The sequence below is a fragment of the Colius striatus genome, chromosome 10, assembly GCF_028858725.1.
Source record: "Colius striatus isolate bColStr4 chromosome 10, bColStr4.1.hap1, whole genome shotgun sequence".
Classification (NCBI taxonomy): Eukaryota; Metazoa; Chordata; class Aves; order Coliiformes; family Coliidae; genus Colius; species Colius striatus.
Window position 1 is genome coordinate 6,695,481 of NC_084768.1, and position 121,896 is coordinate 6,817,376.

The window sequence follows — 121,896 nt, forward strand, 5'->3', positions numbered from 1 at the left end:
CAAGAACATCCCTGAAATATCTTAGTCCCGGACAGTGAATCACAGAGTATGTTGAAAAACAGGCTTCCTTAAATTTGATGATGGGTAAAAGAACTACTCTAACTTCTTAAAAAAACATTTGATCATGGTGCAACAGATTCATGTATCTGTATTTACAGAACTGGACAATAATTTTTTTCCACAAACTTCAAATCTCTCCCAAAGACTTCAACATACCCAACATACTTGTCCAAGAGCGGTGTGGGATTTTACTATTTTGGTTGCTGTTCCAAGCCTTTTGTTGAGCCCTGAATGCAAGTTGCAGTCTTTATGTTGCTTGGAGAATGTTTTCTGACAATTTAATACCGCAGAGCTCAAATGCCACATATTACTTCTTTGTCTCCAGTAAGGTCACTTACAAACTCACTTCCAGAAGACAAAGGCAAAAGTGTCCAGCTAGGTGGGCTTGCTTTGTCCAAAAAGCCTGCTCAGAAGTATGAATGGACAGCACTCATTGCAGGAATGGCAATGAGCTCAAGGGAAAAAGAGAAACCCTCCTGAAAACTTGGATTAATAAACCAGTTTTTAAGTGGGCTTTATCACATGCAGTATTAACTAGCCCAGTCCCAGCCAGGATGGACACACTTTAAAGTAGTTGCCAGTTAAAACCATCTGGAAACAGGCAAAATGAAAAGGGTTTAAAATGGGTGGGATAGCTACAACTGACTCATACATGACTAATGCTAGCATTTTCTTTGGAAGTCTAAGTAAGTGTTGCTTAGAAGAGACATGAGAGCAGCAATAGTGCATTGACAGCTGTCACCCTTGCCAGGAGTGAGCCTTGGCTTCACAGCTTCAGAAGTGACAGTACCTAGGAAACACAGTCCAGTGCTCTGCATATTGGCATCATTTCTCTCCATTTACAAGAGTGACATGACCCTGGAAAGACAAGGTATCAAATATGTCATGGTGTACTTATCTGGGCAAGCCCACAACCACCTGTCAGTGAAGAGATCTCAAGTGTCATCCTCTGTGTGCTGTGATCAGGTACAGAACAAGCCACCAATGACCTTGCAGTGTCAGATATAGCCTGTGGGCTTTGCTATATAGTATCTCTGCGACTGACTAACATGTTGCTCCTATGTTTGCATGTGTGTTACCCAGTATACTTGCTTCAACTTTCCTTGGGAGTTTATGTAGTAAAACCTACACATTGAAGCCAGAATAGCTCTAGTGCATTGCTGCCTTGCATACCCTGCTTTGAACACATATACTTTTTAAAAATGACTATGGCATTTTTCACTGGCTGATCTGAAATGTGAGCCTTTTGGACTTCAATGCAAATAGAAGGATCAGCACCTCAACTGTCAGAACTTCATCTGGAAACAAGAGCTTTTAATGCTGATTAGAGTTGAGGGAAAAGGCTTTACAGCTGTGGAGCAGAATTCAGATGTTTGGAGAAAGTGGGCACCATGTTGAACTGAAGTTACAAGACCTGAGAGAGACTAGGGAATAGGTCCTGTTTTCAATAAAAGTTTAAAGAAGGAGGGAAGAGTTGAGGCTCAAGGAGTCATCTTTGGATCTGAAGTACATTTGGCAACTGTTCAAACTGGCTCCTTGACAGATTATATGTCCGTTATTCAGTGCTAGCGAACAGTTTATACACTTGAGAGATGCTCTGCTAGTGTAAACAGACAAGATTTGACTGAAATCAAAGGAGCAGATTTATACCAGCTGAGAATCTGCCCCTTAGTTTTCTGTAAAAATGAAATGTGGACTCAGGATAACAATAAACTTTTTTCTTTAAATGTGTCACTAAGCCTAAATGCTGGCAAGTGCCTTCAGTTTTAGACACATTGGTTTCATTCAGTGCTGTGAAAAAATCTTAGCTTGTAAGCAGGAAGCAACACTAGAGTTATCCCATCTAGAGACAGAAGCTGCATACGTGCATGGCAGTGACCCTAATCTTCTCTAGCCTCCGTCCATGTAACTGTTACCTTCATTGACTGTGTCAAAATAAACTTACATCATCATTTTTCTACACTGGCACCACTGGCACACCTGAGCTCTGAGATTTATGAGTTCATTCCCATTCAACTACACAATTTTTGTAAGAACTGCTCTCCAGGCTGAGCAACACCATGCAGAGAAGATGGACATCCAAATTCATCCTGGCCAACTGCAGGTGCTCAGTTATGAAAGGAATTGCTCTAGGACCTCCCCAGTGCCCATACAGGAGAAAGGCAAGGTGTGCTGAGTTAGGCTCAGGGACTGCCTGCCTCCAGTGACCACATAGGAAGCACAGGCTGATGGCTCCCCTAAGTAAGCAAAAGAGAATCCAGACCTGTAAGATTTTGAAAGAGCACAATTGAGTCATATGTTCCAGATGTAACACGCTTGTTCGCAGGAGCACGGGCTTGCATACTCTAGATGCTTTCTGAACTATTCATGTCCACGTGCACTTGTTCTCTAACATACACATTGGCACTTTCCCTTCTACCAGATGGAATTGATATGTGTTTGTATATACATGTACATATATATTTAAAAACATAAATGCATGAATACCTAGCTTTTTGGTATCAGAGTTTTGGTTTTGGTCCATAAAGCACAGGAAAACCATGAAAATGTAGCTGGGGTCCTTGCAACCACACTATTTGTCATTATTTAGATAAACAAGTAATTAGGATTTCTTGCAGCTTCTAAAAGACAGAATAGCAAATTTGATACACAGTTTTGTAACCAGGTATTGACCAAGAAGTACGTAGTTTAGAAGTATAAGGCCTGAATTTTTTGAATTCTTAGGCTATGATACACATTTTTATTTAAGCTTTTCCCTTTTTACCTTTGAATGAAAGAGCAGTGCCATAAATGAAAGTTTACAAAAGCAAGCAATGGAGAATCTTCTGAAACATAATCCTACTTCTGCACTTGAACCAGAAAACAAATTTAACTCTACACAATGCCTTGCCAGGAACAGATTTCTGAACTTTCCCAGGGCCTCCTTGGTGGGTTATCCCACGATGCAGGTGGCAGGTGCAACCTGAGCAGGAGAAATGACTCCTTGTCCGCAGAGCAAATCATCTTGTGCATTCCATGTCACACAGGGACATGACAAGGGCCAAGCATCCAGCCCAGCAAAAATCTCACGGCTCATGACAGACCCTTGTTTAACATCTAGCAAAATATGACTCACTTCAGGGACATACATTTGAGGGAAGTCACAGAAAAACTAACTAAGCTCTGCCCATAAAAACATGGGTGTACTTTGGCTTTGTAATGGTACAAAGTGTGTCAGCGGGGTACACTCTTTCCAGGGTAATCATCCCTCAACCCTCCCCAGACAAAACCAGCACACTCTGCTTCTCTTGCAAAAATACTTGTAATCACAGTGTTGGTCCAATTTTCTGTGTCATATAACAATAACCTCATTGTGGATTGCTTTCTTTTTCCATCCTTGATTACCAACATAGTCTCCCCATATCATCAGACTGCGGGCATCACAAATTTAGACTACATAAAATAAAAATACAGCCTCATCTTCTTCTGTAGCTGTTTGTCAACCTGTATGTGCTCCTGCCTCTCTCTACCAACCATCTTTCACATCTTCAGCACTCTTCATCACAGTGCATTTGCAGTAATCTGCTTTTCCTGTGCTGCCTTGTGCACCGGAGCTGCCCGATGAGCAAGTGTTGGGGCTCTAAGAGAAGGTTTAAAATATTTTGTCAGAGGATTGGAATCCAAACCCCACCTTTGAGACCCTTTCCACTTAAAGTGTGAGGGCAGGTCTGTTTTGTGACCAGACCTTGAGACCGTGCAGGTGCCACCCAAGCACAGCAACGCTGTACAGAGCTGTCTGCTGTCCCCCCGGGCGCAGGGGCCCTCATCGCTCCCCACATAACTGTTCAGTTAGATGGCAATTTAATCACGGGGCTAAGAATATGAGCTACTCTCCCTCCCCATCAAAACCCATGTGCGTCTTTCAACAACAACAGTATTTCATTTCATCCAAGAAGGTCCATGACAGCTCCGCTTTCACCTCCCATGCTCTCACTAGATACACAGACTCTCCCGGCACTGTCATGGCGGCCCTTTTTCAAATCTATGCGTACCTGAACACATGCTCTGTCAGAGGAGCCACTGCCAAATGCTGCTGTGCACCCCTCAGGTGTACCCAGGCTGCTGGCAGCCACCTCCCCTCTCACTCTGTCTTGAGATCCACTGCAAAAACCTCTTGGGACAGTGTGGAGCACCAGGCTGTCATTTTGGGCCTGCCTGAGGAGACACAGGTCTCACCTGATCGATGGTGGGGCTGACCTTCTGCCCACTTGCCTCTGGCTCCTGCCCAAGCTGGACAGGCAAAAGCAGAAGCTTGCTCTCTTTCACAACAGAGATTTTTAATTTGAGCTCTTGAGCACAGTTGTTAGCAGCAGCAATCTCCAGAAGGCAGGGCTAGTGCTTTACCTCTTCTCTTCCTTGCCGTCTGATCATCTCAAGCGTCAGCACTGTGGTTCATCCTGAAGTTTAACTGACTCTGAATCAGAGCCTTTTGTATTTCACAGCCCTTCTTCCTGAAGCAAAAGCCAGAGAGCTACTTAGATCACATAAAAGCCTTATTTGTCTGGAAAAAGTCTGTTAGAAAAGGGCATATCACAAGGACAGACGTACCCTAAAGTCAGTATCACAAACCTTGTTCATAATAATCCTAATAGTCATCAGCTCAGGTTGCTGGTGCTTAACACTTTGTAAGGTTGAGTTCCTGGTGATGTTCCTGTCCCAGCCCCTGCCCTCAGCACGCTGGGAGCAGGTCACTGCACCTTGTGCGTTGCAGCCCTGGAACCCTGCCAGCTCCAGGTCCTTCAGGCTGAAGCGTTGCATGAGTCTTCAGCTTCCCATTTCCAGACACTTTCTAACTACTTCCTTCGTGTTATTTTATAGTTTCCTTCCAGTGATTTAAATTTTCTATTACGTGTTTTGGCACTCAAAATTTTTGTGAAAACCTAAATACTCCTGCTGCAAATACCCCACATGTATGATACTCTTAAATTTTCCTGTTTATTGTTTTTTCCATTCTTAACAGCTAATGTTACTAATCACTTTTAAGATCATAGACTAATCAAAATATTGCATGGAGCAAAGACTTTCTCTACATCTCAACCTCTTACAACCCCACATGGGATAAGAGCAGACTAGGAACTTTTTGATCCTTTCACCATATTTACAAAGCAAATCTGGACTTTCTATGCTTAGAGAACTGAGAACACTGCAGCCACTTGCAGGGACTGCACTTTTATTTTGGTAAGAATACCATAAAAACTTGTCTGACAAAACAGAGCGAGTTTGTTGAACCACTTAAAGTATCTTTAAATACCATCAGTTTTGTCTGTTTAACACTCTATGTTCCGATTTTTTAAAATACTGATTCAATTTTTTGTCAGTACAGTATGTTCTTTACTAGAGCTGGCAGTTGACAAGCAGCAGTAAATAACAGCACAGCGAAAACGAGACTCCACCCAAGTATCTTTTAAATAGTTCTTTGGATATATGTGCCAAAATAATTGGATGGGAAAAAAAATGTCACTGCAAAAAAGTGTAAGAGTAACAAATTTGTGCTGCTTTTCATTCTCAACCACCTGTAAACTAACTCCTCTTTACACTTTTCCTAAATACAGTAAAACTGCAGCATAGCACAGAGCTCACTGCCAGGCATGCAAGCCTGACTGCACAGCAGGCCTGGAGCCACCTTGGTGCACATCATCTTCTGGACAACATTGCTGTGAGTCCCTGAAGGCTTCTAGCAAATAAGAGACTGTAAAAATGTAATTTAAGCTGTAACCTTCTTTGGGTAGGTGAAGTGATGTAATTTGATCCTTCTTACTCAACGAATTCAGTGTAAACGCACTTAGGTTTGCAAGGCCAAGTCTAGGGCCAGAGATTTGGGAATACAGTACAAAAGCCAAGCTGCAAAGAGCCTTCCAGCCTCATAAATATCTGCTTTACAATTACAAAGCGACAGTTGTGAAAATTTATGAAAATGTTTGCTCCTTTTTCTTTTATATTGTCTTGGAAGGAATGCTGTGATAAATTTAATTCTGTTTGAATTAGAAGAGCTCTGGACTGTGTTTTTCCTGAAACTGGCACTTGTTATTTTTTTGACTCTGCAAAATATTTGCTTCACTCATAAATGCTTGACCAATTTGAGGCCAATAGTTGCATGTTAAAATGAATTCCTCAAATCAAACACAGATCCAGGTGTTTCACTTCAGGTTTGTCAAAATACAAATCACAAAAGTGAAGGTGATGCACAGCTCCAGTATCTTTACACCGTGAGCCAACTCTGCAGAGCTCAATTCCAAAGGAAAAAAAAATGTCTTAATGCAGAAACTGAAATCTGGTTGTAATAAAGCAACAAATCTACTGCACCTCTGTGAGCTTTAAGTCACAGGCAACATAGAAGCTTACAACTGCTTCTAATTAATAGCCTGTTCTGTACTGAAGGGATGCTGATATTTAAAAACAAATACTAAACATTTCAGATCCTTCTTAGGGAACTCTCTTTGAATAACTACAACCCTTGACTAACCCAGGAAAATACTGCTGAGGCTGGCTTATCCAGAACCCTCATAAAGAATATTTTGCACATGAAGTATAGGAAACAAAGTAATAAACAGGACAGTAAACACCCAAATCCTTGCCCTGCTGATATATGGCCAAGCTATCTGTTTTAGCATAGGAAGACCCTTCAGTAATGAAAACGCATTCGTCCTGCTCACAGGACTCCACTGTACCTGCAATCAAGGGTACAAAAACCCACAGGAGCTCCGCTGCTTCAGGCAGGGGACTGACAGTAGACCCTTAGGCTTGACTGCACTCAGACAGGCTTTGTGCAGGATGGGACTGTGGCTGTCTCTTGACATGTAAACAACTAAACACCTGCAGGATCGCAGCATTGGACTTCAAATTAGAGTGAACAGCAGCAGCACTTAGATACATAGGTCTACTAGTTTTTGCAAGAAACTATACTGAGAAGCCAACCAAAGCCAACGGAAAAAGCAAGACAGAAAGGAGAAAATGGAGGTGGCCATACAAAATCAAATCCTGCCTTAACACACACAGTTCCCACTGAAGTGTAGGGGACATGAGAACATGGCAGCGAGAGAACTCTATCTACTGCTGTTGGCTCTGTACAATTGAAATAAATGAACCATGGCATGGATATTAATAAATTGATATATACTTTATTATGCACAAGAGACTAAGATGACATGACACTGTGGTTATCAAAACTGTACAACTATGCATTTCCACAAGTCTCTGAAATACTGAACATAATATGAAATACAAATGGGGTGTTCAGACTGGCCACAGGTACTAGCAAGTAAATTTCTCCCACTCTTTGATTTCAGAAACACATCTGGCATTTGGATCTTGAAGAAATACACTTGTTTATTCAAATGTGAGAACATTGTTTTTAGAACTGGTAGGAACATGGCAGAGAAGATCTGATAATGCTACGAACATCCCCATGAACGACAAACAACAACAGGGCAGAACAGTCACCTCACATGAAGGACCGTCAGCACAACCAACAGTACAGTCTTCTTGTGAAGCATGAGGTAGATATACATAACAGAAATAACATCAAATACACGAGAAAAATGGTTAGAAAGGGGCGGGGGAAGGTTACAATCATCAGCATCTACAGACATTTTGCAAAATTCATTTCTATGTGGAAAATGCTACAAATATAGCCTAACACAGAAAGATCTGACTTCTTGAAACATGAATATGGTAATGTCCAAAACCAAACACTGTAAAAGGTTAGAGTTAGTGATTAGACAACACATGACGCAGCGAGCAGTCTACTTTGTAGTTTAAGTACGTTATTAATAGGTTTTACAGACAGAAGGCATCCCTTCTAAGCCCAATCCTCCAATTCTTACACAAGAAGTTCCTTTGCAGTTGATCCCACCACACTGAAACTTCCCACCGCAATGCGTCCCTGTGAAGCTCTGCTTTGAAACTCGCTGCCGGGTAGGAGCGTCTCGGTGGCCTTCCACACCCTGTGGACATCTGCCATGAGAAATCCAGCATGGCGAGATCAGGTTTGGCAGAGGTGGGAACCAGTGGCTTTGCGGTTATGCAAAGGAACTTACACCACCACACACAGAAACTCGCAGGAAAGACAAATGGCGACTATAAAAGTAGAGTTTGTAGATGTATCAGTACTCTCTGAACTGGAGACAGCTTAACAGCTGCTGGAAAGCACTATACTTTTTTGTAATAAAGCTATTAACTGGGAATGCCTGGGTTTGGTTCTCCAAGTAATTACATGTAGTTTTGGTAACCTCCAATAGACTATTCATTCAGATTGATTAAAATTTCTGAATTAAATAACTAAGTACGTCAAGTTTAGTTAATTGAAACTGCATTTCAAACACAAGTCGACAACTCAAATCTTTGAACTTTATGTATTTTTGGTTTATCCAATGGTAAATATAAATCTGTAAGTTATTCAAAAACTAGAGTAAATTTTTGATAAAACACTTTGCCAATGTAGCATGTTTCTCTCAAAAATATACAATTCTCTATTTTACATAAAAGTTTTCCTGTCCATCTCAACAACCAAATCTAATACTTCCTATGAGAAAGTACTTAATAAAGTATCTGAGGAAGGAAAGCGTTAAAATAGAGAAAAGAATTTACAAAATATGTAAATTTCACAGTAACTGAAATTAAACATTTCATATAGAGTAACTTACATTTATCTAAAACATTTAAATATATCTTTATACAGAAATTTAATGTAGTAAAATATAGCTATGATTGAACTTAAAGACTCTAGTCTTCTTTGAAGACATCTTTATAAAGACTTTACACATAGAATATGCTTATACAATACATTCTGCTGAAGGTTAGGCAAAGCGCTTTCTTTTCAACCACACAGGTAGCACATTCATCCTCTCGACACCTCGTAACTGAGCCAATCCTGCATACCCTTACACATGGGGATAACTACACTTCCATGACAGTCCTGTCGATGTTAGCAGCACTACTCATTAGCCTGGTAACACAAACCACGTTTTTCACATCTGTAACTCTATACACTGACCATCTGCATGGACTCTGAGAATAGCTGTAACGTGTAGAGCTGAGCACGTGCTTGTACTACCAAGGACAAAGCGTGTAGTTACTCACATGCATAAATGTTTGCAGGATTAGTAACAGATTTGATTTAAAGTGAGTAATATTCCACCTGATCCTGGGAACTTAAATCTATTGCATATCTTGCACTTTGACCATCCTGGCATCAGCAAGGCACAAGTGTAGAATCAGCAAAAGATATCTACAGCTCAGATTTCAGAGCAGACTATCACTCTAGTGTAATGAACTCCCTTGTCTTTTTGCAGAACACGGGTAACCTTCACTAAAATTTGTGAAAGTCACTCATCTCTTTTTAAAGGACAACAATGCTCATTTTTCCTCAAAGGAGAAGGATCAGTAGAACACATTACAATTAGAAAGTGGCAACATAACAGTCAAACAATTACACATTAAAAGTGTCTTTTTTCCTTTTCATTTGGCATCAATGTGAAGGTCCGAGATATGGCAATGACACTAAGAAAATACTGTGACAATTAGTACCTTTCTGCCATTTCCATATTCCGACACTACTTTGAGACTATCCAACTGCAATGTTTGTACAATGGTTTGACACAAACAATGGCACAACTATCTTCAGAGAATAACTTCCTTTTGATAGGCAGCATTCTGCACAAACAGCAGGCTCTACTGTACGTTCTTTGTGCCCTCAAAACCATCTCTTATTTCAAAAGGAATTAGTATCAAACCCCCCTTTTTCTTCCTCCTCTACCTATCTATTATAACCTGAAGAGGCAGTTGGTTTTAATATTTTTATATTTCTATATATTCATGATATACTTTATGTATGGAAGAAACACTGAGCTAATTTCCCAACTGTTAAAGTGGTAAGTTAGGCTCTTTAAACTTAGGTCTACATCTATTTGCATAAACATATTGCCATTAAAGGTACACACACATCTATGTTAGTGCACAAGACCATTATTTGTCTCTAAGTTTGTGTGTGCCTGTATTTGGTATAGTAGATTAAAAAACATCTCTTATTAAAGAGCTTTGGCCCAGACAACAAGAAACGGAATGTTAGAGCGTACACCTCTCCAATTAGCAAATCAATGCATATTAAAACAAAAATACCTGGAACAAACCTGAAGCTGCAAACAGGAAAGCAAATGAGATGCTGTAGCTGTAAGCATAACAAAACAAAAGTTACTCAAAAGTGGCTAAACATAGCTGAAGTAATAAAATGTTATTAACCAAAGAGATCTGACCTTGAGGCTTTCTTGCTTAGGTAAACAGAAATCCTTTGACCTATGATCATCTTTGTTCTGTTGAATAGCTTGTTGAATTCCCTTAATGAATACCTTGTGTCAATGAGAAGGTTTAGGGAAGGAAAAGGTCATAGAGACAAAGCAGCATTTTTCCAAACTGGCATAGATTTCACATTGAGGGCCCATGGACCCCTAGAACAGGTTGCAGTACTGTAAAATTAGTAGCTTTGTCACATGTAGCATAACATGCTATAGAAGATCCAACAGGCTGTGTTTACCCTAGTGTTGTGTGCACATAAACACACACACACAGTGGCTTCCCCAAAAGAAAATCAGTCATCTTTTTTTTTGTTTTTCCTGTAGAAAAATCCCTCATTTTTTCCAACAGCAACCAAAACAATCCTTTTAACTTTAAAAAGCTGATGTCCACACAGAGTCCTTGGAACCTCTGCACTCCTCTGTTGCTCCTCCTCAGCTGTGGTGTCCTGCAGTTAGGCGGCAGTGCTGCTAGAACAGGGGGTGCTTTGTGTGCTGCCAATGCTGGGTGCCGCACTGCTGCTCTCGGAGGCTGGTGGGGATGTAGGTACCTGCTGTCTTCCTCCTGCATCCCCTGAGGGAAAGGGGAGAGAAAAAGTGGGGTCAGGAGAAGGGAAATTGAAAAATGGTAGCTGTCATAGAAAATAATAATCCATTCCTTCCTCATCTTCTTCTTCTGGTGGTTTGTATTTCCAGGCAATGAATACCTTGCGTGACAGATCTCAAACAGAGTACTGTCAAAAATGTTATTAAACTGTCACCTTAGCGCTGCTATGCACATGGGGAAAATGATATTGTTGTTTTCACAAGCATTTTAAAAGCAGCTGAGGGAAATCGCAAGATAGACACAGTCCATTTCTGTTGCCAGCTGCCACTCAAATAGGTCCCACTATGTGACTCAGATCACTTCGTAGCTTTGCTGTTCCATTGGAAAAAGGCCAACGAAAGACAGGCTTTAATTTTAATGCCAGTTTACAGAGCAGTATATTTACTAAAAGTAGAGCTGAAGACAATGTTGTTCAAGCAGCTGGATACCGCATATCCTGAGACGTGTTCAGTTTTGTTTGTGTAGAAAAACAACAGGTTGCCCTGCAAGCTTGACGTGATTTACTCTGACTGTAACATGGAGGAAGCTCCCCTACAGCTACCACAGTATAGGTACAGTATAGTGTAGCACTCATAACCTATATCAAGAACAACTCTCACCATTTTTTGTTAATTGTTTACAGATGATAAGTTAAAAGCCTTCTGTTATTTGGACTGCCAAACTCAAAAGCACTAGGAGTTAAATTCAGATTTATGGCTCCTGATAAAAGCCCGGATTTTTGTCTGCTCTCCTCATAAACCTTCCACACCTGTGCCTGGGATTCTATGGAAAAAAAAAAAAACCTGCTTTCAACTAACATGGAAGTAAAAATTATGCCATTATGTGAATGTCTAAAAGACCATGATGAGGCCTTGTCAGAAGCAATAACTGTGGTATTTTTGAAGTTAACAGTGCTCATATCTGCAACCTTAGCAATATTACAAAACATTCTCTTTAAAAGAGATAGCAAGACTAATTTTATATAACATAAACTGCAACTGCCTCCTCTCTTGAGCTCATTTTTCAGGATGTGAACCTGTGATCTCAGCACAATAACACAGACTGACTGCTGCTGCTTGAGCTGCAGACCAACCATGACAGCCAGCACTAGCACGGCTGCTTTCCCAGCAAAGGAGCAAGACAGAAATGTTTTGCTGGATCATGGGCAGGAACGACTGGGGAAAATCAAAAGCTGGTACATCTCCTGCCTCGTGAGTTTACAATGATGTAGATTTCCTGTTTCATGTTGCCCTAGGTTATCCGAAACCTAATGCCACGGGGGCCAGGTCTACAAAGTTCAACTTTTCTTCCCTGCTGAGGATTTGGTAGAGCTCCCATTCCTCAGTGATTGATTCAGTGACAGCTTGAAGGCTGGAGGCACAGCCTACATCCAGTGGGTTACTGAGCAGGGAGATGAGCCAGCTTCCTCCGGCAGGAGTGGCTCTGGCACATGCCCATGCCCTGTGTGTTGCTGCCCAGCTGCCAGAGCCCTGAGCTCCTCTGGAACGCGATGCACAGGAAATGTGCCTTTAACACTTTGTGTCATGGCCCAGAAAACGTCCTTCTGCAGGCTGCTCAGTGTTTAGAGGTCTGCTACAGACAAGGGAGGCCTGAGGATTTATCACAGCAGAGATTTCAAGTGTTCCTTGTAAGGGAAACCAACAGGTTTGCTGCTAGCTCAACTCCACAGCCACAGCTGCTAAGTGCATGTAAGGCCCCACAATGCACAGCTCTTGTCTTATGCTCCACTGGTTTACGAACAGGCAGGAAAGAACGGATGGGAGAGGGCAGAAAAACAACTAACTAAACCACTAAACCACAATGCCCAAGCGGCCAATGAAATGTTTAAAAAGAGGGTGAGGATCTTGCTCTTGAATTCAGCACTCAGTCCAGCATTTATTCTTGTGAGCAGATTTTGATTCTGTTTTTCCCAGTCTAAGAAATAACTTTGTACCTCTTCCACAAGCAGCAGATTTCTGCTCATATGCAGCAGGCCACAATCTGCCCTCAGTCATTTGCAAGTAAACCGATTTTCAGCTCTAATTTGAATTGGAAATGACTTTGCAACCCATCAGAATAAAGTATATCAAATCAATGTCTCTGCTATCATACTGTTAAGAGCTTTCATAAACCTTGTTTGGATGTCCTCCCATCCTGACTTGCTCTCTCTTTCTCCAGTTGTTTGTGTACTAGTCTTCCTTCCTTTCGTGCTACAGGATACATTTATAAAGGCAGTGATAAGCAAACTCCCTTTCATTAAAACAAAACAAGGAACACAAACATCAGAAACCAGCAAAAGGTCGAAGCCCTACCCCCAGCAGCAGGAGAAGCTGCCACGGCCACGCTCCCCCAGCCGGGCCTCAGGCCCTGGCGGCTCCCGCCCGCTCCTCTCGCAGCTCTGCTGTCACCCATTTTACAAACCGCACGATTGCACACAGCTTTGTGTCAGCCTCGGCACGCCAGTACAATCCCCATGCATTTAACCATAAATTCATTTGTAAGCTAAACACATCTTGTTTTATTTTATGGCAAAGTGACAAGCACAGTGCTGGAGTCCCTGTATGGACCCAACAGCTCGTCATACTCCTCCCAGCTCCTATGAAAAGCATTTCAGGAGGCACTTTCCTTTCGGTTTGGGATGAAAATTCCCTTCCCTCCACTCTAACTCAACTGCCTCGGCAGCACCTCATTTCCAGAGCACAACCAGCAACTCGGATACACCACAATCATTTGCTGAACAGTAACAAACTCCCCATATCCTCAGGAAAAAAAGTCCAAATCACGGTGACATTGTAAACACAGTCTAGCAACTACATCTGGACTGGTTGATTTTTCCTGCATTTTATATCCTCAACACCAAGCTAATCTGTAGCAAAGCTGCTTTTTTAAAAGAATTTTCATGAAAAAAAAAGTAAGGAAATGTAAACTATCACCGAAAAAACATTCCCCATTAGTCTTTTTGTGAAAATAGCTTCATGTATCTCATGTTACTGAACTAGAACTGCTCAAAATGGACATGTCTCATCTATTGACAGTAAACAAGCTTTTACTCATCTGAATGCGACAACATGCACTTTATTATTCACACTTAGGAAAGCTGCCAGTTGTACTCCCTGTCCAGGAAGTCTGAATGTTTGCTTTTCTATCTCTATTTGCCAAATATAATTGGTTGCTATGTCAGTTTATTTTAAATCAGATCCCATAAAAAAGGGAGAAGTGGGGGAGTAGAGATGCTTTTAACTTCTCAGATTTTGGGACATTTTATCCTCTTAATGCTGCCTGGAGAAGGAAAGTACACTTTCTAAGAGAATGAAGGTACTGATGTTCTCTGTAACACAGTTACTTGGCTTAGCAGTCCCATTAACTAATCAGACTTGTGCGTGACCCTCCCTCCCTAGTCAATTATCCCTATTAAGACAGATTATGTTGATAAATACTTATATAGTTAAAATTTGAAGGGTTTCTGCATTGAGGCACACTGCAAACACTTCTTCTTCCTAAGACATCCAGGTAAATTGGGTTAACTGTGGCACATCTCTGCTACTTTCTCTTTGTTCTCCAGTCCTCTTGGGGCAGAATCAACACCACTGGAGAAAGCTTTCAGTCACTTTTCATGTCCTTTAACTGACTGGAGAAAAGGATCAGAAACATGGACTCCTTTTGTAGAAAAGTCAGCTAAAATTCCTCCTCTGTTGCTATAATCCTAGCTTCCCCTCTTTCTTCCCTACTACCTGTGTCTCTTAGAATGGCAGTACTCCACATTAAATTGTTTCAGAGAATCTAGAGTATTCTAAAACACAATTTTGAAGCTTTGGCAGAAATTTTTCACGACTGAAATCAGCAAAAGCATTGTTCACCAGCAGTAGCTTTTGTCCGTGCTTTGAGTATTGCCAAAACACAGTTTTAGAATGAACTCATATTTTCCAACCTTTGTCCTAAATCATGTGTTAGAAACCCAGTGTCACTTGCAACAAAAGATGAGATTTCAGAACACAATTCAGCAATGTATGAATTCTCTAATGGCAAGAGACAGCCACTCTGTAGATGAAATTTAGATTATCTTTCTTTTTCCCCTCCTCCTTACTTTAATAAAACACTGCAGTCAGCTCTACATTTTTTCCACTGCAGCTAGATTATCTTGTCTGTCACAGCAGTTGTCCTCTAAGAGGCTATTGCTGCCAAAGCCTTGACCAAACTCTGCTGTAAGTTGTGCTTTGTAGATAGAAAACAGCATGCATACAAAAAAGTTATAAAATGCACTGGAACATAGGTTCACTTTCACAGTCCTTTGAAAATCTGAACCAGGTAACTCCCTAGACAGCTTTTATAATTTCCGTGATTCTCTGATTTGATGAATTACAACAGCCCCTTCCTTTCTTTTCTTCTCATTTATTACTTTTTGTCTGGCATTTTTTCTCCAGTTATTTTCACCTTGCAAACACAAAGCCAGAGCAGTTGCCCTCTCAGTGACTTGTACATCGTCACTATGACTGCTGTACTTTGTTTCTGTAATTCTTTTAATGGGATTGATCCAAGTCCTATTGCTGATGAAGGATTTCATCCTGTTGTCTTCCGAGTGCTCCTTGACTACTGACACACAACATGTGTCTGCACATGGTTCTGCATATGAACAGAGATTGAACTTGCACAAATGCAGGACCAACAGTATTAATTTATCAATTGTGGGGGGGTTTTTTGTGAATAAAAGACATTTATTTGGAAATTACCTTCTTGACTTACACATTTACGCACTGAAATTTCATTTACTTTTCTTCCACAATGTTTCAGTGGTATATGAGGCAGAATTATACTACTGAAACATATTATCACAGCCTTCAAATTTTCAACATTTGCCTCAATTCCAAAAAAGCTTCATACACAGCTGATGCATTGAGAAGTATTAAACTGCTTATACAAAGTTATTGTACTGCCAACTGGAAAAAAAACACCACAGGTTTGGGTTTATTTTTCCCAAATTAACATAAACTCCTGGGTCACAATATTTACAGAAGCTCTGACCTGACAGGGCTGGATTCTTACTCCTAAATAGCTTCCATGAGGTTTTAGATGCAGGAAGAACTTGTGGTGGGCTACAAGTGAATTCCAGTGCTCCAGAGCTGCACAGGTTTGGAGTAATTGACTTAGTCTCCCCATCTCCCAGAGATCTTGGTAGAGACTTGCAAAGACAAAAGTGAAAGTAATTGGGAGTCCAGTACACTGGATTGTGAGTGTAGCATATTGTAATTAGTAATTGGGAGTCTAGCACACCATAGGGAGATACCCCTTAATCTGAGACACCCTCATAATCCATTCTGAGATACCCTGTAGTCCACAAGCACACAAGATTAGATGCTACCAATCAAGGCCCCATCTGTGGCCAGTCTTTTTCTGTAGCATTTACAGATTACATGCAACAGAAAGCTCCCCAAACTCTCTCTTCTTCCAGTAAAAGTATTTCTGCTAACTTAGTTCAGTATGGAAAAAAAATCTGAGGAGATACTAGGAAAAATTCTATGCATAAAGCCTGCACCAATTCAGGCACATGTCTGGTTATTTGGTTGGACACAATTAAGAAAGACTACACACAACTTCTATCAATTTAATGTAACAGTTGAAGAATGGAGGAATAATTAGGGAAAAAATTCTATGTAATCAAGGCCCAAGAAACATTTTCAAGTCTAGTTATGTTCAGAATATATCTATATAAATAAAGCACTCCCATAGTGTTTTGGCCCACTCCCTGTACTGATCACACCACATTCTCAGTCACATCAGACTAATTTAAACTGTAACTATTAAGAAAAAAAAAGGAGTACAAGAACCAAACCAAATCCATTAACTGCAATGTTAACTAAATACAGAGGTGCTACTAACAATAATGCACAAGTCAGGAGTATTCAGCTTTACTCATGGTCCCAGGTGAGTTTTCAAGATTTGTGTTTAAAATTGTTTTAGCAAATTTTACATCATGTCCATAAAACATAACACCTCCCTTTAGGGAAGGGCGGGTATCAATCTGCTGATACACACCAACGGGCTCATGGGAGAAGCTGCTGGAAAACACCCTGGTAAGAACAGAGAACAAGCAAAAAACTCCAGGATTGCCATTGCTGGCCCTCCTTCCCCTTTCCTCCCATCTTGCAACAGTTCAGACCACACCACGTTTCCTGCAGCACTGAGGTCTGTAAGAAGCCTCATACTTACCTGTGTGAGAGTAGATAAACCAGAGGGCTCCTGTTAATAGGGCTCCAATGACAAACGCTGCGAAAGCAATGCCCACGACAGTCAGCGTGTCCAGACCATAGAACACCGCTACAAAGGTAAACACACAGAACAAGGACTTTGTATTCTCAATTGCAAACACTGTTTTACAAAAATTCAGCCTTACACTTCTATGGAAAGAGTTTTCTTTAAAAAAATCATAGATAATTAAGAAACATTTTAAGGAACAGACTAGTAGATTTGCATCAAGGAAATGACAGTGATGCTTTCAGAGACTGGCTTCAGTCCAACCAACTGTTCCATATAAAGCAAAACCCCAGCTCAGCACACCCAAATCTGGAAAATGTTGCAAAAATTAAGCGTTTTCAGTTGGCTGTTAATAATTTGCTTTCAACTAAATATCCATTTATCTTAAAAATGTGTTTTTAAGGGTGAGATCTTTGGCAAAAGATGTTTTTCATCTAAATGCCCTAACTTTCAAGCAAACTTTTCCCTACATCTTCTGCAAGTTCAGTCTGAAATCTAGGTGGAGAACAGAACTGCTGTTAAGAGGGAAGAGATGCCAGCAAAAAGTCAGTGAAAGCATAAATAGAAACAATTGTTATTTTACATTTGGAAATGCTTTTTATAACTGAAATTAATTCCAGAGCACAAAAATAGACACACACACACATACATAGATCACTATCAGTGGAGAAGCTCTTTTGCAGTACCATTTCAAAAGCAACAGCATCTGGTTCCCGGATGTATTTCTCCCCAGTGTAAACCATCCAAACAGCCAAACTTTTGGCTTTTGTGTTTTTTCTTTTTGGTGATTAGAAATACTTTAAAAAATATAATCACCACTCTTTTAGCAATCATTTGAGAAAGTTTCTTCTTAAAAAACTGATTTCTAGTTTCAGTATTTTTACTGTCTCCCAGTGCAGAAAATGGCTTAGGCCAGCAAATAGGACTTTACTGACCCAGCTGGCCAGAAAACAAGCTGACTGGATCTCCTCGGTACTATCCTTCATGAAATTACAATTCTCAAAGCACAACCAACACCCTCACTTAACAGCTTCCTCCATCCAGCAGATGTCCCTATGGACTCTTCCCCAGCCCAACAGTTCCTGACATCCTCAGGGCCATCCCACTTTTCCCTTTTGACAAATGCCTTCTCCAGTAGTTCCTATTGGAGAAGTTCCTATTGGAGAGCCTTCAGGATCCATTTTTGGGTACTTGTGACCAAGTTTGCATACGCAACACCTGACAGATGGTGGCTTAGAAGGTTTCTCTCTCATTTCTTCCATGAGACTATTTCTGATTTCTTTGATCACATCTGGGCATTTCAAATGCAAACAGAAAAGACTCTCTTAAACTCAACTGGTGTTTTTTTTCCCCCACAAGGCACCAGCCAGTGTCCTCTCCTCTCCTCTCCTCTCCTCTCCTCTCCTCTCCTCTCCTCTCCTCTCCTCTCCTCTCCTCTCCTCTCCTCTCCTCTCAGTAGGAAACTTAGTGGAGAGGAGAAAGTCAGATGGAGGCTAAAGTGGAAGAAGCATGATTTCTCATTGCATCCGCTATTTTGAGCAAATTTAGTCCCAAAGACATGGGGACAGGAGCAGAGAAAAAACCACTTCTTGGCACTTTCTCTTCTAATCTTCCCATTTCTCCAATTATTCTTGGCTTTGGCTACAAATCATCTTCACCTCCCTGTTTGTTATTGTCTTCTAGTGCTGCTGCTCTCCTTTTCTTCCATTCCTGGGTCAGTAATTGACCCTGCTTAATTCACTACACCAAGACAACACAACAAACCAAAGAAATTAACCTGTATCAAGTCAGTAATCTATGACTGGCATCTAGTGCTGGTGCCATAATAACTGGAGGTGAGGCAGCTGCAGTGCAGGGTAGAAGTGAGGCTTGGAACAGGACACAGGAGCTCTGTAAGATGGCATGGCTACTGAAAGGAAGCAGTAGCCTCAGCAGAGAAAGGGGAAATAACACACACACACCTCAGCAAATTAACTTGCTAAGGATGAGATTCTCAGTGGTGTTTTCCCAAATTTTATTGTCACATAAGGGTCACAGCCCTTCTCCCTAAACAGTGATAAGAAACCCTGTCACCAATATGGTCAGAATTCTTCCCTGGAATACAACACACACAGACACTCAGAAACCCTGAAGATTGATCTAATACCTTATAGAGAAATATTTAAGGCTTAAAAAAGATTAGTTTGTTACTTACGTGTCTGTCTCACATTTGGCTTTAGAAGGGAAGGATCTAATTTCAAAAAAAAAGCAACAAAACAAATAAAACATTAATCAGAGAGTTCCCCATACAGCTTACAAACTAGGCAAAGAACTTTCAGGATCTGATCTGACAGAAACACACTAATTGGCATTTTTACAAACCAAGAACTTCAGAAAAAACAGCCTGAATTCAATAGTCTTGCTCAGCTCAGAAAAATGCTGTTCATATATTGATCATTCCTCAGGGAAGCATATCTACAGTGTAGTTCATACCTCATGTATATTGCTAGCAAGTACATGGCAACCTTTCCCACTCAGATGTCATCAGGTCTGACCCACAGGAACTCTGGCTATCCCTATGTGCAGTTCTTAAAAGCACAGATTGCAAAGGCTTTTTTTTTTAAGGTGGTTACATTCATATGACAATTGCTAGTCACAAACACAAGATACCTGCATGCTAAATCACACATCAAATATTTACAATGAAACATTGGCCATCACCTGTAAAGAAAGGTCAGCATTATGGCATGATACTGCTTTTGTCCAAATTGCCTACATATGTGTTGATTCACAAATTTTTCTCAGTCCTACTAGGTATTCTGTCTTGGAAGCTGGGTGGGTTTTTTGTTTTGTTTTCAAATATATATAAAAAACAAAAGATCACAGCTACCAAAGCTATTATTCTTGGCAAGAGAATCAAATATCATTACTACCAGCACACAACAGAAAGAGACAAGTAAATAGATTTTTTAAGAATAAGAATTTTCCCTTCCTTGTGTAACTATCTTATCTTTCTCCAAGAATGTCACCTCAAGCAGAAGACCCAAAGATACCAGCTTCAAGAGCCAAAGATCTGTTTGGTTAACTGCACTTTGCTTCTGGATTGCCCAGTAACCTAGGGATCACATTTAAATTCTGGCATATCTCAGTGTATTCAGGGCAACAGTTTGTGCATCTTTAGCAACTGGGGAAAAAAAAGAAATCACTATGCAAACATAGCATCTCAAAAATACTGACAATAAATATATTTTTAGTATTCTTAAACCAAGGTGACTCTGCTTCTAACTTCTAACATCCAAACAGCAGCACTAAACTGTCAGCCATAGAACCATAGAATGGTAGGGGTTGGAAGGGACCTTTAGAGATCATCTAGTCCAACCCCCCTGCAGAAGCAGGTTCACCTAGATCAGGTCACATAGGAACATGTCCAGGCAGGTCTTGAAGACCTCCAAGGAAGGAGGCTCCACAATCCCTCTGTTCCACTGCACACCCTCTAAGATCATTAGTCTCCTAGACCCATTTTCCTACAATATCCAAAACTGCATTTTATTATTCAACTGCACTATTATCACTTGTTCTAACACAAGAGTATCTCTTTTAGATCAGTTTTGGCAGGATGGTAGGAAACAGGTGGAACAGTAGCAGGAAACAGGTGAGAAGAGAAAGAGGTGTGTGGGTGTGTTCACACACAACTAAGCTGGAAAATCATCAAGCACACAAAACAGCAAAAGCATAACTGAATCTAAAATCTGTGGGGAAAGTTGGACTGAAACCAAGGAGCACTGAACAGTGCAAACATGGGTAAGGACACTATCAGATTGTCAAAACACTCGACTAGTATATCCCAAGTGAAAAGAAGTGCCTTCTGAGCTGAGGAGAGGATGGATTTTCCATCCTCATCTGTCACTGGCCTCTATACAGAGAATATGAAGTCATATACATATATCATATATATATATTGTATTAATGATAGGCTGTGTGGCCCATTATCGATTCTCCCCAGTCATTCAGTTCTTATATGTATTTTAATGTGGTTTGCTCAGAGCAAAAGAGAAGCAGTGGGAATCCTTGAGGTCCAGGAAGAGCATCTAATTAAAAAACAGCAGCAGCCAGTCTTTAGAAATTATCATGATTTTCTATATCTTGCTAGGATAGAGGCATTTGCTAGCTGCTCACTTGACCTTCTTTTTAAGACCTGTTTCCTTTTACTGTAGAAATAATCTGAAATTTCCACCCTTTGCAAAAATGTGAATCATTGGCATATTATTTCAATGGAAGAACATGAGTTTCCTGGCATTTAAATGGCCATCTGTGTGCCTTTCATTGAGGTGGAAGAGAGCATGTATGTGAAATGCAGGAACACAAAGGTAAAGAACATGGCATGGAGGTGGGTTTTAAACACTTTATTGGGACCTACTGCAATAAAGTAGGCAAATGAGCTTGTAAATAGGTATAAAATTAGGAGAGGAAGGGTTTTCCTCAGATGTAGAGTTGTGATTTCTGTTACAGTGAATGATAGTCATAATCTTATGTCTCAAGACAACAAAGACAACACCTTTACAATGACCAGTTTGTTCTGACTCTTGACATGTTAAGCGCTTGACTTTTACGTTTGTCTGAGAAAGCAGATCCAGTGGCAGTAATTCACCTAACATGCTTTACAACAATGAAAACGTGTTGGTGACAGAGCCCTGGCACAGGCTGCCCAGGGAGGGTGTGGGTCTTCAAGACCCGCCTGGACACTTTCCTATGCAACCTGATCTAGGTGAACCTGCTCCTGCAGGGGGGTTGGAAGATGATCTCCAAAGGTCCCTTCTAACCTCTACCATTCTATGATTCCTTCTATGATTCCATGAAAGCTGTTCACATGGAAGAAAATGAGGAACTTCTGAGATGCAAATTCTCCTGTTCAGTAATGTGACGAAATTTCTTCTCCGAATCTTAGGTTCAAGTACTGGCCAACTATGGCATTTGGCTTTTAACAAGGGGTTGCCTGATGCACTGTAGAACAACTGCATACCAACAAAGCTACACTGTTTATGTGCCACTTTGTATTAAGCCTGAAAGCTGTGATATGCTGGGGAGATTTCCACCAAACATCCTACAATTAGACTAAATCACCCACAATGCAACAAAATACTCTATCACACTGTTGTCTTGTAACTAATCTTTATAAATTTAGCTTGTCTTTGCACACTAAGACCTTGTGCCTCTGACAAAGGCAACATTCTGAGGGGAATCCAACTTGGGAGCTGCGCACAATGCTTCACACATCGGAAGGGCAAGAGAGCTCAGAGTACAAGTCTTACTGAAAGCGGAACTTCAGTTGCAGGATTTATTCATTGCCAATAGAATAACCACTGAAAAAAATCAGGGCTTTGCAAAAAAAAGAAAAAAAGAGCACAGAATCAGGCCCAAAGCACAGTTTTAATTGTGCCACACTGACAGATCAAATACTTGCTTTTAATTCACAGTGGATTTAATCTGAAATAACAAATTTGTAAAAAAAACCAAAAAGCCAACCCACAAAACAAACATACAATCATAGAATGGTAGGGGTTGGAAGGGACCTTTAGAGATCATCTAGTCCAACCCCCCTGCAGAACATGAGCTGACTTGAGGAGTTAAACAGAAACGGTTGTTACTTATGTGCCCTAGCAATGCTGTTTGGTATTTCAAATTGTTCAAAGACTAAAAAGCATGCACTGTACAACAGAGGTTAAAGGACCTCTGATCCTCACCCTTTTGACATTCCCCAAAAAGCATCCCAAAGGTCAAACAGTCTTTGGACACAATTGGAGGATTTTGATGTGCACATAAAGCCACTGAAGCTTCTGAATAAACTCCCAATAGAAAAGGAAGAGACAATGTACATATATTTTCTTCTCCAAACGCATGACTGGTGCTGTTGTCAGAGGGACTCACTAAGAAAAATGTAAAAATGAAATAAAACTGTGAAAACAGTTCTTATTTCCTATCACTCACGGAGCACATTCTAAACCTAGAGTTCAGTTTCATTGTGCTGTTTGGCATTACCTCATAATGTTCTTCAGTCTTCCAAACTCCAACTCCTCCAGCTGGTTACTAGCCACACTCGTGGTTTTTTTCCATAAAGATTACATAATCAAACAAGCCCCACCAAAGTGGAGCTAAAATACCTTTGTGCATCTCATACTTTGCTCTTAGTAGTTCTAAGTCTAGTAAGTTTCTCTCTGGTGGCTACTCCTTTGCTTTACAAACTTCTTTAACATCTTCAATATTCTGTAATTCTACTGTTGTTATTCCTAAATAGATATTTACAAGCACAATAAAGAAAGATATAAAACTATTTCACTGTGAGGGTGACAGAGCAGTGGAACAGGCTTCCCAGAGGGGGTGTGGAGTCTCCTGCCTTGGAGGTCTTCAAGACGCACCTGGACATGTTCCTGTGTGACCTGATCTAGGTGAACTTGCTCCTGCAGGGGGGTTGGACTAGATGATCTCTAAAGGTCCCTTCCAACTCCTACCATTCTATCATTCTATGATGTAGCAGGGAGAAGAGAACTGCCTTTGATCTCTGAGCAACAAGAAGCTGCTGGAAGCACTACTGCGATATTCCTACTTCTGAACCCCATGTTGTTGTGCAGCACAGTATTCCTTTCTCGGTGCCTCACAAAACCCCATGTCCAGAGACCAATAAAGGCAAACAGCTGCCATGATGACTGCTGCCAGGGAAATGCCTAAACAAATAGCATCTTATAAACACAGCATCACCACAAGACGCCACATACTTGGGAGTACTCCCTGCTTTCAGGCGGCTGTACGTTACATGATATGCTATATATAGCTTCATTAAACAATTCAAGATCATTTTCGTACCTTCTGATTTTCCTTCATGTGTTACTACAACGAGGGGCTTGGTGAAGGTTTTCTTGTTGTGCATCATGGCCAAGATCATATCCACATTGAGAGATGTGCAAGCTTCATCAGGAGGAATGCACTGAGAGTGGAAAAAACAATGTGTGAGGTCAGAGAGTCACTCATCTGCCAGGACACTTCTGCCAGCTGCACAGTTGCCTCATCATCAGTTTATTTACCAAAAAAGACAAGAACCCTTGAGTAATGGTCTGGCAGAGGTAATGCTTAGCTGCGCTTCAGGATGCAGTCTACCTTCATTAAGGATCCTCTAACCTTTATGAGAGTCTTGCTATTGAACTTATATGGTAGTGATTACGTTATTTTAGGATGTTTTTACAAAATCTGTTAGCCAAACCTGTAACCACTACCACATGTGCTGATCAACACTCACATCATCTTGAAAAAAAAATACATTTAAGGGGGAAGTGCATAAACATCAAAGTAAAAAAAACCCAAATTCTTAGAACACATTCTTTAACAACTAATTTACAGTCACTTCCTTTAGTCATAAAGCAAAATTTGCCAATTCTCTTTTGTAACAGTCAGATTGCAACATTACCTGATATTATGCATGTCTTTGGGAATTAAAGCTAACATTGTTATGAATGTGGTCATGGATAGCAAAGATAAATCTGAATCACTCATATAATTAAAACCAATTTCTATTTATCCCACATAACCATCTAACGAAATTTAAATGGAAACTGAAAATTATGCAGTCAAAATGTACAGCATCATAGCTCTTATTTATTACAGTCTTGAGCTTGGAGATATCATGTTTGTTAAATCAATTCCACAGAAAAACATTTATTTACTTCAAAGTTTAGATTAAAAAAGTATCTCATTTTCACATAAATCAGAAGTTTAGACTTTAATAAATTAGTTACTGACCTTTGGCAGTCCTTGAGTGTCTTTGTTTTTATTTGTACACAAAGTCAACTCACAGTGGAGAAAGAGCAGTGAGACGTTGAACATTGGTTTAAACATGAAGCTAAATCTTTTTTTGTCCTTTTGAGCATATGGTGTTGGAAAATTCACCCTCTCGATGCTGTAGAATTTAACAGATTCATCTTTAGGACAAATGTTTTCTATAATAGTGTAGTCAGACATCCTATCTGGATTTGAAAATGGCGAAACAAAGCATGTTTGAATGGCAAAGCCCAAGGATCTGTCAGCTTTAGTCACAGACACCTGCATTAAAAAGAGAGAGACAGTAAGATCTCAGAAAGGACATTTTTAGTTCATATTTCATTAACATTTTCAACAAATTTTTAAGCAGTTTTCCAGTGCCACTTCCAATCTGAAATATTTTGTAGGCTGTATGTTAAGGGTAGGCTGTCAAACTGAGACAGAAAATCTGTGGTTTCAAAAGCAGCAGCTGTTTAACAGCATAACTGTGCACAAATACAGCCATTTCTTATCTTTTTGAAACTTTAATGACAAAAAAAAAAAGAAAGGCAGCAACAGACACAACAGAGAATCCACCCCCAGCCAGGAGAGGAATGCAGAGGCAGAGAGAAGGTCAGGGTCTGACGTGTGGGTGGCATTCCTGGATGGAGGGGGTGGGGGGGGAGCCTCCTAAAAAGTCATCATGTCTTGTGAAATGATCCTTTTAGTTTACTGTAAGTCTGAAATGCATATTCTTTCATGAAAATTAATGAAGGCTGCAAACTTCCAGGGCACTCATGTTGTTCAGCGGGGCTGGAATGCAGACAACAAATGCTACAGAAAAATTAGGGAAAAAAAACTTCACTGGAATTTGTAACAAATGAAACACGTTGCTCTTAATAAAGAACAGAAGTGTTATGCTTAACCATTAACACTGCCTGATAAAAACAGTTCCACAAGACATAATTTTCTTCTTAGAAGAAATGTGCCTCAAATGTGTACTAATCCATATATCATAGAATGGTAGGGTTGGAAGAGACCTTTAGAGATCATTTACTCCAAACCCCCTGCAGAAGCAGGTCCATCATGTATACTTAAGGGAGACCCTCCCAAATTTTCCTGTGGTCTACACAGAAATTTTTGGATGCTGAGTTGTGCAGTGAATAAAGGCATTTATCATTTTTTCTCTCCCTTATGAGAGTAACAATCAAATTAGAGATGAAAGGATGTGCTGAAGCATCTAAGCATGAAAAAACATCTCCTAAAAAGATCAGAAATAGACTGATGAATTCAAGTCAAGCCATACATGCCGACAAGTAAACAAGATAATGGTGTAAATTAGTTAAAAGAGACGTTATTGCAAGGAGGACAGGCATGCTACAGTATCATGAAATGCCATCAGGTAAATAAAAGGATGAATGAGATGACAAGGAAAGGAAGAGGAAGGTGAGACCAAAGTACGATAAGAAAAATACAGCAGAGAGCAAAGGAAAAAAGCCAAAATATTCAAACACAACGCCCATTTTTTATCAGAGAAGAAAAAGGGAGACATGGAGTTCTTGAATATTTTTACCTAAGAAATATATTGACCAAAACCCCAAATATTTGTTCATAACAAAAGCAATTCTTTTATTTTTTTAAAGAAAATCTGTGTCAGTTAAAAAATTGAGTCACAGAAGTTCAGAACTGATACAGATTTTCCACTGTGCAAGGAGAAACAGAAAAAAACCAAAAAGGCTTCTGCCTGGACAGGTGATGAAGAAATCAGAACATCTGTCTGAATAAACAGCTCCAGAACTAGACAAATCCAGAGGGCTCAGAGCCGGGAGAGGATTCATCCCAGATTGCTGAAAGAAGCAGCTAGTTTTATCCAAATGAAAAAAATAGTGTCTTTTATAAACAGATTCTTCACTGAGCTTGGCATACTTTCTTTTTGCTTCAATTGTCTTAAGAACTTTTTACTGGGTACACAATAAGGAGGAGACACAGCACATGGAAACAATGAAGAAAACTGCACCAAAGTCACTGTGCTTCTGTTCAATGAGGGCTCACAAAAAGGAACTAACTTGGGAAAGAGAAACGTGGTACAGCATAACATACTAATCTTCTGGGTCTTCCCTGGTCATAGCTTACCACATGTGATTTACCCATCTATAAACTGGTGATACTAAGTTTGCTGCTAATGTTGCATTTATTAATGTCTACTTTTATTTGAAAAATGCAAAATTCTGTTCACATTACCACCTTTAGAAATACTGACTATATTGGGTTGAAATTCCCCAGATTTCATAAGCAACTTAGCCCCACATGGAAACATCACCAGATCCAAAACACCCCTGAAGGTAAGGGTGTCTGGCCGTAGACTTTGTGGGTGTTAAATAAGCCGTTAGATCTCTTGTGTGATAGCACTCAAAAGGACTGTAACACGTCTTTTTGAGAGAGATCAGAACCTGTGTTAACTTTGTAACCCGACAGCACTATCATATGGAAGTTAGACACTTGTAAGCATTTTTTAAATGTCTAGGTCCTTCAGATCAGGTTCAGCCATATTACTCCATAGAATAAACCCTGAAGTCTTCATCAGGAAATGCCAGTTCAGAGCGGGAGCTCAGAGATCGTCTTTAAGTTCTGCAGAGAGAGGCAGATTTGGCAAGAATGACCAATTTACTCTGCAGTTAGATTCATCCATTTTGCAGGAGTCCTTTGGGTTTGACCCATAATATCATCCTGCCTTTTACCCACAATTTCTGTTCTCTGCAACCACCAAAAGTACCTATCTGTCTGCCTAAAGCAATTGCACAACAAGACCTGCCAACTGACAAGAACAGACGATCAGCCTTGCACAGCCTTGCAGAAATGCTTCCATCAGTTTGAAAGCCTTTTTCAGTTTGTTACCTCTACATATATTGGCCCATTCTCAGCAACAGAGAAGAGTCCTTGGGAGGGAGCAAGGAACAGATCTGTTTTGTACAGCTCCATGTTGAAGGTGACATTGGACATGTGTGGTTCAGGAGGCCAGAATACATCTCTGTCATCCTCTGGCTGGTGCAGCGTGCAATTAAACTGAAATGAAAACCCCAAACAATAATATCTTGAGTCTGGAGTAGTAGCTGGATAAGAACAAATCTGGAGTGTACAATATAGGCCCACCCATGTTCCATCTATATAGTACAAATCTTCAATAGGGTCACATGAAGCAGAAATGAGAAGAAATGTGTTACAAGAGAAACAAACTGCTACAAAATTAATGCAATTTATGTGAAGTGCCTATTACAATGGGCATTTCTGCACTGTCAGGTGCAAACCCAAGAGTAACATACCGCTATTTCAGGCCAGCTTGAGAAAGCAAAGTCTCCCTCATCAGCATCCCCTGGAAATCCGTTATCACCTGATTCCATGTCATCATCATCAAAGCCGCTGCTTTCAGCTGGTGATGACAGCTGAATGACAATCTGCACAAAAGGTATTGCAAACACATAAAATTAGGTGATAACCGAGCACTCTCCACATGATTATTATTTTCTTCTCTCTTCAGAACAATGCAAAAGCCAGGAAAAGTGCATCAGCTAAGCAGTTGGTGAAAGCACACCTTAAACAGCCTTGTGTGTGTAAGATACGTAGGTTATATTCAGAGAACATCCTTTATTTTTCTATTCCAGAATTCAGGGCCAGCAAAGGCACCAGTCTGGGTGCTGGTGTCTGAATGAGCAGCCCACCGTTTCCATCCTATTTCTGGTATTTCTATAACCAACACTAAAAAATAAAGGCTTTCCAAAAAGACTTTTTACAACTTACAGTTTTCCTTAATACACTCACAGAAAATCACTCAAAGTGGTAAAGTCATTTTCTAAAGAAGTGTACACCCAAAAACATGTTCCTTTCCTCATTTTTCCATTCTTTATTTTTCTCTGAATTTCGACTGAAACTCACTCTTCCCCCCCCCACCCCCTTCTTTATTTCTTCACTTGAAAATGTCTATTTTTGTTTTCCAGTGTTCTACACTCTGCTTCTGCACACCCTGTGGCTCCTCAGCTAGTACCTTCCTTTCCAGGAGGGGACTTTATTTTCTTGGACACAGAGTCACTTCTGGGAAGTGACATGAGACCCCACTGCACGGTGTTTATATTTAGGATACATTTTCTCAAATTCTGACAGATACCATACATGATTAAGGGTTAAAGTGAGTAGCCAAGACTACCAAAAAAGACATGGTGGAGAAAGGAGAGGAGGCAAATATCAATCTTAGTTTGGTCCATAAAAGAACAGAGGGACAATGACAATATTCAGCTTCAGACATATGATATTCTGCAGTTCGGAGATGTTTCTATCCACAGTCTTGGACTGTTTATAAAGTTAGGTGCTACAACCTTGCCAGTATAGAACAGTTTTCACCAGGCAAGACCAGATTATATTGTTTTAGCTACATTTGGGTTGGACCACAAGATTTCCATCATTGGCCAAGGTTACTTCTATGTACTGGAAAGCGCAGCAGGAAAAACGTCTCATTACTTTCAAACTCAACATTAACTGCACTGCACTGAAGCTCATAAACTGAGACAGCCTGGAAGCAGCTGATTAGAACATAACTAGGCTCCTTGAAATCATCACTCATATGCAAGTACTCAAGAGTCCCTTCATCGCTCGCATTAACTGATAGTAAATATGAATACAAATTATATGAGAGATGCATGCACAGATAATGTCTTTTCTCCACACTTTGAAAGTCCTGTTCACACACAATTTTGGAAGAAAAAAAACCACTTCAAGCTTTGTGCTATCACAAAACTTTGTTTCTATTCCTTCTGACAGCTATGTAGTACTGCTTATGCACGGACACACCAAAGCTTCACAGGGAATGTTGCAACTTCTTGTGAGACTGGTACAGGTGGTCCCCAAAGTGCAGCCATACAGTTTTGTAAAAGTATTTCACTCCAGCTGCTCCTTTTTCCTTTGAGATACTATCTGACCATGGGAGTACACTGAACATGCAGCCTTCATACCTCCTTGAACACGGGGACTGTAGCTGCAACTAGGTTTGAGCTAAACAGGAAAAGACCAGGATGCTTCCTTTTTGCTACAACTAAAGCTAACTCCAATGGCTTCCTTGTACGACTATGATGTGCAGTGCAGAAGGTGGCTCTTCTTTGTAAAATACTCACAGAGTTAAAATAAACAATCTTGTTAAAGATATATGCTGTCCGAGTCCCACACTTGTTCAGCAAAGACTCCAAAATGAAATGGGTACCATTCATCTTGGCTTTGCAAGAATGATCCAGCAGTGAGAGTTCTGTCTTTGAGTAGCCGCTAGCCTGAAACAAAAGCACTTTGTAAGTGGCTGAAACATAACTGTGTTAGGCTCTTACTTAAAGTGCAGCTCAGAATACTTCTCGTGACTGCTAATAGGAGGAAGTGAAGTTCATTGTACTGCTATCCAGGGAAGGTCACTCTCAAAATGCTGTTATACATGACAGGGAATAAATGTAACATGGAACAAAGAAAACAACAGGTTCATTATTAATCTACTGATTAATAATGCTGACTCTGTTTGGTCTGAAATGAACTAAAAATGCTGTCTGTATCAGGCTTGTTTCCACAATGCAAATGGACACAAGCAACCTGTCAAGCAGTAGATGGTAAAGAGATGTATTCAAGTCTCACACAGCTATCAAAAGCAGCTTTTTTTGTACTGTGGAGATTAAAACCTCAGATTTATGGTTGAGTACTGTAATTTTTTGACAGAATCAACCCCGTAAAGCTTTAATCAGAAATCTTTGTATAAACTACTAGACTGTTTGGAACAGTCCCTGAGTTTTGGCAAAGAATATCTACAGTAAAACTGTTTTTAGGGGAGGGTTAGGTGGTGACAGCTGTGCATCTTAGAATGCTTGTGGTGTTTTTTCAATTAAAATACAAATAAAATGGTCTGCCAAAAAAAGCCTGCCCAAAATTGAGAGCAAGAGATCACACCAACCTGCAGAGAGTCTTTTTCTACAGCTACTGTCATGACTTTGTCATCACACTTTATTGACAGGGCCACATCAGCACTGCCCTGAACCTCCTCAGGTTCTTTATGTTTTGAGAGAGAACGCTCGAAGTTATGATTTATTAGTGTGTGCACTGAAGCCCTGGATGGAAAGATGCCTTCTCCCATTGTGTCATGTCTTCCTCTGTTAATGTGAAAAGGAAAAGTCGGGCCATCACTTAATGCAGGATTCTTTGGGGCAGGCAGTGGGTTAGCACCCAGCAACTCTGTCAGCTCTGGAGGAAGAGAATGGTCTTCTTCATCATTCATTTCTTCTAAAAAAAAAAAAGGGGGAGGGGGGGAGAACGATGTGTGACTAGATATTTCTCCTAAAAGTATCCAGAACCAATAATTTTCATATACAAAAATGTTATCCAGAAGGAAGCTCTCGAAAGACATCCAAAGCAGTATCTTTGTACTTTTCCAGGAACTTGCCACAATTCCTCCAGTAAGGGGTTAGTTGTTACTGAGACATCTAATCTTGGTATATTTAGTCCCTGCTAGAAATCTGCCTCACCAAGAACTGAAAATAAACTTTGAGGAATGGACTTATTGTATGCAAAAGACAATCAAAGAGGTAAAGGAAACATCACATTCAGTAAATACGCTGTTTTAGGGCTGCTGAAATGGCCTAAGTGTAAATCGTTGAGTGAAAACCTTCCATTACCTGCCTCAAATTCAATCACTCCACCATTGGGGAACTACTTACATAACCACAGTGAAGTTAAACAAGAGTTCACTTTATAGGGGTAAATGAGAACTTCTGGCTTACACATGTGACTGCTCAGGACAGAAATCTCAACATCTGAAACAATGCTCAGAATTACTGAAAAAGCATGTGCAACCCTGCTAGCTTCAGTGAACCCAGATATCTCTGTGTCAGCAATGACTTTGGCCAATAACTAATTTTGTTTTAATGGTTGTATTTCTTCCCTTTGCTCATACATTTTTGGTACATTGGCTTTATCTGCAAACAATTCAAAAGTTTGTTTAGTTTTCTCAAGGAAACATAACGTTCATTCTTTAAGAAAAAAAAAATCAAATCAAAGCTACATTTATTAACTAACAAGGTGCCAACTGCTGAAGTCCATTCCAGTTAACACTTATGCATAGTTGGCTATAACAGCTTGTAAGTTGGACAAATTATAACCATTTAATGTCAGGATATAATTTGCCTGAGCTTTTCTAATCAACAAGAAACTGATGATTTTTTTAAGCCAGGATTCATAGCTATTACTAGCACTCTTGATGATGAGCAATGAGAGTAGTGCAACCTCCAACAATGAAGCTTCAAAAAAACAAAAGCATCTTTCAAATTGTCATATTCCTAGAAATAGAAGAGATTCTTTCTATATGCTGAAAGATCATTTTCAAGCTTACCTGTATCTTTGAGTTGCAGATGAAATCTGTTAGCAACAGGGGCTTTTGTGTAGGAAGTCACTGGACTATAGTTATGCTCATAAGCCCACTTGATCAAACTCTCACGAGACGAGGGAATATCAGGTATTATTGATTTACTCATAGTCATGGATCGTTCTGATTCCTTTCCAAAACCAATACTATTTGATGTCTGCAAACAGAGAAAGACTTGGTTCATGATTTACCATGCAAGGATACTTAATATGGAATACTGACACTGACTGAACATGTGTTTTAGTCTCTATTAAATAACAGCAAAGTGAGAGTACCTGGGAAATAAACCAAACTCTACTACCATGAAGTGCTACAGGCTTGGGCATGTGTGGCTGGAAAGCTGCCCTTCAGAAAAGGACCTGGAGGTGTTAATCAACAGCCAGCTGAATGTGAGCCAGCAGTGTGCCCATGTGGCCAAGAATGCCAATGGCATCCTAGCTTGTATCAGAAATAGTGTGAAAAGGAAGTGAATGTCCCTTCAATGCCGTGCTGCTGAGGCCACACCTCAAATACTGTGTTCATTTCTGGGCCCCTCACTACAAGAAGGGCATTAAGGTGTTGGAGAGTGTCCAGAGACAGGCAGTGGAACTACTGAAGGGTCTGGAGAACAAGTGTGATGAGAAGCGGCTGAGGGAGCTCGGGGTGTTTAGCTTGGAGAAGAGGAGGCTGAGAGGAGATATCATCATTCTCTACAGCTTCCTGAAAGGGAGTTGTAGTGAGGTGGGGATTGGTCTTTTCTCTCCAGCCATGAATGATGGGACACAAGGAAATAGGTTCTAGTTGCACCAGGGAAGTTTAGATTGGACATTAGGAAGAACTTTTTCACCGAGAAGGTTATTAAGCATTGGAATGGGCTGCCCAGGGAGGTTGGTGGAGTCACCATCTCTAAAGACACTTAAAAGACATATAGATTAAGTGCTGAGGGACATGGTTTAGTGATGGGCTTGGCAATGTTAGGTTAGTGGCTGGATTTGATGATCTTAAAGGTCTTTTCCAACCTAAATGATTCTATGATTCTATTATATTGATACCCCACACTCATACCTGCAAACCCATTGCCAGACTCTTAGTTTTGTTGTTAATTAATAGCCAAGGAATACAGATGAGGCACAGTCAGTTAACTTTCATTTTACCATAAATGTTTTGCAAAATTTTAAGTTTTCTTGTCCAAATGGGCAAGCCAAAGAACACAACTAGCAGCACTAGCTGTTAGAGGGGCAATTAGAAAATATCCACGGGTTCTACTTGCTTTTAAGTGCTTGGCATATTAAACATGCATTCACACAAAGCTAAATACACATATATTTATTTTTACACTCACAACGTTACTGTTAATAATCAATCAATGACTACAGGACAAGCTGAACACACAGCAGAAAAGGCACGATGACCCACTTTCCAGTGATTTCTGCAGTGTGACTGAACTACACCTTCTATATGCAGATGATATCACCGGATGGTCTACAACACCACTTTAATTTCTGTGCCTGATTACATTCCTCATCATACAGGCTGTATTTTTATCTTTAAAAAAACCCCTCATTGTTTTCCCTCAATGTGAAGATATATTGCTTCTTTTTCACTGTAGAACATCAAAAGATTGACTGCACTGATCTCTTTTGCCCAGATTGCTTTTATATAGTGGTCATCTAGACCTGCCCAGCATCACACGAGCTCGGCTGCACTTCTCCACCTGACCTCAGAAAAGGAACAGGGAAGTCAATAAAGCTCACAGAGAGTCCTGATGGAGAGTTTACCTTTAGCTCTGTCTCTCCCTCTTTACTTCCTAATGACCCAGCTTTGCATCCTTTCAACACTCACAACTTCTTAATTGAAATTAAAGCACATTTTAGGTGCAGACTGTCTGTTCTGAGGATACTGTTCCAGTACAGTTATCAAGAAGCAGCAAAGACCACTGAAGATAAGAAGCAAGAAGGAAACAATAGGCATCCTGTTTTTAGCGCTTTACCACTGTTTCAGGTCAAATAATGTTATATTCTTCAGCAGAAATCTGGACATGATTGATCACACATTTTCATATCACCTCACAGCTTTAACTGGTTGGAACTACTCCGCTACCCCAACTTTGCTGGATCTCCCTCTCTGCTTTCCTTTCTTTTTCCTTTTCTGTTTTTTTTTGTTTGTTTGTTAAGAGGAGACAGCTGAACAAATATTATCTCAGAATGTTACTGTCCTGGCTGTCACCTGACCATTTCCACAGCTTGTTTATACCTCTCCACTCCACAGCTGAGCTTGTCGAAGTTCAGTTTTGCAAGGAAACAAAATGGAAACAAAATGGAAACAAAATGGAAACAAAATGGAAACAAAATGGAAACAAAATGGAAACAAACAAACAAAAAAAACCCAAAACAAAAACAAATCCCAAAAAGAAACAAAGTCAACTACAAAGGCTTGCAGGAATAGATATCCCTTCCTTGCCTTGCCTGCACGGACAACACCTTCACATGCAATGTATTAGACCAGGCTACCAAGAGTAACCTACTATCATACTCAGAACAGAGAGAGAACATTTAAGAAACTGATGGGCAGTTGTTCTCATGCAAGTAACAGTTGCTCCAAGCTTTTGAAATCCTCATGGGTTTGTTCTGTACATTTCATGTCTCTCACTCTTCACTCCTCAACACCCTTATTTTCTGTCTGCAATTTCACTCCTTTGTCCACTGCACAACCCATAGCTTTGTAAAGGACACTGAATCCAAAGGAAGCAATCACAGAATTACAGAACCTTAAGGGTTGGAAGGGACCTCAAAAGATCATCCAGTCCAACCCCGATGCCAGAGCAGCACCACCTAGAGCAGAGCACACAGGAACTCACCCAGGTGGGTTTTGACTGTCTCCAGAGAAGGAGACTCCATAACCCACTGGGGCAGCCCATTCCAGTGCTCCACCACCCTCATAGTGAAGAAGTTTTCCCTTGTGTTTCTTTGGAACCTCTTATGTTCCAGCTTGTACCCACTGCCCCTTGTCCTATCATTGGACATCACTGAGAGCAGTCTGGCTCCATCCTCCTGACACCCACCCTTTACATATTTGTAAACATTAACAAAATCACCCCTCAATCTCCTACAAGCTAAAGAGCCCCAGCTCCATCATATTTGTGGCCCTGTGCTGAAAAAGAGTTTGTGCTGAATGTGAATGGCAAGAGTCCACACCCACAAAACCACATGAGCACATGTCTGCAAGGACAGACTGCAAACAAGAGCTAAACAAAATCTGAGAGGAAAGCATTGCACATGTACTATGTGCAATTACTTTAGCTACATTAATCTAATTTTACTTGGTTTTGTGTCCATGCTCTTCCAGAGTTTCAAGAAACACAGCAAGCTGAGAGATGTGCTAGACAACCTAAAAGTCTTTTTCATTTTTTGCCTATGAACTTAGGCCTTAATAATTCACAGTCGTGGGTTTGAAGCAGCTTAGCACTACCCCTTTCCCTCTTGGTTTGCCAATCCCCTCAAGACAATTCTGATTCGTACTGAGGGCAAGAAGTTAGGAAAATTGAAGTGCATGGAACTGCTTCAGCTAATAAAAAGAACATTGTGAAACATTACCTAATTGTTTAGTAATGTTTTTATGCATTGTCTAAATTTGGACTTGGAAAGACCTTCAACTTAACAGAGATATGAACAGATCCTAAATGCTGGATGTACAGGCATTTTAATGACATGGGTCATTAGTTCCTCCCCAAATAAAGAAAACACATAGATTCAGAAAATGAAGCATCTATATAAATGAAGCAGTACAGCAAACAGTTACTCACAAATCCTAACATAAAGTCTTTTATATGCTGACATTTCCATATATAGTAGTATTTTCTCTTTTTGTTAGTCTCAATAGCTACTTTCTGACACTTGTTACAGAAAGAATTTTCACTTTTTAGGTGTGTTTTCAATAATTAATAAAGGACTTTAAAAACAAGGGCAGCCTTGCTTTTCTGTACTCAAGTACAGTTACCTCCAAGCATGAAGGGAACTAATGCACAATTCTCTATCCTGTGAAAGTAGATCCTTATATATACAGTGGTGAATTTTACATAGTAATCCAGAATGAAACTTTCAAGTCAAGCATTGGGTTTTGCCCTTCAGCTTACAAGTATAGTAATCCTAAGCAAGTAGCCTTGACCTTTAACGGTTGATTATTTAGTACCTATAAAATGACCAGAATACCCTTTCCTGTCCACAAAATCAAAATGTGTCAGAGACCCAAAGAGAATTTCATCATCCACACTAGACAATTTTTCCACTTTTCTGAGCAACACCATAATTTATTTCCTTTACTCTCAAAATCTAGCAGGAAATCCTGCCTACCAATCTGTCCTCTTAGAAGATTTAGATCAAGCAGCCTTTGGATCCTATCAGAATTGCCCTTGCACACATTCAAAGGTGATGGCTATTAAGAAAAGTAAAATTCTTATAAATACAGCTAGCTGGAGTTTGAAAACATATCTGAGTTACAGCAAAACTGTTAATGAGGAGGCCACTGGGTGGTCCTGAGCAAACACTCACCTCACCTGTACAATGTGCTCTATCACCTAAGACAGAAATAAGGCACACATTTACAGGTGGTGAGAACAGTTCAATTTTGTCTGTTTGTTTATTTAAGAACAAGGGATAACACATATTCTTAGTAGAAATTGTGTTAAGCCACAAATCCCCTACCAAAAATCATTCTGGATCAGAACCTCTAGTTATGTTTAAGAACAGCTTCAGATGTTTTACTTTAGAGATCCTGGTTTAGATTTTGTTTAAAACTTATTATTATTGGTCTGAAGAGAGATGAAGTCAATTTGACCAAGCACTTGCTCAGGACAAAAGTACTGTCAGGGAAGAAGTCTCCAGACTACTATAACCACAAGTGAAAGGAGTAAAAACGGTTTCACTTCTAAAGGCATGTTGGTGTGTGCTGTGTACCTCGGATTATCCATTCTGCACTCACACAGGCATCTTTCCAACTTCTGAGATAGACCTGTAGATCCACTCAACAAAGTAACAGCAAAAAGGAGATCAACATGCAACTTGGGGTTTTAAGGTACTTCAACAGAAGTCATAGACCCCAAATCCTTGCTCTAACCACCTGGATCCTATGATGTGCTGGTCAATTTAATACCCCATATATTAAGTTAATGATACATCTATATATATATAAAAAATTAAATCTATATAAATATATATTTATATAGATTTTATATATCTATAGTTTCTGGTTTTGCTCCTTGAAATGCAGTAATAGTCTAAATAAGCAGCTAAAAGAGAAAATATCCAGGAATCAGTTTGGTCCATAACTATATCACAGTTAAATGAATTCTATACTTTTGCAGTAGGATCTCAAAAAATAAGGGTCTCTTAACTTACAACCACTTCCAGCTTTCCATGGACATCATGTGACTTGATAACCCAGTTGACAGACTTCTTACACTTGAGGATAAGTACAATGTCTTTGACAAGTTTGGTGCCTGGTTGAGATGGTTTAATGTCAATGATTATATCCACCTGGAAAGCACTGTATGTGGAAAATAGAGAGAAAGTTAAACCAGAATGCCAGAAATTTTCAGCTATCAACCTTCTTCCAATCCATCATGTTTCCACTGTCTGGCCAGCTGATTAAAATGCTGGAGATTATCCCAGGCAACACAACATGTGCAAAACAGATTGTTATTCCACATACACGTAAAAGACTCTGCATAACAACAGAAACAAATCCTTTTTAGACAATATTTTTGTGCCTTATTTACAAGTGTGCTACTCATTTCAGCTATTATTTAGAGCAAGTTACTTACATGACTATCAGTTTGCTTTAGAAAGTAAATAGTTTTCTCATTTCACTGTGACAGTGCCTAAATATAGCTGGTAGAGTTATAGCCTAGAGGAAAGTGAATTAAAGCTCAAAATACTACTTTTTTTAAAAGCAGAAAGACAAATTAGGCAGGTTAATATGTAAAAAATGCACAAACACTATATTGGGGAGTGTCTCTGCCTGGGCAGTTAAACTGTGGAAATTGCTTTGCTTAGGAGTTTGCGTGAGTTGAGGAATTAAGTCGTGTATTTGGTTTCCAATAGTTCTGGATATATACTTACTCTAAAAAGAAAAGAAAACAGATGTCCAGCTTACTACTTGCTGGAAAATAGATGAACACTATCCAGATTTTCAAGATCTCAGTAAAATAAGCAGAGCAAACGCATCAAGAACATCTTGTTATACAAAATATGAATTCACAAAACCTTTACTTCCAGATCATCTTACGGGGCCATTTGTCGCAAGAATGTGCTCATCCTTTCAACTAACATTCTGCATTGAGACACTGTAATATCTTGTGACTTTTGTTTCACCTCTTGCAATTTTACAGATGCCCAGCTTAGGTTCTGTATGCTTCTTTGTGGATATAAACTTTGTAACTATAGATGTGGATAATACAAAAAAACTAAGAATGAGGCAAGAAGAATTTAACTTATAACTTTTAACTGCAAAACACTTAAACATTTTGCATCTCAAAACCCAATTACTACCTAACTATCAGGCAAAGTCAAAAGCCTAGAGGGCTTGGAGACAGGACTGTCATTGCCTAATGCTGCAATGGACTTAATTACCCTTCTCGCAAAGACCCCACTTCCCACCTCTGTCTCCCTTTGTGATTTGCTCATGAGGGATGGGATGTGTTTAAATGTACCTGCACAAGGAACACAACTGGACAACGCTGGATTATCCAGTGTCTGCAGTATGCAGACAGGATTTTAATTCTACTTCATCTCTGATGAAACTATACTTTTCTTCTTCAAAGAGGGAAAACTATCTAAGTTTCCCAGCAAATTTTTCTTCTGGCAACCACACTCAGGACGTATAAGGAGCTTTTCCAGGTATTACTATCTGAAGTAAACCCTATTCAAGGGCTTCCACTAAGACCTAGGATAGACCATCGAAGGATGAATGTTTTAAATGTCTTACCTCACAAGGGTACCTTTGACAATTTAGATAATCCTCATAACAAGTACTGTGAATTAAGTAAGTTTCCCTAAGCACTAGATATCAACTTTTTTTGGTCACTGCAGCACTGTCAGCCCTTAACATTTCTTGCAACTGCCAAACTACCCCTTAAACTCAACTGGAAACTTATAGAAAACGGTGTTATGATGCTGCAGACCAACTATGGAACAATTACCATGGATCACAGATCATTTACAACCTCTGGACCACTGTTTGAGAATTACTGTCCTAGGCCTTGCTGCCAATCATCCCTACTTGTGATAGGTCAAGGTTACCTTCAGCCTTACTCTCACCCCCTCACACAGTGGCCTCCTCTTAAACTCTGTCTGTTAACTGCTGCCTGTATTAATATCCCCTTATTCACCTCATTCTTGGAAATAAATTTTATTGGTTGAGCCAGAAGAGGGGCAGGATACAGTTTGTAAATACTGTGCTTTGCAGTCTTGACCAGAAAAGTCCTGGGATCATGAAGCAGAATCCAACACCTTTAAATACTGAAGAACTAATTACTTTTTAAGGTAAAGTACTAAGCTCCAAGCTCTTCTTGTAAGGATGAAATGGCTATTTTCAGTAGACAGGTGAAATCTTTAGCAGTGATTTCAAACTGATTTAGTCTAGACAATACTTTACCTGTACGGATTGGAATTTGGAGTGATTAGTTCGATGATGTGAACTTCTCTTTCTTGGATTAAGTTCGACATAAGGCACCCCTCTGCAGTTTTTGGTTGTAGGTATCCAGCAAGGTAATTTAAAGAGAGAAAATTCTTTTCTATGTTGCATGAGGGAGGAAAAACTTGATCTGGAAGGGAAAAAAAGAAAGCATATGCACCTTTACACATAGACACCAGCTTACATGCCTGTATCTACTTCAGTGAGGTACTATATAATATGACACAGTCCTTTAGGCTAAAAGGTGTATCTATTATCTGTCATAAACACTTATGGCAAATCAACACAATATTGAAAGAAAGATCACTGTTGCACCACACAGCAGATTTCTGATGTAAAAGATACAGTTTTATATTGATTAGTTTCTATTTATTTATGGGTTTAAATATTTATTGAAAGAAATCTCTACAAAGAGAGATTTGAAAAGAGTACCAAAGCAAAATGTGTGAAGACTTAAAAAAATGAATAAAATACATTTAATTTGCTCCTCACACCTTTAAAAGATTTATTTCTTTTGAAATTAACCCACAGAAAACTTGTGATCAATTCCTTCTCCCTTTAGAAAGTGTTTTATTCTTGTTATTGTAAACTTCTATGCTTAAAAACATCACAGAAAGGTTTTTCCATTTCCTTACTCAACGTGTTTTCCTGTATGTTGTGTAGTCAGTCAGTGTTGTCTAGATATACTGCAGTTCTCTTGTGCATGGAAAATTGAGTATAGCAAGAAAAAGCTGAAATCACTCGACTATATTGATGAAGTCTGACTGAAATGAAGACATTCTAAACTAGATACTCAGTCTCTGTCAGATATTCAACTGCCTAGGTGATCATAAGCATTAGTACTAGTGTACAATGCAAAATGATAACGATATTTGCTTGGTATGAAGTTCTCATGCACAGCCTACACTGTTGTACCCCAAGAATCTTCATTTCTGAGATAGCTTTATGTACAAATTGCTGTAATACACAGAAGAGCTAAGTATCACGTTCAAAGACACAAAGTCCTCCAAGTATGTAATTACAAATGGCTGACCTATTGACCTTTGTTTTAGAAAGTTTTCCTATTACAGTTAGTAACATGACAGCAAAAAGGAAAAAATCCAATATAATGTATTATGCATGCAAAACTGTGGACAAACCCTTACAAACTGAGCTGAGACCACTTTTAGCATTTGCTCCCTAAATGAGAGCTGAAATGTCAGCCTTAAAGCACATTTGTGTGTGGTACACACAACTTTACAGGGAGACCAGAGAACCCTGTGATCTCAGCCACTCCAGGAATAATTACAGGAGTTTCTTCTTCTGATCATACACAAAGTAGTCTTTGAATGTTAACTTTTCTCTCTTCCCTACAGAATCTATGAAAGCTATGAGTTGGTAACTATTCATACTGCACAAGCAAAGCACTTTTTAACATCTGGTATGTGCCCTGCCAGATTAACTTTGAATGCAGCTGCAGTTTTGTCAGCTCCTCCCACAACAGCACAGAATGGAAAATGATCCCAAATGGTCTATGCTGAGCTTAAATTTATACACACACACACACGTATGCAGATGAGGATATAGCCATTTGCTCTTTTATCTGCTGTATTACACAGTTCAAGCCATAAAACCACAGTATCTGAGTGGATTATGGATAATTACCACACACACTCTTGGTTGCTGTTGCAAAGAACTTGGTTCTTGCTCCTGGCTCTTCCATTAAACGTCTCTGGAGCTCTCAAGAACTGCTGCTCTTGCTGCCACCAGCGCAGAGGCTCCCCAGCCCGGGCCTCTGCTCCATAGCACACTTTTCCTCTGCAGCAAATTTTAACTCTCTCACTGGCTACTTAACATACAGATTTACTTCCTTCACCAAAACGTATGTACTCTCATCTGTACCAGTTACCATGACTAGGCCTGGAACAGAAATGAAAAGGGGATCCATTTCATCTTTCTTTGCTCACTACACTTGTTCTCGTTTTTAGTTTCAGGACTGTCTACTTTGGAAAGGGACTGCAGGTGTCTGCAATCAATTAAAAACCTTGCTAAACCAGCCAGCAAACAGTAAATTTATGGATGCTGTACCTCTCCAATCTCCACAGACTTCCAATATGGAATCAGACTTGAAGCTGGCCTGTAAAACCCTCAGCAGAGGGTCTCCGGCCAGCACGCCCAGGTGCTGGGGCCCTGCTCGCAGCAGCCTGCAGCCGCCTTCCCCTCCACCCTGTGCCAGGCTGCGCAGATGAAAATGGGGGATTGCACACTGGCATCTGCAGTTTCTGTGGGCAAGGCCTTTTTTACAGACAAAGACAGACACTCTCTGCTCTATTTTGCAGAAATTAGCTGTCATCCACAGGTTCCTGGCTAAACTGGATAAAAGTTGTATATCCCAGCCGAAAACCATGGAGAAATTTGTGAAAATGAGCACCATTAATCAGATGTCACTCTCCAAGACAGATGCCCTGCACAGCACTACTTTGGTTCATCAATAAAAATCCCATCCAAGCAGAGGTTGCCTTTCAAAGTTTGAGCTGGTTGAGGTGTTTGGGATTTTCCTCAGCCACTCTGATGAAGGAACTTTTTTTTGTGTGTATTTTGGAGTTTACTAGCCCTTAGCACAACAGAGATCAGAACCTCAACTAACATGTAATGGGAGGGTATAGTCAGGAGCAGGGAAGGGGCTGTAGCAGTCTTTAGAGAGAGGGTGAAAACTCTGGGCAGTACTCACTTCCTAACAGGACACACAGCCGAAGCCTGACACAATGCAATCACCTACAAGCATTAAACCAAGCAAGTATGGTGTGCAGGGTATATGCACTAGTGTGTACAGGCTACAGCTTCGTTGTCAGGACTGAAGCTTCAGCTTCTGTCAGGGCAGGAGTACAGTGTTACTGTCTGTAAACAGACTACATTTTCCAGTCTAGTTATAGTATGGATGACTTTTTTTTCCCCCTCCTATTTAGCTAAGAAATGTGTTGAAATAATACTCCCTTCAGGCTAGCACATCTGCCTTGGATTTAGACTGGTGGTACTGGATGAGTTAGGTAACAATTAGCTAGCTGATAAGTCTTCCTGACTTATACAGTCATACCTTATTGAAGCATGAGGAATTAAACTGACTTATGCTGAAAAACATACACTAAGATCACTTTCACCATGAGCAGCCCTGCTTTCTAGAATCTGACACTGATTAACACAGCAATCACTTTGTTATCTCCTTCACTACACAAAGCAAGAACACTTCTTGTGGCCCCTTCCTCTAATCCCCCATTCTGGCCCCCTTAAATTCTCACTGTGTTCCTCATTCCTGCAGTATTTGATCAGCTACACTTTTGAATCAATGGGTTTCAGATGCACTTGTCCCTGACTCTGCCTCCTACCTCACTCAGCTGCTTTTTTTTGCAGCTTCAAAAATGATTTCAGAGACCCATGGCACCAGAAGCAGTTTTATTCTGTGAAAGGTTACCTTTCTTCACATCTTTTTTTTCCCCTATGGGTTGCATTTTATTTTTGTTGTATTCAGCTACAGCCTCCACTTTTTAGCTCTTCCAGTTTCAGGGGGTTTTTTTAACTTGAGTGAAGCTGAAATGTAGGCAATCAGATGAATGCTGCCATTAAATTCTGTATTGGTCACACAGCAAGGCTACTGCATAAGACCACCTATAGTGAGTGACACCAGTGTGATTCACAGACTGGCAGTCGAGGATACCTGAACTAAAGCACCCGAGGAGAACAAGCTTTATTATGAACAGCCTGAAATGTCTATCAGCATATGCTGTGGTTTGTGGAATCCAGTTATTCCACTGTTCACTCTGCTGAGAAGCAGACCAGGTCCACGCTCCATATGGTTTCCATAGAACCCCTTGCATGACTGCTGCAGTTTAAGCACTAACCCCCTCCCCACCCCTGAACACATGCATAACCCCCACATGGACAAGCATACTCATTCTTCTGAAAAGAATTCAAATTAAAATCAAACACAGTTACAGCTGAGCTATTTAGTAAGAACATTCTCACAAACTGTCTATTTTGGTTGCCTGCCAAGTTCCATTTTGTGTAGTTACTCCTAATAAAATTGAGTTTGAAGATGCTGCAAATTTCTCCTATTTAGCTGCCTAGTTTGACTGGAGATGTGTAAATCAACAAACAAAATCTTACCTCTCTTTGACATGTCTAATTAATGTTCACCTCTGCAATGCAGAGACCACTACTCTCATGTATACATTGCAAGAGCACTTTAATAAGCTAATAAATATATTTCTGAATGATTTTCTGGCATTAAAACCCAAGATTGTTGCCAAGTAGAACAAAAATCACACAGGGGAATCCTGTACAAATTGGGCAGGATCCGGATAACATCAACACAAGTATGTTCTGATTTGGGGGGGCAAGCATGCTTCAGGAAATCAAATGATCAGATACAGGTGGTTAGGAAAGAATGTCTTCTCCACAGAAGGTTTTGGGGTGGGGTTGGATTTGTTCTTTTTTGTAGCCAAGTAGTTCAGCTATGCAGGAGCTTCTCTAGAAATATTGCTGAAGTACTACTGTATTAGGCTGCTGGTGCTACTAAATGCTAAGGCCACCAGTACTCATTGGCTGGTGATAAAATGAGATTCATTTCTACTTTTTCCCCATCACTAAACTTCTTGAGAGATAAAAATAGGTTTCAAAATATCTGGAGCACTGGCTTACAACGCAAACTGTTTTTAGTTCACTTTTAACAGCTTTTATTCTTGCTGCTTTTGGTTTAGTCAAACCTGGATGCTTGCTTTAGCCTGAACTTGGGTGACATCTTCAAAGAAAACAGTGAACTGTGAGCCATGAATGAACACCAACATCTTAAAACATCCCATATCTGCAAAAAAGAAATGTTCACCTCCAATCACCCTGCACAACAGATAAAAGTCTGCTCTCCCTGCAGAGTTCCTTTTACTAACTACATTTTCCCAGAAAACGAACAGACATAAGTAAGGCATAAACCCTCCTGAACCAACTGCCTTGCTCCAAGAACATAGTGAAGAGCCATGGTTCTTGTGTTATTCACAGTTCATGAGCAGCTCAGGTGGAACTCCTGTGCAGAACACTTGCCATGTGACCAGCAGACAGCTAAAGGAAAGCAGGAGCCAGGAGTTGCTCATTTTGTCAAGTTGTTTCAACATTGCTCAGCTACAGAGCTACAGCTCAAATCCTACTCTAATATGGGCCTGTTAAATCCCTGAGGAGGCAGAGTCCTCCCCACCCACCCTAGGTCATCTGATGAATTTGGCATGCAGCTCACAGGGACACATCTTTCGACTTGGGATGAAAATATATAAGGACGTCAGACTAAGGCAACATCTCTTGGGGAGGAAAGCAGTAATTCTTTGCCCAAAGTAATCTGGATACTTATAAAAGCAAATACTGAAAAAAAGGTAACTCAAGTCTTTGTCAAAATGACCCTCTACTTCAGACTCTCTGCTTCAGTCCTTCACATGAAGACAAGCAAACAATCACCATGAGTAGTTTATTTTTTATTTTTATTTAATTTATTCCAGTTTATTCCTTTTCAAATGTGACTCCTATAATATCCTGGCAAATTACATCCACATTTATGAGCATAATTATGGCACCAGAATCCATTAGAAGTTGCCTAAATCCAAGGTCTGGTCTTTTGACTGGCTCCTATTTCTCTGCCTACTCCTTTGATATTGTATCACTTGGAAAACTAGAGTATGCTTAAAGAGGAACATAAAAAATGGGAAATAATACCATAGCAAGGCTTACACTCAACATCTACAAGAGCCTATCAATTATGGGGTTTTTTTTTACCTTCTCCCACTTTAATGTAGACGTTTCTTGATATTTTGAGTTCAGTGAAAGATGTTACTGCTCCATATTCCTTCTGGGCCCACTGCAGCAGGTGTTCATTTTTCTCAGGAAAAAGCTTTTCTTCTGTTTCTGCTGACAAGGAGAAATTTCCCTTCTCAAACTGAACAATGGAACCTAAAGACACCTGATGGGAATAAAAATATATATTTCATATGGTACATTTATCCACACAGACAGGTAGCGTGTTTCAAGCAATGTATCTGTGACAACCAAGTGCATTCACTGAAGGTGATTGCAGCTTATTTCCAACAATACTTAAGCTTCATGTGTTTTAACATCTGTGTAATGTTTGCTTTCTCAGAGATGTTTTTGCAAAATGAAGCATCTATCAGCTACAGGGCATGTGGCAGCTGGCTAATGGGGAGGGCTCTGAGCCACCCTCCAAAGTTGTACTCTGCTGCAGAACTGGTACAGCAGTGCTGCAAGGGCAATTGAACTGTGGGGGCAAGGGGAGGGCTAGAAGACAAGTAGAAAACTAAGACAGGACAGAGTAAAAAGATGATGGTCTGAGGAACTATGGGGAGAGAAGTATTGAGAAGCTCAATAAAACTGAGAACTATTGACAAGAACAATTTTGAACCTGTTTTGAGTACTATTTATATCCTGTTATAGCAGGATAATGGTAATAACCATCTCTCCAACCTTTTAAACAACAAAATACGTCAACAGCAATTACTTAACAGAGATTATCTGAAGTAAGATTCCAATTAGAGAAATCAACGAATAGCATCCAACTATTACCTGCCCTGGAGCTACAATTCCCAGCACCGTTTCACAATCTTATATATAATCTTGTTCAGCATCTTCAAATATTTGTCAAAGCAGACACATAAATTACACCTTTTGGCACACAAAGGATTTCAAAGTTCTTCCCCACGCTTCCAGCTATCATTTATTATGCACACATCACATAACTCTCGAAGAGAAAGACCATGTAATTCAGAGTTCAATTTGACCAGACTTGTCAAAAAAACAGCTTAGGAATCCTCTTGCCAGAAGAGTTTTCAAAGTGCAATGTCTGTTTCTATTCCAAATGATCCTCCTTATTTGTTGTTTTTCAGATGACTACCATAAAACATTTTCTTTAAATGGAAAACACCTTTATTCAGTGTAACACAGACTACACCATAATCTCAATACTCTCGTATCCCTCAAATAAGAAAATAAACTTTGCCATTAGTGTAAATCCACTGCCCTCAAACCTACAAATACTAGGAATACAGAGCAATGCAGTCATCTTTAAAAAGTATTTAGCACATAGCATTCACTTTTTACTTCCACTATCTAGAAGCAGCTACAGCATGGATTGATTTTATGGGGCATCTCTACAGTGCACCCAGCATGTTAAAGTTTATAACGTACGCTGTCTTCCAGGATGACACTGACACAGCACAAGCCAGGTCGTACAGAAAGCACCTCTTTCCAATGCTGTCTTTTATATCTGAGACAATGTGGGACATATTTGTAGAGCTCTATCCCAACTAGAACAATCTTCTGTATATAAAAAGTGCAGGATTTAAGGACTTAACTAGCCATTATTTTGCAAGGATATTGAACACACACTGACACTCCCAGAAACAAACCTTCTTAACTACTTTAAAAACACTACATTTTATAATAATTGTACAATAAGTACAGTAGTCACTTTTCATTTACACCATTTCACAATGTTTCTGCTGTTTATCATCACTATCAGTGTAGAGAAGTATCAGTGTAGCCCTTGAAGACATTTGAGGAAAGCATGAGAGAAAATATTATTCCTACTAAAGACCGGCCAAAGAAACACGTCAGCTTGCAATAATGCATTTTCACTGTATTTTTCACTTGAGATTTAAATGTCTGCTAAGACAATAGTTTTCTTCATCAGAGCACACTTGGTTTTCCATTTATTACTAATGAAAACTTGAGAACCTTCTGCATCATCCTGCAGCATGGCAAGTCTTCCTGCAAGACAGATCCTATCAATGAATCCCAAAGTTACTGAGTCCTCCTAGGGAGGAACTGACAGACAGAAAGCAAAGTAATTAAAAAGTCTGGCACAAGCATCTTCACTAAATGATCACAAAGTAAACATATTTAAATAAACTTAGAGCTTACTATTATTTATTTTTTTACATCACATACTAAAGTCTATTTGAATTGCTGGTTCCACTACCAGGTTTTAGAAAGGAGCACTGAGTTCTGCTGTGCCTGCCAAGGTTGGGATTTTTACTACATGGACATAAGGCAAGGTTAAGTGAGCCAAGCACGTTATTATTTTTGGAAAGAATTCAACAGACTCTTCCAAAAAAGGCAACCATCATTGTTTCAACACCTGCCTTGAACATTAACTACTTACTCTTCAGAACTAACCAGAAGAAGCTCTCTCTAACGCACCCAGGATAAGCCAGAGCATTAAAACCAAAGAATGTTTTAAATGTTTGGGAATATACCAATAATTTTTATCTGAGCACTCATTACACAGCAAACTGGGTGATTAAAACTGCTGCCACATACACTTTTATCTCCTCGCTTCATCTCCTTCAGTGGTTATTTTCAGAAGTTGCAGAGTGGAAAAAGTGCTCCGGCTTTATTTCTTCCTGTTGTCGTGGGGACATTAAAAAGAGACTGCACCAGAAGCATCCTCTGCTGCTGAGTTCATCTACATGTTCTGTCACATTTCTGAGGCTAAATGAGGAAACCTCCAAGCCTGACATGGGAAATTAGTTTGCAAGACCAAAAGATATCGACCATGCCCACTTAACCAGAGCAAGGACCGCAGTTCAAGGGGCTCTTCTGCAGTCAGTACAAACAAGGATAAAGTATAGTATTTTGAAAATTTGCCTCCAAACCCTGAGTGTATCCTACTGAAGAACAAACCACACGCTACCACCTTGCTGACCATTGGAGAAAACAGAGACTGTATTTTTTTTGCAGTGTACAGAGGCAAGGGACCATATAGCTCTCATGCTGAAAAAAACTCCACAAGCTTGATGTGTTCCTGAAGAAAACTTTCCAGTCTTACAGCTACTGCGCTTGCAAGGCTGCTGTGCCAATTCAGGCCATCAGCTACCTGCCAAAAGTGCCAAATGGCCTAAGTTACTATTCCTCAAGAAAGAAAACTCTCAGAATCAACTCATGTCATTTCAAACATACACGCTGCTGAGCGTGAACAGTACACACACTCAAAATAGTGTCTTCTGTTTCTTATTTTACCTATTTCCTCCTCTCCTTTTAGATGTGTGTTGTCTTTTTTCCCTCCCTTTCAACTTGACCCAGGGAGGATTTTTACTTTGTTTGCTTTATGACATTTTAAGTATTTAACACAGTTATAATTCAGAACTCTGAAGCAGGAAGCAAGTTCATAATTTAGCCTTGAGAAAGAGGTAGGTACCTTTGGGAGGTGACTCAGAATACAGAATTAGGTGTCCACAGATACACAGCATGAACCAATCTGTCCCCTCGTAGAAACAGCTACACAGCTACCCATCAAAGCAACTCCAACACAAGCGACCAACAAAGCCACCCACAGATCCAAGAATGAGGCAAATATACTAGCAGAATAAAAGCAGTACCCTTCAGATTTTTATCTGAGCTATATAGTAATAGCCCTGTGGTGTAACATGCAGGAGAGGAGTAAATCTACTCAGAATAAAATCCAAAAACTTGAAACAACTTTCAGAGCAGCCAACATAGTATTCAGACTCAGGTGGTACTTTTTCATAGTGTACTTGGATGTGCTTTGGTCCCCTTACAGAAGGAAAGTAAAGCCATAGATGAAGAAATATCAGGTATTTGTAAACTCAAAAAAATCTATCTCTTGTTGTTCATAAATTCACATGCAACAGAGCCATCACCAAGAGAATATGATTGTTTGAAATGATGTGCAACATTTGTGAATCGTCTATCAGCTTTGCATAGCACTTATGAGCCAGAGAGGTGCAATGCTTTCAGGCAGCAGTAACGTTTTTCACTTTTACTTAGTGCTCTCAAGATCACTTACAATCATCAGAAAATTTCGCTTCCAGTTCTCACATTTTCAAAACAAAAGCAGCATTATCTTAGTTACATTTTAGACTTTAATTCTAATTCCTAGGAAATACTCAGCTTGCCAAATACCAAGATCTTGATAGGAATTAGGGCTGCATGACATTTTTTTGGGATGAAAGTAGAAGCTCATGGGATCAAACTCTTGCACATCTTCATGTAACTAGAAAGATCCTGGGATTTTCCAAAAAGCAAAGCAAGCACAACTTTCAAAACCCTTGTGGAACAGTTACTGAAATGAAGAAGAAAACTCCTCTAAACTTGTAAAGGAGAAATCTGTTCCCAAAGTTTAGGGCTCAGCACTGGTTTATTAATCACACACAGGTCCACTCATCTCACATTAATTTAACATCATCTCAATACATACAACATAACACTCATTTGATCTGAACAAAATAAGGTAGCAGGACCTTTTCCAGGGATTCTGTTTCAAATCAGATTCAATGCAGTGGGAGAAGGGGAGAATTAAAGCCTATCTATGCAACTGCAGCTATAGTTTCCACTGGAATTGATGACTCAGTAACATAACCTGTTGTGATTTATCTCCACATCACTAACACCAGCAGTTTGCCAAAATCCACCGCCTGCTTCTGTAAACTTCCACTAGGCTAAACTCCTGTTTACTGAAGGAAGAAAAAAAAGCTTTGACCATATGGAAGAGAAAAGACTACCACAGACACCTGTTCCAGGCCCTTCAGCCCTCTGTAACATGGATCTGGGAACACACCTCAACCACTAAATGACAGAAAGCTTTTTCTTTCTTTTCTCCTGCAGCCCGGTTTAACCTAAAGTCCAAGTCTGCCTGTCTTCCTCTTTTGCTCTCAAAGTGATGGCTCTGGGTTTCTAGAGAGACCTTGCAAAGGAGGAGCACTCTGCATCAGTCAGCAGGAGCAATGAGATCCAAGAGGCAGCATCATCCAGCTCTGACCCATCCACACTCTTAACACAAAGTTTTTGTTGGAATGGTGACCCATGAAGACAGTCCACTCTTAAAGCTGAAAGGAACACCCAGGCAACAAAGCCTGGGTTTTGAAAGATAGCTTAAGTCATTTGGGACAGAAGAAGATCTAGTATGAACTGTGTGATGCTCTTAAGCAAACTAGGCTCCAAAAAATGCAGGACTTCAAAGTCCTATGAAAGGCACAGCTAAGGCACATTGACTTGCCTTGCTTCCTCTAAAAGTTACTGTCAAGTTGGTATTTTTACATATTTCTGCCCAAACCAAAATGCTCACAGTGAACACAGAGGACACCGATGCATTGTAAAATGTCCCTATTTTGGAACATCACTACCATATATAGATGTTTTTTACCATACTCTTCAAATTTGTTTCATGCTTCCTAAGCCAGAAATACTACTTGTGTGCATCCTTCCCAAAGAAAGCTTTGAATGAAAAAACAAAACAACCTAGATATTTAAAGACGCCTTGGTAAGGTTATTGTACTCTTAAACTCCTTTTACTGAATGCAGACAATGCACCACTTTCAAACATATATTTACCACCCTGTCATTTTCTGCCCTCCCTACTTCTGACAAAATCATCCACTCTACTGCCAAGAACCTAGGAACAACCACCGTACGTTGCCTGAGGTCTTCCTTATATTTCTGAGAGTAAACCAAAATGTATGTACTTTAGAAAAGAAGGATTTTGCAGCAGGCTGAATCAGGCCACAAAACAAACTCTCCAGGGAAATTTACTATGGTGGAAAGCATAATCAGAATTACTGTTTAATAAACACTGCTTTAATTAGACACTTAATATTATTTTCACATTCTTTCAAAGGCAAGGGAATGGTGTGTGGATGGAAGTGGGAATACGAACCCTGCCAAGTGGAAAAGGGCAACTACAGAATTATTTCCAGCTCCTGAAGAATGGTGAGGATTTACAAAAAACCCACAAACCCAGGATTCTATAGAAATTGAAACTTCCTTTTAAATTCCTCTTCACACTGTTACACAACACTGAAAAATCTACTGATTTTACTTTGAACAGTGAAAGCTCACTATTTATACCAAAGATATCACTATTCATGCATTTCCTATCCTTCCTTACTCTTCTCCTAGCAGAGCACTCTGTTCACATCTGGGTCTGTTTAACCAGTGATTGGAAATTTAGCCTCCTGATTTCCCGTTAAATACTAAGCACAGGAAAACAAATAGCACTTGTTTTTCAGCAAGTTTTGTCAATCATCCAAAATTTAGTGCAAGCCATAGAACAGCCTGTGGTTTCGTGGCAGAGACCCAAAATATGTGAACCATATTTTCGTGAAATGAAAGGAATAAACCAGCTATTGGCCATATTAATAAGAATATGGGGTTTTTTCTTCTTAGGAATACAGAAATGACTGATAATTAAACTCTTTATTCTATCACTCTTTAAAGTTTTTCTTTTTTTCTTTTCAAATCTCAAGCCAAGAGCATGTGATCTGGTTTTGTATTTATCATTACTGCTGCTGCTTCCTCTATTTTACTAACTTAACACACACATTCAGTCCTAATTAAAAGGGATCTTGTGAGTAAGGTTATTTGCTTGCTTAAGTGCTTTCTCATCCATAACTCGTACTCATTCAATTGCCTGGTAACAAACCCTAAGATGAAGCATCACATCTTAAATAAAACATTATACAAAATCACATATGTGAATATTTAAGGGTTTTCTTGACATATTTTAACAGTGGTTTCTGCCAGGAAATCACAAAGGATCAGGTCCCTTCTTTCATCGGTTTAATTCTCCCTAGTTTCACTTGCCCAGTAATGACATTCCTACATTAAAACAGCAATTGAGAAAGATACAAAATCTAAAGAAAAAAAATCACTCACTGAGCAGCACCTTTAAAATCCTTATTCTGGGCAGTTTTATAAAATTTCTGGTTTTCTACCAAGACATGTTCACAATAAACTGCTGCTAGAGATGGAGAGAAAACGACTTAATGGAAGGGGAAGAAATTATTTTGTTATATGAAAACTTAGAAGTGGGGTGGGTGGGAGAGGCCTGGTAATGTTTTTCTGCAAGATTAACCTATAGCTGTTGCCTAGCTTATGTAATAGCGTGATCTGTCAAAACATAACCAGTGTAATAACCAGTGCAGATGTCCTTCAACCTCCTCTCACACTCCCTCTTTACAATGGAACTTTTAGCATGTATTTCCAGCTTGCTGAACTGAGTAGACCTCACCCTTGTAACTGCACTTCTAAGCGTTAAGGGGGCTGATGGTCTAGCCCAGGAACACCTGAACAGAAAATGCCCATTCCCAAACTGTTGCATTTTTGTGACAAGTGGAAATATCAAAATCACACCATATGACTAGATGCAATAGTAACCAAATTCGTGATTTTCAATTACTTAGGTCAGACAGAGGTATGCACCACCTCCCTGGAGGGATTTTCAGATGGAAATGACACAATACATAGAAGTATATTTATTTTTTACATGATGAGAATAAACTCAAGACTTAATTTACTAAAATCCCAATTATCTTCCCAGCACCACCTACTTAACTCATCAAGATATATATATAACTCATGCAGAGTCTGAAAATAACCCAGTCTATGGCAAATGTATTGTTAACACCATACTAATGTAGTCACCATATAGTCACTTTCTCTAACACATCCAGAAACTGGTGTCAGGTTTTTATCAAGATGCCAAAATTTCTTTTTAAGGTTAATCACAAGTGTTCTCTCTGGTTTATAGACATGAAAAGATGCCCTGAGAAGCAAAATAACACCACCATAAGGCAATAGACTAGTAAAGAACAACTTCCTTTAGCACTCGTGCCCTGTCTCGGACGGCTTCCTCCAAAGCAGTCACTCTGGAAGCATCACCATGCTCCCATCCAGTGCCATGGATTTGGAAAAAAGGATTCAAAATATGACACTTGAAAAAAATCCTGATTCTAATAGAACACAGCTTTTGGTTTTGTCAGGGCAGGCTATTTAATTTTAATGACAATTTATTCCACTGTGAGGTTAGGCACACTCTGATCAAACAAAACTATGATCTGCCTCCATGAAGATAAAGCCTGTGACAAGTCATTGTGCTGACTCAAACTAAGTGCTTCACAAGGTTTAAAAAAAAGTGCAAAAGTACATGTATACACCAAATTTACATTTTTATACTGAAAAATATTTACCAAGAAGGTTTTCTGTGCTTCTCTTTATCCCATAACCATACAGCTAAAGGCCAGATTTTCTTCCCCACTCATTTTATAATTCTGCCTAATGCAGGACCAGGCCCAAGGCAAAAACTGAAGTTTAAATGATTGGTAAGAAGTGAAACTCCATCCCAATAGTAGGACTGTATTTTCATTGTCTTTTGGATACATGGTGATACAAGCTTTAAATCTTTTCATCCATTCCTTTAGAGCAATCTGGGGTAGCTTAGCTTTAGTGGAAACTGAAATAGAGCAATGGTAGCAGACCATTTTCCTAATGAGGGCACTCAGAACACACAGCCTTAACTCCACAACATTTAAGCTCCATTTGCCTTAGTTTTCCCACCTGTAGAATAGTATTAACAACACTTTGCAAAGTGCTGTCATTCACTGAAATGATCTTCTTTATTAAAAACGATCTTTGGTCTTCTAATACCATTAATTTGGATTTTTTATTTATTTATTCAAAACACACCTCCCTGTATCAGTTTAAGAACTTCATTATGACACTTTACAGAGAAAAATAATATCTAGTATTAAAAAGGAATACAAAACTAGGACTTCATTAATGGTTACATGATCCTTTAACTACAAACTTTGGCCTGGCTCTAGGGGTATTGTCTTTATCAGCAGCAAGTCCCTGAAGTTGCCATGTACACTTCTTTCCACTACTCACCTTTGTAACTAGGGAGCAGTTAATGAAACAGTGCAATTCATACTTTACATGTGGTATATTAATGAAATTGTGAATGAATGTACTGTATGAGAAGTCTGAAGGAGAAGCTGGAAAGTCAATGATTATCCTGCCTAAGGCTTCCATAGAGACAGACACAATAGTTATTACACTTGTATGGTATGTGTGACACAGATTCCTGTTTTGAGCATAGGATTCATGGGCATCAAAAATGTTTATTAAATTTCAAGTATTTTATGATTCAAAGTACTGTTTTCTGGCTTAGCTTTACATTTAAGGAGAACAAACAAGACAGAGATGCAGAAGTACACGGCTAAGCCATGTATTTTCAAACAAAGGCTAAGGAAGCAAGCTCTGCCATCTGCAGCCCTTTGAGCTGCCAGGCTCAAATCTCCTAAACTTACTGAAGACTGTAGCAAGGAGGCAGGCAGCCTCTCTGCTAATAGAGTAGAAGAGTTTGCCTATCTGCCCCTCAACTCTCCTGAAATAGGAACCCTTGATACTGCAAAGGGACAGGTTCCTCTAGGTCTGAGGCAACTTGCAGGGATTGCAAACTTGCACGACTCAACACAGACTAACAGCTCTGCTGCAAAGCTAGAGCCTCTTCATTTCTTTTTTTGCATATTGCACTTGCCCACAGGTTCAATATGCTAGGATTTCCTTACCATTTCCAGTGTTTTCTGTGCTTTATGATTGCATGCTCTTTTCAGAAAGCTATTGGGAAAACAATACATTTGTCCTTGTGAGCAGTGTGGAACTTGGAAAAGCAACAGATGATCAGCGTGGTTTAAGCTGTGCAGCCTGTAACATTGTGGTCTGTCATCCCAAGCCATGTTAGCTACTGAGAAAATGGTACAGGAAAAGCGGGAAGGCTGATGAGCCCCTGATGCGAGACTGAAGTTAGCTTATATTTGCAGAAAAAATGCTGCCTTAGGGAGTGAATACAGAGAATGAAGTTCTGGAGCAAGAGAGAGAGTGTGGGACACTAAACTAGGAGAGCTTAAGGTGGATTGGTCCCCTTGCACTTCTTGTTCTGCACTCTCATTCTTCAAAGTCTTTGTAGAAAAGAAAAATAGAAACCTTAGTATGGTGGAAGTAAGAATACAGAAGTTGTATGGCACTTGAAGACATCCAAAATTATTACAGAGAGCTATCCAGATGTTTAAATATGATTAATGATGAGTCAGCATTGAGAGACAAGCAACAAAAACGTAAGCTCCCATATCTCCACAGCTTACGAGAAGCAGTATTATCCTGCTGTCACAGACGCACGTTAGGAGGATGCTGTGTGGTACCAGAACTTTCAGCCCTTACTATGACCAGCAGAGCCTTAGAGGCTGGAGTACTGAGAGAAGGTATTTGAGCCCCTTCATCAACAGAGAACCAAATCTGTAGCATCTACCAGATACTCCTGCCTCACCTGAGAGACAGCCCACTCTGTCCTGTACCATCAGTGGCCACATTTACTGTGGCAGTTCCTGAGGTCAGACAACTTCTTGTTTTGCACAAATTGTCAGTGCTGCTGTTTACACTTTCAAGCCTGTTTTTGTAACCAGGAGAGCTTGAAACACTTTTCTAAAGCAAACACTTAGCTACTGGTATGGTTTTGGCAGCCAAATCCTCAGGCACCTTGCTATCCTTCCTATGCCTTAACGCAGCCTGCTGAAATGCCTCTGAGCCAAACCAAGCAAGCCCGGCACATCACAGTCTGCCCAGCATACCACAGCCTGCCCACCACTGCAGTCTGCTGAGTGGAAATGGATGGCTGTCAGCAGAGCAACTCTTCACTCCTAGAGACAAGGTGAGGGGAGACAGAAAATCCTGAAGAAGGAGGAAGACGGGGAAGAGATAGCTGAACACAAACTAGCTGATGAAAAATGAGAGTGATAAGGTAGTAATTGCAGGGGGGAGATCAAAACAAAAGTGAAACTAGGTCCAAGATTTGATTAGCCGATGAAAATTCTATTTCTTTTGGACAGGAGTGAGAACTCTTATCATACTGTTGTTTATCAACTTGTTCCTCAGTTATTTTCTGAGTAGATCTGAACTGTACTGGTTGCATTAAGGACATACACCAGGAATGATCAACAAGAAGATAACAGTCAAGAGTCTCTTATACAGCAACAAGAAAATCTAAGATTGTGAATACCTCAGAACACAAACAAACCTATGTTCTTTGCACCAATGAGCAACACACTGTACTGGAAACAGGACGGAGTACTTTGAAGTTCAAAATATCAAAGGTACTCCTACTCCTGTGCCCTGATGTCAGGAAAAGTAAAAACAATCCAGAAAGTTTTTGATGTCCAGCAAGTGATAGGACATTTAACAGTCTCACCACCATATCAGATCAACTGAAAGAGCAGAGTCCCTTCCTAGTGTGTCAATTCTGCAGCACTGTCCATCTTCCCCTCCTGCTGATGCACACTGACACCATTAAGTTACCATTGTGTACTGCAGAAACAGTCTTGCCTACCACTGTCAGCTGTGCTGGAAGAGAAAAATTAAACCCTATAAGGATACAGCTAAAAATAATCAAGTTTAGTTCTGCAGCTAGAGTTGAATATAGTAAAAGCTGCAACTTTAATAAAGAAGACTCATGATTAGACATGATGTCACATACTAAAAATTTAATCCAAACACTTGTCTGTTTTACTACAAATAGCAAACTTGAATGTCTTGGCAAACAGTAAAGACATGATTTACAAATACTAGGTAATATTTGGATTCTACATTATAAGCAGTGCTCCAGTCTTTCTGAGAAATAAAAATTACTTCACTCTGGGCTTCGCTCGGTGATCTCAATAGACCCAGCTTCATCAGAGACACAAACCATAATTGTACATATTGAGCTCAAGACACAGAATCTTGTTTTGGTCACAGACCACACAACTAGTATGCACCCATATTTCCCGTTGCTTTGAGGTTTTTTGCGTTTATGGTACCATTAAACTTCTAATCAGTACTGGCTGTTATAACCCCCCAGCTTTTTGAAAGGCAATGGCTGCTAGTGTCAGTAACTACACGACAGGCAGATTCTCAAAAAGCAGGTTTTGCTTTCTTTTCCTTGAATTCACATAACAAGTAATCAGGTACTTTTTCCAAACTGCTTTACCCCACCACCTAACTGTTCCCCAGAGCTCTACCCTGAAACTTGACCTCCTGTTAACTTGGGTTTTTTAAATATGTTTGGAAACTTTCCAAATGAATGCCACTAACTCTATGTCTCGAGCAACAAATAGCTATGATATAGAGCAGGCCACAGAACTGTGTATACTTACAAGGAAAACTCTTCGGACTCCAGGTGCCAGTCTTTCCGTTTTTAGCTTCCAGACCAGAGGCAAAGGAGAGTTGAGAAGAAACACCAGAGGCTTTTGGTGAATATGCACTGATGAAATTGGATTCAAATGTAATGTGACCTACAAAGAAACAGAGAAATACATTAATACTTCCTTAATAAGTCTCAAAACCAAAGTGGAATTTGAATCAAAGGTCACTTGAATACATATTATGGCTTGCAGCATTCAGATGTCTTGACTCAAGATTACAGGCTAATCTACTTCCAAAAAAATAAAGTCAAGAAAGCACAGATAATATAAAGAATGAAACAGTTAACATTTGTGCTCTACACTTGCAAAGCACTGCTAAAGTGTTTAGGAAAACCTTGGCAAATACTGATGAAAAATAGCTTTTGAGAAAGGTCAAACCACTAAGCTAAGCTGAACATTGCAGAACAAGGGGATAAAAAGCAAGCTCTGATTTCTGGTTTTGAGATGGCAGCCTACAAAGCTGGCTTAGAGTACAAACCTCATCTGCTGATGCTATTAGGGCATAAATCTAACCTGCAAACCAAATAAACCTAAACAAACAAAAAACATGAGGAACAAATCCAGAAACACGAGTGAGCACTACACTAGTTTACAGAAGGAATTGCAACAGGAATTTTAACATACACTAGGGAAAGAAAACACCTGTCTTCAGGGACTTAAAAGATACATGGGGAAAATGATACCAGGAAAGTGGTCATCACAAAAGTGAGGCAACTTGTTGGAAGTGATTTCTAAGCAACTAGTTTGTGGTTGCTGGAAGTCCCTCCTGACCAGCTCCTCGTGTCCCAGTGCTGCCCTTTTAGAAAGGAGATGCGAGGCAAAACCCTAACCAGACTCATGACGGAGAACAGCCTGTCAGTTCTTAGCATGTAACAACTTGTAATTGAGTTTTGCAGAATCCAATATGCTTTTAAGCAGTCAGAATTTCACTGTGAGATGAGGGAGCCCTGGCACAGGCTGCCCAGGGAAGTTGTGGAGTCTCCTTCCTTGGAGGTCTTCAAGACCCGCCTATGCGACCTGATCTAGATTGACCTGCTTCTGCAGGGGGGTTGGACTAGATGACCTCTAAAGGTCCCTTCCAACCCTCCCATTCTATGACACAGGTAATTCAGAAAGGAAATCTGAGACATGGGAGTTTATCACCTAATTCTTACATAGTGTTAAGCATTAGTTTACCATTGAAGTAAATGCAGATTCATCTGGCAAACTAGACGAAAGCTGGGGACCAAGCTGAGTATTAGGTACCCATTGCTGCTGAAAAGTCTTTCCAAAAGAAAAGGTTTGCTTTGGATTATTTTATTTTACGTTTTCTTTATTCCCCACCCCAAAGTGAAAAGTTCACCATCTCTGTAAAGTGAAAGTCAAACCTAGGTCTCAGGTCTGACAGACACCTGAAGGACAGCAAAGACACCTTTTTCCGCTACCTATAAATTTGCGAAGAAGCTAACAAACATTACCGTGCCAACCAGTAAGCAGATGCTTACATGCAGAATGTACTAGATACTTAAAAATCACTGACCAAACATATCTCTAGTCTTCCCAGTGAAATCCCATAAGCACACTTTGGGGGGCACTGAAGACATCCCTATCTTCATCTTTGTAATACTTGATAAGAACTTGTTGGAAAACATGTATGAAAGAATAATTCCATATTTGCACTAAAATCAAACAGCTTTAAGGAAAAAGCACCTCTTCAGCAGGTAGCAGCTGGATCAGTGCTGCCTTTGCCTGGAGGGAGGCTGGGCACCTCAGGGCATCAGCATCTTCCACCCAAAAGCAGCTACCAATCTCATTGCCTGGCTTCTTCTGGCAGGAGGTCTAGTTGTATTTATGCACTTCCAAAGAATGCACTAGTACCACTGACTTCTGGGGAAGCATTGCTCTCCATTTTCTGCCTCAAAACAATAAGATACCTCACGTTCCAAAACTGCAGGGTGTTAGCACTGCATGCTAATGGGATGCCAAACAGTCATGACCTTAACTGTAAAGTAGTTTTTGTAGCTATCTGAAAATAAAAGAGAAGACGAAATTACTTGTTTTACAAGGCTTCCACTTTGTTGTTCTGTCCAGAAATTGAGAAGAGAAAGTAGAACAAAAAAGGTGTTTAGAATTGCTATTAAATGAATGTCTATGAAAAAGCTTTCATTAATTCTTGTGGGTTTTCTGCTGTAATCACAGCTAATTAGTAATAAGCTGTTTAAACTATTAAATATAATTACCTTGTTCTGGGGTTGTTTTCTTACGAAGCAATAAAATTACTGTAATATAGGTTTACCAAGGTAGGCCAGTTATATCTTTTGCAGTCCTGACCTGGCAAATATGAGTTCAAATTTTATTCTGATGGTTTTAGCCTCAAATGGCATGAAGTGCATCCCATTTTAAACCCTCTAAACTTTAAAATATCAAAGAGAAAATCGGCTACATCAAGTGGAGTAAATATTAAACATGTCCACTCTTACATGCATCTATAGCCATATTTCCACACTTGATGATAACTGTCTGCTTCTGATCATACAGAAGGAAAGTAAATATTAATGAAGTGGGATATAATATATGTTTATGTGCTTAAACAAGCAAGAATAGATAAACAGTAACAATCCCCTCTTACTGGCTATAGGGGCACTCAGCTTGGGTTTGCAGCATGGTTGTGTTTGTATTAGAATGTCATGTCAGTGTAAAGAAGAAGTTTCTATTAGATTTGTTTATTTTTTTTGAATTTTTGCTATTTAAAACCTCTGGTATTAATTAAAACCAGAAATTATACAAGAAACGTAACACACTCCAAAACAGCTAGGCCAAGTCCTTTGGGTAATAAGTAAATGGAGAAGCATCTCTGATTCAACTGATCTCAGACAAGTTTACTCAAAGCCAATATCTATCAGACAAGACAGACATTCTAGACTTCATGAAAAGTTCTGCCTGTTGGTTTGGTTACATGAGAGAGCATACAGAGCAATCATACTACCTTAGTGAGAGAACCAGAGACTCTTTGCAAATGGAGCTACTATTAGATTTTGTAGTTGCTATTCCTTTAGGCTTTGGAAATTAAGTGTATACATAGAATATACACATCCATGATTATTTCCATACATGCATACAAATAATCAACCAAGTTTGAGCCGTACTCAGAAGTGGTGATATATCCAGAGGGGTTGTGGAGTCTCCTTCCTCGGAGGTTTTCAAGACCCACCTGGACATGTTGCTATGTGACCTGATCTAGATGAACCTGCTTCTGCAGCAGGGTCGGACTAGATGATCTCTAAAGATCACTTCCAACCCCTACCATTCTATGATTCTATTATCTAGTTATCCTTTTTGCTGGAATAGGTTGAGTTATATTACATAATAGAAATTTCCTACATTTCTGCCTGAAAAGTGCAGACGGATCCTTAAGAAAAGCCACAGGACTTGAACACAAAATCATTTATTTTTCAGAAGTAAATAAAGAGTTCTTGTGAAAACTTTCAGAACAAATGTAATTTTGCGTTATTGCACTCCTCAGTTTGCTCATGAGTAAGACGGCAACAAAACACATAATATGGAATTCATATTCCTAGTCCTAAAGCTGAGACAGAACACAGTTACAGTGAGCACTCTCTGTCACTATATTCCTTGGCATGTATATTCTCTGTCACTATACTTCTTGGCATAATGCAGTCCAATTTTCTTTTCCAGAGGAAAAAAACCCCAAAACCTAGTGAGCTGCTCAAAAAATGCTCAGGGCCATCTTGATGATCCTATTTTTCGTAAAGCATTTTTGCTCCCTAGCTCACACTGATGAGGGGGAACTGGGGAGCCCAGCCTGAAGGTGACCATTGCCACTGAGAAGTCATATAAAATTAACAGGCTCCTCTTAATGTAACTAATTATCTCCCTAATATTTATGATTGTCCCCATCACTGTCAGTGCTTGATGGCACTCAACAGTTGCACAACTTTATATTATGGGAGACTTTTTCCTGGTCCTTGGAAAGATTTTCAAGCAAACTGCTGGGGAGTTACCAGCATTCAAGAGCTTTTGACAACAACCCAGCTGCCAAGCATATGGATTATACCTTGCATAACAACATCTGGTGGGCTAGTGCACAGAAATTTCAGCCCAAGTAAGGCAGGAATAGTCAACACAGCTCACCAGAGACGTGAGAGGTGTTTCTGTGTGGAAGGTAGAGGTTTGAACTGTGGAGTTCCAAGTAAAAGCTTGGATCCTGACTATGCACCAGAGGTACCCAATGCTTCTTCCACTCCTGCATTACAGACTGAAAGGATTAAGGGGATTTTAAGGTGTTATGAGCTTATGACACTGGCATAAGTACAAGTTTGATGGTCCTTGGAGGTTTTCAAGACCCACCTGGACATGTTCCTGTGCGACCTGAACTAGGTGGACCTGCTTCTGCAGGGAGGTTGAACTAGATGATCTCTAAAGGTCCCTTCCAATCTCTACCATTCTATGATTCAGCTGTACTGGCATCTTCAGCATGACACTGTCCCTCTCTCTCGTTCTGCCTTGTACACTTTCTGTTGGCACATGCACACTCCCACCTTCTTGTCCCTCTGCTAAACTCTGCCATGGCTGCCTTCATCCACAGCACCACACTGCTGTAGAGTAGGGGTGAGGATGTGCCAATCTCCCACATCAAAATGTGACTCCTAGTAGAGTAACCCTACTAGTTAAACCATGTATTGGCTGAATCTTAAGTGGTGCTCCCATTCCCTCAGCGATTTTTCTGTGAGATCTTCAAGGCAAATCCTTTCTCAAATGCATAAACAATTCATAGCATCTTCTAAATACACCACAAATCAATAGAAAGGTATTGGATCACTTCAGACCACCAAAAAAAATGCTACTAGTTAATAGCAGAAGAGCTAAGTAGAAATTTTCCCTTTGTCTTTGTATTTTCACTGGCAGAATCTGTATTGTTAAGCATGTACATAAAGCATTGCCCAGAAATTCCATCAGAAACTTGTCCTACATGTGTTCAGCGCTGTACAGCTTGATATGAAGACATGGTGTGAAATTCTGAACTCATTGAATACTGCTAAAATTCATTATTTTTTCTGATGCTCTCATTTAAGCTTTTTTTTTTAAACGTATCTAAAAAGATATATTCTTCATCTATTTTTACAGATTAAAACAAGCTTATAAAATGCACACATTTTCTACTTCTCAGCAGCATACTACCTCAAAGTACTACCTTCTGCATCTCAGACAGCTCTGTAAGCAGTTTGGTTAAGCAACACCAAAGAAAATTAAACAAGAATCCTTAAATCATACAATGGTAGGAGTTGGAATGGACCTCTAGAGATCATCTAGTCCAACCCCCCTGCTAAAGCAGGAAATGGACTAAAGCACTTTTAGGTCACCTAGTCCATTTAACAAGTAGCTGCTATGGCTCTGCCTATGTTAGTTTTAAAACATATGAAGCACAGGACATTAACCAAGCACACAGCAGCAAAACAACAGTACAAATAAGTCAATGTCATCCAACATATCCCTTGCTCCCAGTGAAAGGCTCATTTGATCACTGAGCTGTTGCAAGGCCAGCATTTTCATAGTGCAAGCAATAGTTAGGTCAGACCTTCTGGACATGCGTGTCAGCAATGGTTCTCTCATTAATGCTCAGCTTTAGCAGCTGTTTGTCAGAGCAAGCTCCTTTTTCAGACTCATGTCTGTCCTTTCCGGTCTCCTTTGGCACACGCTCTTCCAAATAATGCATGACTAACTTGTGGGGTATATGACAATCTGGTCAAGGGTGAAAATTAAAGATATTCTAAAAATCTTACAACAAAACCCACAAATTAATTTGTAATAAGTACACCACCAACAAAGCATATAACTGTGACCAGGGTATGAACCACAGAGAAGCTCTTTAATCTTTGCTAGAATGCATTTTCCTATCTTTTTGTTAGAAATACTGTTAAAAAAATAAGAGAAAATTGAGATTTTTAACAAGATACCACATTTCATAGGTGCCATGCCTATCAGAGTTACGTTGGCATTGCTTAGCCAGCATGTACTCATGCTGGTCACTACCGTTTGCAAAGAGTTCCTTCAAGGTCTCTAGCAGCAGCAAGGTTAAAATGGCTGCAGAGCCTTCTCTGTCCCCAGTGCTCACAGATTCACGGAAGGCTGAGTATCACCACAGAAACCAACTACAAAAACAGTCTACAGGCTTCTGCCCCACTACTCTGGTAAAGCAATTTGTAATACGTGAAAGGCAAGGGCACAAATGCTGAAAACTGATCAAAGTAAACACTGCTGTTCAAGTAACATTTTGTTTTGCTGACTTCAAGGTATCAAATCACAGACTCTGTGTTTTTTTTCTAAAAAGATGAAAGTCAAGTGCCAAGGATTTGTAAGGTTGAATTAACTATTCCAGTGTGAAGGACTTCAAGATAAGTTCACAACACAGTTTCCAAACCAGTCATTAGGAATTTCTGCTGTTAAACCAGGACAAAATATGCTGTGTCATATTGAATGACACTGCTCAGGCTTGGAAAGCACTACTCCAGAAGGGAAAACAAAACTTAATTTTAACTCTCAGATCATAGAAACACATCTTCCAAGTGACACATTAAAGATGGATGTATGACAAAATTCATTCCTCTTCTGCAAAGATTAAGTTAATCAGTACAAAGCTGGCTACATTTACAACAAATTTGAAAATTTATACCTATCACACTGTCTTCTGTTTCCACTTTTTTTGTCAATACAGTTTTTAAAGGACATAAATTATTCTAGCATTGCAACAAAAGCTAATATGAACTTATATTTACAGTTCATTAGTGTATATTATCCAATAAGAGGTTTAGATTTCTACTAAAATTCATTTAAAAAATACATTGGCTGGAAAAGAATTCAGTCAAGGATTAACCTATCAATCTACCTCAAGTGAATAGTACTGCACTGTCTTTCAAAACTATCTATCAGTTGCTTTGGGAAGGATCTGCATGCCCTTTTTTTTTCTTTTTAAGATGAAAGTAAAGAAAAAGTGTTTTCTTTAGGCAAGAATTGTGAATTCAAAATTAAATACTTTGATGCCAGCTACAGTTGCAATGTCTAGCTGTCAGGAGTCAACAGCTTCCAAGAGAGTTTGCTGTTTTTTCCAAGAAGTGTGAGACGTGTTCATATGATGTTACTGCCCAAAGGTAATTTTGCTCAAAGGGTTATATATATATGCATTCTTCATCAAATGATTGCATAAGCAAGTTCCTAGAAGCATTTGAGACCCCACCATTTCCTTTTTGGGAAGATTCTCCAATGCAAATCCCTTTCTTCATACAGAGCAAGCACGGGTTTTTTTCAGTACACCATCACAGAAATAATCTCCAGGAACATTTCAATACCATTAAAAACACGCACTCGTACACAAACTTTTGCTCCTGCAGAACTTGAAGTTGTGCCACCCTCGCAGCCCTTGCCAGAGACACTACATGCTTTCTTCCCTCTGCCAGGCCTATGCTAAAGGATACTGCTGGGGCTGAGACATACCCTGTTGGAAGAGAGCAGAGGCACAAATGGAGAGGGAAAGCTGTCTTCTTTTTGCAGTACTTCCAGGGTGAAGCACAGCTCAGCCCTCAGGGATCAGTAGCATTTATCAGGTGTGTGGAGGACTAAAGTTCCTTTCCAAGGCTTATGTACCACTCTAATTCTAAAATCAACCCTTTGATTATTTTATCCTAAATATATGGTTGCAAACGGATTGTTATTAGCTGGAGCTGCCCATCCACAATGCACCAAGAGAATGAGATTGACTAAACAGCAGTTAGGACTCCATTGTGAAAATCAGGGGAAAGATCCAGCCAGGATAACTTCTATTAAGCTACTACTGGTGTTAAGCCAGAGACTGACATGGTCCCATATATTATCTTATAAAAAAAAGAACACAAAAGGAGGTCAAGGGAACAAAAAGGTTGATAAGGACTACGGTAACCATCATGGTCCACTGACTGCTCTTCATTAAGAAGTACTGTCAAAAACCTTTGACCAAAAAGTGTTTGAAATATCTTGTTTCTATTTTTGTTGGGTTTTTTTGGTTTTCTCCTCTACTTGTCCAGTAACTAAAGGTCAGGTTGTTCTGTGCTAAACACAAGAAAGGTCCTTCCCCGAAGAGCTTACAAACCAAGGCATTCAACTCCTGCACCATTTGCATGTGCCAACACATGCTAGCAGACAAGTATGCATGATGTTCCCAGAAGGCCACTTAAACAGGAAGATGCATTACTAAGGATTCAGAGGAGAAACAGTAGCCTCAGTGCATGTGTTCAAGGGGCGAACTAAGCAAAATTCCCTTCACCCTCAGTGAGGATGGGACATCACCCCTGCATTTGGCACCTGTTACCCTCAGAGCCAAGCAATGTACCCAAATGGACTCATTTTAAATGAGCATCTAAGGTTTACCCTCATAACCTGCTTGAAAAGTGACCTGCTCATGCATTAACACAGCAGTTGTATCCAACAGCTCGATGAAAGACATTCCATTAGAATAAAAGCCTAAGAGTTTGCAGTGTATTCAAATGTTATCTGTAGTTCTCCTTTCAGTGTAAGTTCTGGTACCTTTCTAGCCTTAATCATTAAACGACCAAGCTGAGGCTCTGTGTAACAGGATGGAATCTCTTTAGATCTCCTCACATGGATTCATAACTCAGATGTTCCAGGCAACAGACTAAAAAGCAAATTACAAGTAAAATTTAGTAATAAAACATTCTGAAACACATCATGTGTAAGAGGAGTACACTACAGTACAGTGGCATGCTGTATGGCATTGAACATACTGCTCAGGACCTGTCAGCGCTGTCATTTGTATCTTTTTCATAACTGATGTTTTACTGTACCAGTGACATTTTCTCCTCAAAAGTGTAAGAGCAGAGAACAATGCTGGTAAATTTTTACTGAAATGCAGTGACCTAAGCATCTGTTCAGCAAGCACCACAGCTCCCATAGCATCACACAGTTCTGATACAAGGAGATGTTACAAAACAGAGCTTCTCATTTTGTGAAATTGTTGGATCATTTCTGCCCACAGCTCAGTTACATAATTACCTTCAGACAAAAACGTAGACAGTTAATTTCCAATGTTCTAAAGTAGTTGCTTTAAGCTGGAGCTGCCAAATGCAATCACATTCTGCTAGATGCTAATAATTTATGCAAACTTCTAGGCAGGTAGAAGCAAAGCTATTTCTGATACAACTAACTTGGCAAAAAGGCAGGATTGTTATTGAAGTCATTTACACTAGAAAGTGGTATTACTTAGTGAGATAAAACTTTGAAGCTGTATGTAAGGACAGGTATGTCAGAACACAAAAGGTAATAACTATACTAGAATGTCACACACCGATAATGTTACTTCTGTGACAATGACCTTAAAAGTGTAAGAGGTTACTGATAAACTTAATGTTGAGCTCATATACATGTGTAAGCTGTCTTTCCTTATGCTTTCCTTTTTCTGTGTTCAGTATTATTTCATGCATTCTACAGTTTGGAGAACCAGGGCTCACCTGAAAAATAGTTTTTCAAAGAAACATCTGGCTGCAGCAAAGAAAGCAACAGTCTCTGCATAAACATCTCTGATGAGCTCTGCCAATCAAATTTAATCTTCACATGCTATTCTCACTTTGGGCACCTGCAGAGCAAAGGCTTCTCACAGCAACCAGTCCCATGGTTCATTCAATGGAATACCCATGCCCAGCAGCACAAGGCTGGGACCCCTTTGCATGTTCGTCTGGTGACCTAAACTAGATGCTTAGACTCCCAAAGATTAAGTGAAACCATTTGTACCATCTGCCCTTCCACAAAGCAGTCAGGATTCCCAGCACTTGAAACCTAAAAACACAATGTTTTACTCATCTTTGCATAAATCAGTAGATGTCAATACTGTTCACATGACATATAATGAATCCTAAGGGGAAAGTCTTCCTTTTATATATTTTGTGGGAAAATTTCTTGTTGGCTTTAGATCTATTTAAGGGCACAAGATCCATTCCCGTGAGCTGTAAGTACAGCATCTCCACTACTGTTATTAAATGGCCTATTCACAAAACGGTATCACATCAGACTAAGTTTTACTTTAACAATTAAGATAGAATATTGTCTGTGAAAATGAAACATTTTCACAGACAATATTCTATTCTGCACTTTTGTGTTACATATATTGCAAGTCTAAGCTTTTCTTTGTTGAATCAGCAGATCTGCAAAGTAAGTTCAGTTTTCTATTCCTCTCCCCTTCTTCCACCCCTAAATTATCACCAGACAATTGTGTAACACGATGAAAAAACAAAGGTGAGGGAAGAGGGGGTGGGAATGATGGTGGAGATCACTATATTGGAGGAAATAAGAGTACATACTAAAAAGCAGCTCCTGTCCCAAAGACAATGCTCCTCAAGCTGGCAGATGACAAACTTCTGCCAGGACATTTTTCTTAAATGCATTTGGGGCATTCTGAGCACATCTACATAGGCTTTTCCAACTAAAAAGAAGTTTCTGCTGCCTGTATTTTCAGCAAGTTAGATAGATGCCAGTCAGCCAAGCAGAACCCTCACAGCTGCATTCATGTACGACTACAGTAGTGACACCTCAACAGGTATGAATAGGTCTTGTTAGCTATAGCTCAGTATGATACTAACTGTGGGTTTGGAGACTTAGCATTAGCACTATCTGATCTCTACCAGGCTCTGACAGTAGCCACAGCAAGCTCATAGTTCATCTCAACTCCAACACATCACACAGATGTAACATAACACAGGGTATCAGATGAATATCATGACAAAGCTGGAATTTGAATATGGGTTTTTGAAATCTCAGGGTAAATCCAGAATGGCTGAACACCCTACTTTTCACTGTTTCAAAAGCCGCATCTGTGGAAGGGCTGAGGCAATGAGGCTTCACAGAGATCACAAGAAAAGATTACAAATAACATGAAATAGATGATGGAAAGGCTGCAGGACAGAAGCTTATGCTGTTTGAAAGCACCTACATATAAAACAATTTGCTCCTCAGTTTTGCAGCCAGACCACACGTAGATCCAGATGACTAGAAAAAGAAACGTCATTCTACAGCTGTGACACGTCATGCAGGGAAGTGTAAAATGTAGAGTTCACATTTTTATTGGACATGCAAACCTAAATTCTTGCTCTCCAAGTCAGGATTAAGAACAGCATGTGTGTATGAGTCATAAAACCCCAAAAAATCTAAACAGCAGCACCAGATTTTGTTTACTTTATTGCCAGTGACCCACCAGCCTGAGTAAGAGCTGGTCCAAGTGTGTGCCTGTAGTACCTAGGCTCACAGAATAACCATAACCAATACATTGGCTCTCTATTCCCCTGGGGAAAGTCTTCATTCTTCCTAATTTTTTTCTCTTTTTAAACTTTAAAATCGTTTTTAAAATCAGAACTTACTCTCTCTACTAAAAAAATGTTTTTTTAAGAATATTTCAAGGAATGAGTTATGATACTGACTACATGGGCAAAAAACCTAAACCACCAACCCCCTACAGAAACTAATTTTCTATTTAATCAGGCCTACCCACATAAGTAACACTACTCACATCTATATAGACCTGCAGAATCAAAGCCATGAAAACCGACAAAATCCTCCAAAGACATTACTAAGGCTGTCAAGCAAGTACTGTCTTGCACAATTATGCCATTCCCTGCACTTCTTAGCTGCACTATCTTGATGATTCTTGCTTGAAAACATATTTAGTGAGGAAAACACTGGCTTACTTTCTAGTTAACAGTGCAGGAACAGACTCTATTTCCTTGCGTGTAGTATTTTTCCCTGTAGCTTCAGGTATCCAATTTACCTTATTGCAAGTATCACTTGCAACCCAATTAGTGGAGAAAAGAAGCCAGGTTCTAATGGTCTAGCCTGAAAAGATACATACAAAGTACATGCTGCCATGCTTCTCTGCAAAATTGGCTTTATACAAAGTAGCATTCCTCAAAGGGTCTCAAAACTTCACTTCGCTATCTACATGCTGACTTTGCTGCTTTGGGTGATGACAGAAGAGTGAGTCAGACTTCAACCAGGGCTAGAGAACGTCATTTATCTCCAGAAAGGTGACAGATTTTAATACTTTTCCCTGACTGATGAGATTTCCATAATGACCAAATATTACCTCTGATCTACCCTACTGCCACCATCACGTTTATCACACATCGCACGAGTTCCAATCACAATAAAAATACTTCTGCATTATAAATTGTCATAGCAATTGTTAGAGTGACACTATAAGCTATAAATTACCTACAATTACTTCAGACTTTTTCCAGCAATTGAATTTTCACATGTTAGTACCTCACAGTGGTGCTATTTTTGCAACTTTTCCTTTAAATACCAAATTTCACTACTGCAGACATACTGTTTGTTTCAAAGGGAAAATAACAGACTCTTCTAGAAAAACACAAATTTGTTTATATAATAAGTGTTAGCAAAAGCATGAACCATATTAAATATAACCCTATTAAAACATTTTTTTCCTCTTCTCGTATCTCACCACTGCAAAGTTTTCTTGTCCAGCTGAGTGTGACTGTCAGGCATAGCCAACTCCAGACTATTTATGTTGGAATTTTTCACCGATGCTGGGAGGCTGAAGGAGAACGACTTCATTAATTTCAGCTTTTGGTTCAAACAGATACTCCAGAGAACAATATAAACAAGACCACTCATGATGAGTGTTGCTCTAACATCTCACATACACGCATACAAGCCCAAAGCGAGACTGGAACCTGCCCACTGAGTCCGTGATACAAACAGACTCCTTGAAAATGTCATCACTTACTGAATTATCTTTTCTTAGGGAAAGTAGCTATAGACAAAGCAGTAATTTATAAATACTCCAAGGCATGTCAAATAAAAGCTTTGAGGAGGGAACTGGAGACCAAGAATGTGAATCACAGTGATCAAAATCAAAACACATTCATCTGTCTGAAAGAACATGTGAGCACATGTGCATAGTGTGGTTATACACATGAGAGCAACAGAGAGGGAGGAAGGAGAGTCCACCTGGTAAAGACACCAGCAGCAGCCTCTCTCTGCAACCCTGCAAAAGCACATCAGTACCTGAGGCACTCGCAGCAAAGGAAAACAAGGGAGTTCAATTTTCAGCTCCATTTTAAATATTACTCAGCAGAAACAAAAGAATTTGAGCCATCAGAAAATTATGGCAATTTTCCTTTCAAACCTTTTAGACTTGTGGTGGGCCTCAGCATGGCTTCAAACACTGTTCCACACAGTTGCTCTGAAACTGAAAGCCAGTCTGACTTTTTGTGTACAGCAAATAAAAAAAATTCTAAAAATGACAAATACTGAGGGTTCACACAGCATTGCCCAAGTCATGAGAAGTCACTGCTGCCTCTTTAAGCGTAGACAGGCATCAAACCACACTCCTGTTGGACAGCAGGCTCTGCACAAACAGGTTCCTCTGGCCAGCACAGGACGTCCTCTGGCAGCTCTGGTGGGCTGAACTTGAAAAGATTGCCAAATCAATGACCAGCAGATCCTGAGCTGGCTAAAAACAACCCATGAAGACTGCAGTTGAGAGCAAACAGGATGAAAAAGCCACACTAAAAAGGCTGGATTATTTGCAAGCACACATGCTTCAAAGTGCTAACAGAAAGAGGAGGGGAGGAGGGTTATGAGGGTTCTTTAAGAAATGGAGACTAGAGTGGCTGTGGTTTTGTTTAGTTTCTAAAGACACAGCAGTGCAATGTCCATCAATCGAGATGATTAAGACATCAGTATAATTTTAGTGTTTTAGCTGCATGGGAGTTAGACCTTTCAGTAGACAAGGCACCATCTGAAAAGTACAATTTCTGTGTAGCATGCTGCCAATATTCTTAAGGTGTTAAAGGTCTACTGTGTGCTTCGCTTTTGATTCAGTCCAGTATTCTGGCAGCCCAGAAAGGGGTTTGGGCAAGGGAGTAACAGCAACCTGTGAAACCACCCTGCTGAGCCAGATGGAGCTACCACAGGCTGTAAGCAAGCTTTGGAAAATAGCCAGGATCAAGAGATGCACATAATGAGGGACTAATGCTTTACAAGCAACAAATAGGGTGTTCCTAGAGTACGTCTGCCACAGTATAACTCACGAATTGGCTCTGAGACCTCACTGGTACAGAGCACTAGTGGAAGAAGTAAATTCAACTGGGCTTCTCATTCTCAGTGTTCTGATATGGATGAGCCTCTTCTGTCAGTCTTGCAAGTGGCATGCAAAAACACCATGAAAGAAGACTGTGATGAAAAGCAGATATCAGTATCAAGCTTGACAGAGAGGTTCACATATGGTCAAACTCATTTTCCACTGCTACTCTACAGGTTCTGATTAGACTGATAGTGTTGCCTCTGCAAGACTTTGTGAGGCATGGATCAGTAAGGAACAGGCAGTAACAGGGTGAAAGTGATCAAGTTGATCTTGATGGGTTCAACATAACATAAGGAGAGCTCACCTGCACATATGAGGTTGAAGCCAATCAAATGCTGTGGGAAACTGAAATGTTACACACTAACCATGACTGAGAGATGATATCTTAAAAGGTCCACAGTGTCCCACAAAAACATGCAGCAAAAAAGTAAACACTACTTCTAGGTAATGTAGGACCTGGACAGATCTACAACCGCACCAAAACCCTGACAGCTGTGGAAGCTGTTGTGAATGATGCACCTTGCACATGTCACAGCAAAAGTCCCAAGTCAAGCACAGGAAACATGAGGTAACATACTTGCCAAACAGCAAAAATCACTTCCTAAACTACTCTGAAGTCTGTCAACTCCCAATAGTGAACTGTCTGGCTACCAGGGTGTCAGAGTCTATGTGACAAACACAGTCTTTCCTGAAAGACACTTTCCTGTTGGCTGACTTGTGAAGATGAATGATATCAGCCCAGACTTTCACAAACCTCTCCCATATTGTACTCCTTTTTAGGGCTTACCTTCTCACATTTGGAACAAGATCCTTAGCCACCAAGTTGTCACCTCTCACCTGAAGTCTCACATCAGACATCTCCATCCCCAGAAAGATTAAGCATCTCCACTAATTCTATCTCCTATCCTTCACTCCCAGACAGGCTCAGCAGCAACACAGGCACCTGCACTGCTATTCTCTTAAGTCATCTCACTATAGGCAGTTCATGCCACTCCTGGTTCAAAAATCCAGCAGACACTTGCATTGCCACTTGTAAGTCTGCTGCTAAGGAAAGGTAGTCAGAAAGTTGAAAGGCAAGAACAGCAAGATACCCTTGTAATGTTTAGATGTGGTTTGTACCTGGGCAGAAGCGCAGGTGTGGTTCTTTGTTATAGCTTGTAGAGCTTCTTCTAGAGGAGTGACTATTTTTCTTCAAAACAAAGGGCTTTGGCCTACCAGAAGTACCAAACATACCCACATGCAGCAGCATAGGCTTCCCACCATACCACAGTGAATGAGCAGAGGCCAGATGCAATGCAGTCTGGTGAACCAAGCAGCGTGTCCTTTTTCACCCTTTCATTCTGCACTACACATTCTGGTCGGTTCACTAGAAACATCAAAGTTGTACAGCCAAGTGATCTAGCAGTGCACAGATCTAATATCTGTGAAGTCTGACTATTAACACTATTAATGTTAGTCGAGTCAAAAGTTTAATCTCACAGAAGTAATGAACTCTTTATTCTTAAGCCTCTTATTTTAGGAGTGCATAGGATAATGATCCAGTCATTTGAACTTGGATCATTAAACTCAAGCTGCAGAGGGTTTCAAAAAGTGAAATCAAACTAGTCTGTCTTGTCCATTTTAGACCAGCTGGTCAGGCAGATACAAGAGAGCTCAGGACTAAAAAGCCACAGAGGAAAAAGAAGCTGACTTTATTTTTACTATACGTGAGACCCTGAAGTCTCAGAAAACAGTCTAAGTGGACACTGGATTGGTACTAAATGGAAACTCGTTTAAACAAATGCACTTTGAAGAAATAAACAAAAACTAATCCAAATGACTAGGCAACAAAAACCTCACTAACTCCAGCTGACAAACAACAAACCTTGAATTCCCTTCCTGCCTGCTGTTGGCACAGAGCCTGCCGGCCCCCTCTGACCATGACTCTGGTGCAGTAGGTCAGTGTGTTTACATCATGCCCAGAAAGTGGCCCCTTTATCAAGTTGAATCTCAAGGCTGTCTCCCAGATTTCTGGATGCCTGGGCATGAAACAAAACATTTTTCCTAGAAATAGCCTTGAGTAAAGCTGTTGTGGTGATAAATTTCTGAAAACAGTTAAAATGAACACACTGTAAATATGTAGAAAGCTAAGCAAAATGAACCAGGTTTTCATCACCTTCACTGTCCAGATCTTCACAGTCCTAAAATACAAAACTATTTTGACAGAGAAGAATTGTCCTTAATTCAGGATACAGTGCAAAGGCCTAGGATGTAGAAATACATTACTAGGTGACTGAGTCTTCTCCTGTCCCATTTTTACAACTTAGAGAATCTCTTCTGAAAGTATTTAAACTTTGGATTTCAATTATTTTGTCCATCATTTTACGACTTCTACCTGGCCATTATAATTAGCTTGCTCCACGGGAACTAATAGTCATTTTAATGTCAGGTTTGCTCTCAAAAGAAAGTATTCTTTTACTATGAAATTGTTGCCAAGTAACATTGGTTAAACAGTGAGGGAAAAGTCTGTTAAATTATTACAGCCTCAGTGATGTTTCTCAAAATTACAAAAATAAAGAGGAGTCCTTAATTTTCCTGCCTTCATTTCGTGTAACACATGTTCAACATCTGTATTGGGCATAACATCTTAAAGCTATTGAAGATGAGGATGTCAGTGAAAACAATAGTGAATCCATTTCCAGGAACTCTGATTCCATGTATTCATATGTACTTACTCTTAACTATTCACATGAGATTAATTTGATATGCCCATGCTCCCCCCTTTCACTATTTGAATCACAGCTGCGTGCCTGAAGCATCTCAAGGAAATTCAACCAACAAGTATACTGAAAGAATCCTCCATCAATTTAGGACTTGATAATAAAACTGAAGAGGGACTTCCATCTTAAATCATTTCTATATTTTTCTTCACACATTTTTCTGGTGCAAATCTCTACAGTTTCTAAGTGCCTTTGCAAACAATTCTTTCTCCTCACAAAAAAAACCACAGCATCACCTCTCTTCTTTGTAAAAACTGGGAAACTGAAGCACCAAAGATGCCCAAAGCCAAAAGGAAAGTTATTTTAAGAGTTCAGTAGTTCCTGGCTTTCAGCTGAGAGCCAGATCAGTACAGAAATGCACACGCACACTCACTTCCCCAGGAATATTTGATCAAATAAAACAAACAAAAAAGGCTTGCATTTTTCATGCCAAGTTCAACATAAACACTTGTGGCTATTACATGCACCCGTATTCTATTTCCTATGATAAAGCACGGCCAATATGAATTGTGATAAAAGATATTTCTAAGAAATACTTGAAAAAGATTGGAACTTTTGAGTTTCTTACTTGAAGGAAGTGTCTTCACAGTCTCAACCAAACAGGGATTAGCAAAGAAAAATACCAACAAATTCCTTAAAGATCACAGATACGATTACACTATTTCATGATATGACCTTGGATTTACCAGACTTCAGTCTTAACATGAAAGGGCTAAATTACTGATACAGTTTTAAAGTTTGTTCACAATAATCCCATACATTTCCAGTCCATCTTTTTTTTCTTTCCAGTTTACAGGGAAGAAAAAGCACCTAAATCTTACCAATTTTTACAGAAAAGCCTGCATGCACTAGAGGAGGAACATACGCCCCTGTCATGCTCTCCCCCAGCATCAGGGACCCCTCCAATGTTTAAATTTCTGAATGCATGTTGTCTGTATGTTCTACACAAGTGTCAAAGGAAATTAAATTAATGCACACATGTATGTTGCATATTTATGAGAACCAGGATAACTGCACAAGTATGTTTAATGCATAAGTCCTCTAAGGAATTTGCTAGGGGAGGTTTATGCTCCTCCTAGCAAGTAAGGAATGTGCAATTTAGCAGCATCTATAGCACAGGGCAAGCTAAAAACAACAAAAAAAACCCCTGATCTCCTCCCCCAAAGCAAGCCTTCATATAAAGATTTTCAGATCTTGCATTCCATGTTAGCAGACCTTCAGACAACCTTTGAATGAATGTATGATTTACTGTAATTTGATGCTGCTGAATCTAACTAATGTACTGTCAAATCAAAACACTGTTTTTATTCTCAAGTATACTGAAAATACTGTATGAGAAACAGATCTCTACCTTTGCTATCAGCATTTGCAGGCAACAGGAAACAACTCAGTCGGTAAATCAAACTAAAGTAACCTGAGCTGATGGGTACATTCTGCTTTAAGACAAAGGGCACTTGGAGTTGGTTTTTACAATAATGGAAAAGATAACATTTGCTCTGCCTTGTTTGCTGCACTCTCTTGCTCGACACTGTCGCCAGCAAGCCTTGCTCCAGCTTCCTGTGCATTTTTAGAGCAGCCATCTCCAAGGCCTGTGGCTGGAGATTGGAGAGCCAATCGTTGGGAGATGGGAGAAGGAGGCTGAGGGCTACAAATCATGAAATCTATTCTGTTCCTTACACTTTGGTATACTGCAGAAGTACACAAAAAGAGAGCTTGGAGCAAACTGCTTCCTTACAGTAAGCACGTTAGAAGAGGTACATGCCTTTCTGCCACACAGTAAGTATTTTTATTCAAAGCCAAATATTTAAATCTTCTGTCATTCTGTCAAGATGATTAGAAAGTAGTAGAAGAGCTGGCAACCTTGTGCATGTGTGACTTGGGCTCATGTATGCCCATACAGCTGCAGAAACTACACTGTCACGCAAATAGTGCTAGAAGCATCGAACCAGAGGAAATTTGGTTTCATGCAAACGTGTGCTTTGCAGTTGATTCACTCTGGTCTCTTGGGAGGTACAAGCTCCAATTGCAGTCTGCTTCATCTCATCCTTGGGCACCCTTTAGTAAGTAAGAAGGTATAGTAGTAACTTGTAATCTGTTCCTACAGTAAGGGCATTCTTCTGCCCATTTTCAACAACACTTATGATTAAGTTGGGAGATCAAGAAGAAATACCAAATACTTCATACCATATTTGTCTATGAATTGCCAATGCGTTTAAAGGGTCCTGGGAGGTGAGAGAGGCACTAACAATTACACGGTAGAATCCCATAGAGTTTCTCTTCAGTTTTCATAAGAAACTGTGTCTTAAAACAAATTAAAAAAAAAGGAGATGAGATTCCAACTAAAACTTGGGTTTCACATGCAGAGAACTGATTGTACCTACACCTCTCAGTCATTCCCAGTGCCCAGTAATCCAAGAAAGACTTTAAAAAAAACAACCCAAAACAAAATAAACATAAAGATCTCTGTTCCTCATTCCCGCTCCTTCACCTCCCTACCTCCCCAACAAAGTGCATAATTTTTGTATTCATTTCATGACAACTGAACTGAACAAGACATGACATAAGGGCAACCAATGAGATGCCACCTGAAAAAAACCTGAATAACTTTTTTGTCATACACTAGATATTTCAGACTGCATATACGGAAAAGGAACACAATAGCTGAAGTTTCATGGACATACACAATATTCATTGAGCTGAATGCACCCTAAACCAAACAAGGCTGCTATTGAAATCAGTGGAAAGACTTTTATTATGGCCAACAGTGTCTGCCTTTATTTAAATCAGTATAAAAGATTCCACTTAAAAGTTCCTTCAGCACAGATTCAGACCTTCTTTTGCTAAGCTTCTGCCTGCTGGACCATCATCTTTGTTCTCTCACTACAAATTCTGCTAATAGTGTACATGCATGTTGTTCTCACAAGACTAAGGACTTGTGTATGTAATGCTGTAAGAAGACAAACTAAGAAACTCAGCTGTCATGGCATGCAATGTTTTCATTTCAGCACTCTGTTTTGACATGTTTTGAGAGTAAACAACAGTACTGCACAGCTTAACATAAAAAATTTTCTTCTTAGGCTGTTGCTTTGAGAGCATCAAAAGTTCTTACCAGGCCCTCTGAGTGCAACATCCGTTAAGTAATTGGACTGTACTTGAGTACTACCACAGTCAATGACACTTGCTTTCTCTATAGCAGTCCTCCCTCACTCAAAGCATTAAGGATGTATTTCTGTGGTAAAAGAATCTGAACTTAAATATTTGTATATTTGTTTATAGTGGTCACGGCAGGGATCCAAAGGTTATTTACAAGTTGGGTAAAAAAAATAATCTGCTTTTAAAGACAGTCAAGTCTGTAAAGGCTCTTGTAGATCGAAATCTGTTTCTTATTTCCTTTGCCCACCACACCATGTTTTTAAAGTATACCTTAAAAGTTGTGAAAGGTGATAGAGGAAGTGGCTGGCTACAGAAGTGGTTCACTCATAGGACATGCAAAGCATAGGTGGACAGTATCCATGCAAATTGCACATGATTCCTTGTAGTCTCTCTGGTCACAATTGAGAAATAACTTCATTCAGCAAATTCATGTAGAACAATGCCGTATGCAGACACTTGTAACCAGAGATCTGGACAAAAAGGAATTTCCCTTTTACCTCTCTTTCATGATGGCCGAGACTCTCCTCAGGACTTCTGAGATTGAGGACGTGCACCTCTTGTGGCAGGCCTGTTGTGCCTCGGCTTGCACAGCCAGATAAGACTGTAAAACTCTCCAATAAGGCATGGACTGGGTGCGAATTGTTAACAGGTGACAAGACACATTCACTCCTGGGCACGGGACCTGTAGAGGAAGACAGAGATGCACATCATTTGGAGTATAACCAAATATATAGACTCCACTTGTCAAATAATGATGATCCTTTTAGTCACAAAAGCTACAGGTACACAGGCAGATGCTTCATGTTCACTATGCTCAGCATGAGGACATTTATTTCCTTTTAAGTTCTCCTGAATATGCTAACTTGTTGGTTCAATTGTCTCAAAAGTCCAAATTTCAAGTACGAAAAGTAAAATTGAAGGTTGTCTTGTCTTTACCAGGGAGGAAATCAAGGATAAAACAGAAAGAAAAAAGCCCCCCAAAACTATCCCAAAAGACAAAAAAACCCAAAAAGACTATCCCAAATGAGAAAAAAAAAAGTAGTGATAGTAATAGGAGGGCTTGGTTTGTCTTAGATGGGAATTATTTGGTTATGTCAAACATTGTTATCTCCAAACATTGAAAAATGAAATCATGTCCACATAACAATGAAAAGTTAATCTGTAGCATAAAGGTAATTACATCAGGAAGGATTTGGGTGACTTGGATTTGTTACTTTTGAAGTAGTGCTGATTTATAGTTAGCATTCAAACGCATTGTACAAAACAGCAGGCATCTGTCACATGATAAAATGAAATGTTTGTTTACTGAGTCTATTTTGTGTCTGACAGCAATTATCTACACTGATAACAGATATCTAGTCCAAAATGGAGTGTACGCCCTTTCAAATAATCACCACAGCATGATGTAGTGCCACGCTCATACACTACGTGAGACAGTGTGATGTTATATAGCAAGATAGCATGAAAGGGGAAACATACAGAGTAGTTTACATTTAAACTATATCTCAGGAAATTAAAGCAAGACAAATATTTACGAAAAACAGCCCTGCTTTTCCAAAAGGCTCAAGCCCATCCTTGACAGTAACAGATACAGTCTGGTTTTTATTCCAAAAGTTTGAGAACATACTTAACTCTTAATTTGCACCAAAGTCACTCAGATAAGAATTAGACACTCATAAACCAGTCAGTTCAGAGGCTGCATAGCATAAAAGAAAAACATAAGCTAGAGATTTATTTTTTCCCCCCAGATAATGCGTTTCTGCAACTGAAGTAAAATGCTTCTTTCAAAGAAAAAGCCCAAAATGAAAGAGAATCCACAACTGATCAAGTGGCAGAGCTCTGTGTGTTTTGTGAAGTTTACATCCAGCTATTGCAGCATTAGAGAACATTTGACTTTGGTTTACATGTATGTTTAATTATATTAGCACTGACCTATACCTGCTGGTTAAAAAGCCAGTTTACTCAAACGCTTCACAACTGGCCATTGAATCCACCTTAAAAGAGAATTTATCCGGAAAAAGCAAAGCCCCTGAGCACAGGAGGATTTCCGCAGTGCCTCAGGCCATGTGAGCCTTGTCCTGCCAAAGGGGCTGACCCTGTGAGCCACCAGTGCATAGTACATATCCTGCCAGCTCCCACAGAACCGAAATATTTGTTAAAGGCACTGCTCAAGGCATAAATTACACATGCCTGTTCTTGAGTGGTACAGAGGATAACCAAACTTTCTGCTCTCTATATGAGGAGCTTGGTAGTAAGCACTGACTATGGGCTTGGAGGATTTGATGTTTACTTGAGGTTTTTTAATTCCTTTTGAAGAATATTAATACAAAATGGGACCAGGCCAAGCAATAACACTCAGTTAAAAAAAACAAAAGCTATGACAAAGTTGTCCTCTGTAAGGGTTGAGGAAATATTTAGGATTTCTAACAATAACACAGCCAGCAGAAAGACCTCATTTTCTTGATCTACAAGTGCAGATTAGAGAGCCTACTGATCAATTAGCCCAGCCACTGATGTGTAAGTCCTGCAGCAGACCACATTATACAACCTCTATAAAAGGCATTTCTAAACTTTCCAACACTTATGCAGTTATTTTACTATTGCTACTACATACGAGGTTTTACAAGCCATTCTTCATGCAACTACGGACTGCATTGAAACGCAGCAGATATCTCCCTTCTATAAGACTATTTACATCAAGTAGGCATTCCCCAGGAAAAGCATTTTAAAACTTCTTTAAATTATACTTTTTGTACACTTGTTGAATAGTTTTGATCAGAGTTTCTTCAATCACTGCATCATAACCACTGGCTGACATCAGTGAATTTAGAGCAGATTCTACTTTAGCAGAAAGAACAGCAGACCCCCTGGGAACTTCAACCAAAGCAGGACTGAAACTGAGTAAATGTTCATGAAAGCCCTTGAATGCATTTTAAGGCTTCACCAGAAAAGGACAAAAGGAGCACAAAAGTCCATGAGAAAATAATATGCACAAAAAATCAAGTGAGCACATATGAAAAAAAAAAAGAGAAAGAAGCATATTAGTGAAAACAGAAACAAAGCGCAGCTGTTTTAGACAGGGAAGGGGAAGTTTCCCTACATGTCCTTAATTTTCAGGGAGTTCTTTTATCAGCATACAGGCTTCTGGTCAGTGAGAAGAGAGTATTTTTCACAATGGAAGTACTTTTGACTGTATTACCACAGGGGCAAGGGGCAGAGGTTTAAACTTACAGGGGAAAAGATTCACAGACATGGACTGACTTTGGCTATTTTGAACAAACAAACCAACAAAACACCCAGAATCTCAGACTCCACAAGTATCCATTTGAAATGAGTGAACTGTAAAACTTAAACTAAGAAGAAAAACATATATTCAAGAAATATTCAGCACATATGACAAGATACAGATGGAGGAGTTAAAAGATATAAGCTGTACTAACTAAAAACATATGCTATGCAAAAACACAGCAGAGGTTTCCCACTCTGGTGCTCAAAGTCCACTAATCTTCAGCAACTTCACTTAATGACACCATCTCTGCTTCTTTCCCTTTTCTCCAAGAAAAACACCCCACAACCATTCTCTGGAACTATGTAGCAATCCACATACTTTACCTTCACGCTTGTTTGAACTGTTAATGCTATTATGCAATGATGGACAACAAAGCCAGTGATAGGTCTGGAGCACAGGTCTTATGAGGAATGGCTGAGGGAGCTGGGGGTGTTCAGTTTGGAGAAGCAGAAGCTGAAAGGAAGTTGTAGTGAAGTGAAAGTTGGTCTCTCCTCCCACGTAACCAGCAACAAGACAAGAGGAAATGGTCTTCAGTTGCAACATGGGAGGTTTAGATTGGAGATTAGGAAGAACTTTTTCTCTGAGAGGGATGTTAGATACTGGCACAAGCTACTCTTGGAGGTGGTGGAGTCCCCATCCCTGGATATTTAAGAGCCATGTAGATGAGGTGCTGAGGGCCATGGCTTAGTGGTGGGCTTGGCAGTGCTAGGTTAGTGGTTGAACTTGGATGATTTTACACGTCTTTTCCAAACAGAATGATTTTAAGATTCTATGCCATCAGACCTCTGCTTTACATGCTATCGACCCCAAACTATTAACCCCTAATTAATTCCTGTTCTGCTACTATCAACTCTGCCCAGACTTATTTCATGTATGGATCAAACTATTCAGATGTTCCAATAGATTGGATTACACATAATCTTCAATGTATTTTAATCCATTGTTTTCTGCAGTCTTTCTAGACATTTCTGTGTCAAGTCTACCTAGCATCTTCTGCCTGCTCACTAGGAGTCATTCAGACCTACAGATGAGATGCCCCATACTTTTTTTAGGTTTCTGTTATGTTTTATACAGATTCCTGATCAACTTCTACAGCAATGTAGAAATTAGCAACTGAGAAATTACTAATTATGCCTAATCTATAGATTCAATGAAAAGATAAAAATGACAAAGCCATTCATTACACAGGAAAATTCATGTTAATACCTGAACAACCAAGGAAAAGCCAAGCCATGTCTGTCAGTATCTTAACAAAAGAAACTGTCTTGTTTATACACCTATTAAGCTAATTAAACAGAAAAGGGAATGAATGAAAGATGTGTTTGGTTTAACATCCACTGAGCACAATTTTAGACGTTGCTACACAAGAGGCATAATCTTAGAAAACAAACATCTGTACCTGGAAAACAAAGAAGTCTTTCAAAGCAGATGCACTGTACCACAGAGCTACATTTTATGTAACCTCTACTGTACTTCTTTCTGACCAGAAGTACTGGCAGAGCCCTACCTTCTCCTGTGGTTTGCAACAAAACGCTGCTTACAGGAACTCTTCTGTAGTAGTTTTCCATGCACATTCATCCATACGTGCTCTTTCTCTCTCTACCCCCATCCCTTCTCCAAAGCAAGAATTTAGAAAACACTTCACTAACATAAGAGTATCTTTTTAATCTGTTTAAACAGAACAACATGAATGTGTTGACTTTCATTCAAATAAACTCAGAAAGCACAAGTTCTGTTTTCCATGCCAAAGAACTGAACACGAAGTACAGAACACCAACGTGCAGAAAGGGTTGCTGAGTTTTTTCTGTTGTCCTGAAGTAGTAAAGACAAGTTTCCAGCAATTGGTCTAAAATTCAAGTGTAGGTGCATCATCTTGCATAAATCTCAGGTCCCACAAAACACATATTCTTTTTTAAACAGTGGTCAGCATTACTCAGGTTGAGGGCATCCCCACTTCTCCAGACATGGCTGCATTTCAGAAATGCCTGGCTTCCATCACAAATTTCTATCAAGATCATAAAAGATACAGAAGCAGTACCTAAGACGCAAGTAATCATTGTGATTTAACAGCCTGAATGGGAGAACCAATGTAGCATTCTGTTTTCAGCACTGTTAATGAAATGTCTTCAGCACCATCATTGTACAGAGAGGAAGAAATGAACAAACTATTTCTAACGTTCCTTGTTCATTATTCCAAACGACATTCAACCTCTTTGTTGTGAAAGTCTCTTTTCCCCAGAGAGAGCTCATAAATTGTCTGAGATTTATCCCTCTTTACCGTAGAAAGGATAGGAAGTTGCATGGCAACAATGAATGGAAGTGCACATTTTATCAGACAACGACAGGAAGCATTCTGCTTCGTTTACATGAGAGCTCTGTATTGGGGCCAAAAGGGAGGAAAAACAACCTATAAAAATTAAATGCCTGCTTAGAGAAAAATAACTAAAACAGGTCTCAAAACCATTGTGTTTTTAAGAAACTGGTATTGAAGCTCCTCAAATCATGCTACCCACCGTACTGCTATTACTGAATATGAGTAAATGAAAGATGACAGAGAAGGAAATTCCAGACTTCATAAAATCAGTTTCAGGAGGTGAAGAGAAAGAACCATATTTCATGATTGGCCACACTGGAATTCATGCATCATCAAAGAGCATGCACAAACACACTTGTGTAAACATAGATCAGAACTAAGCAGTCTCTGCTTATCCGGGAAAACAAGTCTTCTAAATATCTCTCAGCAACATGTAACCTATTTAAATTGCAAATGAATACTTGAGTTTGTTGTACACTCATGGGTACTCCTGATGGTGCTGATACAAGTTACCGTGATTTTCTCACCAGAAAAGAAGTGTTTGTATCCCATCTCAGGCAGCATGGACAGGTATAAATAAAGATAACAAAATACACAATAACAGTAAGATTATAGAACATACTCAATAGATTGGACGCAGGAGTCTTTGGTTTATGTGCATTTTGTTGTTATTTGGTTGGTTTTGTTTTTTTCCTTGAAGTTTAGTTCAGAATTATTTAAAACTAAATCCTCTGGCAGGTTTTCAGAAACACAAATGGCTGTCACATGCATGATCACAACGAACTTACGTTTGGAGCTACATATGCAGGCATCTCTTGCAAGAAAATACATGGTGCTATACTGCTTGTTCAAGGGGTACTACCATGAAGTAGAAAGAGTTTATACCTAAAGTCTTATCTGATGGCTAATGACAGAAACCTCAAGATGATCATGAGAGATGAAAGGTGTCTCATGTTAACTGATTCAGGGTGCATAACAACCACAGAGTTGATGGCTACTCTTCCAATTTAGACAATTTTATAGTTGCTGTTATTGAAATTGTTAGACACTCAAAAAAATCTCTAAGCTATTACAGTATTACAGATGTCTACAAATCATTAACAGATTTTCCTTTAATTCATAACATTAGCATCATTTTTGATAGATCATCCAAGCTCCAAAATAAAAGCATAGCCAAAGTCTTGCCTTTTGTTTAATTTCTTTTATTTGGGCCCAAATTGTTTCCCTTTTCTTCACATACACAGACCCATAGAACTTACAGGGGCTTAGTCTGTGCTTTAGTCTCCTCTATACTCTCCTTTCCACGACTCTTCTAAACCTCGCTGTAAATTGTTTCTTATGCCTTATTATGTCATTAAACAGTTCCTACACACTCCACTCAGCTTTACCAGCACTTGTCATTCTCTACACCTACATACAAAGGGCTCCTCTTTCAATAAGATGTCTTGCTTTTATCCATCAATTGGATTACTGGCAGATCATTTCTTTGGTATTCCAAGAGGAAATAATGAATTCTGGATATTGCAGCCTGTGGATGCATATACATCTAGAGAAAGAAGGGTGATGTGCCTCCAAAGAGACCTTCTTTTTCACAGCCACAGAGATGCCAAGTACCAGACAGTGCAGCTTTCAGTTCAACAGCAACTTGTGTACAATCTCCTTCTGCTTTAACTTTGACAATACACCCAGGGGCACATGGGAGACTTGTCATTTGTGTCTAACCCATCTGAAGAACAGGCTAGCTGTCTCATCTTTGGCCAGTACTGAAGCATGTGGACCCTGCTTGCAACACTAGGCATTCAGTGAGAAGCAGATGGAGAAGGCTTTTTGTTTTGGGTTTATTGAGTTTTTTTTCCTCCCTTGGTTTTGCCAGTCAGAGGCCCTTCTGTGCTGACATATAGGTGCTTCACTCAAGCATGAAGCCTTCCCCTCCCTAATCTCAGCTCAGAACTCAAGAACATCACTTTATACTAAAAAAGGCAACATCTGCTCAGTGCTGAATGTCAGGACGATCTGATAAATGTGCCGCTGGCCACAGAGTCAGAACTGCAGCGGCATCTTTGAACATGCAATTTGCATGCCACCAGCCAGATAGAGACATGCTGAGGCTGCCTTTTCCACCACCTCAGCTGCAAACAGACAGAAAATGCTCAGCAGTGGACAGGCCTCTTCATAAAATGAAGAAGTGTTGCTTTGTTACTTGGTCTTCCAGCTGTGGCAGCTGTAAAGTGCTTTTATCAGTCCCAACAAATGCATCAGACTTCAGAAGTAGCAAAAGTCATCGGGAAGGAAATAGTCTTGGAGGAAGATGGCTCCATAACTGAAAGAGTACCAGCCCTTTCCTAATTAAAAATAACAGGATTACAAGTTCAACTGAAGGCTGAATTCCTGTAACTGACTCTTTATGGTTCAGTTCACTATTAGTAAATGTCTCACTGTGCAAATCTTGAAAACGGATCTGTGTCAAATGCTTAAGCAAAATAAATCTTCCCTCCTCAAAACACTTCAAGCTTCAGTCTTGTATTGAAAAATGTAAAAAATAGAGAGGCAAAAAACCTACTGTATTCTTCCCTACTCAGTTAACCAACCCTTCTTAACCTTTGTTGTAGGATCAGCAAGGAAATAAATTCTGGAACGGTCTCTGATAAAGGTTTTCTCTTTAGATGGGTGAATTTTATTATCTGGTTTGTTTTTAACTAGCAAGGATTCTGTGCCCAAAATTGTTCAAGGCTCTGTGCCTCAAGGAGAGGAGGAAACATGAAGTCAGCACCAGTGCTGAGGAATGCTTATAAAATCCATGCCATGTCCTGAGCTCTGGGATGGCATCCCCTCATACAGGATAACAGTGTCCACACTCACTCTCCTACTTGAAAGGCATAAAGCTAAATGCTGTCAAATGTTTTTTTTCCCAAGTTCATCAAGGCACTTCAGACAAGTTGGTTGAACCAGGCTGGTGCTAACTTAAGCCCCAGCTGAATCTCCAACAAGGGCTATAAACATCACCCTAGAATGGCCCTAGAATGGTAGTCCACAGGTCACCGACAGCTCAGCTACTCATAAACAGTCTGTGTAACCACATTTTCTGTGGAGCAAATTCAATTTAAAATTCTGACTGGATAAGGTGCATGGTGGTCCTTGCCAAATTCTGAGGGTTGACTAAGCACCTAGATAGAGCTGCAGAAGACAAAAACACTCCACATTTCTGAGTGACTACAAACAGAAGACAAGCAGTCACCACCAACAATAAAAGAAAAGTTTAATCAAGTAAGTAAAGATAAAATATCTGGAGACCTCTAAGCACATTGGCTGTTCAGCACAGGGATAGAAGTTAACAAAACATCTAACAGGCCATGGAAAGCCCAAATTCAGCAAATCTCATCTGCCAGAGAGGTTTTCAATAGTGTAACTGGAAAAATTTCTACTTGAGTATCTTTCCCCGTTCTTCATATTTGAACACAAAATGATCACACAAAGTCACTTTTTATTCTGGCTCAAAACTTGCCCCTTTCCCCTCGATTACCTTGAATTAACAGTACATCAAAAATCCAAAACTACAGGAAAAACTTGGGAGAAAAGAAGATTCATGCAGACACATTCTAGACTAACATAAGCAGCTGACCTCATTTAGGCTTTTGGAAATGTTTATCTTCACTAATTGTATCTATGTCAATTATTTTTAAAGTGCCCTGCATGGTGACATTTGTTTTATATAATTAAAAAATCATTTATCATGCTAATTTTCAAACTCCTTGGTAAAGATATGCATTACACTATAAATCTCATATAGACTTGATTATGTTAAGCTAAATAAGTTTCTATAATATGTTAATACAGATTCACAGGCATCTGCTGATGTTTCATAAACAGTGTCGAATTACTTATTGTAGAACAAAACAAGAAAAGAAAGTCTTCTGAAGCATACAAGCTAGGATCTTGAAATCATTATGTAAAATACTTGCTAGCAAATATTAAATTCCCTGCTATGTGTCAAGGTCAGTTACAAAATTTCTTTAACCCTCAAAGCAAGTACATAGCTCACAAAATAAAAATACAAGGGCTAATAAAACTTACAGGTATATTTTCTACATGCAATTTACCATTGTGAGTTAATCCCCCATTTAAAGCCACTTCATCCTCATTTTAAAGCTACCTAAGTGCAACTAGTGTTGCCTGACTGTAGCCATGATAGCTTATGCAATTCAGCAAAGCTATGAGTCTTCCTAAAGCCAGCAACCAGCAGCTCAGCATACAAGAAAGTGCCCACAAAAAACAACACCCATAATAAATCCTCTCCAAGGATGCCCCTCACAATTTTAGTTGTGAAAGTGAAGGAATTTAGGTTTTGCACATGCTGTACAATTACAATCTGCCTCCTTTATATCTACTTGCAATTTGTATTTGAGATTCAAAAAAACTTCAGTCTCTTAGAGTAGACCATCCCCTGAAGTAAAAAAATCAGAGGGCAGCCACTAGAGTTCAACTCTGTCTTCAGAAATTGTACCACTGCTTCAGGCCCAGGAGATGGGAGCCCTTATGCTAGGGAATGGCACAAGTTGATGAGTGAGGATGTGCAGCAGTTTGGCCAAGCACTGGGGTGAAGCCCCAAGCCAAGGTAGCAGCTGGGCACTGAGGCTTGGTGCCAGGACTATGTATGAAGCTTGCTAGGCAGCACCAGTCCAAATGCATGACAGGTCACACGCACCGGAGAGCTGGCTTGGGTGGCAAATGCTGTGCCTGACATCTAGGGATAAATACACACACACACAAATATACATTCCCCAAAACTATTTGATCTGTATGTTGGCAAAAAAACCCACCCCATAAAAAAAACCCAGTAGAAATACGATCAATTACGCTTAAGTCATATAAAGGTATTTGTTCCATTCATGAAGAGAGGGCCAGAGACTGTTGGTTTTGAACATAAAAGCTTTTCCTGGAGCAATTTCATCTACTTCCATCAGCATTACTAAAGTAATCATTTACAGGACATTGCAGTCATGATACAAAATCTTTTAAAATTGCTTACCAAACCGGTGTTCCTGTTAAGTTCACTATTAATACCTCGGATGGAAAGAAAGACTCATGCTATCTCTTCTTCAAGTTGTAACCAAATTGCATTTCAGCACACTCCTCAGCTACTCATCTTCACTTTCTAATTTCCTGGAAAGTCCATTTACAGCTACTCTGCAACATCATCTAGACCTGATGGGAGAGAAGTCTGAAGCTTGAATGCTTTTAATAATTTTGTTGAGCAGATAACACTGTAGCCTCGATTCATTTACATGCTTGGGATCTCATGGCATAGTCCTTCAGATTCCTTCAAAGCAGAATTTTCATTCCAATTCATGGCTTCCTTGGGCACACCCTGGGTGGCTATACAGCTATGTAGCACCTGCATCCATTATGTCTATGCACTGCATCCACTTGTCCAGGACTCTCAAACATTGAGAAGTAATTTCAGACCAATAACAGTAACTTTAACCCAGCTTCTAGATCATAGAAAGTCCTGAACAAACTCCAGTTATTCTATCCAGAAGTTTCTAGGTAGAAAATGAAGACATGGAAAAAGGGCAGAGTAGACTACTTTTTGATACTCTTGGGTAGCCTGCTGCAGGCAGACATCACCTAACTCAAGAGGCCAGAATCTTAAATACATATGAAGAACTAAATGGTCAAAAGTAGCTCAAAGTAGGATTAAAACATGCTGTTTTGAGGAATTGTATGTATTTTAATGCCTCCATCCATTTCACTCAACTGATTGTTGGGGTCACATCAAAACAACCATCTGCTGTCAGGTACCTCTATTAAAGACACCAGTCTCACCAGTATGGAGACAGTCAGTCGTACCCACCATACACAGAGCAGGGAACCAGAAAGACTGAATCATCACCACAGAATTGGAATGACAAAATTCAAATCCCTTTCCATTACCATTTTTTATTGTGAAGGATAAGTTGATACATAGTTTGTTGCCTCAAAGGAGGAGAAAGCCTTTTATAGGAGGAAAATCACCGATTCAGACTAGCTCTAAAGCCATCTCATCATAAACAGTTGTATCTATGGTCTTCAACCATAAAAAGGCTTTTTTAAAGAAAACAAAACAAAACATCTTCTCAGCAGTGACATACAGAGGTCTGTTTGTTGGGCACAATAGCTGTCCAGATCAAGTGCACATTTTTTCTCATCTTCTGCTGCTGCTTCAATAAAACAGTTAATATACAGACAACTAAACAAACAGATCTGCTCTTCAAGCCAACTGCTTTTGGATTATAGCTATGAAAAGCAGAAACCGTATTTGTTTTTTCCTCCCTAAACTGGAAGAAATTGAACTTTGTCCACTTAATAAGGCTGACTCAACAGGATGAGTGGAATACAAGCGCAGAGGTCAAGTGGCCTAAGAAACCCGCTTTGAATCTCCACACAAAAAGGCTGACCAGAAGCAACAGAAACAATACCTGAACATTAACAAGCTCAGTGCTTACACCATACTCTGAAAACAGGTTCTGTTTAAAGTGTGATGTTACAGATAAGCTGTTAATACTGAAGTGTGAAAAACGACCAACAAACTCACAGCCCACCAGTCTACAGGCCATTCCACTACAGCTCAGGTGTTGTCATCATCACAGTGAAGTTATCTTGAAGCAAGATGACCTAAAGTAGAAATGCCAGGCCCGTCTACAAGCCTAGACTAATATTTTTCAGACTGTTTTCAAAGAGTCGAGGATATGAGACTTCTGAAAAGTATAGACTCTGCAAAACAGACGTAGATTTCCTAAATACACAACTGTTACCTATGATCTAGGTTGACCTGCTTCTGCAGGGAGGGTGGACTAGATGATCTCTAAAGATCCCTTCCAACCCCCACCATTCTATGATTCTATGGTTATTTAAAGGGCACCTTAGCACTTAAGATTGCACTAATGTGATCCATAACTATATTTTCCCCCTTTATAACCTGTTAACACTACTATCACTAATTTATAGGGTAAAAGAAATTTAGCAGTTGAAAAAATGAGCTTGTCCTTAGGCAAATAACTTGGTGGCTTCAAATGAAACTTCAATTACCTAACACACCATATTCTCTTTGCATGAAAAACAACACTTAACCGAAAAACTCCAACATATTGTTAAACATACTTAATTGAAGAGAAACAAAAAGTGGGAGAATGTGAACAACAACTGGCTAGCGTGTCACTGTACAGCGTGTGCCCCATGCCCTACCTGATCTTCTACTCCCTTGAACATTCTAGTCCAGCCATGAAACAAGAGCAGCTGTAAATGCGAAATGACAGAGATGCACAAACCCTACTAAAATTTAGATCTCAGAATTATTTAAGGAAGGTTAGGACTGGGAAGATTAGTTTGTAGCAGTTAACAGAAGAAGCGGAGCATGAAGACACATACTTCCTCCTCTTCCAGATGCTGCACTCTACCAGCTCCTCTCCACACAGCCTGGGGGACACAGAGGACTTCCCCAGCTGAAGCCCACCAAAGGCTTTTACAGGTGGGAGGGATGCCCTTAGACCTCTTCTTTCCTGCTGTCCCCTTATGTATCAGTGATATCCATGAACTGTACAATACAGATTTGACAACAAAAATTATGCTTTATTTCCTCCAGTTCTTTCCATTATAGTCTTTGCTTTGTACTCTTTTCTTTTCCCAGCTTCTCACTTCTCTTCTTGGTCAAATCCCCTATTTACTTCCTTGAGCATCTGCAGTAAAAGTTAAATGACCACAACTGTATTGGCTGATATCAACCTATACACTCTGCTGCATGTTCAGGAACACCTTTGACAGTCTTTATGTCATACTTTTTTTTCCACAATAATCTCTTTCAGACTGGCATCACTTGGGCCTTAGCAAAAGCCTATCCATTCTGCTTGAATCACAAGCATCCAAGCTTCGCAATTCCTATCTGTATAAGCATCATATGTCACTAGGACATAACAACAGAAATCCACGTTGCAGGAAGATAACAAGCATGATGTGTTTTAACACACAAGTGTTATTTTTTCTGACCAGATACTAACACATGTCCAATCCCAGTATAACTCATTCCCATGAGTCTTGTATGGGGCCAACTATAGGAGAAGGGGGGGGGAAAAAAAAAGATTATATGCAGCAAAACTGTTTCTATACAAATAGACATGCCAGTCTTGACAGACTGAAAGAGCTTTAGCACCAAAAATCTACCTAGTTCTTGAGGTTACAAATATATCTGTTTTCAATAAATGTTGCTTTAATTAATGGTTGGTTGTGGATTGATTTTCAAGACAAAGTTATTTTCTTGGTAGGCATCCTTCAACCTTAAACTCCAGGCACTTTTGTATTTTAAGGGTTCAACCTAAAATTGAGTTTCAGTCTCCTCTCTATGCCTTGGCACAGTCACATTCAGAGAAAAAGCTGTAGGCAGTATTACAACATTAAAGAATTAGTTTTTTCTTATGTCAAAACTTACTTGCAAATTGAAACTGCATTAGACACCTGGTTTTTAATTAAAAGCTATTGGGGATTTTGTGACAATTTCAATACTTCTTTGCTCCTTCTTATCTGTGAGAGCTCTGTTTTTCTTTAAATGAGAAGCCCTGGTTTTGGGTAGTCTGCTCTCTTAGAAACCAAAAAGTCTAAAGGGCATTATCCACACAAACAGGTGAAGGTCACTACCCAACTGTGATCATTACACAGCCTAATTCTACAGTGTGTTTTCTTCCAGGATGTGATAATTAACTTTGTGTTTGTTTTTAATTAAAACTTGGAGATATCAGAATGTTTTAAGGAAATGGTGAATCACTTTGGAAGGCTTTGTGCATTTAGAGTCAAAGTTAACAACCCTCTCTAGATCTTACAGTTTCATGGCCTCCACTTCCCAGAGGGATCTGCTTTCTTGGATGCCTTCTTTAAAGGAAACAGCTCCAAAAGAATAAGAGTACCAATAAACTGGAATTTTCTGGTGAGGCACATCTCAGTATACACATTCAGAAAATGAAAATTCATTAGAAATAAGCCACAAAATCCACAGAGAGACCATGTGTTTTCCCTTCCATACAGGATTTAAACCACAGTAATGTACTTAGAGATTAATCAAGTTAGGGCCAACAAGTATGTATACTGTAACACAGCCAAGTCCTGAAATAATTACCTTAAATCCAGCATAAATGGTGAACACTACAGCAGCACATACCACCTTCAGCTCCCACTGAAATCTATAGATTCTTGTCAAGATGCTGGGTTTTTATTATCTCATAGGCTCATGCTTCTAGCCCTCAATCAGGCAAGAATCCAGATGAGATCCATGGGAGATTTGCCAGAGAAAAGACTAAATGGACAGTGAGAAAGGATGACTCTAAACAACTTGGGAACAGATCTTTATACAGAACAGAAAGCATGCATACTGTACTCCTGATTCATAAGGAATGATTTAGCTCACACAGATGGTAGCCACATGTAAAAAGATTTGGCTGTATATATCCTATTCTTGCAGAGTATATCATTGCAATCCTATCATTGCAAAGAGAAAGGCTCATCACTGGATGGGCCTTATCTAAAATGTAAATTTTGACAGAATGAGTCCAGTAATGAGATTTTCAAAACTGTCAAAGTAACAAAAAAAGAATATAAATTCAATTATAAAACACTTACTAACCAGTACTATTGAGTTTCTTCTCTGCCCTCCAGACCTCCAGCAGAAATTAAACCAACTCCACAAAAAAAACAAAACTCAAGTGAAATTGCTCACTTAAGAAATATCTCTCAAAAGGCTATCTGCAATATCAGTCAGATCTCTTAAATTAAGTACTCATGTCTCTCCCTCCATTTCCCTTGAATTAAAGTTTTGTTCAAGGAGTTTCTTACTAAGTGCTACTACCCACTCAACTTATTTTTACCTAGGAAACAGCTCATGACCTGCTCGTTGCACCCATTCTTCCCTTCCAAAATAGAGAAATAGCTTCTCTTCTTTTCCTTCTGCTCATTCCTTCCTTCCCTTATGAAGCGTGTGTCCTTTGTTTTATCCTATCTGATTTCTCAACATAATAGTCCTGACAAAGGCATTGAAGAAATGCAGAAGTGTGGTTCTACAGGAGTTAAAAGTCCACATTTTGTTAATGTACTCACCAGCTGCTTGTTAGCTTTACCCAAAAAGAGCATGCACACTGGCAAGTTCACTGTTAAAAGCATTTTCAAAACTATTAATAAACTGAAAACAATTCAAGCCCGGGACATGAGTAGAGTGTATAATCCCAGGTGAGCATTAGATATAAAAGAGGAACTGAGATGGCCTCCATATGAAATCACAATGGCTCTTATCCTCAAATCATCTTTTATAGTCTTTTGCTTTATTTAAAAAAAATCAATTTAAAGGGGAGTTGGTGAAAGGAATTTAACTCAGGAAATAAGTCATTTGTGCCCAGTGCTAACATAGCTTTTACAAGGCACGTACCTTACTATCACAGCTGCCCAGGAAAAAGTCTCAGGGAACCTCAAAGCCGATTCAGGTTTCAGAAAAATATAAAATGTTCACATGCACATTTGAAGCTCTTCCCTTTCAGAGACCCTAAAGGTGCCGAAATCCATCTCCCTGTATGGCATTGTTTCAACTCATCTTTAAAGAGCTTGCCTGAAGAAGACAAGAGCCCCCCCTCAACACTACAGATGTTAGGGACATACACAGTGAACCCAAATGCCAATAACACAGTACAATGCATTGTCTCCTCTTTACACAAAAACTCCAGATGCTCCTTCTTCAACAATCAACCAAACAAGATTTCAGGGGGAAAAAGAACCACAGGTAGATTGGGTAAAAATTAACTACAAAATGTCAACTAGATGTAAAAGCCTGAGGATGGTCATGCTGCAAGCCAAACAAAGCTTTCTTGCCACATGACTTAACTGGAATCTGATACTTCTGTGAGCAGGGTGGCTTTTCTCTTCCAACAAAAAGGCAAACCAACAGCCCAGCCCTACATATGGGATGAGCAGTGAGAAACTTTACAGTGAAACTTTGGCAACACTTAGAACAGCGTAACTGTTTTCAAGTACAATCAGTAAAAGATAGTGTTATTTAGAAAACAGTCACAGTATCCTGGAACTTGCTAGATGTAAAATAACTTTGCAGTGGAGTCAGCAGTCTGTGGGGCCTCATACACACTTTGCAAGCTCTGAAACAGTCCCCCAGAAACAGCATTAAATGAGTAATACCTCTTCCTGTTAAACATTAGAGGTACACAAAAGAGCTATCGAGTCAGCACTTGATGATTGCAGTTCAGTAACATCTGTTTTGCTGGGAGCTGGAAGTTGCCACTTCCATGTACGAGTTTGTCTTTTTAATTATTACTATTACTTTTGGAGAAGAACATAACATTCAAGGTGTCCAGAACCAGAGGGTAATATGTTTTGATTTTGGGGACAAAAAACAAGAGCAGCTGACAAAAGTTGGATATTAAACAAATGGCATTTTAATAGGAAGAGAAAACAGACAATCTAACACAGCCCAGATAATGCACTGCAGGGCTTTTTTAAATATTGTTATGCAGGGTTTAGATGAGCTCAGATGTTTCAGCCTTTTGCTTCCCAGCCCTGCACCATAACATATCAAGTGTGAAAGGTTCCAGCTCAGAGTCCTGACAATGACTGCTGCCTCTCATTTATTTAGCAGTTTTAATAGGAAAAGCATGCAAGCTCAACACTGCATTGTCCAATGGTGCATTTCCTTTCCATAGTGTCTTGTATGTCACTATTGGAAACTGCTAAGTTGGCAAACCCTTTGTATGGGAAGTTACATCAGTCGCGTGAACCAAAAGGTGTTTCTGTCAGGGTTTTGTGTACTTTTTGGTAAGGAGATGTAGCTATGCCAGTAAATCAAATCAGTTTGTGGACCTATGCTCCAATTCTGACAGGATATTTTATTTGGTGATGCTGTTTAACTGTGCCACCAGGCAAGCCACAGATCAAGTTACTCAAAATACTTGAACAGTACTTCAATATAGTTCTTCTGTAAGAAGAAATTCAGTTTTTATCTAGTACAAACATGAGCTGCTTCAAAGAAAGGAGGGCACACTAGCCTTGCCACCCACTTTCAAGGGTTCCCATGTTTGCTCTAGCAATCACGAATCAAAGGATCATTTAGGTCAGAACAGACCATGGAGCCCAACCATTAACCTAGCACTGCCATGACTACCACTAAACCATGACCCCAAGCACCATGTGAAGATACAGGAGAAACTGATGGCTCTCCTAGGACTTCAAAAGCTCTCATGCTCACAGAAGCCAGGCTGAAACTTGTTCTTCCTATCAGTGGACCACCGGTTAAACTTCCATTCTCTTCAGTTAACACCCATTATTTTACTAACCTCTCATAAGCATCCTGACAATTTACTGACCATCCAATCCAGAGGCAGTCTTAACATTACACTGTAAGGGAAGTTACTTGGTGAAGCATAAGCCTGATCAGCTCAAGAGTGGTACAAACATTTTGTAACGGGCCTCTCTCCACAGACCTGACTCATGGTAAGACTGAAACAAGGCAGAGCAGTCCCACTACTCTCAGACCTACCACCAGTGCCACAAGCTACGCTGGAAAAAAGCAAAGTTCTTGCTGAGTATAAACATCCTTTTTTCTGGATAATAAAGTTACAGTAACAAATATATTCAGAAATGAAACATGGAAGTGTACTTTCATTCGCCAACTCTTCAATTGCCCTTAATATAATCAGTAGTTTGGTCAACTACCTAGGACAGTCACCTGCAGTTTTTATCCACGATAAATGCAAAGAGAGACCCCATATGTAACCCATAATAGATTGCAAAGCCAGTCTGGCTAAATTTCGTTGTATAGCACTAATAAATTTAAAGCACTAATTAATTGTTCTGAGGGATATTTTCACCTTCAAGTTGAAAAAGGAATGGGTATTCGAGAAAATTGGCTAGAAAACTGTTCAGAAATTACCTTGGATATTTCTTGTCTCAGTTGCTTTTTGGAACTAGGCCAATAGTAGTTGTTGTTATTGCTCAAGTAGTGCTCATGGCCATGTTATTCACCGTATTTGTTTTCAGTCTCCCAGCGCTAATGTTTAATCTCTAATAACATGTATCATCACAGATGGAAGTAAGAAAAAAAGTTGTCCAAGACATTTCAACTAAAGGTTGCTAACACAGAACTCCCTTTGGCTTCTTTTTCCTACCTCAAGCAGTCCTAGCACGTCCTAGAGCTTCCCTCTTTCTCTAGAGAGAAGTTATAATGCACTGAAGATGGTTTTACAGGTCAAGCGTTCATGGTTTGACAAGATTGCTCAAAGTAAAAGTAGAGTGAAATTGGGATTTATTAGGGAAGATTTCTGAGCAATGAATCAATGGGTTTTTTTTGGCCTAGTGGACCAGATTAATTTAATTAGAGCAATAAACATTTTTTGTTCTAATTGACTAAACTAATTAAGTTGATTCAGTTCTGGTACCTGTGCTATGTCCTTGTTCCAGTTGCTTTCATTACAGTTTTGAAGTGCTCCTTGATGTCAGCCTGTATGCTGGTGCCCCAGTGCTCCTCAGTGGGAGCCACGTGTTAAACTTCCAATATGTTGCTCTGAAGAGATAAGGGATGTAACACAGTCCTGTAGCAAGTTTTTTTCTAATGATGCAAGATGAGAGACACCTGAAAATCCCTTTGCCTACAGCTAAGTAAGAGTGCCTCATATTTAACACCCCCTTGCTTAGGCTACAACTGATTCTACTTCATGTAAAAATAGTGATTATTTAAAGAAAGAACAGTTGGCATGGCAGAAGAAGAAAGAAAAGGGATGCAGCTCCATCAGATAGTCCTCAGAATATCATAATTTATGACCTGCTGCAACTTCTACTAGCTTGTTCCTTATCCAAAACAATGAACAACTTCTGCAATTCAGCATCTACTAGCCTAAACACAAGCAAGGCAGATAAAAAGTCTGTCAGATTTTTAAATAAAACCCTTGCCATTTTTATGCTTCCAGAAGGGCAGGGAAAAGGTTTTGAAGAAATAATGAGATACCAGCAGTTAGCACCAATACGATGCGAGTATTTTAAAGCCCTTCAAACAGTCCCATATGGAAGACTAAGTGGCTCAAGGCATCTGTTTTACATTTCAAGAGCTCAAGATTGAGAGATGAAATAACTCATAATGAGATGACAAATTCACTAATCCAGATATGATCCTTTCATCTTTCAGTCACAAGCCAAGACTCATAGCTTAGTCCTTGGCATTTAATGCACCTATGGCCATGAGGACACCAGGACAACTGACCCATCTAACAGCTCAGCTATTGCTGCACTATTCTCCAGGCTAAGGACAAGTCACAGTTGAGAAGAACTGATTTGACGGCCCATAACTCACTCGATGTGGTACCAAGCATCCTTCAGACACAGGCATTTACATTTTGTTACCACAAGGAATGAACACACATTGAATCACACAGGGCAGATGTGTGTTGGCTGTACAAACAGCACATGTCAGTCCAGGCAGGAGAAGGTTCCATTGCAGTCCTCAGACACAGCAGAGCAGGCAGCACATCTGCCCAGCAGTGTCCTGAGCCTGGAAGCATTATGCTTCAGAGCAGATGTATCCCAAGAGTAACCAGGAATCACCCACTTGGACTAAACACACACACAAATATCTACAACATGTGGCCATTGATTTGAAAGTGTCTCATTTCCTACACATTTCTTTAAAGTAACCCCAAATGTACAAACTGAACTTTGTTAAGCAACTTCAGCAACAGCTAAAGTTTCAAGTAATCTTTTTGTCTTTACTCACCTCCTATCATTGCTGAAGCTTAAAGAACTACCATGACATTGTGATGCTAAGCAACCACCTACCCTAGCTGATTTTTTACACATTAATGAAAGGCAGAGAATCTTGAGGGCAAAAACTGTCAGCTTGGCTTAGTAGCTTGGATCAAAATAGCTTGAGGAGACTTTCAAGATAGACATATGTTTTACTGCTCCATTTAAATAAAAATTAGTAATATGATTCTATGATTATTCCAAAATAAATTGCATCCACCATCTTTTCCAGACATAAGACAAATTTGGTGATCTAGGAAGTGAAGAAAAAGAAAAGAGAGTGAAGAAAAAGAAAAGAGAACAATAATCATGGAATCAGTTCATTTGCAAAGGTCATCGAGTGAAACTACTAAGAGGTGAAGGTAACCACAAAGTGAATTCTTCACCACTCTTAACCAAAACTATAAAACCAAACCAACACCAAACCTGTTCCAGAGGAAAGTAAACATTTTGCTGAAGAGTTAAAACACAACAAAGCTTATAAGTATTTCCACCACTTAACCCTGAATTCCTTTACTTCTTATTTCTTCTATGCACTGCTTCCAATAATGAGAGTAATGACACTTTTAGTTTAGTTCTTTCCATCTCTGACAGGTAAAATCCCTTTTTTAACTGCCTATTAGTAAGTCTCACAGGGTAGTAGCTGCCAAATAAGAGAACAATAGCTCTATCTTTTTATAAAGTGCACTAAAAAATAGAGGGGGAAAAAAAAGCCCTTGAAGCACTGCCTGAAGCAGCTGCACTTTATGGAATTATTAAAAACCTTTGCTTTTGTCACCTGGGGTCACAACTTATCCTTGGTGAAATTCCATTGACTTAAAACAAGTTTATACCAAAGAGGAATCCAACTCAATGCCTTCAAGTAATGAAACATGGCACAGGGTCTTTGTGTTTTGGGGTTTTTTTTCCAATCCAGAGCCATCTCCAGCATGACTTACAGCCTGAGGGCCTTCAGTTCTTTTTTTTTGCCATTAACTACAAAGGACAAAATTATTTCTCTTCCTTGACAAGGAATAAACCAGGTCCCTATATTTTCTCTACAGTATAGCATAAGCAGTAGTAGAATAAGAGTGGTGATTCATGCAAATATATTTCAGAGGAAAAAAGCTCATAAAAAACTTGCAGAAACTCAACACACTTTTCATGTGCAAGTAACAACTGCTTTTCTGATAGCAGATCATAGAATGGTAGGGATTGGAAGGGATGCTCCATTTCTTGTAAAGACAACCCAGAATCACATTTGAGAATGTTGGGTTTGGGATGCTACAGCCCTTGAAGCCTAATTCTTCCTGTGACAACAGATAAATCTCTGCTATTTGATGCTTGTGCATGCCATGCATCATTCTGTAGACGCAAAGTTGGCTAGTTCAACTTACCAACATTTCAGGTTATTTTGATAAGAAAAAACAGAAACAACCACAATGAAAGCTGAATACATATTAGTTATAAGATAGATTTTTAAGGTGTTCCCTAGACTAGCACCTTACTCTGTAGACCCCTGAGTTCAGAAAACTTCTGTACCTCTCCTTGACATTAGACAAGACAAAAACATCCACTTCAGTTAAATAAAAATGCCCTTTTCACATTTTTATTCATGAAAGATATCAGGGGTTTGTGTTATTTTTAAGATAAATGACAAATGGAGAAGCTAAGAAAGAGTTAATAAGGGCCTACAATACAGAAAAGATATTAAAAGATCTACAAGCAAAATCCAAATCCCAATTCCCTTTAGAAAACAATTATTTTTAGCACAGTATTTATAAAATAATTACGTGATGCTTCGAACTTGATAAAGTTTCCTTTTAAAAGAACTTCAATAGGTTTCCTTAGAAAGACGAGGATTAATGCCATTTAATTTACAGTCTCCACTCCAGAGACTATAAGTAATGCTGCCATTTGCCTACATCTACACAACTCAAATACTGCATTATGGGTCTGACATTTCTTCGAATTCCTTTGACATTGTCCAGAGTCAGTTTTAGTCAAAGCACCAGACTTTCATGTTTACTGAGAAACCCTCTGGTTCAGCAAAACACTTAGATATATGCTCAGTTGTTTTCTACAACTTCACATCCTACTGCTCCATGTAGGTGTAGAACTCTGCTGAAATTCAACTGTTTCTAGCTTCCTAGCCCTGCTGACACAGGAAAAATGCTGGTTTTTGAGTTCAAGCCATTTCAAGTCTGTAACACAATTATCTCTTCTAAAACACATTATGTTTCACTGTTGAATCCTGACGCTCAAAGTTCTTCAGAATTTTTCCCTGGTTTTGGAAGATAAAAATACTATTTATAAATAAACCACACAGAAATGGTACAGGATCTGACTCAATCGAGCTGATTGAAAGACAAAGACCAGATTAGAAACCTAATTTACACAGGAACAGATCACCAAACATTAATTCAGAGGACCTACAGATTTAGTTTAGCTGCCCAGTTTTGATCTGTCTTTGTGTCTAAACGGTTCATTCAAAAACATAAGCTACTGCTTGAAAGGTATTGCTACTTTTTGTATAAAATGAAGGTTAACTATCAACTTTTAATGTATATTTTTGGCTTTTCAAAGTTCTCACCAATCTCCCTGACATGAAATTAGGAATTCATCATCTCGCTCCCTGACAGATGAACATCTGACATAAAGATGCTTCGAATCACCATCAGAGTGCTGAAATGACAAAAAAAAAACCCCAATGGAGAGCATGATAGGCTCTCATGAGAGCACCACAGCTGTTCCCTTACAGTCCCTACAGGAGGGCTCCCAGCCTCACCAACCTGAAGCCTGGCTACACAAGTATGGCACAGTATGTGAGCCAGCCTTCTGCTCCTCTTACTCTTCCCTGAGCTTTAAATGCTCCAAGTACTGGTTAATCCCACCTTCTGAAAGACTGACTGTCCAGGCAATAAAGTGATAGGGCTGGGTGATTTTTCAAGGGAGGCAGAAGTTGGCTGCTTATGAGAAAAAGGTAAAGGAAAAAGGAAGTGGAGAGTGAAATCTCTGTCCATTCAAAATCTACAACCAATCTGTGCTTTACCTCAGTCCCAGTACTTCAGGAACCAACCTCTGCTCCTTGGTTCTCATCCTCTAACCACAATTTAAACAAATAAAAGACCCCACATCTCTGGCAACAAATATTTTTAGGAAAATAAAACTTCAACAATGTAATTGCATCTGGGAATTACCCAGTAAACACTGTTTAAAGTGGAAGGAAATTTGCTTGAGTGGCTCCTAGCATTTTTTTTACCTTTTTATTTTATTGTTTAAGATCACATCCTTCACCTTCCAGTGGAAAGGCTTTCTGTTCTGCTTTGAAGGATCCTATACTGCTTTTGGAAACATGGTGTTCCAAGTCAAAGGAAGTTCCTCTTCAAATAAAAAAACCCAAAAGGCCTGTTTCTTCCTGTTTTTACATTTACTAACATGGCACCCATCACCACCATATCTGGGAGACACTGACCCAAAAGATATATTACTTTACAAGTAAACAGCCCTCATTTAAAAAGGAAGAACACATGCTCTGAACAATGAAAGATTACTCATAAAAACAAGAAAAAAGGCTGGGATAACAATACAGCAGAGAATCAGGGAATAAAGAGCTGTTGAAAGAAAATCACAGAGACAGACCTAATGCAATGACAAACCAGTAAGCTCAGTATTGCATAAATGGGTAAATTCTTCAGTATATCCAATTGTTACAGTCTTTCCATCAGCCTCACCACAGCCATTAAACTCCATCATGAAGAATGAGGGGACTACAAGGCAAGCACAGGCAACATCAAATGCCAGGGGAGTTAAGGGAAAGAGAGCACAGCTGCATGGGCCAATTCTGGTTGGTATGAGCTGTCATGGCTGCATTGTGTTTTTGGCAGCAGGAATTATTTGCACCACAAGGTGGATCTACCCCAGAAGGCTGGAATGAGACCCTTGGCCAGCACAGATCCACCGGCTGTATCACCCTTCCATTATCTTTACAGCTGAAAAGTAAGGCAGGCAAGAAAAAAAGATGAGTTCAAATTTAAAAGAGAAATTCTCATTCCTTCATGGAAGAACCTATCTTGTTGAAGTTTTGGCCCTCGGGGTCAAGGGTAGGTATGCATTTCAGCTGTCCTCCAAAACATTTTATTAAGATCATCATGCACCTAACAGCACAAACTTGCCAGTAAGTAAAATAAATAAGTTTCAGCCTTTGATTTAAGCCAAATTAGGACAGAACAATTTTGCTTCCAAGACTACAGACTTGCTTATGAGGTTATCCAAGGCTGCAACATATGCAGTCCTGAGGATTTGTGTGGAGCTCCTACTGCAGGTTGCCAGGTCTTAGTTTAAGCCGACTTCAAAAAACATAATTCATTTAGACAGGCAGGTGGTTTGCCAGAAGTTCTCCTCTCCAGTCTGCCTTGGACTTTCCATGAGGAAAAAGAAAAATAAGAGTAGAAAAAAAAACTCCTACAGTAATCAAGGCCTCCTTTGCAGTTTTGTTCTGTATATTTGAAGCTGTACAAATACAAGCTTACAAGAAATCGATGTATAACCTAAATGTAAATCAGGTTCAGGTAAGCTTTTAGCTGCATACATCTGGGCAGTACAAGGAGACAGAGAAATAGACAAATATTCTTTGAATATTTATACAACTATATTCATAGAATGGGAGGGTTGGAAGGGACCTTTAGAGATCATCTAGTCCCACTCCCCCTGCAGAAGCAGGTTCACCTAGATAAGGTTGCATAGGAACATGTCCAGTTGGGTCCAAGGAAGGAGACTCCACAATCCTCCCTGGGCAGCCTGTGCCAGGGCTCCCTCACCTCACACTGAAAGAGTTTTTCTTATGTTTAAGTGGAACTTTTTGTGTTCCAGCTTCATCCCATTACCCCTTGTCCTGTTACTAGCTACTATTGATACATATATTTTCAATGCTGTTAGTGAGGAGTATTCTTCAAGCTGTTAGTATGAAAAACATGCAGTTTTGTGTCTCAGTTTTGATTATGCATCTCTGCATCATCTAACTCAGGGGGTTTTGAGCTCTGTTTAACACATTAGTACCTTAAAAAGCAAGAATGAAAAGGAAAAAACCCATACAGAGTCTGTCTAGAAGATCCTCTATATCTGAAAAAAATGCTGAAGATATTAGAAAGAAACAAAACCTAAACCAATGATAGCAGTGTCAGTGTAGGATGGGGAAAAAGAGGGAAAAAAAGGCAGCAGCCTCACTACTTCAGAAACAAAGAGTAAACTGGAAAAAGGCTCTATATAGGAAACTCAACACCCATGGGAGGAGGCGTGCTGCCCCCTGCCTCCCCCAGGCTCCACCACAGGCACTCACGGATTTCAGTTACACTTCTTGGGTTTATTTATACTAGTATGCTAATAGTTCAAGTCTGAAAGAGTGCAGGTTCTGTACACTGGCAATAAGAGCCAAGCCTGCAGCACCCTGCCCATCACAACAGCTCACAAGCATCTGCCACAGCTTTTTCTGCACGACTGGTACATGATACTTGCTCTCAACCGCATTTAGCCTATAGCCACAAACTCTCTGCATTTGAAGTACATAGTTGTTTAGGTTAACAAGACTCAGTGACTACTAGGAGAAAACTGTTGCAAAAGCTCTATCTAAATAACCTTCAGAGAGCTGTCCTTCCTCAGCTGTAATTATATCTGCCTGAGCACACATGCTCTCTCTTTCAGTCCATCAGTTCTTTATTGCTCTTATCTTACCTATACCCACGATACTCTGGACATTAACTAGTTGTGCCCATTAAGAATTTATTGCAAAAATAGAAAACATGAAACAACTTCAAAACCCACAAGACAGGCACAGCTAGAAAAAACAATGACAGTGCTTCCTCACCTGCCCTGAATAAACTGTGACTCTTTCTACTCCCTTCAGCTATCTTCTTCCCATGCAGATAGTGGGATGAATCAGTCTCCAAGAATGAAAGAACTTTGAAGCTAGCCCTGCTCTGAACAGGGGGCTGGAAGTACCTTCCAGCCAGAATCATTCTATGACTCTAGTTATGAATAAGCATCTGATCAAATCCAAGGCCACAGTCCTTTTGAAGTGTTTGTGTCAAGAATAGCTGCCAGAAGAGAACAGAACTGGAGAGTAAAATGAAAACCAATACAACAAACTTCAGGACAGACATGCTAAAGTTTCTGAACACTGAATAACTTTCTAACAATAATTCTATGTTTGATAACACTTTTAAATTAGTGGTTTTAAATTAAAGCTGCCATTAAGAGGTAATCTGATTTCTTACGTAAGGAATTTCCTCAGCAGCAAAATGGCATTGTAGCTGTGATCAACTAAAAACATTTTCATTTTCTACACTGGCACTTTCTTTTAAAGTAGATTTTTATGCATCTATAATGATTCAGATTCACTCCAATGATTCAGATTCACTGTTGTCAGCCAAGACCAGCATTCATATCCTCAGCACAAGCCACAGACACTCAGACACGCCCTGTATTGCTGAAAGTTTCTCTGTAACAAAACTATTGCAAAATGCATCATCTACTATTAAAACAATCAGAGTTACTAATGTTGGATGGATGCCTTCAGAAGGTCAATCCCAGAGAAAGTCCCACAAGGCTTGAAACAACATAATTTCCATGTTGACCGTGAAAGGAAGCCAAATTTTAACACATTTAATTGCTCAGCCCAGTCTCTTCCAAAGCCAGTCATCTTTTCCACGGTGAGGACATCTCAAATTTAAGCAAGCCATCTGTCCACTGTCCACTTTTCCCACTACCTCATTTTGACTGACTGTATATCCACTTGGCCTCTTCTCCAATGACCCATGCTGTATACAAGCAGGACACCTAAGAGGCTTCTCTTGAAGCCACAGGAAGAACTCTGACAAACAAACACACTGAGAAGAATCACTTCAGCACTTAAAGAAACTATAAAATAAGCTAGGTACTGGAACCCTGCAGATCTTTCCTTTCTGTCACAAGTTATTGCAACACACTGTTTACAGTCCCCATAAATGGCAATGCATCCCCTTAACCTATGAGACCTCCAGGAACACTGACAACTGTTACTAAAGGTCTTTACCATCAACACTGACAGTGAACTTTAAAACAGATTAAACAACTGTCAGGAATATCCAAGGTGAGGTTTATCCCAATAGGACTGGAAGGACAGAGAGACTCTGTGACCTATAACAAAACTTTTCCAGGATGCTGGGAGAAATTTCCTTTCATAAATTAAAGTAATCAGGATTTAATTCCATCTTACAGACCTTAAAGGCTGAGTTGGTACACCTGTTCAGCCCAGCTCTGTAGACAAATCCTAGCTCAGCTACATCAATGCAGCCCTGCACTCAGGATAATAAATCCATCCCCTTGACAGAGCTAACAGTTTGGTCTCCGAATCATGTGGGCAGAGCCACCCTGCTTCCAGTCCCAAAGGCTTCCATAGCAATCTCCCCTTTTAAAATAGAAGTGCATCTTGTAATTCTCTTTTAAAAAAAATAATTTACCAAAATAATTTACATTACTTCTGCAGTTTATTGAATTTAAGGGGAACACAGGTACAAAACACTCTTGAAGGCACAGCATTATTTCTCACATCACCATATCAGTAAGTTATAATCACAAAAAGTTTATATAAAGACTAGATGTAAATATAAACTTTAGCTGACCTACATTTTTCCAGCACAAAAAACCACATCAGTAATTCTGAATATACAATAAGTTACACTGGATGCATGATTTACATAATGTCACCTACCTGCAGCTGCAAAGCACAAAATCATCAAAGTGAACACTGAAGTCACACAACTTGAAGACATTTTTGCAAACACTGGATCTTCTCAAATCAACTCCCTTTGTAGCTCTTCATGTAGATTTATTCCCTTTGAAATTTGTGGTGTGTTTTGAAATGAAATCCTCCAGACTTTTAATTGCCTAAAGAAAGAAGTAAAAACATATTTTAATACAACTTATAGAAATGCTGTGAGATACTTTAAATTATCTCTCTTGTAACAAGAGAAACAGAAGTCTTTCTTAAAGGACTACCAGAGGAGTGTATTGTACATTGCCCTAGGTACTGGTAACTTAGTATTCTTCCTCCCTGTACTTCAGCATTCTTTTCAGCTGTTGCTCTTTCATAAAATGCACTGTGTAAGTTGTGATCTACTTGGAAGCAAAATCACAGAGTTCTTTCTGTCAACTAATACTGAAGTCCCGCTTAAGCCTGCCAATGGTACTCATAGCCTCAGACCTGTTTATTTAAGTATTGAGACTTTTTCTAGGACATATTTGTTTGGCTAATTATCTGTTCTTATCTCTATTATAACATGGAGAAATGTTTCACATGTCCTCTAGCTGGTTCACGGGTAACATGATAAACTTAACTCATCACTTCTCACTATCACAAATTCTGATAACTCTTCAAGGTTACTTAATGTTAAATATAAATCTGTTCAAAATCGTTAAGAGACTACAACATATCATACACCAGGTCAGTAAAACAACTTAAATGTTCTATACAAATAAATGACAATATAGCTGACGCTTGCAGGCATTCAAAACATTGAGAATTCTGACCCTAGCTTGCACATAGTACATTTTTGAGAGGAAACACTTACGAGATGCACAGTATCTTACTTTTTTCTTTAATCTATTCTCAGCAATCTAGATATCTAGAATGAAACTATAGAGTAAGTAGATAAGGAACCAGAACACTTGTTATTGTATTCCATCAAAAATCTTATCTCTTCACTACCAGCCTTCAGGAGCAGAAGATGACAGATAGTGCCTCAACAGCTGCCAACACTTGCCACAAAGCAATGCAAGCAATTGCAACCAACTATCATGGGGCTAAGTGACAACCATATGCTGAGTCAGGATGAAAATCTAAACCCCAGCAAAATTAATACCATTTAGAAGGTTCTTGCCAACATTAAAATGGAATGAAGTACAAAGTCAGAAAAAAGACTAGGCTCTCTTATACCACGCATGCCATGCTGTGCACGATCAGAAGTCTGCCTACCAGTGACTTAGAAACATTATCAAACAGCAGTGAATGAAGGAAAACTCCTAAAGAAATGGTAACTCTAGTAATGCTGCCTAGTAATCTTTATCTTTTCCCCAGTTGGAACACCAGTAGGTAAAAGTTCACTCTTGACTGAGAAAAGGTACCCCTCACTTTGTAGAGTGGAGACAAGATCTGAGTATCTTTTTATCTGCTATTCTCAAAGTTAGGTATGATTAAGATATTATCAGATATCCAAAACCAGACATTCTTTTTCATCAGAATTATATGAGACTGTCACTATCTGTGAAAATACTTCATCATGCTAACCTAAAACCTTGACCTCAAAAGCTAAGAACTTGTGAAACTACCCTGGGATGTTTAAAGGAGCCTTAGCTGAAAGAAAAAAAACCAAACTGCTTTTTTGTAGTCTTCCATACATTAACCTTTTTAAACACTGGCCCTGAATTTAGGACTAGATATTAATCTAAGAGAAAAAGTTTCAAGAAATAAACAAATACCTACTAATATATCATTCATGTAATAACATCAGCTGTCTATCATTTTGCTTATTCCAACTTGAAACTTATCACTGTTAATGAGGTTGAATATTACAGGTCCTGGGGCACAATTCTTTCAGGTGTTTGCTAGGTTCAATAGATTATAGAAAGCATTAGGTGAGACTTACAATACTACCACACACCACCACACTGCAATGAGTGTCTATGATTAAGAGCAAAGCAAATACCACAGCCTCATAAAGCAGTAACAGCCTACCCTAAAACCTCAACCAAGCATGATTCACCTAAAGATTTCTTCCACAACACCTTGTAGAAGATGGGTTCATCTTCAAGGAGAAAAATGTTATGGAGAAGGATGAACAAATGCACAAAACCAATCCTAGAGATAGTTTGAAACCAGAAAGCCTCAGAAAATGAAAGCTTCCTTGGGCAATTTACAAGGCTTGTGAAAATTACTCATCCTGAACCTACTGGAAGCATTCAGTGGCTTCCTAGATATCTCTCATCTCCCCCTAGAGCATAAGATATACAGCTAACTCTCCATGAGTGATACTGAACTTTGCAGTAAATTAAAGCCAACCTTTATTAAACAGAAATAAGAAAATTGTTGATAAGCATGTTGGACAATTCTTTAACACAGGAGTTTTTGAGCACGAAAAACCAAACCAAACAGGTTTAATGTCAAAATTTCGAGCGATAAGGAATTTATGATGGATATTGAACATCATTTGGGAAGTCCAACTTCACTTGGAATCATTTTTTGCTATTTCTCTAGACAAAAATAAACTTCAGTTTACTCAAGAGTATTTGGTTGCTAGCTCAATTTTAAAATGCTGCCATAAACCAAAACAAATACAGTAAATTATAAGGTTTCTAGCAAGTTCTAGCTATCAAAGACCATCTGAATCACAAAATCTTAAGGGCTGGAAGGGACCTCAAAAGATCATCTAGTCGAACTCCCCTGTCAGAGCAGAATCACCTAGAGTAGGTCACACAGGAACTTGTCCCATGGGTATAGTGTCCTGTAAGATGTTATATGTGCTAAAAGGTAATGAATAAACGTTCTGAAACGTGAGTTACTGACGTATAACCATTTCATTAACAACAAACAAAAAACAAACCATAAAAGTAACAACTACAGACATACGCTCAGTAATACACTAAATAATAACACGAGAGATGAATCACTCATCACAAAGCCCTCATTCCTCAGTGACATTTTTACAAGGCACACAGTTGTGCAAAAATAGGGAGAACTAGGAAAGAAGTGGAGATAAAGCGATGCTGCAAGAGCAGCTGAGAATCCCATTCCGTGCTGACCTCTGAAGCATGTTAAAAGGCCAAGTTTCAATTTTACTTGGATTTGGGAAAGATGATTTAAAAGCAAGAGAGAAAACATACACTTCAGGGTATAACTCAGAGCAGCCAGTATACAGTGAAAGAGCTCAAGGCTTCTACTCCAATTCTGCTAGCTTATGAAGGGTGAATAATGGAGACTTAAATGAACAGCAGTAAGAGCTTTCTAAAGAAAGAACTCATTTGCTTGAAGATATGTACTCACAAACTTAAGGAGGGCAAATTTCAAACCTTGAAAGACAATGTGAAAATGTGAAACTGACAGCAAGCTTCATGAATCTGCCAGATGCACAACAGCAACTCAAGCAAAAAAAACCAACCCCACAAAACCACACAGATTAAACTGCTGCTAATAATTAATTTAAAAATAAACCTATTAAGCAGGTAATTTGTGAGTGGAAAACCTGATCATCACCTGTGACAGAAATCAGCTGCTACAAAGCTGCTATTATCTGACCATCTGACAGCACCAAAGTAATAAGAAACTAGGTGAGAAAAATTTAGTTGTGGTGCAAAAGATGCCAGATTCTGCTTCAGTGTGAAGCCTGCTGTCACTAGAAGAATATCTGAAACATGCAAACTAGGAAAAGTTAAGACAGTCCACAGAACAGGAGGACATTTCCTCTGAAATAAAAAAGATGTACAAAGGGATCAGGAACCTAAATTATTTACCCATGAAGTAAACACAACTGCTAGTCTTTTGAATCTCAGATTGACATTTTCAAGAATATCATATTTTCCTTTTGGGTATATCTCAGCAGCTATTTTTGGAACTGAAGTCACAAAAGGGCATATTAAAAGTATAACTAAGAAATCCCAAGAGAGATGATATGAGATCTTTGGGTTTACTGTTTTCATGACAGTGTTTTATACTACTACAAGCTGAAAGAAAGGCTGTGGCAAGAGAAGGCATTTGTAACTGGAAACCATTGAAGGCTGATTAAGAGGCAGCCTGGTGGGGTCATTTTGACTAATGCTTCTGTCATAAGGGCACTAGTCTTGCTAAAAGTGAGAGTCTAAAAAGCACTTAAGAGGCCGTTTCCTTTGGAAGTGTTGTTTTGCATATGGAATCAGGAATGAGTGATAAGTGGGAACATCAAGAATCTTACTACTACTAGATTTTGTAAGGTTGGAAAGAAGACTGGGAAAGTAGAAAGGGGGAAAAATACTTTGAAGTATATGAGGAAAAGAAGAGGAAGTATGAGGTTTTAATTTGGTTTAATGCAGGAGCTTCTAATGTCTAAGAGAATTTTAATATATAAAGCTTACCTAGAAACCAGTGAGAAAATGATGTTTTTAGAGGACACTGAGCACGGAAAGAGAGATCTCTTTGCTTTTCCAAGAGATCCATTTTTTTGACAGCAAACACTTCTTCAAGCTGACTTGGCTAAAGTCAGCATAACTATTGCATCCTACTGTTCTTGAGGTCAGTGGTCTCTTTAGCTTCAGTTTTTACCCACTTTTCTTTTCCTGGTAAATCTGAACGGTCCAACCTAGTAATATATATGCCTACAGACGCCACAGCCAGAGATCTGGGGGTATTTCTGTTTCCTATTAAAGGCTTCTATAGCATAGGAATTTGCCACATTTATTGCTGAATTGGATTCTTATTGCCTTATTTTACCCTCATTTCCCTTAAGCCTTTTCCCCAATAGTCACCATCTGTTTCTTCAGTCACCACCTATATTTCCCATACAAGTTCCTCCTTTGCCTTAACTCTGTCCTCCTTGTTATCTAATCTTTTTCCTTACTGCCTGAAAAATAACTTCCACTTCCTCTCCTTCTTATCAACTTGACCTCTGGTAGTTTCCTCCTCTTTCCATGCATGGTGCCAGAGTTTGCACAGCCTTCTACAACACTGCTAAAAAACACTTCTCTAGCAAAGTAAGCCAAAAATCATCCTCCTCTAAGTCATATCACAAGTCCCCCCAAGGCGAAAGGGGATACTTGAGGAAAGCCAGCAGGATCTGTCCCTTTGTGTTGTTTCACCATAGCAACATGAACCTAAGTTTCTAGGCCATCCAAGAAGGCCTTCACAGCCAAAGCTTTTTCACTTATTGTTTGTTTGTTTTACACATGGCAACCATTTAACTTGTTTAACCACTTCTTCTCCTATTTGTCTGTGCAGGTTCTCTATGCAAATTCAACACATGCACGCCACGCCTAAGTTAAAAAGGTAATCATTTGTAATCAAGTACACCCAAGCTCAATTAACAATGTTTTAAAATCACAAATGGTTAACTACACAAGCAGTTCTATAAACTTAGGAACAGAACAATTTGAGAGAGTTTATTTGTAACCCCATTCAATTATAATTCCTATTAAATATTCATTTTACTACATTAGATGACATTTATCCTCTGTCAGTGATCTGTGATTTGCACACAAACCAGTTGGGAAGCTAATAGGGCTAGCAAATATTAATGTGGAACTGAAAATCTGTATGTTATTTTTTTTAATGTCTATGTCTAAGCAATACAGATGAAGTTCCAGCATTCAAAACTCAAAACAGTAACTTATTCTTAAACTTTTAAGGCAACAGATTCTGTTCTACAAACTAGAAAGTGGTTTCATTATCAGGGAATATATGAATAGTAATATAACTGAAAAATCTTGACATATCAAAAGCCCAGGGAAAAAGTAACTCTGATGTCCTGCAGTTCACATGTTGCTGTGCTTGTAACGGGACATTTCAACAAGTCACAGTTAAAGGCTATGGGAACTGGCCAAGTGCCAAGGGAAGATGTTTCATGCCATTTAGCAGTTGTGCCCCTCTATTCCATGTGACTTTTGTTTTAACATTTTGTTTATTTATTTTCGTATTACTATGTTACAATGTAGCCTGTCAAGTTACAGGAAGCCACAGAATATATACAAACGACTCTGTGAAAGACCTGAAACCATTCCACCTTTTTAGTAATGGTTTACTGAGGTCGGTTTTGTTACCTGGTACATCTTTTTCCCCCAGACAGCATGAAGCTCTGATTGGGATGAAGGTGCCACTAGTATTTCATAACTAATTTTCCCTTCAGCTTTCCATGACTTTTTTTTAATCACCTGCCTTGAACTGCCAGGAGTTCAGATCAGAAACATAAAGTCATGACACCAGAAACACTATGAAAATTCCAGCTGAATTATCATTGCACATTTTAGCAATGTGAGACACTTTACAGAAACAGAATAAAAATCACTGTGTTTTATGTTCCTGGGACTTCCCTTCCCCCAAACACAGAGGTATGCAGCTGAATCTTTCTAGCCTGAGCAGCAAGGTTTTGCTTACCAAATGTAAACAAGAGAATAGCTTCTTACAGATCAGGATGTAGGAGGGTTTCAATAGATGGAAGGGAAGGAAGTGCACTGTGGAGTCTTTTTAGTGGAAGAAGTGCATAAGACTCTTCCAAGATAAGGAGACTGGAACAGATTCCTTTTTGACAACAGCAAAAATTCCTAGAGGTTATCAAACCTCTACAGAAGGGAGCACACATGGCACTGAAGACCGTGTTTAACAAGACTAACACCCTACATGAAACTCAAATACTGAATCAGAACTTCTCTACCTTAACAATGAGCTGTCAGGGACATAGCACACCAGAGAATCTCTCAAGAAAGAGGAAAAAACAAGGTACTGGGATGCTGTACAGTTTTTATACTATAAAGGCTCAAGCAATCTACCATCTAGTACTAGCCTCAGACATATTTTACTTGCACTGCTCACTTTCTCTGTTCTCTCACAAGCAAAAAAGTATTCATAGAATGGTAGGGATTGGAAGGGACCTTTAGAGATCATCCAGTCCAACCCCCCTGCAGAAGCAGGGTCACCTAGATCAGGTCACATAGGAAAATGTCCAGGTGGGTCTTGAAGACCTCCAAGGAAGGAGACTCCACAACCCCTCTGGGCAGCCTGTGCCAGGCCTCCCTCACCTCACACAAACAGTTTTTTCTTATGTTTAAGTGGAACTTTTTGTGTTCCAGCTTCATCCCATCACCCCTTGTCCTGTTTCTAGCTACTATAGAAAAAAGGGATGTCCCAGCCTCCTGACAGCCACCCTTTAGATATTTGTAAATGTTAACAAGATCTCCCCTCCATCTCCTCTTCTCCAGACTAAATAGCCCCAGTTCCCGCAGCCTTTCCTCACATGAAAGATGTTCCAGTACCAGTGGCATAATTATACGTCATCTTCCTGAAACAGAAACATTTCTTGTGCATAGGTATCTTCAAGCTGAACAAGAAGACCATAAATTGCATGCAACAAATCTGTACAGCTTTTCCTCCTCATAGTTAAATTTCTTTGTCCTGATTACTCTCTTTTTCTCTGGTTCCTAATTGGAAACAGAATCGGTTTCCTGGTACTGGATTATCTTACTCTTCACAACACAGCAGCAGCCAACAACCTCACACAAATCTAACTTAAGATTAAGTTTTATTTGGCTTAGTTTCCAATTGCACACCTAAACTAAACAGATAAGCACACTGATGCACCTATCTGACAGACATAACCCCAGGGAAGGTATCTCATTGCAGAGAATGAGCCACAGCAGGATGGAAGGTTACCAACAACTCAGCAAGGGTTCTTCCACTCAAGACAAAAGATTCCTGCAAATTATTTTGTCAATGAATGCTTGATGCTGTTATTTTTTTCAAGACTAATCTGCAAAATATTAGAACTCTATCAAGCAGTATTCTAGTTGCAACCTCTCTATCAGGAAAAAAAGCTAGCTCGGTCTCATTCGGATTTAAAGTCTTGAAGTAACCCCTATACGTTTAGAAAGTGCTTGTCAAATCATGGCCTACAAACACCCCAAATTCTTCAAGTTAATTGTGAGAAACCCAGAAGGGGTAATAATGAAAAACACATCTCTCAAAAGTTAGCTGTTAGACACTAAATTTTCAGGGACACATCTGTAAAATGGGAAACTTCTCCCACACATATAGGGAAGACAAAGTGCCACATAATTAAAAGACTGAGTCAAAAGGAGTTTCCCTTTGTGTAGGAGTAAGCTACTCTCTCCTTACTTGTCTGCAAAATAATCAATGTCATTTCATTTGTTGTTCAGAGAAATAGGTTCAGGTTGAAGCAAAACTCTTTGCATAAAACCTATCATTTACAAGCACCACAACGATGAAGACTTGTTTCAATCAAGATACTCATCACTGGCATGCTCCACTCAGAATGGAGCTATACTCCCATATAATTTTTACCATGTAGAATTTCCTGCTTTTTATTATTTTATATTAAATGTATAGAGGAAGACTGTAAAAAGCTTTGAACATAAGTTTAGAGAGATGGAAGGCTACAATAAACTCTTGTATTCATATAAATAATTTCTACACCTTTTATGCCAGAAGGAAATCACTACACTTCATCACAGGAGTGAAAACCATCTGATTTTAAGGGTTCAGAAATATTGGTCATTTTAAACAGTGGAGGGAGGAACTAATACATCACATAACTTAAGCTCTAACAGGGCAGAAGTTACCCAGTCCATTCATGTAGTAGCTTTAAATAAGAAAAGGCCCATCTTTTCAAATACTACAATGGCTGTTTTGTCAACCGAAATAGAAATTTGCTTTAACCAAGTAATTGTGAAAAACAAAGTATTGCATTGGTGATGAAATACTACCACAGTTCTCAATATTGTTGGGTCAAATGCAGATATATATTTAGAGAAGTAATTTATTAGACTAAGACAAAAGAGGACATATTGCTCATCAATTCACCACCAGCAAGGAACTAAACATATTCAGCAGGTAAGCTCGCTCACTGGATAGTTTGGGATTTTCTTATTGTCCCTGACTCATACAATGAGCCTGTGCTTACAGAGGAAGTCAGAATATATGTGAATTTCCATTCTGATACATACTTTCTGTATCAAAGCTCCTATTGCCTTCTGTGAAGAAAAACAGCCTATACATTTTAGCTCGAATTAAGCTGTTTCAGACCCATGACCTCTCGATAACCTCATCTCCTGCAATCTAAACAAATCTCTTGCAAGGTCATAACTAAACTTATTTAAAAGAGGGGCTCTTCCAATCTGACTACCAGAATCTTACAAAACATTGCAACAGAAAGAAGGGAGGGAAGAAAAAAAAAACTAGTGTATTGAAATTAGCCTGATTACTAAAGGAAATTACTAAATATAATGGGATAAGATTTGGTAACAATAGACAGATATAAAGTACTATCCACAGAATTAATATGAAATTATCTTCACATTTTTGTCAATAAACTCATTTCATTATAAATACATAATTTGCCAGACAATAATAGTACTGCCAGCAGTACTATTCAACAATACTTACAACACAATATATGTGTTGACAAATGTGACTATTCTGACTATTTCTGAAAGTCAGAAAAGATGTTCTTATTAAAAAAAATCTATTTTGCCAGAGTGCAAACAAAAAAATATGGGATATATACCAAGTGGCAGCTTTAAAGTCTCTCTTTCAGTGATTTCCAGAGACCGACTTCATTTTGGCTATCATAGAGTTAATTGTTGCTGTAATAGCACAAGTAATGCTGCTCTACTGGATGACTGCCAGCACATAAAAATGTGAATCTGCAGTCATGGATAAAGCAATTCCAATTGCTCTGCTTCTTTGCTAGTACTTTTTTTATGGCAAAACATGCTTCTATTCATGAAGTGGCTAGCAAGTAGTCACTGCTACAGAAGTAATGCCTATTTATAATACACAAATATTTCAAGGAACTGGATCAAAAGTAATGTGATTGCAAAGATATTTGCAATCTATATTCCACAGGATAATTTCTGAGAGCTACCTAAATGGCCCAACACTTGATAATTTATGTCTTAAGTGCTATTAAAGACACCAAACAAAAGAATCTGAAGACAAAAGAGGCAAAGCACTATTTTCAAATAATATCAAAATAGAAGTTTTGCTTTGACTTTACAAACTACATACTTCAGCATCTCAGAGAACCATACAGGGGAGAAAGTCCTGTGATTCCACAAAAATTAATAGAAGAAGATCATCAATGGAACTTAACATGCACCTTTTTGTACCTTCAGTATCTGGCAACATCAGATAATGCCCTTAAAGAAGAACGTGTGGCCATTGAGACACATGGGCACTAAAACAATGGGAATATTAATTTAATACCTCAGTATGCAATCAGTGCTATTCCAGAAACAGAGCAGCTTACATCTCTTCCTTTAAACTTGACCTTGGGCTGTTAATTTCAGTTGAACTATATTTTGTCTTCACTTGCTCAAAGATCTAATGCTAGGAAAACATACAATTGTTATCACTCACAAGTGGCTAATTGGCTACTCTGTGGCTAATGTTCCCCACCATATGTGAAAGACAGCTTAAGTCTGAGTATAAGCAGCAAGATATCTCACATTTACTACAGGGTAAACGTGTACATTTCCTGGCTCTTACTGGGGAATAGCTGACATGCTACAAATTCCCATTCCTCACTTAGCATTGAGCAATCTGTACACCCAGACCTTAAGCATTTGCCATTTGGCTGCATCAGACTTCATAGACTAAAAAGCAATATGGATCAATGCAAGTCACTCAAACAACTTTCTTTGGCAACAGTTTTTAAATTCAGTATCCCTGGCACAACAGATGCAATCAATTGTTGCACCAATACAAAGCAAAAAGAAAAATGATTGGTTTGTGTTGGGAGTATCAGTTGACCTTTATAAAAATAAGCTAGTAATGACTTCTTAAAACCTAAGAGAATAGCTAAAAATATTCTCTCTTATGGAAACCCTAAATACGAGGAATAGTTTCTGGCTAGTATGGAAGAAATTCCATTTAGAAGAATAGAAGACATGCCTGCTAGACCAAACGAATATGCAACCACTCAAAAATAATGTGTTTTTTCCAACATATGGGGTGGAGTGGTCAATAAATTGGCACCTTCTAAAGAAATACTATCACAATTACAGGTCCAAGGTGTTAAGAAATTGCAACTGTGGTAGGAAGAGACTTGCTAGAAAGTTTTGTCTGCCCCCTGCTGGTTAACAGTTAACTTCAAAACGCTGTTCCTAGAGCTAAGTATCTCAATGCTGAGGAAGCAAAAGATGTTTTGCACGTCAGAGGGTAAAAATTGAAACTTACTTTTTAAAAGACAACACATCCATGGTTGATATCATTTACATAATCTGACTAAATAAAGCTCTGGACATACAAACCATGCATCAGAATCAATGACCAAACAAGGCCTCCCAGAAGAAGAACGCTTGGCAGAAGAGAAAAATTTGAAGTGTCACTTTAAACTTAACAAGGTTGGACTAGAGCAAACAATTGGGGGAAACAAGCTTCAGAGTAAAGGACTCTTCACTGAAGGAAGCCAGCAGCCTGCCCCGTCCTCCAACACCCGTCCCTCCCTTCCTCCCCTAGCTAACCGGGAACGCTGAGCACAGGCAGCAGCGGTTGGTGTCAGCCCAGGTCTGCATTCTAACAAGAGCAGCTCAGAATTCAGCTATAATTCAAGCCCTGTAAGCTCTCAGGGGTTAAAATGGAGCTCTCCAAATGAAGAGGTATCTTACATTAATATTTCACTAACACTCTTGTTGAAAATACTTTGACAGAACACCTGTGCGGTGCTAATTAAAATCCAGCTACCAACTTATGCTGTCCCTGGAGTTCATTGAAAAAATGTAGCCTGCAGGGGAAATAAAGTATTCCTAACAGGAAGTGATAAACAAATAGATTTTGTCTTTGCAAGAAGATATATTTACACATGGAGTTTTAAAGGCTTCCACATATGAGACTACGATAGCAAGAGTGCTCTGGGTTACTATGAGCTAAGTCTACTTGGTCCTACAATTAGAGAGCGCTCTGATTTTGGGTTTTCTCCCCAGAGAGGGTCTAATATTGGCTTGTTTGGCCTCAACTTAAAAAAAAAACCAAAACAAAACAAACAGTTAGTATATAATAAGTATAGAGCTAAGCAGGAAACTTTTTTTCTTAGAACAAAATCATGGCACTCATTCATCCAAGTCTCTCTCTAATAGGTTACAAACCCTTTCAGAAGGTTTCTGTTAAACTGAACTGTGCTGACGATCATACATTTGAGAACAAATAATGGCATAACAGCTACATCTTAAATGAACTAAGTAGATGTACATATAGTTACAAGTGGAAAAGGCACAACCACATACACAGCTATACCTTAAGTCCTTTATTTTGGAAAGTGACATGTATCATCTGCCATACTGTTTCACTTTACTGATAATAACTCTGTCATTATAACCACATCTGAAACTGGGAAAAGTTCAAAAAGTTACTTCAATAACATTTCACTCTAATATCATACTATTGCTGGAAAATTTTTACTCTTTTTACTTATTTTTACTGAGGGGGACAAAGCACTGGAACAAGCTGCCCAGGGGTGTTGTGGAGCCCCCACCTTTGGAAGCCTTCAAAACTCACCTGGATGTGTTCCTATGTGACCTGATCTAGATGGATCTGCTTTGGCAGGGGAGGACTGAACTAGATGATCTCTAAAGGTCCCTTCCAACCCTACCACTCTGTGATTATATGAAAATGTACTCAGAAAGCTGCAGTGAATGGACTCCAGTAAACCCCCTGCAAAATACCCAACCGTAAATCCCACAGGTCAACAACTCTGAGAAATAGTAACAAAGTGACACGATACTAGCTTTAGTATTACTGTCACATGCACTGGGTTTATGCTCTACTAGGACATTGAGAAGTTGCCAGCTGACCTCACTAAGGGTACGATGGACCCGATATGCACAGTGGTATTAGCATCTGTACACGATCTCACCTGGTGCCAGTAAGTACCTCCGCCAGCACACAGCAGCCAGCCGGACAGAGGTGATTCTCCTTGGGACACCTATAGCTCCTTCTCACCAGAGGCGCACCTCACGGAGCTTCGCTTAACTCTCCCACAGAGCCCGCGTGTTTGCGCGCTGGGGACGGGCCACACGCTCCAGCGCTCATCGCACACGGGTTACGCTGCCCGTCCTACCCTCTCGGAGCCCGGCAGCCCCGCAGCGACCGGCGGCCCAGCCGGGACCCCCGCGCCGCGCCCAGCGCCGCCGCCCGCTGCTTCCCCGGGGCAGGATGACATGTCGCGAGGCACACGCTCCGCGCCCGCCCCACCGATCGCCGCACCCCCGCGGGGCGCCCGCTGCCTCTGACCGGCCCGGGCCGTCGGCTGGAGGTCTCGGCCGTCGCACTTACCCGGCAGCAGATCTGTCCACGCCGCGTCCCGGGAGAGGGACAGGCGCGCGGCGGCGCGGCTACGCCATGGGCAGCGCGAGAGAGCAGCCCTCCCCGCGGCCGTCCAGCGCCGGCCACTGCCGCCCGCTCCGCCGTGCGCAGGAGGAGGCGGAGGCGAGGGAGGCGCGCGGGCGGCCGGCCGGCCCCCAGCCCGCGAGTAACCCCATGGCGCGGCCGCACGGGGCGGGGCGGGCGCTGCAGCGCCGCCATTGGGCGCGGGGCGGGGACGGCGCCGTGCCCGCCGCCGCCGCTCGTGGGCGAGCAGTGGCCCCGTAGCGGAGCGCGACCGGCTGTGCCCCGTGCGGCTCCAGCGCCCACAGCCGTGACTCGGGGCGCAGCGGCGACAGAGTCCGCACGCAGCAACTCCTGCCCGGCCTCAGTTAGCTACAGTTAGGTTGTCTGCACTGAAAAACACTTCAGGCATTTGCAGAGCACGTCAATTAGTTACGTCGGGCTTGCAGTCCAGATGCTATGTGAGCTGTGACTTTAGCCCCTGCCTAGCACTGGGGTACCGTACCCCGCGCAGGTGCCGGCGACCTCCCGCGCCGCAGCCGCGCCGGGACGGCACGGGGCCACCACTCCGCCCTGAAAAGCCTGAGCCAGGCGACGGGCTGGCAGCACCGCACAGCTCGCACCGCAAGCACCGAGCAAAATAGCCCAGATCACTCGGGGCGTATCACTTGATGAGATTAAAAACCCAAAACAAACAGAAATTGGGTCTCAGGACACCATTAAGCTTGTCAAAACTCCCATTTCTACACTGCCATGACTATCGAATTTTGGAGCAATCTCATTGTGTGAGCAGCATCATGACCCATCACAGAGCTCGAATATTTTCTCCATCAGGAAGGATGAGTGGTGAATTAGTTTCTGAGCAAGTCTATTAAGACTCCAAGGACAGGCTTGTGCCACTCTACTCTTCTCACGATATAGCCTTTATAAGACACGGTAGTTCTTAGTGCTACTGGCACTTTGCAAACACTAATAGGGCAAAGCTCCCATCACAAAATCAACCTCTAATCCTATTATTACCCAAATAAACAAGTAAATGGAGACCATGCAGAGATATATAGAAACGCAGAGGAGTTTCAAAGTGTTTCACAAAATTTTAGTAATTAATCTGCTTTCTTACTCTGGGCAGTGGTGAGTGTCATTTCTTTTACAGTGCTGCTTGACTTCATGAACAATCAGATCATTTGTCCTGGCAAGGAGCATGTTGAGTTCTTATGCCTGCCCAAGAGTTGTGTTTAGAGAGTTCAGATACAATTTCAGCACTCTTGAAGTGCCAATTTGCAACCACTGAACAATCCATTGCCACTTTTACTTACGATCTCTGCCTATTTGACTGCAACTTACTCATACATCACCTCTGCATGTACCATATGTACCAGTAAATGGCTGGGCCCTGGGAAGTGCTAAGCACCCCCATAGGCTAGGCTTCAAAACTTGTATATTATCTGTATATGAGACCTGTAGCAAGTAAATCAAAGGTTGATATACTAAGCATTTCGCCTACATTAAATATTTCAGTGAACAGGCTTATAAAGCTTGCAGAAACAAGTAAAATGAAAGTTGAAGCCCACTTATTCTATTTTTTATTCATTTTTAGTGCTTGAAAAGTTGCACATGTTGGAGCACGATATGCTCTTCTCACCACTCTCAGGCTACAAGTAGGATAGAAAATCTTTGCAAGAGAGATGTGGAGGTGGGGAAAGTCCCTTCAACAAAGAAGAAAATTAATATTCTACAGCACTAAATACAACATATGATTTTCAATACATGTGATGTCTGCCACATTTCTGCTAGCAGAAATTCCAGAGCATTGATTAAAAATGAAATTGAAACTTAAGCAAGTCACTTATTTTTATTGTAAATACTCGTTTAGGTCCCAGTCGCACAAAGGTAACACTAAACACATTAGATTCACTCAAGTGAGCTGCCATGAGAGTTGTTCAAGTGTGTGAAGTCAAATGCATGTGCAGCTCTTAGTAAAATCAAATCCTTTGTACACAGGTCTGACCTCAAACAAATATTTTTCACTGATTTTCTTTAGGAAATGACTCTTATCCTTGGGGTCAACTATCTTCAGTACTGAGCATCCTTGACCATAGTTCAGACTTCACGTTACCTTCTGGTGTCTGAAAAAGTTTAGGATTTCCCAAGACATGCTCAACATTGATTTTTAGTTGTAAACTAAGATGTAACTCAGATGGGAGTTAT

At 39.7% G+C, this 121,896-nt stretch overlaps 1 protein-coding gene across 1 annotated transcript; it reads right to left on the reverse strand.

Moving 5' to 3' along the window:
• Positions 1 to 7,191: 7,191 nt before the first annotated feature.
• TGFBR3 (transforming growth factor beta receptor 3) lies at positions 7,192 to 119,768 on the reverse strand. The gene is made up of 17 exons (XM_062003570.1): positions 119,638 to 119,768; positions 106,327 to 106,502; positions 78,690 to 78,874; positions 58,093 to 58,230; positions 45,878 to 46,061; positions 40,049 to 40,217; positions 37,792 to 37,939; positions 32,387 to 32,576; positions 30,956 to 31,281; positions 30,144 to 30,293; positions 28,305 to 28,436; positions 27,880 to 28,047; positions 24,988 to 25,287; positions 24,058 to 24,178; positions 19,415 to 19,450; positions 17,176 to 17,283; positions 7,192 to 10,959 (listed from the first exon to the last, which is right to left on the reverse strand). The coding sequence occupies exons 2-17, from the start codon at positions 106,385 to 106,387 to the stop codon at positions 10,841 to 10,843; spliced, it is 2,535 nt and encodes an 844-aa protein (XP_061859554.1). The 5' UTR covers positions 106,388 to 106,502; positions 119,638 to 119,768; the 3' UTR covers positions 7,192 to 10,840.
• Positions 119,769 to 121,896: the final 2,128 nt, after the last annotated feature.

Excerpts from the sequence above, each read along its gene's own strand:
- TGFBR3 (XM_062003570.1), bottom strand. The coding sequence starts at position 106,387 with ATGTCTTCAAGTTGTGTGACTTCAGTGTTCACTTTGATGATTTTGTGC. Across the intron at positions 30,294-30,955 it reads TAGAAAAAGACTCTCTGCAG|GCTAGCGGCTACTCAAAGAC; the intron begins GTTGGTGTGATC and ends CTTTTGTTTCAG. Across the intron at positions 10,960-17,175 it reads GTTTATCTACTCTCACACAG|GGGATGCAGGAGGAAGACAG; the intron begins GTAAGTATGAGG and ends CCTTTCCCTCAG.